The following is a 134,688-nucleotide window of genomic DNA, read 5'->3' as shown; positions in this document are numbered from 1 at the left end:
ATGACACTGAAACCTTTTTAAAAGCCCCAAAACATATTCTAAATAAAAGACCTAAAAACAACAATGAAGGGAAACTATCCCTTTTAAAAATAGCTTGCTGTGCCAGAATTTTTTTAGTAACTGTGAAACTATCTACTCTCTTATTTATAAATATTTGTTGAGTACAGAGCCTGCTCCAGGCCTCAGGCAAAGTGCCAGGGCTGTAATAGTGATCAAGGGAAGCATGGCTGCCTCCCCTCTCGGGAAGAACTGAAGACCAAAAGGACAGAGAAGTAGGTGAGCAGAGTTGCGCCCTTGGCCGGCTGGGTAAGCAATGCACACGCAGACTCAGAGCGCCTGCCTCTGCCAGAGGGTGAAGGAAGGGTCATCTCAGGCAGAGATGAGGGCACAGGGTTCCTCCCTAGGATGCTGCCCCTGGACAAAGGCGCTGTGAGAGTCCTACAGAAAAGCATGCTGGGGACGGGCACACTCCAGAGCATGGGGAACTCACCGTGGATCTTCCTGAGCACGCTCAGTCTGAGGTCAAGCTTGAGAAGGAAGGAGCCAGCAGGTGCTCCTGGGCACGCTTGGCTTACATGGCATAGATGGCCAACGGGAGCACTGAGTGTGTCATAAAGATGAGGTGAGCCGGGCTCATAGACACTTAGACTCTTCGGATAACGTGTGAGTCACTCCCCGTGCATTGGGCTCATCTGGCTGCTGACACACTCAGCCACCCTGTGCACACAGTCCGATGACATAGCTGGTGGGGGCAGCCCTCAGGAGAGGCTGCCGTTTCCAGACAGCTTCTGTGTGAGTCCCTGCCTGGGGGCCCTCCTCCGTGAAGGCTGGTGCGGAGCCTTGAATGCCTTCTTCCATTCCCCCAGTTTCCTGGTGTTTGTTCACATTTGTCCTTTTTAAGAAAGCCTAAGGACGCGTGTTTTTAGTTATCTTTAGGTAATTTGGTCCCTTAATGTGGATTGCAGGGGACAAACAAAAAAGATGGGACAAATGTATTATTATATAATTGTGTTGTATACGTTGTATAACAGTTACATACATGTGTGTATACACCCACCTTTACCCATTGAGCCATCTCACTTGCCCACGAGCTGCAAGTTTCGGAGACTTCTGGACCCCGCCCTGCCCGGCCCCTCACAGCAACACAGCCAGAAAATCGTGGACTTCTGCTGAAATGAAAAGAGCCCCAGGGAGGCTGTTGTCTTGAGTGATTTCTGTATCAAAGTCAGTGAGTTTGTGCAAGAATTTTCTATTTTGAAAGTTAATTGTGTGTGTGTATGTGTGTGTGTGTGTGTGTGTGTGTGCGCGCGCGCGCGCGCGCGCGCTTGAGTGCACCTGTGCCTGGTGCACGTGTGTGTGTGTATGTGTGTTATTATGGGTGTGTGCCTGTGAAGGCCAGGGGACAATACAGGTGTCTTCTGCTGTTTCCCACCTTACTCTCTGAGACAGGACATCTCACTGAACCTGGGCTCACGATTCTGCCTTTACTGATGCCCAGCCAGTGCCTGGCTCTGCCTTCCCCTGTTGGGGTGTGGTTACAGACGCTTGTGGCCCCTGGCTTCTCTGGGATGTCTGGGGTCCACACTCAGGCCCCCAGGCACGGCAAGCGCTCCCCCCACCGGGCTGTCTCTGCAGCTCCTGCTCCAGTCTTTTCTGGAGATGATTAAGAATGGGAAAGAGAGAAATTGCATCACTGGGTGCCTGAAGCAGCTGGGGCAGCCCGGAGGGTAACAGTTACCTTCATGGCGGTGGGAGGAACAGGGAGGGAAGAGCTGAGCCGAGCTGTGCTCTCACGCCGGCCTTTGATGGACATTCAGGAATATTGAGTCTACGGCTAACGTCTGTAGACTGGGTGGATCAACTGTCTAGCCTGGACCGCCGGGAGGAGGGACAGGCCCCTCAGTGTTCAGGCCTCTGGTGCTTCTGTCTTGCCAGCCCCTCCCCCTCTGGGACCCAGACTGTAGACCCAAGCCTTCAGGGAAACATGGGGGCTTCAGAGTCCTCAAAGAAGCATGAAAACATAGAGGCAGGATCCATCCAGAGGAGGCCGCTGGTGGGGATGTGGTTAGCTCCCTGCTCACACGCACCTCTCCACAGAGGTACGTCTGCTCACAGAGTCTCCTCTTCTTACCCGTCCACCCAGAGGCCTCTGTACACATCGTCTCATCCTCCTCGAAAGCACACCTTAGACTGGAATAATCAATCCTTCTTTCCATTCCTGTGGGACTGCTGGGGTCAATGTTTTCTACTTTGATTAGTTTTAATGTCTGATTTTACAGTCCCACTAAACAATAAGGTTTCTAATTCGAAAGAACCGTCTTCAGCCCACCCCGCATTGAGGCAAACAGCATTTGCATGGACTCGGCTGCATCGGCGCTCAACGTAAGATGTGTGGACGTAGCAATCAGAGGACATCTGAGAAGCTGGCGTCTCGATGTAAGGGAATGAAATTTCCATTAAGCTTTAATCCGGGACGTGCGAGTGACAGACCCCAGGTGAAAGTCCGCAGCCAGAGCTGTGGAGAGGGCGGGGCTGCGAGGTAAATGAGCTGGAGAGTTCCCTGGGCACGGGGATTTCCCGGGGCACTGTTGGTGAGGATGCCCCTACGGAAAGTCCGGTCACACGGTTAATGAGTGATTTGCCACGTCAGCTGCAGATTCATTGAACCATGCAGGAGATGAAAGGGTGTGGCGCTGCTTGTCTGTATCCGGCAGGGTAGGTCGGCAGGTGGAGGTGGGCAGATGCCTGGGGGTCAGCCTGGCCCAAGGGCTTGGTTCCCGGCCAGCGAGAGATCCCTTCACAAAACCAGCAAAGAAGAGCACAACTCATCTCTGACCTTTCCCACCCATCTTTCTTTCCATTTGTAAACCTCCCCCTCCCTCAGGCCCTCCCTCTCTTCCTTTTGCAGACAGCCCTGAAATATTTGGTGGCAAAAGGCAGCCCCCTGTGGTAGTCCAGCGCTCACCAGTCATGGCCTCAAAGAAGGAAGGGTGAGTGGATCTTTTGTGAGGAACGGCAGCCAAATCACAGAACTGGTCCCACCTAGAGATCTTCTTTCAAGCCATTTTGAAGGGAAATGTTTAAAAATATCACACACACACACACACACACACACACACAGGCATGCACACAAGAGTTGCTACCACATTATTAAAGAATGATATGAGACAACAGAGGCCCGTGAGTGCAGCTATGAAAGCCTCATCTCCATGTGTGAGCGGCTGTGGTTAGGAGCAGAACGACTATAAAATTCATCACAGCAGGCTGAATGTGCAGGTTCAGTCTCAAAAGCAGGGCACAGACATAGATTGTTTGGTTCCTACAAAAAAAATTGAACAATTGTACCCCAATTACAATGGGAATTACTGAACAATCGTAAAGGCTTGTAATTTTCTAATTTTCTGCTTTTGTTCTGCTGGGGAGGATTTGAGGATGTTTGCCAATAGCGCCGGGAATCCTCTGGGGCCCGCTGCGGAAGGCGGCACACGCCGTGTGCATGCTGCAGCTGCCTCGGGCAGGGTCAGCAGGCTGCCCAGCACCTGGACCCAGCCCCAGCGGCACCTGCAGCCTGTGTCCTCAGCACTCACCAGGGCTCTGTCTCCCCGGCGGGGGAGGGGGAAGGGGCTTTTGCAGCTCTTGGTGCCCAGAGATGAGCTCTTGTCAGTCAACCAGCCTCTTAGGGTGTGAAAGAATCCTGGTGCTTCCCCAGTCTCTCCAGCATTCCAAAAGCATGAGAAGGACACTTGCTGCTCTTGCAGAAGACACAGTTCCCGGCTCCCACGTGGTGGCTCACAACTGTCCGTAACTTAGCTTCAGGAAATGTGTAGACCCTGTTCTGGCCTCCTTGGGCACATCATTGACTTGGTACATACACACACTTGTAGGCAGAACACTTAAATGCATAAAACAAAATCAGTTTTTCTTAGAAAGAGTTGAGGAACACTGAGGGAGACAGAGTAGCAGCCGGCGTCCTGCAGGATCGCCGGTGACAGAGTAAACACTGCCAGAGAAGGGGGTCCAGACGTGATGAGAGCTGGAAAGAAAGGCACAGCAGGCTGCAGACAGAGGCACAGAGCACCCTTCACACCAAGGCACACGCAGCTCAGAACACCTCAAGTCGCAGAGGACGGCCAGTGGACGGGTCATTGCTAGTTCTGAAGAACCGCACATGATGAGCAGAAGGATCATCTTCAGAGACCCGCATTTCCACAGACATGTCCATAGGCGGTTGCCCTGCTCTTCCTGGGGAGGACAGCTAGAAGCACACTGCCCAGAAGGAAGCTTCAAAAGCAAATGTGATTGGCCGGCTTCCAAAATAGATGCTTGACAGGCTGCGGTGTTTATGAACACCCTGGGGGAAGGCCAGAGAGCAAGCAGACTGCCGATGGGGTCTCCAGGATGGGCGCGAAGGCCTTCCAGATTCCCGGGTGCTTCAGCGAGTCTACCAGGATTCAGCTATCCCCTCTCGCTGTCTGTCTCTCTCTGTCTGTGTCTCTGTCACATTCTCTGTCTGCCTGCCAGTCTGTCTGCCTGCCTGTCTCTCTCTCATGTGCCTGTTTGTAATAAGGGCAGGTGCGAGTGTGACTGTGTATGTGAAGGACAGGGGTCACCTACGGTGTCGTTTTTCAGGTGCTGTCTGTGGCTGGTCTTTGCTACTTTGTGGGTTCTTCTTCTCCCACCCTTTACTCCCCCAGTCTCCCGCCAACACTAGAGAGGAGAGAAACTAGACAAAGGAGAAAGGATAAAGGGAAGGAGAGGGAGATGGCTGAATCTAATTTCTTTCCTTTGGCCACAGCTACTCACAAGCTGCAACCACCAACCTCCCCAAACAACCAACACCCACCACAACTCTCAGGGAGCTTGCACTTACATGTCCTCTCCTAGGTTCCAGTATTGCAAAGTCACTCGACCACAGAAATTACCTGCAGCAGGCAACAACGCTTCTGCTCGAGCACGAGGCAAACCATCGCCAGCTGCTGCGGACAGGACGAAGTGGCCACGGATCCCATACTGGGATTAAAACAAAAGCACACTGCTCTCTCTCTCTCTCTCTCTCTCTCTGTGTGTGTATGTGTGTGTGTGTGTGTGTGTGTGCGCGTGTGTGTCTGTGTGTGTTTAAAAAATCCAAATTCCAGAATTCTCAACTATGGCTGTCTACCTTGTTTTTTGAGTCAGGGTCTTTTGCTGGCCGGAACTCACCGTGCAGACAAGGCTGCCAAGCCAGTGAGTCCCAGACACCCTCCTGTCCCTGCTTCTGTAGGGCTGAGTTAAAAGTATGTGCTGCTGCACCTGAGTTTTTATTTAGCTGGGTTCTGGGGATTGGACTCATGTTCGTGTGAGTTTTACTCCCTTAGTTACGGTTCTGTTGCCATGAGCAGACGATGTGGCCGACACAGTGGGGACCAGGCAGGAGGCATGGAGTGGGAGAAGTGGCTGTGTTCACATGTTGAGACAGCAGCTGTGGGTCAGAGGAAGCAACAACAAACTGGGAGCAGGGTGCGCTTTTGAAACCGTGAAGCCCATCCCCACCCCCAGCAAGGCCACACAGTTGCGCCTCTAAGGGCCACTTTCACTCAGAGCACATACATCTACAAACCGAGTCATCTCTCCAGCCGCCAAGTGACTTTATACCTGAAGCACCAACAACAGAAATTCCGGTAGCTCAGAAAGGTCCTTGTCCACCACTGGGCTCATGGGCCACTGCTGTGGTCAAGCTGTCTGCTGTCCAGGCCTGGTCACTTTCTCCTCTGCTTTCAGGGTAGTCAAGAGACATCTGATGCCCCGGCCATCCGAGGTGCCTTTAATCCACAGGAAGATTCCAGCATGTGGAGCTGCTTTATGGGCTTGACGGACAGACATCCACCCAAGGGACATACGTCCATTCTCTGTTTTCTCATCTGTCTCAGAAGTGGATGTCTGACTGCTGTGGACTCTGAGGTCCACCGCTGCAGTTCGAGGAAGACTGTGAATCTCTGCCTTAGTTGCCAACAAGTGATGCTTGGCTCACAGGCTTTCTCCACGTTATCTGGTCTTCCATGTGAACAGCTGCTCCTAAGACCAGCCTTCTGGAGGGCCACTGCACTGGCTGGTTTTGTGTGTCAACCTGACACAAGCTAGAGTCGTCAGAGGAAGGAGCCTCAGTTGAGGAAACACCTCCCTGAGATCCAGCTGTAAGGCTTTTTCTCTGTAACTGCCTGATGGGGAGGGCCCAGCCCATGATGGGTGGGGCCACCCCTGGGCTGGTGGTCCTGGGTTCTATGAGAAAGCGGCTGAGCAAGCCAGGAGAGCAAGCCAGTGAGCAGCACCTCCATGGCCTCTGTATCAGCTCCTGCTCCAGGTTCCTGCCCTGCATGAGCTCCTGTCCTGACTTCCTTCAGTGATGAACAGTGCTGTGGAAGTGCAAGCCGAATAAACTGTTTCCTCCCCAACTTGCTCTTTGGTCACCACAGCAGTAGAAACTGGTGCAGCCACACAGTTCTAACCCCCTTTTTCCGGCTGCCACACTCAAAGCATTCCATGTGCAGCGGCTGGCAGCACACGCCTGTGATCTTAACACTCCAGGGGCAGAGGCAGGAGGGTCTACAGCCTGCTGTGTAATGGCCCTCTCTCTCAGCAGCAGTGACAGCTGTGTTAGCTACAGTTCTTGCCGCTGTGACAAAAGTGACTCCAGGAGGAAAGGGTATGTTGGCTCACACTTCAGAGTGCACAGCCACAGTGGCAGGAGTGTGAGGCCGCTGGTCACAGGCGTCCACAGTCAGGAAGCAGAGATGCGTGCTGGTGCGCAGCTGGCTTTCTCCTCTTCACTGCCTTGAGGACCCCAGCCAGTGGGAAGGTGACGCTTCATTTAGAGTGGATCACCCCAAGTTAGTTAACCCCCTCTAGAAACTCCCTTCAGACATGGCGTGTTTCCATCGGATTTTAGATCCTGCCGAGATACCAGCCACCAGAGCACACGGCACTCTAGAACGCTGGCGTTCTGCTCTTTCCTCAGGGGCAGCCCGAAAGGAATGTTCACACACAGGAGCAAGAGTGGGTGAGCTTCCACGTGTTATGACTTAGAGCACATTTCCTGCATTTCTGAATCCCCGCTTGTCTCAGCGTCTCAGAAAACCTCGAAGTCTTCTGTGTCTGGCAAAGGAAGGCACAAGGTACGAGCAAGTGCTTTACTGACTCAGCCATGTCCCCATGTACAAACGCAGCACCCCGTGATGCTGGCCAAGATGACTGCCCCAAGGCCACACACACACACACACACACACACACACACACACACACACCCAGGGCTGGAAGCTCCGACACCCGGCTCCACATGGGGAAGGTTAGCCCCAGCCAGCAGCATGGACCCAGTGCACACACGGCTGGCCCCTGTGACAGGACTCTGCTAAGCCAAGGGGGAGCCTGAAAACTATCTGCCCTGTGGGGGAGGGGCCCGGCTGGGAGGCGGGACACGATGCTTTTGTTCTGCAGTTTCTGAGCTCTTGTTTAGTAAGAGCCAAAGAAGTCCAGACCTGAGGCATCTCACAAGCGGAATTCCTGCTTTATAGACACATCTGCACGCTCGCTGTGGGGCCAGCATCGCCAGTATGCCTGTCTGCAGCTCCACGGCTGTTGGCTGTGCTCAAAGACCCTGTGGTGTGGTTCCTGCCGACTTCCTCTGCAACGAGGCTTTTGCTCCAATTAAAAAGGACCGCTCAACTTTGAACCCGGGTGCGGGGCCCACGGGCATTTATTAGGGGGCACATCAAAGCCTCAGGAAGCTGTCCAGGGGTTTCCTGAGGTCTTCAAAGGCCGGGGACACACTGGGCCATGACAAGCACCCATTTCCACCTTCGCCAGTGCGGGCTGCGTTGCAGGGCCACCCTGTCAGGCTATGGTGGCTGCTGTTCAGAAGGCCAGGCCTTGCTTTGAAGTGAGGTGGGTCGGAGTGGGCAGGGCTCCTGGCTAGGACCTGGGAGACAGCAAAAATAGACAAACAAACAAATAAACAAATAAATAAATAAAAGCCATGTTCTTCCTATCTCCCCAGGGCGCCCTCAATTTACACAAGCAAATGGATTCACCGTAAGACACAGTAAAGGGCTGGAGAAAGGGCCCCCAATAAATGTAGACAAAACCTATAGACATAGTGATAGAGAAGCCGTGAGTGAGCAAGCGTGTGGAGGCAGGGGACTTCCCCAGGCATCCATCCCCAGGCGCTGGCCACCTCGTTTTTCTGGAATTTGCTGACCAGGCTAGGCTGACTGTCTAGTGAGCCTCAAGAACACACACACTGTCTCTCTCTCCCCCTCCCTCTCCCGCACTGTAATTACAAGTCTATATCTCCACACTTAGCTTTTCACTTAGCATCCCGGCAAGAACGTCAGTCACTGTGCGAGCCATCTTTTGCAGCCTCAAGCGTAATTGTGACACGGCTTGTTTCGTCATTGTTTTGGCACTGCAGGTGGAACCCAGGGCTTGTGCATGCTAGGTGAGTGTTCTACCAGAGTCATTTCCCAGCCTGCAGCACTTCCTGCAGGAGGAAAAGAGATTCTCGAGAGAAGGATAGCAAGTCCTTTCCCCTGGGCCTGGAGGGGCGCCTTGTTTTCTTTCCTCTTCTCTGGCGGGACCTCACTGGAGACTGCCCTCCCTCTAGTCAGGCCTCCCTGTGTGCAAGCCACCCTCTGGCCACAAGCTGTCCACTTGTCCACACACTGTTTCTGAGGCTGGGAAAATGTGTCTCTCAGGGCTTTCCCTTAGAAGAGATGGGAGCTGACAGGGACCCCTGACTGAGCTGAGCACTGCTCATCTGACACTAGTCATCTGCCCGAGCATCTTGCTCAGCAGTTTGAAGAGGCGACGGCATCCCTAGGAACCCATCCCAGTGTGGCAAAGTATACCTCCCTTTAGAGGTGGGGAAATGTGAGCTGCCTGGGGGTGCCAGGCTTGCCAAGGTCACACAGCAACGGAGGGCAGAGGTTGAGCAGTCAGCAAAGTCTGCGACAAGAGCAGGAAAGATGAGAATGACAGGGCAGTGCATCTCGCAGAATGGAGTTAGGTGGTGCAAATTCCACAAGTGACTGCTGAGGCTTGACATTCAATCAGGAGTTTATTGTGCAAGCCAGGAGGCTGAGGTCAAGGCTTGGATATCTTACCCTAAATAGCCCCACACCACCTCATCAAATACATGCAAACTGGAGTCAGGCCGCCAAGCGTCGTGTGACAAAAACAAAAGCCCTGAAATACAGAGAAACAGAAAGAGAAGATTTGGGGACCAAGTCTTCTAGCCCTGGATGGGCAGGCAGCGCAGCGGCTCCTCTTCTCTCGTCTCATCTTGGGGCGTGTAATAGGTCACATGCCTCCCAGGACCTTGGTAGGACAGTGTGGGTCAGCGTGTGCCTCAGTGATGGGGAGCCTCGGAGCTTCTCCTGGGGAGACATAACCCAGTGTCAACTCACCCAGGAGGGGGGGATTCTGGTGGAGGCATTCCATCCTCGCCTGGCCTAGCGAGCCAGTGAGCTTACTGGGGTGACCCGCAGACAGCCACACCACTGGGAAGTGCCCTGGGCAATTTGTGGGCAGCCACGCCACCACAGAGTCCTGCCCAGGGCACAGTGACCAGCTCTGCCAGGGAACAGCCTGCCGGCAGCTACTCTGCTGGAGTCCCTCACCCCAGCCGGTGGCCGCCTCTGGTGTTTATCAGGCAGAAGCTTGAGAAGAACACAAATGGCTCCGCAGCCCCCCGGAGGGGAGATGCTGCCAGGCCCACCTCCTGCACGGTGGCACATGTCTCCCTGGCCTTTCGACCCTGGTTTTGGGTCCCTTGAAGACTCGCATGCCTGTCTGAGAAGCATGGAGGCTGAAAGTCTTGTAAAAGCTCAGCTTCCCCGGTGTCCAGCAGCACTAGCACTGATCCTTTCAAAACGGGGACCAAAGCCAGAGCGGAGGCCTAGAACCCCTGCAAGCGTGCAAGAGTGAGCACAGCGCCCCCCCCCCAACACACACACATAGCATAGGAAGAAAAATGACATCTGAGAGACTGTTCCTGGGAGGAAGGGAAGTCAAGGTTGTCCTCGGGCCTCTGTATACACAAGCACACTAATGTGCATGCATACACACACACACACACACACACACACACAAGAGGTGGCTCCATTTTTCTTGGTGGCTCCTAGAGTGGAGAGGGCTTAGGTCTTTAATATTATTTCCCAGCTTTTAATTTTTGGCTCAGCGGTTTCCCACCGGTCAAGTGATCATCAGGTTACATAACTCCTCCTCTCCCTCCCTCCTTCCTTTCTCCCTCTTTCTCCTTCCTTCCCTTCCCTTCCTCCTTCTCTCCCTTCCCTCTTTCTCTCCCTCTCCCTCCCTTCCCTCTCTTCCTTTTTTCTCTCCCTCTCCTCCCTCCTTCTCTCCCTCCCTCCTTCTTTTCCTCCTTCCCTTATTCCCTCCTTCCCTCCCTTCTTCCCTCCCTCTCTCCTTCTCTCTGTCTCTCCCTCCTTCTCTTCGTCCTTCCTTCCCTCCCTTCTCTCCCTCCTTCTCTCTGTCTCTCCCTCCTTCTCTTCCTCCTTCCTTCCCTCTTTTCCCTCCCTCCTTTTCTGTCTCTCCCTCTGTCCTCCTCTCCCTCCTTCCTTCTCTCCCTCCCTTCCCCATTCTCCAGCTGGCAGACTCTAAGGGCTCAATGCCCACCCCCAGCATCCAACTTCCTTTGGGTGAGGTTCCACCTCCAAAAGGCTCCAAAATCAAACAGCGCCGACAGCTGGTATCTAAGTGTGCAAACACTTATGTCTGTGGGGGTCTCTCACAACTGGAGCTGTGCGCGTTTACATGATAGCGATATCAACTTAAGTGGTGTCCGCTCTGCTCTAAGTCCCACCTAGGCTGGCTCACGCCAACACTTGCTCCCAATCTGACTAGGATTTGAGTCCAGAATGTATAAAGAACTATGGTGACTCAGCAACTGAAAACAATCAGTAAAAAAGGGAAGAAGTAATGAATAGATGCTTTCCAAAAGAACATGGACAAATGGCTAGTTAGCACATGGAAATGCTCAGCCTCATTAGTCAACAGGACACTCGCATTCCAAACACAAGACAATCGCTTCACAGCTGACATTAAAAACAGAAAAGCCACCCAACAGCAGCAGGAATCACCAAGGGCACAGAAGAACCGAAGCTTCCAGCCTCTTCCAGCGGAGGTGGAAAATGTGTAAGCAATGGCCTGAGTGTCAGGAGTCAATGAATGAAGCAGCCATTCCATAAGAATTTACCCAAGAGCAATGAGAATCGTCACGAGTAAGGAGGCAGGGATAACTTCTCCTCTCTCTCTCTCTCTCTCTCTCTCTCTCTCTCTCTCTCTCTCTCTCGGGTAAAAGCTATACCAGTGCCCACCTGACATCTATGTAACAAAGGTGTGGTATACCTCATGCTCAGGACAGAATATTACTTCTCAGCAACAACAGGGCACAGACGGGAATGAGTGAAAAGCCCTTGGTGCAAACTTGGAGTTATGCTCCGTACCCCGTGCCCAGCTCAGCCTTGTTCTTCGCTTGCTTTCTTGAGTTTTGTGGCTGAGTTCAGGAGCATTTTCCCTGAGGGCGTGACCTGTAAATGACTACATAGATGGACACAAAAAAGTCACTGTAGGCCAATTAAGCATACAGAGGTGCATTCTTCATGCTGTTCTAGAACAGGTGAAGCTAGCCTGTTTCAGTGTTTGGTTGGGGAAGAAGGGGGTTCTGGAAAAAGACAGGACACTCTGGGGTGGGGTGTCTGGCTGAGATGATTGAACACAGTCACCATATACTTGAAAACTTGCGTATCTACAGGGCTGGGGGACGGCTCCGTTGCTTGCAGGGTAGCCATGAAGACCTAAGTTCTGTTCCCAGAGCCAGTGAAAAACCCATAGACATGGCGCTACGTTCTTCCAGTCCCTGCTGGGAAAGTGGAGTCCTGGCACCCCTTGGCTAGACACCTTAACCTAACTGCTGACCCCAGGCCACAGAGAGGGAGACTGTCTCAAGGGAGAGTGGACAGCGTTCCTGAGGATGGCATCCATGTTTGTCCTGTAACCTCCACAAGCGTGTGCACACACACAGACCATCTCCCCCACACTCACACACAGGCACGTGCACACAGCACACACACACACTTGTTAAATCCCATCTGAGTATTATGGCTTTATGTATTGAATTAAGCATGGAGTACAACCAAGTTGCTCGTTTTCCCCCAGCAGAGCAGAACCATCTGGTCCAAACTGGACACCGAGACGAGCAACGGAGAGGTGGGTTTTATAGGAGTGACCTATCGTTTAAAAGTCCTTCCTGTCTCCCCAGCTCCAGCATCCTGACGGCCACTCTGAGAGCTTCAAAGGATGGACTCAGGCTTCTTGCAGAGGAGATAAGAAGAGAGGAGGGATGGTCTCCACTTCATATGCTTACACCTCTGTTAATTTGCAGGACCCGGTAGGCAGGCGGAACGCTGGAACCCAAAGCCCGCATTTCAGCAAGACACACTTTAGACAGAGCCAGGGAAGCCGTAATTATAAACTGCTGTTGTCAGTCACAGCCGGAGGCCATGGGGAGATTAGTCGGCTATCTCTAAGAAAGGACTCAGGATCTCCAGTCCGTGAGGGCTTCAAAGTGCCCGATCACCCGTAAAGCGCTGCAGATGAGTGAGGCCAGCCTTAGGATGTCTGCCTCACTCCAAATGAGCTCCAGGATTGGGCACAGGAGCGGATCCCCAAACTCCTCGGTGGAAGTGTGGTTCTAAACTCTGACCTGAGGCAGAGTTGCCAGCCAAGGCCAGCCTGTTCCTTCCTTCTGCTGCAGGTTTGAGTTTGTTTTGTTTGGTAGCTGTTTATTTTATTTTATTTTTTTATTTTTACAGACACCTCCCCCCCCCCCGCCCCCGAGTGTACCCAAGACTAAGCCAGGCTGTGGGATTGCTTTGTTGCCTTGTTAACTGGCTCTGGTCTGGGCTTCTGGATTCTATCCCAGGCACGTGGTGTCCCTCGCCAGCCAGGCAGGACCTTAGCAGTCCAGGAGGCCCAGCCAGATGCAGCTGCCATCATACATGCCATGTGGCTCTTGGCAGCGAGTCTCAGCACTGTACCACTGCAGGCCTGACGCATTGCAGCTGAGACTGAGGTGACTTCCATTGTGTGTGTGGGGGGGTGCACACTGGGAAACAATCAGGTGATGTTGACCTTTGATGCAGTGACTCTCGTTTGTATTTGGAACTTAACTTGTCTAGGTTCGCAGGCTGCAGGGCAGGCCAGGGGTCGGCTACTCCAGCTCTCTCCCTGCTGTGGATCACACGTACCAGCACACTCAGCTTCTAGGGACAAAACTCAGACCCTCCTTAGTGTGGAGCCTTTGTGGAATCAGCCATGTTCCCGCCCTGAGCTGCCTTCACTGGCACAGGTAGACCACCCTCCGTGGCCTGCAGCAGTGGGCCTGCTGTGTGGTGCTTTTTGACACGGTGGCTGGGCACTGAGGTCGTGGGCAGGTTGCCTGAAGGCTGGAAGCGTTGGTGTGCAGGACTCTTTGGAATAAGGCTGAAGTCAGTCTCCAGATAGCCATTATTTATTCTTATTTCTCGCTCTTGGTCTGTGATGACAGACTCCCTTTTCTTAGTGAGGTTTTAAAAGTCTCCCCTGATCTGGGTGGCCCCAGGTCTTGTAGGGAGGTCACATAGCCCTCAGGGCAGCTCATAGGCCAGACCCTCCCTGGTAAGGAAACTACTCTAGCAAGCATCTGGGAATTCCTAGAAATGCCCCACCCTGCTAAGGATCTTAGTCCAGCAGTGACCTTCAGTTGTTCTTGGAGATCCCTTCCACAGGATAATTAAGTACTGTATTTTCCTTCTTGTGATAGAACCAACAAGTATCCCTGACCCTTTGACCCCCTGACCCAGTGAATCAAATACATTCACCCTCAAAATCCCTCCCTCTGCCCAAGGTTTACATTGCCCTTGATTTCACAGGAATTAAGTTTCAAGATTTCTCACTTCAAGACCATCTCAGATTTGCCATTTATCCTCTGGGCAGTACCTTCTCACTGGGTCTGCTGTCCTGGGCTTTGCCTGGCCTGTGTCTTGGCTGTAAGCCTACCAAGCCCACACTTCTGCCCTGCTCAGCACAGCAGCTTGACCAAGAGCTGGAACACTTTGGTATCACTGTAAGCTTTGGAACGCTGAGCTTCCATTGCTACGATCAACTTCAGGCTAAAACAGCTGAACTGTGACACTCTGTGGAAAACCTTTGCTACATCTCCACCAACCCTGAGACTTGGGTCATCCAGCCGGCTGTGGCTGGGCCCCGGAGCTCAGACTGCTGGGCTGAAGAGACCACCCCTCTCTATGCTGGGGTGGTGTCTACCCTGTGCTAACGGAAATCATCTCCTTGAATTCTGTCATGAGTCCCTTTCTCGCCTCAGCCTAGCCTGGTTTCAGCAGAGCTGCTGGAGTGGAAGTGAATGGATGCTCTGTGAGCTACAGGGAGGAGCGGAAGGAGGGGGAGGAGGGGGAGGAAGAGGAGGAACAGGAGGAACAGGCAGGACCGCACCCCTGGAGACAGCTTAAACACTTCACCCAGACACTTTTCCCCTTGGTCTCTGCAGTCCCCTCTCTCTGCTCCCGCCTCTCTTGTTCATGGACTGGAGTGTCTGGCTTCCTTACGGTTTAGGAGGGGTGAGCAGCCTGGCTCCTCATCCCCAGCATGCCACAACTGGGCAGCAGTGGTTTCCACCCAATTCAGTGATGTCCCTGTGTCACTGAGCACTTCCTCGGGGCAGCAGGAGAGGCAGCCCCACCCACACAGCTCAAAGCTGTGGGCGCCCCAGTCAGGGGAGCCACCCTGCATGCTAACGACCTTCAGTTCTGAGTGAAGACACGTTTCTAAGGGTGCAGGTTTGGCGTAAGGGCATTCTCATAGGTGGTCACCCCAGAGGGCTGGCCTGAGCCCTAGGCGTCACAGGCACCCCAGTGCCTCACTGCTGAGGCATCCATGAAGCTGGCCATTTGGCTCGGCCATGGCCACTTGGTTGCTAAGCCAGCCTGTGATGGTCTCCCAGACAGCACAACAGTTCCAGCAAAGCACTGTCCTCACACACTTCAAGGAAGTCCAGTCAAGCTATGTGTGCAGACAGGCCTGCTGTGACACACTGTGAGGAGTGCCTCTGTCCTTGCTGTGCCCAAATCCCGCAGCCTGGCATGTTTGCTGTGCAGCAGTGGGATGGCATATTTTCAAAAATACTACAAATAATTTGGAAAGCACTAGATATAAAGTTATAGTGCTGAAATTCAGGTGGCTTCCATCAATTATCCCACCTCTGTTAACATTTCAAATTACCTTTTCCCAATTATTTTCATGCAGGTGTTTTCATCTAATTTTATTTTAATGCAGTTGTAATCACGTGGTATGTGTCATGTCCCGTTCTTTAAGACTGGGTTTGTTCTTTTTCCACCTCTGATTGCAAATGGATTCAGTGATGCTGAGACACTGTCACTTCCTGTGCCCGGAGGCCAGGCTGACTGGATGAGTGAGATTTGGTGGCTCCGCAGTTATAAGGGACCTGGTTCCCTCTATCTCTGCTCTGGCCAGAATTATGGTATCTGGCATAGAAGAGGGAAGTCTGCCCTTTATGTTATGCCCAAGGTAGACAAATTCCCAAAGACAAGAGGGGTGAGGGTGCTGGTTAGCAGAAGCCAAAGTCCAGTGGTTACAACACTATTTTACAGTGTTGTGAAAAGCTGAAAGGCGTGTGCTAGAGCAGAAGGCTGGACCAGGAAGAAGAAGTGAGCAGACGCTTTGTGTTCTGTGGAGAAGAGGAGGAGGAAAGGGAGAAGAAGGAAGAGGAAGAGGAAGGTGCCTCTGAAGGTAGACTAAACTCTCCATCTTGCTTCTCAACACACCAGGGAGGGGCAGTGGACACTAGCTGGCCCTGGCTAGAGTCCCTGAGAGGCAATACAAGACAGGGAGCAGCAAGCTCAGCACCGCTGTGGAGGCACAGCACGACTTCCAGGAACGGAGGAGCTGACAAACGGTAGGGTCTCAGTCATGGTTCTATGCCGTGAAGGGACAGCACGGCCAGAGTGGCGCCTGTAAAGGAATTTAATCGGGGCTGGCCTACAGTTCAAAGGTGTAACCCATTACCATCACGGCCGGAAGCATGGCAACGCTGAGGCAGACACGTGCTGGAGGAGAAGCTGGACTGGCAGGCAGCAGGAAGTGCCACTTGCCTGGCTCGTGGATCTGAAACCCCAAAGCTCACCCCTAGGGACACACTTCCTCCAGGGAAGCCACACCAGCCCCAACAAGACACAGCTCCTAATGCCACCCCCTAAGCATTCACTGCGAGGCTGGGGGAGCCATTCTCCTTCCAGCCATCACTCCGCAGATGCCTCTCCTTTGTTCCCCTCCCTCTTTTCCTTCTTCCCTCCTCCCTCCCTTTTCCCTCTGCAGCAGTTAGTTTTAACTGTCAACTTGGCACAACCTCAAGTTACCCAAGAGGAAAGCCTGGATTGAAGAGTTCTGGAAATCAGTCTAGCCTGTGGGCATGATTGTGGTCTTGACTGTCGTCCAGCCCACTGTGGGCGGTGCCATCCCTTCACAGGTGCCGTCTCTAGGGGTGTATAAGAAGATTAGGTAAGCAGGAGCCTTCACAGTGTTCCCGTGGCTCCTGCCATCCTTCCTTGGCTTTGAGTTCCCTGTTTGCAGTAATGCTGTATCGAATAGCAAGCTGGCCGGCCTTGAATTCCCTGCCTTGAGTTCCACCCTTCTTTCCCTTAACAGAGGACTGTGATCTAGAAGAATAAGCTAAACAACCCCCTATACCCCGGTGCTTTTGTCAGTGTTTCATCACAGCAAGGAAAGCAGAACTTCTGTTCATTTCCCTTCCTTCCTTCCTTCCTTCCTTCCTTCCTTCCTTCCTTCCTTCCTTCCTTCCTTCCTTCCCTCCCTCCCTCCTTCCCTCCCTCTCTCCTCCCTCCCTCCTTCCCTTCCTTCCCTTCCCTTCCTTCCTTCCTTCCTTCCTTCCTTCCTTCCTTCCTTCCTTCCTTCCTTCCTCCCTTCCTCTCACCCTGTCCCTCATTCCTTCACCCACCCCCCTTTTGAAGCATGGTCTTGCTTCATTGCCGTGGGGTACAGACATGCAGAAGATCCTCTATCTATCTATAGATCCATCCATCCATCCATCCATCCATCCATCCATCCATCCATCCAATCATTATACATGAGCACATATATATTACAGAGGCCCCTGACTTAAGATGTTTCAACTTACAATTTCCAGCTTTATTGTGGTGTTGGCGCAGTACTCAGCAGAAAGCAAGTTTGCCTGTTTTGCCTGGCATCTTGCCCAGCACAGCAGTCTGCAGCTGCTGTCCACCACCCCTGCCTGGCAGCTCCACCCACCCCACCCTCACAAGAGCAAGCACCCCTCACTACAGCCTCTGTGGTTGCACGGCACCTGCAGTCTGTAACTTGTACAACAAATGCATTTTCAACTGAGGACAGTGTTGGGGGCAATCTTGACTGTCAGCTTGATGACATTCAGAAAAGCTGCCAGACAGGGCTCTGGGGATGATGTGAGGAGTTTCTAGATTGGGTCAGTAAGCTGGGAAGCCCTCCCCTGACTGGGCATGCCACTGTACGGTGGGTCAGGGTCGCAGACTGCACAGAGGAAAGGCGGGTCGTGATCTGAGCACTGGCCCCCATCTCTCGCCACTCCCTGGCTGCCACCTGATTCTGTCACGTGCCTTTCTGCCATGCTGAACTTCTCCTGCTGGTGGTGGGCCTCCAAACCCTTCCTCTTCAGATTGCTTTGGCCGGGTGTTCTGTCCCAGCAACGAGAAAAGACATAGACGGGTGAGGGACATTTTCATGAGAAGAGTCTGTGTGTCTCCACGGATGGGTGTGGCCCAAAAGGTGCAGCCCTGGGCAGGCCCTTCCGCTCCCTGTATACAAAGTCTCTACAATTTACAGAGCTCTTTGAACTGAGCCTCACTGAGCTCCATATGAACGCCAGCAACAGCCGGCTGCTGGTTACATGTGTGAGAGGGTTCAAAGGCCGGAGGCTGGAATGTGATGCTGGCTCCCTCACCATCAGTTTATTCAATAAAGCAGGGACCTGGCCTGAAGAGGTGGCAGGGAAATGTCCCACCCAACACAAGTAAAGGCATTTTAATTTTGAATGGAAAAGCACTGTCTATTTGTATTATTCCTTCAAAATTCAGACCTTGTGTATAAAAGAATGTGTGTGTGAGAGAGAGAGAGGGAGAGCATGTTTCTCTCAACACAGAATCTACTTCAAATGTATATCAGATCCTGACTGATCTGGCAGAAATGGTGGGGGGGGAAGAAACTGAAGGGAGGTATGGAGGTAGTAAGGAAGGGAAGAGTGATAAGGAAAGGAAGGGAAGGGGGAGGAATAGAGAGAGAAAGAGAAGGGAAGGACAGGAGGAAGAGAGGAGGGATGGGGGAGGCAGATGGTGGGGGGTAGAGGGGAGGCTGCAGGGGGAGGGACATTTCAGCCAGCCTCTTCTCCGGCTCCAGCAGGGATTCTGACCCCATTCATCAGAGGCCACGAGGATAGCTCACAAACCACCAAGGGAATCCGACACACTGTCCTTTCTCTCGCAGAAGCCACACGGACGCTGGCTCCAGGCCCCTCTCCTTGCTCTATTCACCTGTCCTTCCTACTTCTCTGGGAACATCTCGGCTCACTTCCCATTTTCCACAAGGCTGGAGGGAGTCCCTTGGTTCCTGCTGGTTTTCGGGAGATTGCGGGACCAAAACATCTTGAGCAACAGGAGATAACAGAGTCAGAGTAGCTGCATCTTCCAGACCCTGAGGTGCTCACCCATTGCTTCAGAAAAGAGCTGGACCATGTGCTTTCCACTGAAGGAGGCTCTAGGAGAGTTGGGCAGGACTGCCGGAATGGCCTCATTCCTGACGGTCTCATCCCAGGGTGCTCTAACCCGGAGCCAGGTCATTACAGCAGCAGCAGCAGCGGCAAACACGCCTCCCCACAATCCTGGGCACAGGGAGTGTAAGTTTGGGGCGCTCCACTGCCGGCCTTTTCTGTTCAGTCTGGATTTCCCGTGAATGGAAGTCGGCCTGCCTCAGTACGAGGCTTCCAAGTGAGCAGACTCCGGAAACTTCCCTAACTCGCCACCTCCCTCCCCAGAGTCTCTTGGTGCCATCACAGACTGTTTGTGGTAGGCAGTTCAAACGTCTCCTGGGGATGGCACCCACTCTTTCACAGCACCGACTAGAGAGAATAACAAAGGGTGTCAGGTGTCGTACCCACAGTGCCTGGGCTTCAGTCTCCCAGAACCCTTGTTAAAAAGGTCAGATGCAGTGGTGTGTACATGTAATCCCAAGGCTGGGGAAGCAGACACAGGAAGATTCCCTTCTTGGCAAGCTCCTGGCCAGTGAGACACTGCACCAAAAACAGAGTTGATGGTTCCTAAGGAACCCTGAGCTTGCCCTGTGGCTTCTAGACACACAATTACACAATCACAAATGCTCTAACACACACACGCACACACACACGAAGATAACCAGGCTTGACTTCAGCCTGGCACTAGCTTGCTGTGACCCTTTCCTTTGGTTAATATACTAAACATTTAAACTACGTTGTTGGTGGAAACCTCAGAGTAAGTGTTCGCGCGGGGGATTATCCTATAGTGAGCACGCATTGCAAGTGTCATCTCGGTGTTTTTTTAATGGATAAAGAAACTCTATCCAGCTGGTTGGGTGGCGAACGTCCATAATCCCAGCACGGAGGGAGCTGAGGCAGGAGATGCTCAAGTTTGAGGCCGGCCTACGTGACCTAAACATTCTGTGTTAAAAGAGGGATGGCAGCGTCAGGGAGCACTCGGGAACCACAGCTCTGCACAGAAACCGTCTTTGTTCTTCAGATGCTGATTCTCCCCCTGTGATGGACGTCTCTGAGCTACTGAACTCCAGAGGAACAAGGACAGCCGACTCCCAGCAAGCCCTACAGTTCCAGAGCGCTGGCCAGTGCTGGAATGCGGGAAGATTAATGTTAAAATGAGTACTGAGGACACAGAGGCATTCAGGGCTACACAAGTGTTTTCTTTGTGTGTGATTCTCCCGTGGGTTTACTCCACCTACCTCAGCTGTTCCAGACTCCAGTATGCGTGCAGGTGCAAGACTCGGGAGGCAGGGTGCCCGCTGGGAGAGTAACAGGCAGTCACAGCGCATGGGCAGTGAGTGATGCTGAGCCGGCGGGGCCGGGGTAGCTTGCCAGGCTTTTTTAGGTGATTTCTTTTTAAACAGCAGGAAACTGAGCTGTTAGATTGGCATATATCACCTGCTGAAGGGGGTGCAAAAGTGTGTCTGTGTGTGTAAAATATGCCAGGTAAGGCAAGGGTTCCGGGATCCTGCCTTCCCAGACAGGTTGGATCTCGGCTGATCACAAGTCTGCCTGCCTCTGCGGGCAGAAAGCTGCTGGGAGAGGCCCTGCCAGCAAGCTGTGCTCAGCTTAGACCTGGCAGCGGTCTTCAGGAGGCAGGCTGCGGCGCTGGACCATCCCCGAATGGAGTCACTAACGCTAAGCCACCAGCCTGAGTTTTGGGAACACCAGCCTGGCTCCCCCAAAGCAGGGGGGTCCGGCCAGCAGGGTGAACACAGCCAGGGAGCTCCAGCTCAACCAGGGCCGGCCGGGGAAGGACTCGGCCAAGAGAAGCCCCCCTTCCGTTCTTGGTTCTGCTTTCTCAGCCCGCCGGATGCTTGTTCTCTTTCCAGGCGGCAATGAAAAGCTGCCTCAGACCTTGAAACTAGACTCCCGTGACCCTATCGCAGACAAGCTTCTCTGGAGGTGGAGGCCAGGGTAAGGTAAGGTTAACCCTTCCCCAGCTGGCCGTTCTTCAGGTGAGCGGTCCACGGGTTCGAATCCCACCGAGGTCTGCCCCTACAGGGAGGCTTCCTGCTGCTACACAGGAGCTGACTTGCAGCCCGGGTGGACAGAACCCAGGGTACCTGAAGCAGCAACAGCACGCATCCTTGCACACACCTCGCGGGAGCCTGGCATACGGGAGCACAGGGCCCCCTAGAGACCTATCTCCAGACAGACCTTGCAGGCATAGGGAAGGATGCGCACGCGCTCTGTGTGGGCGCCTGGGGGCGGGGCGCGCATGCGCGGCCGCGGGGCGGGACTTTCTCCCGCAGAGGCGTGGCCTCAGCGTCAGGGTCGTAGCCTGGCGGGCCAGGCCGACCCGGAGCGCCCGGCGTCCCCGCCCCGCGGCGCCCACGGGCATGGCGCGGCACCTGTTCCTCACCGGGCCCCCAGGTGACCGGGCGGCGGGTCCGGCGGGGGCTCAGCCCGGGGGAGGGAGGGCGCGGAGGTCGGCCCGGAGCGCGGGGCCGGTGAACGGCCGTCCCCGCGGACCCCGCAGGCCTTCCAGCAGGCCCAGGCCTCGCGCAGGCGCGGAGCGCCGTGGGAGGAGGCCTGGCCTCGCTCAGCACGCGCTGCACCTGGAACCCGGAGCAAGTGGGTCCCCAGCTTCCCGCTGTGAGCTCCCGGGGAACCGTCGCTTGTGAGAGGCTTAGTGAACTCGGTTTAGTGAACACGCTCCCCCCCTCCCCAGGAGAGCCAGGGAGTGCTGTCCGTCCTGTATTTGCACGCTCTCCCGCCCCACCCCGGGGATCTCACTAGTCCCTCCCGGTCCGATGTACTGGTTTGCGTATCTCTAATTATCCCAAACGATTTCCAGGTCCCTCTGCACACAGTCAGACCTCCAGCAGGATAACGAGACCTTTGACAGAAAGCGCCCTCTTCAGTCGGCAACCCTTCCTAGATACTGCCCAACATCTCAGGGGGCTCAGGTCACTGGAGCTCGCTGCCTAAGCCAAGAAGCAGAAGGGGCCTGCCCCACGGGCTTCCTGGGGGCCGCTTTGCTCGGCTGTTTGCAATCCTAGGTCCCTGTGAGGCAGCAGCCTCTGCTGGGCAGTTGTGTGTCGACTTTTTGAAAATGTAAATATGCCGAGTTTAAAAATTACTTTTATTTATTTACATATGTGAGTGTGCAGGCGAGGCCATCAGGATGACTTTGGGGAGGTGGGTCCTCTCCTTCCACCAGGCACCTCTCAGGCCTTTATCCCAGGAGCCGTCTTGCTGGTCCATAAGCATGCCTTTCTGCATAATAAAAGTGCTGCTGCTGAGTGTAAGAACAGAAGCCAAGTGTTAGGAACGTGACAGTCCCAGGTCCACTGTAGACGTGAGCTTGGCTGTTGTTCTTCACTGTTCTAGACCATGCCTTCGGTGGGCACACAGGCACCCTTTTCCTAAAATCAACCCTCTGGCCCACCGTCAGGCCCACCTTTATCAGCCTGGCTGCCTGCCCTAGAGGCTGCACAGCCTCTGCGCCTAGTATCTCTTCCTGGTCAGACACGTGAGTGGCCGGGCAGACTCTTCACACTTGACCAAGAACAGGGTGTAAATCTGGGAGGAAATGAAGCTGGATTCCAGATGCACCCTGGAACTGTTAGCAGAGAGCTTCGCGCTGCTCTGGCACCGCTCTGCCTACTCCGCTGCACGTTCCTCACACCTGAAGTAATCAGAGTGGCAGTGCAGTTAAAGGTCACAAAACCCATTTTCAGCCTGCCTCCTCCACAGCACCTGCTCTTAGCGGCAGGAAACGCTTCCTGACCTGTGCCCTTCTTGGTCTTTTTCAGGAGTTGGCAAAACAACCTTGGTCCAGAAAGCCAGCGAGGCCCTGCAGTCCTCCGGGGTCCCTGTGGATGGATTTTACACCCAAGAAGTCATACAGGGAGGGAGGAGGATCGGATTTGACGTGGTCACGATGTCCGGTGCTCGAGGGCCCCTGTCCAGAGTTTGGTACTGCTGTTTTGTGTCTGCGGGGTTTTGTCTCTAGCCTGGCCCGTCCTCGTCTGGGAGCGTATCTTCTCTTTGTGTGAGTGTACATGTGTGTGGTGCTTGTGTCTGTGCAGAGGTCAAAGGGGACACCTGGTGCCCTGTCCTGTCTGTCACCGTCTGCCGTCGTCCCCTGAAACCGGGAATCTCAGAGAGGCTGGAGCTGGCATGGGGCAGGCCTCCATCACTAAACTGTATCGCTAGCCTTCTGTTTAGTCTTAATCTTAGTTTTATTTCGATACAAGGTTTTGCTGTATAACCCCAGCTGGCCTGGAACTCAGAGATCTGATTGCCTCTGCCTCCTGGTGCTGGGGTTACAGGTGTGAGCCACCAGGTCCAACGGCCCCTGCCTGCCTCAGCCTCCTGCTGAGTTGGGTTGGTGACAGGCAGCCAGCTTGGCTCTTGTGCTGTATGTGTGGCTCATTGGGGGTGTCACTGGTGCATTGAAAGGCTGAATTTGAGTGGTACTGACATTCAGCCTCAGCGGGCCGGGTGTCAGGAGAGAAAGCCTAGAGGGTCTAACCCTGCACGGTCCCTCCCACCTTCTGCTGGCGGGTCTGCAGAGCAGCCCAGGCCCGGCAGTCAGTGGCGGATCCTCCACCCAACAGGGCCTTTCTTCCAGCCCACAGATTCCCTCCGAAAAGCACGAGTATCGAGTGGGGCAGTATGTGGTGGACCTGGCTTCCTTTGAGCAGTTGGCCCTACCGGCCCTGAGAAACGTGAGTGCATTGTGGGGCTGTTGGCCGTGGGAACACAGGGTTTGTTGTTTCTCCCTGAGGTCAAGTGGTGTCCCACAGCCGTTGAGCTTTAGCCATTGACCTTGCTAAGGGTAGCACCCTAACTATTGTCGCTCTGAGGGGCCTAGAGCGTGTCAAAGTGTCTCAGTGCAGAGCTGGGTCTCTGTGCTCATGTGCACAGAGCTTGCTGCCGTGGGCTGTGCTCCTGGGTCCTCTGTCTGTGTTGTGCGGGGCTGCTGCTCCTCCGACCCCTCCCACCTGTCCTCAGCTCCTCTGGGAACTTCTCCCCATTTTGGGGCTGCCCTGTCGCTGGCAGCCAGGCACAGGAAGAGCGAGCTTGTTTCTCTTGGCTGCATGCCTCCCTCTCGAGTTCACACAGCGGTGGGAAGTGTCTACTGACATTTTGAGTGTCTAGCTGTGGGTGTTGGATCCACATCAGGAATTGAGTTTTTCTCAGGTAAACAGAGTCCCGGGAGGGGACTGGGGCCGTGCCTGGTGTCTGCTCAGGCTTACGTAGAGCTCCTATAGGTGCTGACCAGGTCAGCGACTGCCTCTTGTTTGTAAGGAAATAGAAACTGCTTGTAGCTGCACGGTCACGCGTGTTTCCATGATGACTGTGGCCGTAACTCAGGCCGTGGACCTGGGCGTGGGTGGAACAGCACTGCGCCCTGTGGCTGCTGTATCTGGCCTGTGTGGACTTCTGCTCATTCCTCCCGGAAGTCACGCTATGTCTGTGTCCTACCACCTCCAAGGGAAGGAGTGTGAAAGGGAAGGCGGGGGAGAAGGGTTGGGTTGGCCTGGGGGCTCCTGGGCCCCGTGTCCCGGCACCCACCTGTGCGGGAAGCAGTTTACTTGCTGCTCTTCTGCGGTGCTGATGGCTGTGCCCACGGTCAGCAGAACATCACTCTGGTTTGCAGGAAAGGATGGTGGAAATGCATACTTTCAGTAATCTATCGAGTGTCCTGGAGTCTGACGGTTGGTTCAGCCCTGTCGGGGTGTGTTACCTGCTTGTGTGCCTGTGTGCCAGATAAAAGAGTTGTCTAGTCCTCTTCAGTGGACAGTGGCGGACCCTGTGCTGGGACACAGGCCCTCTGCAGCAGCTGGTGCTCTCAGTGGCTGAGGTCTCTCCAGTCCTGACCAGATCAGACTTAGGGCAAATGACCTTTAACTTGCTGATTCTATCTCTGTTCTTCATATTGATACTTTCTTTCCCTTCCTTTTTTTTCTTTCTTTCCTTAACACAGAAACACTGTGTCCTGATCCAAACTAGCAGCATGTTACCTGTGTTCTTGTTTTTCTGTGAGTTTGTTCAAATGCGTTTTTAATCCATCTGGATTTGTTTTGGATATAGCATGCATTGACACTTTTAATTAGTTTCTTCCAGATTCTTGGCCAGTTTACTAAAGCCATTTGCTAAAAGCCCGTGTCTAATTAGTTTATACTTTGTAAATTATTCTTTAAAGTATGTGTATGGTGATTTGGGGTTATCTCTTCTCTTTCATTGACCTTTCTGATTCTAGTGTAGGTGCCTAGCTAATTAATTGTGTTATTTTTTAAAAAGATTTTAATTTTTAATTTAAAGTTATGAGTGAGTGAGTGTGTGTATTTGTGTGTGTGTGTGTATTTGTGCCTGTGTGTGTGTGCATATGTGTGTGTATTCGTACCTGTGTGTGTGTGTGTGTGTGTGTGTGTGTGTGTGGCATACACAGGAAGTGCTGCTTGGTCTTTCAGGCCACAGAGCTGTGGGAGTCTGGAAGGATCCAGAACTGCCAGAGTCCAGTTGACTCCTTTCCTGGAGGCTGGTGATCTTCCCACCTTCCCAGCTTAGTGACTGTGGCATTGGTTTCTGGCTTCCACATTTTGGCTTTGTACCTCATGTGTACCTTAGCACCTGTGTCACAGGGTTGGCCATGGAAACAAAAAGCCATCTGGTGGAATACAAACACTTTCAAAGTCTTTGAAAGGCTGTTGGTGAAAAGATTCCTCAGGGACCCCATAGCCCCGGGTCGGCTCTTCAGGCCCCACAGCACATGCTTGTGACATCTTCATGGTGTCCCCTTGGTACTGCCGAGCCCTGAGCAGGGCGGCACTCCCTGTGGCCGAGGCCTTCTTGTCAGGTTTCTGTAAACTTCATCATCTGAGGATTAGAATAATCTCCTCTGGGGCCCCCACTTGGCAAGCAGATTTGCCCATGTCTCTGCACGGCGATTCTTGGGAAGCCAGCGCTCTGGGAAGGCTGAGTTTCCAGCCCCGAGGTGGCTTCCTCCAGATCTGATGGACACTGTCTGCGCCCAGTCACCTTGTCATTCAGAAAGCAGGTCAGCACCACTTCACTGTAGGAAAACCTGTTATCTGCTCCCAAGGCTGTGAAGAAGATGGAGCCAGGCAGCAGAGATCTCAACGTTCATCAGAAGTTGAAATATTGATTCATTTTTTTTCCCAGGTGTGTGCAACATTTAGGGACCATCTGGTGGTTGTGAGCACTGGACGTGGCAGGAATTAGAGCCTGCCTCGCTCTGGGCACAGATCTGTGAGCACAGTGGCCCTGAGCTGTGCTTGGGCCTCCTGATCAGCTGGCTGTGCACCCATGTGCTCCCTGCAGTGATGGGGAGATGGTGTCGTTTCGCACACTCGGGTGTGTACCCCTCGTGACTGTGAGCCGTCTTTGTTCATGGTTCCGGCCTCTCTGGCTCTCTGGGAACCCTGGTGCTGTCCTTTGGGCATGACAGTGGCCTTGTGATGGTGAGAGTCACTGCTCAGACACCCCTTGTGCCTCAGGCCAGGAGGAGGTGTGCAGATGTGTAAAGGAGTTTCAGCGGCAAATGAGTGTGACCTCAGCTCTGATCACACTGTCAGAAGTGCACACGGGCTGTGACTGCCGGGAGCAGGGCAGAGCAGCTGTGTCCAGTCCTAGGTTGGTTACTAAGAGTGGAGAGGAAGCGCTTCTGAGATGGCGCAGGTGGCAGTGACGTAAGCACACTGGGAAGAGCATGTCCATCAGCGAGTGGGCCGGGCAGGGGAGGAGACTCCTGGGTGCCACCCACTTCAGTCTGGTCCTGAGGGCCTCAGGGCATGAGGGCCAGTAGGAATCTGGCACAGCCTCCCCCTGGCTGCCTCCACCACGTAGCTCTCGCAGGAGCAGCTTCAGTGAGGAAGGGCCCTGAGGCAGCCTGGACGCCTTTTCCTGGCCAGCCGAGTGTGTCTGTGTGTCTGTGTGTGTGCGTGCATGCGTGTGAGCGCGTGCACAGGCTTCCCAAGCTGCGGCTCTGGCTGCTGCTTTTGTCATTGTCTGACTTTCCAGTCCTAGCTTGAGTGCCCGGGGGACTGGGCTGCCGTCAGTTGCCACCTCGTTCCTTCCTGCTGTTGGTTCAAGGACTTGTTTACATAAAAAGCCAGGCATACCTCTAATTCCAGCACTTTGGAGGCAAAGGCAGGTAGATGTGTGAGTTGGAAGCTAGCCTGAGCTACACAGTGAGTTCCAAGGCAAGCAAACAAGCTTCTTTGTGATTTTAAAAGTCCTTAAGATAAAACAAAGAGTCACAGCAGCAAAGCCAGCCTCTCTTTGAACTATGGACCGGTGTTCTCTTACACTGAGTCCATTTCATCTTTTCAGAAGGCAGGGTGGTGTGTGTCGCCAGAGCTGATGGCTGGCCACAGCCCCCGTGCCCGGGCAGCCAGTTCTGGGACACAGGCAGCGTCTCTTTTCTTAGGTTTTCCTCTCCTGGCTGAGAACTTGTGATCAGCTGGAGCTCTGGCTAACGTGGTGCAGGACGGCTGTGATACAGGAGGCTACAGAAGTGTCCCGGCCCATGTGACCACAGTGGCTGCTGTGGCACTAGCCGCTCTCAGCTGCTCAGGGAGGCCCTAGGAATGAGCAGCCTGGAGCTGCCATCCTCACACTCAGCCTGGTGCTGAGGCAGGAGCTCAGAATCTGGGTTAGGTCCACAGGGTGAGCCTCCGCCGACCTCTTTGTTGCTCCTCCTGGGCTGGTGTGGACGTGTGTGGCAGCAGCAGCGGCTATAATGACGCCTCTTTTCCACTCTTCCGAACACCCTGTTGAGTTGTTGAGGGAGCAGCAGCTTGTGGCTGCTCCCCGTGTCCTGACCTCCAGCCCCTGTGTCTGTGGCACGTGGCTTACTTCGACCTTCATTAAACACTGCTTTTTACAGTTCCCACAGTCCTGGGCAGGATGAGGGTGTTAGAAAAGTTTGGGGTTTATGGTGAACAGAAGACACTGCACCTGTGGGTGCAAGCACCGGTTCGCCTCTGTGAATGCTCCGGAGAGCTGCAGGGGCCTTTGCATTGCACATGTGTGCGTCCATGCAGGGCCACGTGCAATTACACGCCCCCACCCTGCACTCAGGTAAACAAGGTTTTAAGTGCCCCTTGTCCAACCTGGTAGATTTCAGTTTCCAGGCACAAGCCAGACAGCCCTTCTGGCTCACGCGCGCTGGCTTGGGGAAGGTGCCCGCCACAGCCCGCCGTCCTGGGTGGCAGCGCGTTGTCTGCGCCCTGGCGAGGCGAGGCTCAGTTGTAGTGGGTTGGTTCTAGAAATAGAGAACCTGTGAGATTGGCAGCGTTTCAAAGTCACCGGCTGCGGGTGGCCGTACACACACACACACACACACACACACGGCGTTTGGCACTGGCTGTGGGCTGTGCCCACCTCCCTGCAGCGCCGCAGTGAAGGCCACGCCGGGGGCCTGGGTCCGTCCGGCCGAGAGTCACTTCCTCTTTTAAAACATTCCTACCGTTGGTTCACTCATTCACTCGTGTGTTGTGTGTGTGAGATGGTGCACACATGCGTAAGCTGCTTGTGTGTTTACATGTGTTGGGTGTGTGCTGCTCTGGGAGGCCAGAGGAAAGTGTTGGTGTGTCCTTCCTGCTGCTCTGTCCTCTTTCTCTTCATGCTCAGCCTTTTGTTCACGTAGAGTTCATGTCTTTCCACCAGGGATGGCCGCCAGCAACTTCCAGGGGTCACTCTGCCTCCGTCCCCCTTGGAGATTGACACAGACATGCAGGGTCCTGCTCGCCTGTTACATGGGTGCTAGGAATTGAACTTGGGTCCTCGTGCTTGCTGTATAAAAACACAGATGTGATTATACCCATACACAGACGATGGAACAACAGCGATTATCTCTGAGTAGCTTCCATTCTGACCCTGTAGTTCCATTTAAACTGGTTTTCTTTGGCAGTTCCATGCATGTACATAGTGCATTTGGTCCTTTTTGCCCTCCGTCACCCTCCCCCACCCACCGGGTTATTCTCATAAAGTCGTAGTTCAGGGCGTGCTCAGCGAGTGAGCTGCCATTGCTCTGACCACCTTCTCCTTCAAGCAGACTTCTGTCTAGCTTCATGGCTTCCTGTCACTTTCGGGCCAGATCGGAGTACACAGGCCCAGCCTGCAGCTGTCACCTCCTTCCTTGGGCGTTAGAGCCACAGCTCAGAGCTAGAAAGCGGAGCAGTGAGCTCCCAGCATGGCCCTGCTTCCTTATGGCCTCTCCTTCACTGGTTCCCGGGCTTTATTTCTTGAGTGTGTAAGTAGGGAGCCTGGTTACCACTGGACTGTTCTGGAAGAAGACAGTCAGGGCAGGGAGGCTTCGCTGGGAGCCTTACAGATGCGTGTCTCACGAGTGTGCAGGCTGATCTGCAGGGCACAGCCCGCTGCCTGCCACCCTGCTGGCAGTAATGACCAGGGCGGGTGCCTGGCTGGGGTCACGTGACTCTGCCATCACAGCAGCCTGCCTTTTGCCCACAGGCCGGTTCTGGCCGTGCCTCCGGGCACAAGGTGTGCATCATCGACGAGATCGGGAAGATGGAGCTTTTCAGCCAGCCCTTCATCCAGGCGGTCCGCCGGATACTGTCCACGCCGGGCACTGTGGTCCTGGGCACCTTCCCGGTCCCCAAAGGGAAGCCGCTGGCCGTAGTGGAGGAGATCTGGAACCGGTGTGACGTGAAGGTGTACAGTGTGAGTGACCTGCCCCGCGCTGCAGCCCGGCCCTGGGCCTCCCCACGCACTCCTGTGGACTCGGCGACCCTGAGAGCGGCCCTCCAGGAAATGCCGGCCTGAAGGATGGGAGTGAGCAGGGGCGCTGAGCTTGTTCTTTCCCTCAGGTCACCAAGGAGAACAGGAACAGCCTCTTGCCAGACATCGTGTCCTCCCTGCAGAGGAGCCGGCCCTGAAGCAGCAGCTCTGCCCACCACCCTGGGTGGCGTCCCGGGGTGTGTGTGTGTGTGTGTGTGTGTGTGTGTGTGTGTCCCCCACCCCCATCAGGTTCACCCAGCGCCCAGAGGCCATGAGCCCTCCATTGTGTCGTGTGCTTGGGGCTTCTGTCTGCTTCCCTGTGCAGTTGTGCATGTGACTTGAGTAAATTCTGAAGTGAGTCTGCCTAGTCTTCTGTGGATCTGCTCTTGAGGGGAACAGTGGGTAGGACGGGGTAGGATGGGGTAGGATGGTGGGTAGGATGGGGTAGGATGATGGGGTAGGATGGGGTAGGATGATGAGGAAGGACCGGGTAGGATGGGGTAGGATGATGGGTAGGATGTGGGGGACTCCCTCTTACGTCACACTGCCAGCACGTCATGCCCAGTGAACATCATTTTCCTGTCTCTGAAGAAGGTGAGCATGTGTGGGGGCAGCCGGCTTCTGCGGCGGTGCTGGAGGCCCCAGGCTCCCCGGCAGGTGGACAGGCTTCCGAGGAAGCTGCAGACTCCTCTGCCCACTCATCCCCACCCTCCGGGAAGGGCATGGGAGCAGTGAGTGGCCTGGCCTCTGCCCGTTGGGGCTGGTGTCCACGGAGGACGGCCTTGACCTGCCTTCCATCCGCACATGCTGTAGCAGGGGCTCGGGGCAGGGCGGCAGAACCAGGCTGCGCACCACATTGCACAGACTTGCACACGTGTGCACCCGTTCAGACGCGGCAGCACAGGCAGGACTTGGAGTCGGTGCCTGGTGAGCCACGACGCACAGCTCGGCTGCAGTTGTGTTAAAAGGGAGATGCTCTGCTTTGCTGTCCCTGCATCCAGACGGATGCCTACGGGAGGTCTGAGTCACCCTGGCAGGAAGGGTCGGGCAGGCCTGATGCCTGTGCCTGCACCAGTGTGAGTGAGGCTCTGGAGCAGGACCACCTCGGGGGAGGAGCCAGGCTACAGGTCACACTCGAAAGTGTCCTAACTAAAACTGGAGGTGCCCAAATCCACCCCCACCCCCAGGCCTCAGCCCTGAAGAAGAGGAGGCGGACTATGTGAGAGGCAGAGGGCGTGGAGGCCACCATGGGAACAGGCCTCCACGTCAGCACCGTCCAAGCACCTGTGAACTTAAGCCGTGCACCAGCCTGCACCGGGTCTTCTGTGGACAGGATGGCTCCCGGGTTGAGGTTTTTTTATGGGGTTTCAACGAGTGTGCGAACGAGTGGAGCTCTGGTTCTTGTGTCTTCTCTTGGGCTCTTTTCCTTCCCTTTGTTTTGTCCCATTCTCACGTGGTTTTGTTTTATTTACTGTATTTCGTTACTGTCCCTTAGGAGCCTGCTTGTTTTCTGATGACTGGCAGAGACGATGTGGATGAGGGAGGTAGAGAGGAACGAGGAGTGCAGGGAGGGAGCCATGATCGAGTGTGTTCAGTAAGAGGGGGAAGACAGAGATTCACCCAGCAGGCAGAGGCTGACCAGGCATGCAAGAAGCCCTGGGTTCCACCCCAACCCCATGGAAATGGCATGGCGGCACGCCCTCGCTCCACCGCCTAAAACTGCCCAAAAGTTAAAAGAAACAGAAAGCTGGGATCAACTCCTCAGTACTGGCTGTGTGTGCCCGGTGGCTGTGTGTGCCCGGTGGCTGTGTGTGCCCCGTGGCTGTGTGCGGTGGCTGTGTGTGCCCGGTGGCTGTGTGTGCAGTGGCTGTGTGTGCCCCATGGCTATGTGTGCGGTGGCTGTGTGTGCTCCATGGCTGTGTGTGCAGTGGCTGTGCCCCCAGTTGGCTGACACAGGCAGGTGTCTCTCCTCTTGCCGAGGTCACGTAGGGTGCACCCCAGCTCAGAGCCACATGACCCCTGCTGGTGCCCCAGGCGCTTGGGGGTGGCTCCCGGTTAGCCTGAGTCAGCAGGGAAGTGCAGCGGCTCACGCCAGCTTCTAGGACAAGGGGCTGTGCACAGGGAGACGCTCTGTTCCTGGATCACAGAGGTCCTCGCTGTTGGCAGAGCGCACCCACTGCGGGTCGTCGCTAGCCCTCCTCTGTGTGTGCTCGGGCTTGCTAGTGTCAGGTGGCTGCCGACACGCCCCGGAGCACATGGAGGCCAGGGGCCGCCTCTGCCGTGTGCACTGCCTTGGGGTTGTGCGGTCCTTGGCTGTTGCTGACTCCTACAAAGCAGAGTCTGGAGAGGAGGTGTGGGAAGCGTGCCTGGTGAGCAAGAGGGCCTGGCCGTGATCCCCAGAACCCACACAAGGAGAGGAGCCAGGGTGGGCACACACTTGTGATTCACCACTGCAGAGACACACTGGGGTCCCTGGAGCCCTCTGGCCACCCCGGCCTGACCTGCAGGCTCTAGGACAGCAAGACGCTACCTCAAAGACAAGGTGGGCCACCTGCGGGATGATGGTGGCACTCAGACAGGTGCGAGTCTGTCACACACACGCACGCACACGTAAATCTGTCATGCATGCACATGTGAATCTGTTACACACACACACGCATGCACACACAGGAATGCATGCACATGTGAATCTGTTACACACACACGCATGCACACACAGGAATGCATGCACATGTGAATCTGTTACACACACACGCATGCACACACAGGAATGCATGCACGCTGCCTCCCACCCACACGAATGCCCCCACACGCATATCACACACGGAAACCATCGTCCCCTATTCCTGGTGGTGAGGGACTGCCATCTCCACTCTTTGCAGCAACCTTCTTCCAATCTTGGACGCTTTGGAGATACTCCCCTACCTGACTGGACAGTTCTTTCCACCACTGCCTTTCCAGAAGGTTGGTGAGGCTGGTGAGCAGCCCCGCCCCTGTCCTCTGCCCCCGCCCTGCCTCTGTCCTCCCACCCGCTCTATTCAATGGCCCAGCCCTGTCCCCTGTCCCCTGCCCCGCCCCGCCCTGTGGGTCATCTGCCGGAGATTTGCATCCCTCCCACACTCTCAGGGCACAGCAGGGAGGACAGCAGACAGCCGTAACTGTAAACATTTTAATCCCTAAAACAACGGTGTGTGCAAATGTGCTCATGTACAGTACAGCGTGTTCAGCTCGGAAGACGGGCATGCATTCCTGGGAAGCACGCGGGGGTCCATAGGGCCAGAACCCTGAGGAGCAGAGGGTGGAGCGTGTCGCCTCTGGGCTCTCCTGGATCAGCTGTTGCTAGTGGCTTGCACCTACAGCTCTGCGAAGGCGGTGGAGAACGGGCCCTTTCCAGGTGGCCTTGAGTGAGCCTGTGACCTGCTGGTGTGACCAGATGCGTCCGGCTCCGGGGCTGTGCCCAGTGCTCTCGGTGACAGTAACCTGCCACAGGGCTGCTCTAATTTTACCTGCCCAGGAGGGGGTGGTCACCGTCCTACTCACAGGGCTGCTTTAAGATGGGCGTGGCTTTCGGAGAAGCGTCCAGCCAGTGCCTGACTGAGGCCCGGCGTCCACCGCCCCCTGAGCAAGTGTTTCAAACCTGAGATAAACGACTGCTCTTGGCAGCCCTCCTCTCCCCGGGGAGGGCCAAGTGGCCGGGGTCCCCGGGTCCCACTACTGCTCGTCCGAGGCGCTCTGCTGGGAGCCCGTGTCGTCCAGGCCCATGTCCTCCTGGCTGGCCCTCCGGCACAGCACGCCCACGGTCCCAGCCTCCGCCAGGCGCGCATCTCGGAGCCGCTCCTGCTCCGGGCTGTCACTGGGCTCGCACGGATCAGAGAAGTGCTTAAGGAAGAAGAGAGGAGCAGGGATGTTGAGCCTGTGCTCCCTGCCCCCCGAGTCCCCCCATCACCTAGACACAGGCACCGAGGCCGGAGGCTGCACATTCTGAGGGCGGGCCCTTACACTCAGGCCTGTCACCGAGCCCACTAGTGTCCAGGGCTCTGCTCCGGAGATGTGGACACGCCCCAGGTCCAAAGGCAGCTCCAGGGAGTGGAGCGTGAGTGTGTGTGTGAGAACCAGCCACCCTCCTGGCCCTGGGCTGGTGCTGCCATCGCACACTCAGCGCACAAGTGGTGCGAGAGGCCCTGGGTTCCAGACGCTCAGAGTCCTGAATGTCATCCTTGCTGGAGACGGAACAGGGGACTGCCAGAACCCTGGAAGTGGGCGGTGGGCGGGGCAGGAGAGGAAAGGTGGTTTGTGCCTCTTTGCCGAGGGAGAAGACAGAGGGTAACTGAGCTCGGGACTCCGGGGTGAGCAGCAGATCTGCCTGAGCTTTGCCTTGGCCCGTTCTGTTTCCTTTCCTAACCGAGGCCGTGGGGGCACTCCTGAGGGCCTGCCCCTTTCTTTTTCACACAGGAGTCTGACCTGGTGTCAGCTAGCGTGAATTCTGGGCAGGCAGCCTCTTATCTGCCCCCGGTTCTGGCACAGCTTGGAAGCGTTGGCCATCTTAAGATGGGGAGCGCAGGACAATTTTAGTGCGGTGCCCACTTCTGTCCTTCCTTCCCCCCTCGGGCCAGAGCACCACATCGGAGAGGAAGGATCTCGCTTCCACAGAGTGGGTGGGGAGGCGTCGTCCCTTTCCTAGGCTCTGGCTTACGGAGATAATCATGCTGGGTTCCACTGAGCCCTAAAATCACCCAAGGGAAGGGGCCTGTGACCCAAGAGCTGGGGGGTCGCCTTGCTTGCTATGGTGCAGCCAGCCCTAGAAGAAGGCAGGGGCTCCTGGCTGGCGGGACCCTGGCCCATGGCACCCTCCTGCCCGTCCCCCGCCGCAGCCCTTACCCGAGCAGCGCGGCCAGCGGCCCTGGCAGAAGGGCCCATCACGATGTTGACGCTGCTGGAAGACTGTGTGTCACTGGTGTTGCCGCCCTCTGCGGCAGAGAGGCCGGATATGACCAGTGCGCTGGAGAAGCTCCTTTTGCCAAAGAGGAAGCTGAGAGTGGAGCTGGTTGAGGAGCCCAGGCTAGACCGAATGAGCGCCTCGGCCCGCTCTCGGACACTCAGGTGGCCCGTGGTCGTGACGGGAGGTGGCTGGGCATGCAGGGAGGCCGCGGAGGTGGGCAGGGAGAGCCGGCTGCCCGAGGGCCGCTGGGCCAGCTCGTGCACAGACGTGGACGTCTGGAGGAAGGCCTGGTGGCTCTCCAGGATGGGACCCGAGGAGCTCAGATGAGGTGGCCTCTGGCTCACTGCTGAGTGTGCCTGGACGGAGTGGCTCCTGCCCTTCCTCCGGCCTGTGGGAGAGAGCAGAGCAGCTGTCAAGCCTGTAAGGAGCACTCACTGAGGTGGCAGTGATGGACACGGTGGCCGCCACTGAGGGCAGCACGCTCTCAATACCGTGGCTGCATGGGCCGCTTTCCGTGTGCCACTGCCACGACTGAGCTCACCTTCACGGCTACCACTTCAAGACATGAACTTTCTGAGAACAGTTCCTATGCAAACTGCTAGCGTGCCTTTACGGGAAATCTCAGGAGGCCACAAACGCCACGCACGTTTATCACCAGGCTTCATTCCACCTTTTAAATGTAGCGTTTAATTACTGTGTTCAGCGAACTGTTTTTTCCTAGTTCTGCGTGTGCATGTCTGTGTGCATGTGTCCTCGTGTGCAGTGCCCCTGAGACTGCAAACGTCAGATACCCTGGGCCTGGGGCTGCAGCTAGGGGAGTGGCTGCCCCCCCCCCACTGTGCTGGGGTGACGGGCGGCGGGCCAAGGAGCTGCTCCAGGCCAGCTCTGCAGGCTGAGGAGGCGAGCATTGTGCAGACTGAGCCATCTCCCCAGCTATGCCTCAGGCTCTGTCAGCTTTGTGCTGCTCTTCTTTTTTTTTTCAACTTTAATTTTCCAAATGAAACAGCACCGTGCCCAAGAAAGCCGCATCAAAAATCATCTGTGCAGCTGCTCCGGCTCCCTGTTTCACAATTAGCCTGCTCTTCCACAACGGCACGTCAAACCGCTAGCACTTCAGGGAGAACCTTCAGGCCTGAACGGAGACGGAGCGGAGATCTCGCTGCCTGACTCGTTTTCTCCATCTTTGCTCACTATCTGGAAGGCTGTGGAGAGAGCCTTGGTGACGCGAAGCTGTGGCCCTTCTCTCCTGCGGGATGCGCACTACCGGTCAGCGGGTCGCAGCCTCACTGCCGGGCCATCTCCCCGTGCCTGGGACCTGTACCGTTCAGTCCAGCCAGATGACTGGGGGGTATAAGGAGCTTTGCCAACAGACGAGCTGGTCATGGGAGGCGGCGCACGGAGGGAAGACCGGCCAGTCAGCTGGGCGGTGCAAACGAGGTCCTGCTAACAGCACACACTCACACTTTCCAGTGACTGCATTCTGCCTGTGCTTCCCAGGGGCCCCGAGTGCCTGTCTGTCACACTCACACGGCAGCTAGCACTTAAGGTTTAGCAGAACTGGCTTCCCCAACTCCTGTGTGGCATCTAGGTGGTGGAGGCTGGGACCTTTGAACGGCTCCTCCCTGGAAGAAGTGGGTCACGGGCAGGCTGTGGGGCCTATAGTCCGGCTCCCCTCCCTCTGAGCGCACTCTGCGTCTGTGAAGACCAAGTGCAGAACCCCATCTGCAGACAGAACCCATAACCCCCACCAGCCACCCCGCTTCCCGGGCGCTGGACCCAGTCCCCTGAGTCAGTCAGTTGGGTTGCTCTGTGGAGACCAGGAGCTGGTAGAAGAGAAATGCAGGCAGCAGCCTTGTCTGTAAGTGGGGGAGGGGTGCGCCCTTCTCCTTTCTTGCCCTCCGAGTGTGCAGGGTGCAGGTTCATCCTCAGCTCTGCTGGGCACAAGCTCAGGCGCCTTGTTGCAGTGCCCGCTTCCCTCATTCTGCCACAATAGGGAGGGGTCTTGGCTTTGAACCATGTTCCCATCCCGTGTCTGCCCACAGTGGGGAAGGGGCTGCCTCAGGAGGAATGAAGGGTCAGTTCTAGCTGCAGGAAGCCAGGGGACAGTACGAGGCTGTGGCAGGCGGGGACACGGCCAGAGGTACAGCTGGAGGTGGTGCCCTGGGGCTCGCTCACCGCTCTCAGGGCGGGGTAGCAGCTGAGGAGGGGGAGGGGGGTGAGCTCAGGGGCTCAGGTCTACCCCTCCTCTGAATCCAGCTTGGCTGCTACCTTAGGGTGATGACATATCTTCTCTATGCTCCACATCCCCATCTGGGAAGGGGAGACAGCGCATCCCTGAGGGCCCAGAGCCCTGGAGAGTGTCAGGAAACCCGTGTCAGCACAGCCCTTGGGTGGTGTCCCAAGATCAGCCCTGCGCACACAGCGTCTGCAGCGAAGTGCAGTGGTCACACAGGGTGCAGAACAAGGAGGGCACCACCAGCTAGGCCAGGCTGGGGACCCTCGCCCCAGCGCTGGCTGTGGTCACGGGCCAGGAGCCCGGGCTCTGGGCTATTTAGCCAGCATGGCTCCTTTACTTGCAAGTTCAGAGTCGGGCTGGACTTAGAAGAAGAGTTTTAAGAAATGTGACCCAAGATCACCCCTGGTTTAGCTTTTCAAATATCTTTCAGCAACACGGGCCTCAGATCACAGATCTGGTAGTAAGTGGAGGGGGGGCACCCCCCGCTGTGTAGCTTGGGTCTTAGCAAAGCTGGCATCTGGATCCTCTGGCCTCACCAGCCAAGGGCACTGCTCTGCTCTCTGCTTTTTCTCTGCTCTCTCTTTGCTCTGCTCTCAGCTCTCTGCTCTGCTCTCAGCTCTCTGCTCTCAGCTTTCTGCTCTGCTCTCTCTCTGTTCTCTCTTTGCTCTGAGTTCTCTGCTCTTTCTCTGCTCAGCTCTCTCTCTGCTCTGCTCTCTGCTCTGCTCTCTTTCCGCTCTTTCTCTCTCTCTGCTCTGCTCAGCTCTCTCTCTGTTCTCTCTTTGCTCTGAGCTCTGAGCTCTCTGCTCTCTCTCTGTTCAGCTCTCTCTCTGCTCTGCTCTCTGCTCTGCTCTCTTTCCGCTCTTTCTCTCTCTCTGCTCTGCTCAGCTCTCTCTCTGTTCTCTCTTTGCTCTGAGCTCTGAGCTCTCTGCTCTCTCTCTGTTCAGCTCTCTCTCTGCTCTGCTCTCTGTCTCTGCTCTCAGCTATGTTCTCTCTGCTCTCCTCTCTCTCTTCTCTTTGTTCTGCTCTATTCTCTGCTCTGCTCTCTGCTCTGCCCTGCCCTGCCCTGCCCTGCCCTGCCCTGCCCTGCCCTGCAGGCAGAAGGCCTTCATCAGGAAGGCCTCGGATGCCAGTGAGGGCCTGGGACACAATCTGCGCCTCTCCAGCCTTGCTCTAGTCAGATGTGTCAGCAGCAAGGACAGGACAGTGCAGGTGCATGCATGCTTTCCCGCCTAGAAATGCTTTTCCTTTGCACAGGTGTGATGCCTCACATCAAAGGCTATGGAAACAGTGATGACCCCGGCATGCTGGGGGCCGTGGGGGCTGTGCTGGGCTCAGGGGACAGTGGCTAGTGGGTGAAGGAGCAGTGTCTGCGCCGAGTAACCAACTGCAGCCCTTTCCCTCTCTGCCAACCGCCTGCTCGTCTGCCTTACTGCTGCACTGTCAGTCACCCGCTTATCTGTCTTCCCGTCACTCCTGTCCACCTCCTCTCTCTACAGTCCCGCTTCTCACCTGTCCTCATCTGTCTGTCTGATCTATCAATCCATCCATCTGTCTATCTATGTATCATCTATCTATCTATCTATCTATCATCTATCTGTCTACGTATCATCTATGTATCTTCTGTCTGTCTACCTATCAGTATCATCTGTCTATCTGTCTGTCTGTCTGCCTACCTACCTACCTACCTATTACCTATGACCATATCTACGACCTTCCAGTCCTCTCTACTCTCTATTATCTATCAGTCATTTACCTGCTCATCTGTTCAGGACCCCCATCCCCAGCCAACCCGTCACATTCATGTAATCTTACATCTTGTTTCCCCATCCTTGTCTTGCTCTGGGCACTGCCCTTCTGGTCCCTCTGGTGCAGAGTTACAGAGGAACCATCCACAGAAGTGCTTATGAAATGCTTTTAGAAGCTGAATAGAGAGAAGCTGGGGGCAAAGGATGGAAGTTCTGACAGGCTGCTGAGTGCAGAGCCAGGAGCACCAGGAACCAGGCCAGGGCCTCTGCCTCCCGGGCCGTGGGCCGTGTCCTCTGTGGCCCTCCCTGCCCAGCCAGCTCAGCCTGTCCGTTTTGATGCCATGTGTTCCGTGGTTGGCAGAAGTGTTCTGAGGTTTCGGCTCAGCTCCCAGGCCCTTCCTCTGCTCACTCTGATCATGGCCTTCCACCCTTGTTCTTTCTGTCTTGGAATTTTGGTTACCACGGAGAGTGTGAGGGGCAGGGAACCCCCTACAGACAAAGAAGGTCTGTGCCCACAGCACGCCATACCCAGGAACAGCACAGCACTGAGGGGCACAGGGTGCGTCTGATAGGCAGACAGACAACCACCCAAGGAAAAGGACACATGGATGGTGAGTGACTAAAGCTGCACCCAGCCAGCAGAGGGCATCTCCGAGTAAATCTCTTCCCACAGCCAGCCCTAACCCCAAGCTCCTTGACAGCAGCAAAAGGCCCCGGCGAGCAGAGAGCACATCCCACGACGCTGGACCCGAAGCGCACACTCACCTGCCCTCGGCGCCCTTCCCCGGGGTGAGGCCCACTGGGCGCCTCGCCGGGGCTGTTCTGTGCTGCTGTCGCGGCTCTCTCCACTAGGGGCGCTGCTGCCGCCTGCCGCCGGCGCCCCGGCATCCGCGTCTTCGATGTTGCCCCCGCTCCGCTGGCCCACACTGCAGTCCTTCCTCATCCTGCAGGAGGGACGGAGCGTCGGGGTCTCACCAGCCCGCCTCCCACACTCTCACGTGGCGCACAGGGCAGAGGTCCCGTAAGACTGTGTCGCCACTGACGGCGGCGCTGACGGTGCATTCCGCAGGCTGCGAGCGACTCCCGACCCCTGACCCTGGCCGTGAATGACCTGGTGGACAGCACCCCCGGACTGCCAGTGAGGAAGGGGCCCAGGGCATAGTCAATAAATAAATGCTGACGAGGCATGCCGGGTGCAGAGGCGGCCCCGAGCCTTCCCTGTGAACCCAGCTGGAGCGAGCCGCCGCACGCAGGCAGTCAGCGCCCCCGGAAACTGGCGTCCGTCCTCGTGTTAGGCGGAAAGGAAGAGTGGCACGCCCGAAGGCCCTCTGCAGGGGCCAGTCACTTCAGAACACCGGAGAGAGCTGGGGACAGGGCCTGGTCATCAGGCGCCCGCTGTGCAGTGTAAGCCTGAGGACTCAGCACGCACATGAGCATGCACGCAAACAAGATTTAAAAACACCACACAAGAGCGCCCACGGTCCCTCAGACCAGTTAGCGGGCACACAGCCTGGGCCTGCGAGTGGGGACAGCGACATTCCCCGTGGATCCTCCCCCCGCTGCCCAGAGCTGCCCGCGCTCGGCCCGGGCCTACCTCAGCCACCTGGCCTGGAGCCACGACCTCACGCGGTCCAGGGTGACAGGCCCGCCCCAGACGCTCCGCAGCTGCGTGTGCGTGCCGAGGTAGGACGTGGTCAGCGGCGACACGAACATGGGGTAGCCCAGGGGCTGGTCGCAGGACGAGTTGATGAGGTTGCGCAGGACCTGCTTGTTGTTCTGGATGCTGCCGCGCTCCGGGTTGCGGTTGCGCAGGAAGATGAGCTCCTGCTGCTGCCCGGCCCAGAGGCCCCGCACGCACTCCCTGTTCACCTGCAGGTGGGCGGGGTGGGAGAGGCCCTCAGCCACCGCGGGACCCTGGGGACGCTGGGGACCCGCGGGGAGCGGGTGTGGCTCTCGGGCAGGGAGTCTGAGGATGGAACTCATGGCCATTGTCTCGGGCCTAAATGACATCATATTCATGGGGGGGGGGGTAGGGAAAGCAGCAAGGAGGTAGGGTTTCCTCTGAGCCCTGTCAAAGACGAAGGGTCACGGGGAAGAGGGCTCTCACACCCAGGCGCAGGCAACAGAGACAGTTCTGGAGACTTCCAGGCCACGGCTAGTGGCCACAAGTCTTATATCGTAAGTTACCTAACGCATTAAGAGACTCGAAAACAGAACGCGACTCTGCTGTGACTGGTTCTAGAGGAGGCAGATGCTCCACCAGCGAGCCAAGGCTTTCCGGCTGCTCCTCGGCCCCACCCCCCGCCCTGGGACCCCTGCTCTGCCCTCTTTCCCTTTGCTCCCCCGTGGGAGAACAGGGCGCCGCTCACCTTGATGACCTTGAAGCTCAGGAAGCCCCTGTGCAGCATGATGACCTTGTACTCGTCGGCGCCCTCGTCCACCACGTGCCTCAGGGTCAGCAGCTCCTCCTGGTTGGACAGCACCGCGGCTCTCCAGGCCGGGTCCCCCTCGTGGCAGATGACCACCTTCTTCTCGAAGGCCCGGATGGCTTCGTAGAGAACCGCGGGCTCCTCGTACTCGTCCGGGCAGGTGAACTGGTCCTGTGGGGAGACCGCGGGGGCTCAGCGAGGCCGGGCAGAGGCCACACGCCCTCCTCCGCCCCAACCCCGCCCCTGACCCCTGAGCTGGGTACCGAGGGCATTTCAGCCTGTCCCTAACCAGGCGGAGCCGCTCTTCCTGGTGGACCGTCACCTCGGGGAAGATGGCCGTTGGGTAATGTCGCGTTTATTTAGACCACCGCACTGTTTGCAGGACTAAGTACTGAGTAATCCCGAGGCTCTCCAGGACAGGGGCGCGTTCTTCCCAAAGAGTCTGTTTTTGTTACTTCGTTTGTGTAGGGTTTTTTCTGAGACAAGGTCTCACACTGTAGCCGAGGCTGACCTAGAGTAATTCCTCGCTTTTTGAATTTTATTTATTTATTCACTTTCCATCTTGACTGCAGCCCGCTCCTCCCAGTCCCCCTCTGCATTCCTCGATTTAATTAGTGTTTGAGCGTGTACCACACACCAGAGAGATGAAGGCTATGGACGTTGTCCTGTGTGTGTGATGCGTGTGACCGTGCAAGCAGAGAGGGCAGCCCTGGGCATCGCGCTGGCTACCCGAGTGGTGTTTGAAACAGGGTCCTTACTGGTCAAGCTGAGGGAGCCGCTGGCGTCCGCGCCTCGGTTTTCTACCTGTGTTCTGTGTTCTAACTCAGGTCCCTGAGCTTGCACAAGCACATCACTGACCCGAGGTGTCCCCGCCCCCGCAGTCCCCCCGCCTCCACACCCCGCATTATTTACTCTTCTCCTCACTGTAACCCAGAACTGGACACAAACAACTTGAAGGGAGAAGCTCTCAGTTTCAGCTCATGACTTTAGAGGATTTGTGCTGGGCTCCATTGGCTGAGGTCAATCTAAGCGTCTGGGGCTGAGGAACATCCCAGAGCGGGGATTCCTGGGAGGAGGGCGGGGGAGGATGGGGAGGATGGGGGAGGCCGGGGAGGACCATGGAGGACAGGACAAGGCTGCTCACCCTACTGTGGACAGGGAGCAAAGGCGATGAGACAGACTCTTTCTGGTTCCGGTTGAGTCCTTTTTGCGGGGGCGGCTTCTTACCTGGTGCAGTTTCAGGGACATGCGGACGGCAGGAACAACGACCCTGTGCAGCAGGTCCATGTCAGCAAACACCCACTCGTCTCGAGTGGTGACCCGGAAGTCGCCCTTGAAGAGGGCGTGCAGCCCGTACAGGAAGGAGTCCAGGCTGCAAGCACAGGCAGGCATGTGGGCCCCTGTGCCCAGTGCTCATGGCCTCTCCGTCCCCCCAGCGCCTGCATTTCCCGGCTGGGCAGATGGCACACACAAACACGAGGACCTGGGTTTCCAGAACCCACGTCAAAAGCCACATGTGCTGGTTTGTGCCTGTGGCCCCAGTGCCAGGGGCTGAGGCAGGACGGGCCCTGGGTCTAGCTCAGCCAGTGAATCCAGACCAACGGAAGACGCGGTCTCCAATACGATGGATGGAAACAAGAGTAATGAGATGTGTGACCGCTTGCCTGCGAGTGCACACATCTTCATGAGTTAGGCTGGCCCGGCACGGAGAGGAAGAGGGCTCTGGACTTTCCCAGAAGCCCCAGTGCCCGGCCCCACAGCTGGGTGTGAAGTGTGCTGGAGCTTAGTGGAAGGTCCTCTTCACCATAGAAACCACTGCCATGGGCTCTGACCGTAAAACTGAAACCCAGCCTGGAACGGCCAGACACACACACCAGAGGGCAGGCTCACCCTCCCAGCCACACTGGCACTGCCAGACCTCCCCTCCCCTCAACAGCGTCTAACTTCCCCTCTTGAGGTCTCAGGGCTGTGTTAACCACAGTAGAGACTGGATTCTCCCAGAATACAGAGAGGGGGAAAATAACCAGATGGCACCCAAGCGTGGACTCTTGGGTCCTCCGGGCACCTCTGCTCTCTTTGCCTCCCTTTCTTCATGCCTAGGGAAGAAGCAGGGTGGTGAGGATCAAGGTCAGTGGCCCACGCTCTGCCAGGGTTGTCAGGGCTTTCTCATGTCCAGGCTTTCCTGCTTTGTCTCACTTCCTGTCTCTCCCAGCTCTCATTGAGAGTTACCTGAGCAATGAACAGGGCCCAGGGCCTTTTCTGCCTGCACTTGACAAGTGAGCTTGGGAGAGCACTGTGTCCTGATTTGGGGATAGGAAGGATGGTCTTCCTGTCCTCCATTCTTACGTCTACACTGTGCCTTCCCATGGGTACCCTGAGATGCAGGGTGAAGCAAACAGGACAGACAGCACCCTGGACAGGGCTGGCCGGGGACAGGAGGAGCAGGACAAATGTGGGGAAAGAATCTTCAAGGATTTAATGGGAAGACTTCTGAGCTGCCGATACAGCGTGTTGGACCTGAGCCTCAGGGAGGCATAGCCCCTGCCTAGAGTTGCTGTGGGATATGCCCTCTTTGTCGATTTCCACCCAGGAGAACAGCACACAGGCTTTGTGCTGGAGCAGGCTGTGAGAAATCAGGCTGCCAGGGCCGCCTCAGATGGGCTGGAGGGACCTAGAACCCTCTGTACCGAGGTGGAGGAGGTGGCCATTTCCAAAGGGTGTCTGCTCAAAGCAAAGCTCCCAATAGGCTGAGCGCTGCAGCCAGTGCCTGGGGGCAGAGAGGCCATAGGGACAGAGCGGGGCTGCAGCTGGGCTGGCTGTGGTCTGAGGCTTCCATAGTTGAGTGACACCTGCCATGGGCAAACATCTGGGGATGCCCCTGTTGCTGGAAAGGCACTAAGCACACATGTGGAAGTGAGGTGCTAGGTCATGTGTGGGCCGAGTGCAGGAAGGTACTGGGACACCCCATGTGCATCAGTGTAGGAGGGAAACTCCTTTTAGATGTGAGAACGAGGACAGCCCAAAGGGAGACTGGAGGATTCACCCAGACCCTCAGGGAACCCCACAGGTACGGGAGCCTGCTGCTGGTCCACCGGAGCCTCCCTGAGACACCGGCTCCTATCTGAGGCCTCAGCTGTGCTCCAGAGGCTGACCCTCTGTTCAGGGAAACGACACAGTGTGGTGCTCAGTGCGTCCTTGAAGTGCCTCTCCACCTGAACGGAGACCACGAGGGAGCCCCTCCAGCCCGGGGAGTCACCCCCGGCCTCAGACACTGAGCAGCTCCAGTGGGAGGTGTTTCATAATGGGCCTTCCCCCTGGAGGGAAAGAAGAGGAAAGGGACATCCTGCCAGCTGCTGAAGTACCGCTGGGTGGAGCACAGCAGGGCAGGGGCGGAGCACGGAGGGCGCGAAGTCTACACCACCTGCAGGGAACTTGGCTTTGGAGCTTTTCAGCTGAGAAGCCAGCCTGACTGCATGCCCTCCCTGGGCTGAGAGGCGGATCCCTGAGGCTCACTGGGCAGCCGGCGGGGCCCACAGGGACACACCAAGCCATTGGGAGTACTTGTTTCTAGACAGAGGTGCACGGTGCCTGAAGAATGGCAGCCGAGGCCATCGCCTGGCGTCCATGCACACCTGTATAAGCACATGGACACACACACACACTGACGGCACTGAGAAATGACAGACTCCCACATGGCGGGGTCTGGGCTGTCACGGGCTATGTCACTGCGGGGCTGGACGCCTGGAGGACCAGCAGAGGGCAGCTGCGTCCAGGCAGGGACAGTAGGACGAAGCCACATCTGGCTTTGAGCCCAGCCCTTCCGGTTACTGCTCTGCCCTCCTCCCGTCTGACAGGCACTATCATGCCTCTCATATCAGGGAGGATTGGACACCTCGAGCCAAAGCTCTTACAGGCCTTCTGAGCTTAGCAACTAGAACGACAACTAACACAAAGCCCAACCAGCCCAGCCTGGCTGTCGCCTGTGCTCTCTCAGTCCCTGGGATTGGGCCCACGGGGACAGCTGGGCTCCTTCCCTGCTGCCCCAGGGAGCGCAACAGCCCTGCTTCTTCAGGCAGCGTGGGGGAGTGAGGCTCGGCTCACTGTGGGTCACCCCTGCAGGTCACCTGTGCTTCCTCCACTTTGGGGGTGCGTGTAGTGTCCCCCCGTACCTTCGGCACCAACACCACACTCGCTGGTGTCAGAGCCCTGTTCCCAGTTACCTTCTCACCTGGATGGATTTGAAACTGTGATCCGTGACCCAAAATAAACCCTTCTTTCTTTTAACTTGCTCTCAGAGGCATTTCCATCATAGTGACAGCAAACAAACAAACGAAAGCAGAAACTATCAATTCCCGACCAGCATGTCCTTTGACTTCCTACTCTCTCCTGTTGACAGGAGACATAGTGACAGCGCCCCCTGGTTTCTAAGATAACAACCTTCCCGTCAGGGATCCTGGCTTGAAACCAGGTGGAGAAGGACCAGCAGGATGCCTGGTTGTTCCCTCAGGCCAGGTGCCTCCGTGGGAATGAAGAAGCGTGATCTGGAAACTCTCCAGACGCCATGTCTGCCTCCCAGCCCTGGATCATGGTGTGCGTGTCCCACACCCAGGTTCTCGGGTGGGTAACGGGACCAGGACTCGGGTCCCCATGCTCACACAGCGAGCTCTTTAACCTAGGCCATCTCCCCAGACCTTATCTCTCATAGCGAGTTAGAGAGGACCGGCAGGCTGAGCACAAACCCAGCAGACACCCGTGTCAGCATTCTCGTTAGCCTGTGGGTCCAACTGCCAAATCGAGGAGAGGCAGGCGTGTGGTGACCTGGACACTGAGGGTGACAGCCACTCCCACGGGAAAGGATCCCTGTGGGCAGGAGAGGGCACGACATTCCTGAGCTCGGAGTCATCATGGAGTCGGTGCCCAGGCAGCTTTGCACACCATGGCCTGGCACACGCCATGGCAGCACAGATGCTCAGCAGGGAGGAAGCGACAGACACACCGGACTGGCTGGGATGCCCGGGGCTCTCTCCTCTTTTCCTCCATCCTCCTCATTCCCCTCCAGGGCTGGGAACCGAACCTATGTTCCCACACTCACCCAGAAAAGGCTCAGCCATGACCTCTACCCACAGCCCCATTTTCCTCCTCTCTGTTAGATTCAACTGCTCCCTCGTGTACCTAGATTCTGATTTCATCTGACAACCTACCTTAACCCCCTAGGTCAGGAGCTTCCATCTCTCTCCTGCCTCAGTTTCTCTGGGGCTGAGTACCAAAGATGAAGCCACAGGACGGCCACTGATGGCCAGTGACTGAGGGGGTGGGCAGGCAGGCCCTGGGGCCCAGCTGCCTCATCAACATTTCCAAATGCAGCAGCCTGACACTTACAATGAAGGAAAATGTCTGCAGTTCCAGCCCGACAGTCTGAGGAAGGACGCCTCTGGAAGCAAGCAGGCCGGGTTTGAGGTAAAGGAAATGGCTGACGGTTTCCATCGACCGTGAACCCCAGCACCTGCCCAAGCCTAAGCCATCCTAGACGTACCTCATGGCCATACTGTGTGCTGCTGTTCCCAGAGCTCGCCTTCCCAGAATGCACAGGGCGAAGGAAAGTGTCACCAGAGGTGAGTCCTCATCGCTGTCCACGTGGTCCAGGGCCTTGGAGAGCTGAAAGAGCAAGGATGGGAACCCAGCTGACACCCAGGCTCTCACCTGGGTGGTCGAACAGACTTCCGGGTGGACCCTGCTGTTAACCAGCTGCCCCTGGAGTGACGGCTTCCCTGCCCGGGCAGTTTCTCTATGGCTGAACTTGGGAAGCGCTGTCTTGGTGACTTTTCTCATTGTTGTGAAATTCCTGACAAGAAGCAGTTAAGGAGGGAGGGGGTTTCTGGCCCATGGCAGAGACCACCGTGGAGGGGAAGGTGTGGTAGCAGGGGTGGGGGAGGGGCTGGTCACGCGTCTGCACAGTCAGGAAGCAAAACCGGCACAGGATGCAGGGCTGGCCTGTAAGGCCCCAAAGCCTGTGTGGTGGCTTGAGTGAGAATGGCCCCTTCCAGGCTCAGGTACATGGATGCTGAGACAAGGGGCGCTATTTGAGAAGGATTAGAAGGCGTGTCCTTGCTGGAGGAGGCGTGTCCTTGCTGGAGGAGGCGTGTCCTTGCTGGAGGAGGCGTGTCCTTGCTGGAGGAGGCGTGTCTTTGGGGACGGCTTTGAGGTTTTAAAAGCCCATGTAAGGCTCTCTCTCTCTCTCTCTCTCTCTCTCTCTCTCTCTCTCTCTCTCTCTCTCTCTCTCTCTCTCTCTCTCTCTCTCTCTCTCTCTCTCTCTCTCTCTCTCTCTCTCTCGGCTCTCAGCCCCCTCCCTCATCTCACTCATTTCAACCCCTCCCTCGCCCCTCCCCCCTCAGCCTCCCCACCTCCTGCCTCTTCCCAGCGCAGAACTGAATCCACTCCAGGAAGGCGTTGCAGTAGCTGGCCCTCGTGATGCCCTGGAGACACGGCACGTAGTCGTCGTCCGTGTTGACGCTGAACATCGCGGCGTCCCGCTCGATGTGGTGCCACTTGGCGAACGGCTGGAGGGACCTCAGCAGGGCCTCGTTCTTGACCCACGCGAGCAGCTTCGGGGAGGCCGCCAGGTAGTAGATTATGCTCTGCAGAGGCAAGGGGCACTGAGGCTGCGCAGCGGAGGGCCGGAAGACTTCGTATTTTTTTATTTTATTTTATTTTATTTTATTTTATTTTATTTTATTTTATTTTATTTTATTTTGTTTTGTTTTATTTTTTGACTTATCAGGTCTCAGTGAGAAGGGGCCGGAAAGACGGCTCAAGGCTGAGGAGATATCACTGGCTCCGTCACTCAGCTTTGGCCACCCGGGTCTGGGGCCTCTGTTGGGGCCTCTCGGCTCCGGGGCAGGGGGTCCTCTGCTCACAGATAATTCTCGGAAACCGGGAGTGTTAGACACTCAGGGCCGTCTCTTCAAAGGCAGGGGTATATGAGCTGCTCTCTGCCCAGACGGCTGGGACAGGCACGCCTGACCGGCTGGTGACCTCTGCGGGCCTCGCCTGACTCCCCAGACCTGACTGGTTAATTCTGTTATCTGTGGGGCCCCACCCGACTCCCCAAGCCCTTCTGGGTCTCTCAGACTCTCCTCCCTAGACTTATCTTTAGCGCTGTGTCCCGGTCGACAGAACCCATCTTTACGGAAGAGGCCATGTGTGCTTGAAGAGTCTTAGAATGTATCACGTCTTAAACTTCATTGTACGCACAGGACTGAGTTCATTATCAGCAGAAAACTCCCCCAACATTGTGCTGTGCTTAAATGTGGATGAAATGGCCTGCCCAGGGCCCAACTCTAAAGTCTGAGCCCTGGGAGCCACTGAGCCCTGGGGAGCCGGATCTTGGTCCTGCCTCGTGGAGACCGTTGCTACGGGCCCTGGTGGATGCAGACAGCCCACAGGACAGCACTAAGTTGGGGGCCTCAGAAGGCCTGTCCGTAGCCTCCCCCAGCCCAGGCACCATCACTAGCACTTTCCCTGTCCTCTCCTCTCCTGCTGTCCCTGCTTCTCAGACACACCTCCCAGGCCAGCGCTTGGTTCCCTGGGACAGAACGACTTTTCTCCTCAGGGCATCGGAGCTGCACATCTCTTCTCTTTCGACTTTCCCTTTTCCCTTTACTCCCTCCCCTTCCGCCTCCTCAACATTGTTCTCCCTCATCTTCAGATTGTGTATTTGTCTTGTGCCTTGTAGCCAAGAATGACCTTGAACTTCTGGTCCTCCTCCCTCACCTCCCTTACACACTGCACACCATAGCATCTGGCTTTTTGCGGTGCTGGGGCTTGAACCCAGGTCTCTGTGCATGCCAGGCAAGCACTCTGCCAACCAAGCCACGTGTCCGGCCCATGCTTCCGGCTCTGAGCTGGACCATTCGCCCATCATCTAACGAGGAGCTGTGTAGCTCGAGCACGGAGCCTGTTCTCACTCCCCCCTCCCTTCACCCCTGCTCCCTGGCCTCTCACCCCACTCCCCCGCCTCTCACCTTGATGTAGAAGCGGACGAGCGCCCTGCGGAGGTCAAACACCTGCAGCATGGTGGCCGCGTTGTTGTCGAGGATGCTGTAGCCCTGCAGGATGTACTGTGTGCGCGTGACCTCCCAGGTGAGCCAGCGCAGGTGGAAGGCCGCGTTGCAGGACAGCAGGTGGGGCAGGTGGCCAGGCCTGCAGCAGCAGCAGCCTCGGTCGTCCTCGTCACCCTCCAGGATGGCTTCCACCTCCCGCTGCTGGCAGTAGGTGCCTGGCCGGGAGTGGGCATCAGAGCACAGATGGCAGAGAGGGCAGAGGGGGCAGAGGGCAGAGAGGGCAGAGAACAGAGAGGGCAGAGAGAGCAGAGAGGGCAGAGAGGGTAGAGAGGGCAGAGAGTTCAGAAAGCAGAGAGGGTAGAGAGGGTAGAGAGGGTAGAGAACAGAGAGGGCAGAGAGGGCAGAGGGGGCAGAGAGAGCAGAGAGAGCAGAGAGGGCAGAGAGGGTAGAGGGGGCAGAGGGGACGGGGGGGCAGAGGACAGAGAGGGCAGAGAACAGAGAGGGCAGAGAGAGCAGAGAGGGCAGAGAGGGCACCAAGTCATGGATGGCTGTGAGCTGAGTCACAGTCAGCTGTGAACTCTTCTGGGAATCAAACCTGCCTGTCTGGAAGAGTTGCCAGCACCTAGCCACTGAGCCGTCTGCCCAGCCCCATGTGGTGTCTCTACGGTGCTAGAAGGTGCCGGGATATAATGTTTGTTCTTAACTTAAAGCAGACCTACCGAACAGCCATGATTCTCATAACCAGTAACTCTTAAGGTGTGTGCCTATGTGCAGACATGTATACATACTCCTCTGCGTGTGTGTGCGTGTGTGTGTGTGTGTGTGTGTGTGTGTGTGTGTGTGTGTAAATCGGTAGGCAAGAGGTCAACCTTGAGGGTCATTCCTCGGGAGCTCTACCTCGTTTTCGGAAGCAGCATCCCTCAGCTGCCTGGAGCTCATTGACTGGGCTAGGTGGGCTCAGCCTCAAGTGTGTGCCCCGCACTGGGCTGTTTCTCTGCTCACAACCACTCAGATTTTCCTCTCTCCTCTGTGGTTGTGTTTTGGGAGATACACAGTTTCATGGCAGCCACAGACTCATTGGTGGAGACTCGGAAAATCACCTCAGTCTTTAGTGACACAACTGAGGTTAGAGACATCTGTCCTGGAACACCTTCCCGGACAAATAACAAAGCAGAGACCGGAGGAGAGGGAAACACAGCGGAGAGAAAATAACGTTGGCCAGGGAAGAACAGCAGGCCAGCCACACCAAGAGCAAGGAATGTTGAGTCGGGAACGGAACCGTGTTCTGCTTCGGTCATCCTGAGCCTTGCGTGTAAGAGCTGCGCCCCAGCTTCTCAGCCCACACAGGAAGGAGGAATCCATGGCCTTCCATTGCTGTGGGATTTAACTCCTCCCTCAGTAAAGGCCGTGCTCCACGGGGTGTGTTAGAGAGAGGAGAGAGCCAAGCACATTCACCCGTGGGGTGACCTGTAGCTATGGGCTGGGGCATCTGCTAACTGCATTTCCTGTCAGGTTTTCCCTTTGGCTCAGAGACCATGTTAAGGCCCCTGTTGGGGTTCATCTTTCCCTGTGGTTACAGTCTCAGGCTGCACCTCTGGATTACTTCATCTGTGTTGGGGTTTCCTACATCTGTCTTTTTTTGAGGGTGCCTGGTGTGTGAGTGGAATTCAGAAGACAGCCAGCTAGAGTGGGCTCTTTCTTCCTACCGTGTCGGTCCCTGGAACTGGACCGGCTGTTGGACTTTAAAGCAGGTCACCCTGCTGGTCTGTCCCTGGTTTAGTTCTAACAGTGACAGTGTTTGTGTCAGCCACGGGCGGTTTCCACTTCCCAGGCAGAGACAAGCAGCTGGCGTATGCTCGCTGTCCTGTTGGCATTTGAAGGTTCTGAGCTGCCTCACTGAGAACCTGCCTACTCTCCCAATAGTCCAAGATAACCCTGGTTAACCCTCCAGACCTTGGTTCTGAACACTGGATGGCCTTGAACTGAGGATGACGGCTAATTCGACAGGAGCCTCAGCAAGGTGCCACGGGGACAGTGCCCCTTGCGGCCAGAAGCCTGTCGCACAGGGTCACGATGGAGAGGTGCTCTGCTGTAGATGTCGCCGCCAGGTTGTGGGGCCTCCACTCCTCTCTGTCTGTGAGGTGATCATGGACAGTATCCCCAACCCTGGGCCACCCCATCCCACACTGAGGTCAGGGCATGCTGAAGGTGTGGACTGGTGTGTTTCCAGAGGACTTCACGTGGGAATGGGGAGAGGGAGGGGATCGGCCTCTGTTAACAGAGCTGTTAACAGGGTCCATGCCTTCTTCAACATTTTCACAGTCTCGGAAGGAAACCAAGATTGTTTGCTGATGACTTGGGGTGCCCTAGATAGCCCCTTGAAGATGGATTTAGGGTTGAAAATGATCCTAGCATGGGGAGTAGACTCTAATACACTAAAATTCAGTGAGACCACAGACACCCTGCACATAGGATCAAAAGACCAAGCCCAGGGTCTAGAAATCTACAGGAGCCCATTTAGCAGAATCCCAGCTACTGTCACGGGTGTCTGATCTCACACTGGGGTGTCTAGAACCCACACAGCAGTGAAGCAGAGGGCAGCTTCAGCCCAAAGCCCACGCAAAGGGTCACTCGCAGAACGACACTGAGCTAAGGGATCCAACTTGTGCTTTCTAAAGCTTTTCTTCACCACGAAAGGAGTGAGGTGTGGCTCAGCAGACAGAGCATCTGCCTAGCACACACGAGGTCGTGGGCCTCAGCCCTCGTGCTGCGTGACATAAAGCATGTTGGTGCACTTGGGAGGTGAAGGCAGGATGACTGAGTTCAAGGCCTTCCTCAGCCACGTTGTGAATTTGGAGCCAGCCTGCTTCCAGAAAACCAAAACAACAACAAAAAGTAGATAAGGCTTGGGTTAGTGTGGGTTTGAGTGGGGTCATAAAGCATGTTTACTGATAAACTCTAGCCGGCTTCCTGGGCAGTGAGATGGCTCAGCAGGTAAAGGCTTTTGTACGAATCCCAGGGACATTGGCTTGGTACCAGGACCCACATGGCTGTGCTCTGTGACCTTGGTGGTGTCACTGGTCTCTGGGTGTGATCTCTGATCTCTCCCAGCATAGACAAAGCCAGAGGCCCTGCTGGCTTGCTGGCCCCCACCCCAAGCTCCAAACTGTCTTGCTTTCATAAGCAGTTTCTCCTGCGCTTCCTAATCTCATTCTTCAGCAACACTGGAGCAGCTGTCTTTTAGCAATGACCTTGGGAAGTATTGGCCCAGTGTGCAGGAGCAGAAAAGAAAAAGCATTTAAGAATGTTACAGTGATTTAGAACTTGTTTGCTTTCTGAGCACAGTGGAAAGCTTTTATATATATATATATATATATATATATATATATATATATATATATGACAATTTTTTATTCCACGGAGTCTGAAGAAATTTGCTTTGTATTTGGATAAGGCTCTAAGAACAAGCATTTCCTAGTATAGTGCTGGGCAAACTAGATTTCAAACCTGGTGCTGAAGCCTTTAGGTGAAGAGCACTGTTCTCCATGGTGAAATTTTGTTTCTGGACAACATCCATTTAAGTGGCTCTCACCAGCTTAGAAAGGCCACGCTCAGGCATGTCACAGAATGCAGGAGCCAACCCAGCTATGGTGGGAGAGGCCAACACTAGCTTTTTGTAATAGACACTGCAGTTCCCCAAAGCCACATGTTCCTGAGATAGGTCTGGTCTTCTGTAATGAAAAGCTAGCGTCTTGAATGGTAAATGCTCTCCAATGAAAAGCAAGCACCTTTGAGAGCTGGCTCAAGTGGGCTGCAGGAGTCTGGGAATCTGGGTTCTGACCCCAGCACCCTCATGTAGGAGTGGGGCTCGTGCCTATAATCCCAGCATCTGGGATGCAGAGACAGGAAACCCTGGAGCTTGCTAGCTAGCCAACCCACCAAACCACTGAGCTCAGGTTCAGTGCGAAACTTTGTCTCAACAACAGTAAAAGTGATGTGGTGAACCACTGAATAAAGCACCAGATGTCCTACACCAATGTCCTACACAAAAATGTACACACATCTACACACAAATATGCGTAAAAAAGTGGAAACAATCAGAGCTTCCAGGTATTCGGGGCAGCTCAGGAAGAATGCTGAAATGCGTAGATCTGTGACCATCGCAGATAAGACCCAGCTTTCTCTCCATCTCCAGGCTGCAGGAGAAGCGCAGCCAACTGGACTCTGAGGAAGGGGGTCATTCCAAACGGCCTCCTCCTCTCAGCTTTCCTCTCAGGGCTGGATGCGAAGGCAGCAGAGACTCTGCTGGTGCCCAGGACACCCCCTGCTACCCTTGTCCTCCCACTCCCACCAGCATACCTTAGGCTCCTCTAAATGGAAATGAAGGAAACAGTGTGTGCCAGCATTCTGGAGACATCACTCTGTTTCCTGCATGGAGTTTGTAACCCAGAGTCAGAGGATTGCTCACGCTTTGCAGACATAAAACCTGAAGTTATGACAAAGAGTTGGCTGTTGCCAAGAGGAAGAAAACTCCAGAGAGTTTCAAGATTAGTGGGAGAGCTGTATGTGGCCCCGCCCGTTAAGATAAAGCTTTGGGCTGGGTTTGCTTTTGATGAGATTAGGCTGCACGGGTATTTTCACCGGTCCCTGTGGGCCAGTGATCATGGGGTCAGCCAGACTGTGAGCGGGCTGATAACATCTCCCATACACAGGAGCATAAATCTTGCTTTCTGATACTGTCCAGCACCGATGGGAATGGGTGGCTCTCTCCAAGTAATTGTCTGTGCTGCCAGTGTCTCTTCTGTGAGGTTCTCCAAGACATGGAGTTGCCAAAATGGCCTGGGGGGGAGGGGAGGGCACATTAAAATTCAAAGGGATTCTGAGAAAGTGAGATTTAAAAATTTAACTACAAATAGACTTTAAAAATGTTTAGATGTTTATTTCCATCTTTTTTTAAATTTAGCATTCCTCCTCCTCACTCTCCTCTCTCTTCTCTTCACTTCCTCCTTCTTCTCCTTTCTTAATCCCCTCCCTCTTCCCCTCCCTTCTCTCTCCTTTTCCCTTCCCCTCTTTCCTCCTTCTCTTCATTCTCCACACCCCTCTTTCCTCCCCCTTTCTCCTCCTTCTCTATCTTCCCTCCTCTCTCCTCTCCCTTCTCTCTTTCCTTCCTCCTTCCTTTTCCCTCCTCCCTCTCCCCTCCCCCTTCTTCCTTTCTATTTCCTTTCTTCCCTTGCTTCCTGTCTTCTGTCCCTCCCTCTTCTCCCCATTGTCATGTTTATCAAAACTTTCATCCCACTAAACAGCATCCAGCTTCAGTGACCACAAGAACTTGTAGTCCTCCAGCTCCTGTGGTCACCGCCCCTTCCTGGGCTCACAGGTCCTTGGTACTGTCCCTGGGACCCTGCTTTCCATGTCCTCACTTGTTTGCTCCTTCTCAGGGTGGCCAAGCACTGTGGTCTTTGTCACACCCTTGCACATGCAAGTGTTTGGAGCTTCCTGCGCTCGGCTTCCTTCGAGACCCTGCACTTCCTTGGTTAGCCCCCATGTTCACTCACAGAACTGGAGTGGCTTAGGGAAAACCACTCATCTGTCTAAAGTTGTCACCAGCAATCTAAGTGAGTTTTTCACTCATACCAACTTTCACACCCAATGCTGAGCACATTTGCCTGGTGAGTCCTGTGACGGTGAGGAGCTAGTGTCCCTGACACCAGTGTGACAGGACTGTGCCCAACGCTGGCGAGCACCAAAGCAGGGATTTGACGGCTGCCTTACTGCCCCCTGAGGCCAGCAGTGGTTCTGAGTCCCAGGTCAGGCACAAAGCCACCTGCTTTCCAGGAGTGGTTCTATCAATGCGGCACAGAAGAGACTCTGGCTCCCTCCCAGGTGTGCCACATGGTGGCGCCACTGTGTCTTTAAGACTGGTGGATTGTCGCACCTAGGCTCAGGAGGGACGGGCTGGGGCGGAGGACTGCGGCACTGGCATGCCAAGTCCCTCGGGATGTCCACTGAAGACCCTGATCTGAAAACTAGCTTGGTTTTCCCATTAGAAAGGCGGCATGCAGCTTTTAGGAGGCTGATGAGAGTCAGGAGGAATAAGGCCCCAGGTAACTAGTGTCTGAGAACCAAGCGGATACTGAGGCACAGATTTCATGGACAAGGCCATCAGGCGGTACCCAGAGCCACGAAGCTGCCAGCTTCGTTGACTTTCTCCCGTGATTTGTCCATTTCCTTACTTGAGTTTTCAGCTGGTATCGGCCCGTCAACCCTTACAGGGCGCTGGTGGGGTGGGTGCCCTTCTCTCAGCGGCACAGGAGATCCTTAGACATCCTACCCTCTTCCCACAGAAATGCCTCCGCCCCTGCCCAGGTCACCTGGCTGACCGCAGGACCCCAGACAGATGGGGAAAGCTAGCAAGAGCTCTGCCTGCTTCTAGGGAGCCACTCCTGGGCCATACACTAGAGAGGAGAGGGCCTGTCTGTGCCAACACCCGGCCTGGGACAGCCTTCCTTGCCCTCTTCTGCTTTCTGTCACCTGAAGCAGTGCACAAAGTGACGCTGGCTGTGCCCCAGTGAGGTTACGTGGAGCGGGCTGTGCCCTCCACAGCTGCTCAGTAGCAGCACGCTGTTGCACGGACTCTGCTCAGCTGTGCTGTTGCAGCTGCCTTTCTCTCGAGGACGTGCCCACCAGGGAACTCTCACCCCTCACTATAAGCCAGATGGCCTTTGACCCGGATCACATGTATGTGGCCTTGACTTTGGTGATCTGGTGCACTCCACCAGGACTCTAAGCTGACAGCACAGAAAGACAGGAAGGCAGGGGAGCATTTCGGGGGAGAGGTGCTGGCAGAGGCTGTTTCTCTGCTCTCTGGGGGCAGCAGCAGCCAGTGTTCAAATGACGCAGTTACAGCTCTGGGTCCTCGCAGCTGCCGTGTGGGTTTAAGATGTGTGTGTGTGTGTGTGTGCGTGTATGTATGTGTGTGTGTATATGTATGTATATGTATATGTATATGTATATGTATATGTATGTATGTACATGTGTGACATGTATCTGCAAGTGCTCACAGAGGGCAGAAAAGGGCATCAGACCCCCTGGAGTGGGTGCTGAGGACTGAAATAAAAATTTTTTTAGGAAGAGTGCCAAGTGCTCTAAACACTGAGCCATCTCTCCAGCCCGTGCTGTGTGATTTTAGAGGTTGAATTTTCCCAGAAGTCACAGGCCCTCTCACTCTGCTCAGAAAATCTTTATCCCTGGATTTGTTTTTCGACAAAGCCTTCTCCTCTTATGCTAACATGGATTGACTTCTGTAGCTTGACCTAAGACCTCCTTTTAACAAATGCTTCTCTTTCGGGGGAGGGGGGGGTCGGGGTTTGGGTGGGGTGGGGGTGGGGGAGACAGAAGGCTCTCTTCCCTGTGACCCCAGGTTGGTGGTTTTCTTTCTTCCTAAGAAAGTATAGCCCAGTATTCCCTGGAGTGTGTGAGTTCTGAGTTTGATCTGTGGTTTGAGAGAGGGTGGGAGGAAAGGAGGAAGGGACGGAGGGAGGGAGAGAAGGAAGGAGGGAGGGAGGAAAGGAGGAAGGGACGGAGGGAGGGAGAGAAGGAAGGAGGGAGGGAGGAAAGGAGGGGGAGGGAAGAAGGAAGAGGGAGGGAGGGAAGGAGGGGGAGGGAAGAAGAGGGAGAGAGGGAGGGAAGGAGGGAAGAAGGACGAGAGAGGGAGGGAGGGATGGAGGGAGGGAGGACAGCAGGAAGGGACAGGGGCCTGAGGGGGAGGAGAGTAAGCTGTGAATGTGCAAACAGTACCTGTTTCCTGTACTGGCTTCATCAGTAGATTTCCAGAAGACAGTGAGAGACTTCATCTCTCTGCTCTTTTTGATTGCCCCAGGCAGTGCCACAGTAAATTAAATTTGGCCAAAATAAAACCTGATCTTTCAGAAAACAGGGAATTCAGAAGAAAGGTAGAATGGGGAAAGAGAAATCCAGAACACCAGCCAAGGAGACAGCCGGCCCTCTGTGAGAACAGTGTAATAAACGCTGCAAAGAGAAACAAACCCCACAACAGCCCCTTGGGTCAACTGAGTTTTTGCCCAGAACTTGAATTTCGTTAAGCCACAGGGCTTTTAAGCCTCTATATTTAAAACCATGATCTAACTAGGTCAGAGAAAATGTACTGTAGGAGAAGGTGTGGGATCCAGGCAAGCTAGCTACCGTTTTCCGATCAAGACATTGCTGCTGCGCTGATTTTACAGTCAAGTGACGTTCCCACTGTGGCTGATAGAGGAAGACAAAGCAACGAACCTGAGCAAACTCCCAAAAGCCACTGCCATCTCCTCCTCCTCCTCTTCTTCCTCCTCCATCTCCTTCTCATCCTCTTTCATCTCCTCCTCTTCTTCCTCCTCCTCCTCCATCTCCTCCTCATTCTCTTCCATCTCCTCTTCCTCTTCCTCCTCCATCTCCTCCTCTACCTCCTCCATCTCCTTCTTCTCCTCCTCCACCTCCTCCTCTTCCTCCTCTTCCTCCTCTAACTCCTCCATCCCCTTCTCCATCTCCTCCTTCTTTTCCTTCACCTCCTCCTCTTCCTTCTCCACCTCCTCCTCTACTTCCTCCATCTCCTTTTCCTTTTCCTCCATCTTCTCCTCTTCCTCCATCCCCTTCTTCTCCTCCTCCATCTCCTCCCTCTCTTCCTCTTCTTCTTTCTGTTTTTGTTTTTTTTCTGGAGAGGTTTCTCTGTGCAGCCCTGGCTGTTCTAACTCTCTCTGTAGACCATGCTGGCCTTGAACTCACAAGAGACCCTCCTGCCTCTGGCTCTTGAGTACTGGGATTAACCGCACAAACCACAGCAGCCCAAAAGGAACCCCTTCTATACTTCACCCTTCGAGGTTTCAGAAACCCAAATGTTGTGGGGAGGTTGGTCCCCAGCAAACCTGTCACCGTCACACAGGGAAGGGTGACCTGACTGTCTTCTACTCTCTGACTCCAAGCTGTCACTGGACTTGTCTCTGTGTTAATTATCTTCTCGATGCTGCAGGAAAACAACTCGGCTAATGCCACTTCAGAGAGGAAGGCTTGTCAAGACTCTCGGTTTAAGGGGACGTGGTCCCCGTGGTGTGGAATGCGCCCCAGCAGGTGTGGCTCTGCACCCTCGAGCTGAGAGTGCTCCCACCCGGGTAGGTCAGCCGGCAGCACTGTTTCTCCAGCTGACAGGGGCATGCTTATGTCAGAGTGCCTGCTGGAAAGTAGAGCCAGCCTTAATTTCCACCAAGCAGAACAGCCCCGGGTCCTTTGTTCATGGCTTGTTGCCTAAAAGATTTGTTTTATTTTTGTTTCTGTGTATGTATTTGCATTTGCACATGAGAGTCCACATGCCCACAGAGGCCAAATAACACCAGACCCTCTGTAACTTGAGTTGGTGGCTGGGAGCCTCCCTGGCTGAGCACTGGAAAACCAACTCCTGTCCTCCTTGAGAATCCTCATGCTTTGGTGACTGGGCTGGTTCCCTTTCTGATGGCGGCTTCTGAGCAATGTCCTGCACTGTCCCACCTCATCCCAGCACCGCTCTGCACGGCCCAGTCCATGGCCCAGCTCCCGGCACACGAGGGGCCCTACCTCGGAACTCCAGGCCTCGAAGCTGAAAGGTGACAAGACCGTTGCCAATTTCGATCAGATGGACGAAGGCGTTGAGGTCATCCGAAGCCAAGATGAAGCAGTCTCCGGAGCTGTAATTCCCCCAGCGGCCCAGCACCAGGTCCCCGCAGAGCGACTCCTGCAGCGCCCGGGTCAGGTGCTCATAGAAGATGGAGTTGAGGTTGTTGTCATCGCTCCCTGAGGACATAAACCAGAGGTTCGCCATCTTAGCTCAGACCTGAAACAGCCAGCGCACCGCCCTCTGGGGAAGGGCGGGCTCTGTGGATTCCCCGATCTCTGGGTTCTCCCCGTTGGTGGGTTATCCTGAGACCTTCTTGTCTCCCCTCTAGACCCTGTGGCAACCCTCAGACAGGTACATTACTGTCTATGTAATTGCTGCAAATTACTTACACAATCCTGTGTTGAGTGCTACACTCTGACCTTACAGGCAGGCAGAGCCTGCAAGTGTGACAACTGTGCTTGTCCTCCTGAACCATAATAACAAGTACCTTGAAATCAGGGAGAGCTGATTCCTGGGGCTCACTGGCCGGACACCCTACCTCACTGAGTTTGTTCCAAGCCAGTGAAAGACCCCGATTCAAAACAACATAGATGGCTCCTGAGGAATAACACCTGCCTTCAGGCGAACACACATGCGTACACACCCACAGACACACATGCTCGAATGAGCTTGTGCACACAAACACGTAGTGGGAGTTTTGGTGTCTTTAACTAAGTCAGTTGTGTGAATATGTTTCTGTTTGACCCAGGTGTGGATCTGCGGCTGCTCTAGACCGTCCACAGCACAGACTGTTAGCCTCCAGTGGACTGTGATGGGGTGTCATGTGGGCTGTGACAGGGGCGTGGCCTCTGCCAGCTGCAGCTACTTTAATTCTAAGGACTTTGAGAGGGAATACAGGGCAGAGCCCAGAGAGAGGCCTGGGGGAGAAAGGGGGTTGGGAGGTTCTGAGGAAGAGGAAAGCAGCAGCTGCCCTTCCCCGTGGCTCCTGGCTGCAGCTGCTGCAGTTTGATGAGAAGAAGTTGGAGATAGCCCAACATGGAGACTGGATTTGTCCCAAGGAGCCCAACGGCCCTGACCAGCAGGAAGTAGTCTAAGAGACCTATGACCCTTTTCCCACTAACTTTCTCTCTTTCCTGCCTGGTGTTGGAAGGATTGGGGTGAAGAAAGAAGGTAGAGGTATAAGGACCCCAATAAAATAGATTAAAAAGTAACACCGCCCCCCGCCCCGAACTCTGGACTTGTACCTTCTCCTGTCTCAACTGCTCCTCAGCTCCCTGTATAAGAAGGACTTTGCTGTCTCCGTATGCACAGTCATGAGTAAAACCACTGTGAAGCAAAACCAGTTTCACATCCTTCCAGTGCATACCTGGGCCCTGCCCAGCACCCCACCACCTCTGTCCATCCGTGTCTCCCTAGCATGGAGTGGGGGCGTTGTGTCTACCTCCCGCCCCAGGCTCTTTTCTGCTGACAGCTGCTCGCTGGCCAGCACCCAGCACTGAGCTGGGGGATGGTGGGAGCCAGAGCGGGAGAAGGAGGTGGCCAGGGAGGCCAGGCCGCATGTAGAGGGGCTAGGGCCGTGCTCATAGCTGTGTTCCCCTTGCTAGGCTCGGACTTTGGCTCCCTCTGTGGGCTGCCTCAAGGTGAGGCTACAAGCTTCCCAGTGGAAGACTGGACAAGATGGGAAGTCCTTTCTCATGCACTCAGGTGGGTCAGAGAAGGCCTGGGAAGGCAAAGAGAAACATAAGAATCTGATCCTGGGAGCAGGGAACCCAGGAAAGCCAGGCAGGAGTGGAGTCAAGGCCTAGAGGCAAAACTCTGGCTTCTGTGGTTGTCTTCAGAGAGGAGACCGGGTCTCTGAGGTTGACCACGAAGGCTGTGGTGGGGCCAGAGCTCCTCCGTCCACCCGTGGGGAACAGAGCACGCACAGGGCTGGCAGGGCTGGCCTCCCGGAGGAGGTGTCCCAGGAAGAGGACCAGGCTGTTGCTAAGGAACTGTGGGATGGCTATGAGGCACTGAGCCCCTGACCCGGTGCTGGAGCTATTGGGAAGCAGCTGTGAGAAGCTGAGACATCGGTGAGCTGTTTACATGGACAGAGGGAACTTCAGACACGGCGGCAGCACGTGCTCTTCCGTGTGCGAGCCTGACGGCCGGCTCTTCCACTTATTGTCACAGTGAAGCAGCTCTGACACTCACTGCCATGGTGAACCCGCAGCCACCAGAGGTGCCAGTCAACGGCCACCTTCAGTTCCTGCGCTTCCACAGAGACCCGGGTGAGAGCCGGCCCTCCCTTACAACTGGCCCTCCCTTACTGCACGCTGTGTCACACGCAGGAGACCCGGGCGAGAGCCGGCTCTCCTTTACTGCACACTGCGTCACACACAGGAGACCCGGGTGAGAGCCGGCCCTCCCTTACTGCACGCTGCGCCACATGCAAGCACACTGACTAAAGCAGATGTTGGCTCAGAGCACCTTCTCCGTCCATCCTGGCCGCACATCTGCCTCATCAGGGAAATGAGAGCTTTGTGGGTGGCCGGGCACGGGTGTGCCGCTGTGCCTGACACACTGGGCCTGCCATGTCGCCGGGTCCCACGGCTGCATGCCGGGGCGTCCCCCCTCCTCTGTTCCCTACACACTCACACAGAGCCCCGTAAATGAGAAGCCTGTGCTTCCACACTTTACACTGTGACTGTGCTAATTGTCTGTGCAGTTTGCTAGAGACCGTCTTGCTCTCGGACGCATGACTCTTCAGATGGAGAGCGGGATGCATTCAGCAGGCTTTCTGGGTTCTGTCTGATCGTTCCCGGGGCTCTGCTAGGATGACGCTGGTGGTGGTGACCAGCTTCACACTGGCCCTGAGAGCACAGATCCTGGGAGGCAGGGGTGATAGTCTGGGCTTGTGCTACAAAGCGGGGCCGAAGGTGGGTTAGAGGAACTGCACACATTTTCCATGTGCAGCACTTTCCTGCAACATGGCACCCTCGGAGCATCCTCATGGATAGCTCGCATGGACACAGGACACTGTTCTTCCCGAAAACAAGGAGAGTGAGGCCTACACAGCTGACCACCTTAAACAAAATTACACTGCAAATTGACGTTCTGGCATGAGGAAGAAAGAAAAAATGGCTAAACTACTGAAAGAAAAGAGTGAAGAGCTTTTCTGCCAGGTGAGCCCACGGCCTAGTGCCCACCAAGCCTCCTGCCCAGCTCCCAGTGCTCAATGGTTTACTCAAAGGCAGGCCGACACAGCGCCAAGGCACGGCCCAGCCATGCTAAGGGCTGGTCTGAGTTTCTGGCCTGTGTGTGACTATTCCCAGCTCAAAGGACGTCCTCCCGAGAGGCCAGCTCTCAGGGTAAAAGTCTGCTGATGTCCACCACACACTAACAATGTAACAGGTTTCCCAGGTTAGCTGGACACAGTCGTTAACCAATCCCAGATGAAGAAAGCGCATTTCTAAGTGAACCGTGGGGGTGGGGATGGATGCGCATTCTCGCGCAGCTCTGCCCTGCAGTCCGTGTGTTTACCGGGACACGCCCTGCCTCTGCCCGGAGCATGCAGAATGCCGCCGTTGGTACTTATCCGACCAACAAAAGAAGCACAGAGTTTAAAGAGAGCACAAAACGTGCTTACCTGGGTCTCTCTCCATTTGCACGGCCAGTCTGGTGTTGGAATTGTCCACGCGCCTCGTACTAGAAGGGTCACAGAAAGGCGAAAGGTCACGGTTAGATCCCTGCCGTTAGAGAGCTGGTGTACAGAACAGGTGTGAGCGGGGGTGTGCAGGTGAGTACAGGGCGAACACCCCCCTGGCCAACCCGGCCGAGCGAGAGGAACCGTCACCTCCAGGCAGCACGGGGCTCAGGGAAGGGCCTACGTGTATGCACGTGTACACAGCATGACATCACGTGGAGGTCACGTGCAGGAGTTAGTGCTCCCCTCCGACCACGTGGGCACTAGGATTGGGCGCCCAGCATGGCGGGCACCCCTGAGAACCCGCCAGCCCCGTTGTTTACACTAAGTGTCTTTGCTTCCAGCTGGTTCTGGGCAGTGGCCGTGGGCAGCCATGTCCACCCCGGGCTGTGCACCCTGGGGCACACTCCCGGCCCTTCCTGTGGTTGAGAAGGACTCTTACAGACTTAGGAAGGCAGCTTCCTGCTTCCGGCTCTCAGCATCGGGCGCTTCGCCTCCTCGTTCGCTCTGGGCTCTGGGAGCACCAGCAAGTCTCCCTGAGCAGCTTGTGCACGGATCCGTGGTTCTCAGCCTTCCTAACGCCACCACAGTTCCTCATGCTGTGGTGCCCCCCAACCATAAAAGTTATTTTGTTGCTCCTTCCTAACTGTATTTTTGCTACGGTTATGACTCGTGATGTGAATGTCTGCCATGCAGGACATCTGAGGGCGGCTGGCGCAGATGCTCAGCAGACGGCAGTCTAGGCTGCTGGTCCTCAGGCGCTCCTCTCCTTCTGTGTGACACAGGGCCTCTCACTAGCCAGCAGCTTCACCACACAGGCCAGGCACCGGCCTGTTAGCTTTCGAGACTCTGCTGTCTCTGCTTCCTGATGTTGGGGTCACAGGCTCACGCCACTGCCCTTTCTGTCTGGGTTCTAGAGATCTGCACCCAGAACCCCAGCCTCCAGGGCGCTTTCCTGGCTGTGCCATCTCCAGGCCCGTCCAGTGGCCTCTGGTGCTGCACACTTGACCTAGACTTTTACAATCGTTGACATATCAGTGTAACTTAACTGAAAATCTGAGTGTCTGTCGGGAAGGTCATCCCAACGCAGACCTCTTGGCTGAAGCTGCCTCCTGGGGATTGGAGCTAATAATGAGAATACTGGGGTGGGATTATATTTTGATCAATGAAATGTCTTGTATTAAAAAGAAAATCAAAAGCACTGTTTACTTCCTTGTCTGCCTCAGACACTTGCCAACCACCTACGCAGGGTCCAGTGTGAAGCTGGTGGAAGATCCCACGGGAGGACAGAGAAGGGCTCGTGGCCCTTGAAGGCCATGCTGCTCCATCCTGCCTCAGTTTCCTCCTGAACAGCCTCACAGCAGCAATCAAAACAGCAGAGCCCAGGGCAGCAGAAAACCAAGCAAACAACAGACTCCTCCATAATGAAGGTTGAAATCCCATGTCTGGGTACTTGGTCCCTAAACGGAATTTTAATTTCACCTTAAGACCTAGGACAAATGGAATTTCCAGCTTCGGAATAAACAATTTTTAAAGTGGGCCTGAGCCAGAAGGAAGTCAATTATCCAGCTCCTGAGGGAACGCAGATGCTTTGTGAAGCTCTGTCCACTGGCAAGGTTATCTTTGCGGAGGTGACAGCCTGCTTGGAACACAGAGTACCAGTCCTGAGCAATGGCTCAGCTGGGGCATCTCCATCTCCCTGGAGGCCAGCTTCCGGTGCCCTGGGCAGCCTGAGCTCTCCTCCAGTGAGGTGGGCCTGGAAACCTGGGGCTTGCCGCTCACAGGTGCTAATTAGCTCTGTAATTGGATTTCTGCCCTAACTATCGCATCACGTCGCATCTCCTGCTTTCACCTCACCCTTCCCCATCTCAGGGATGCAGGAAATTACTTGAGCATGTACATGTGGGTGAGATTTTTTTTTTCCAAAAGTTGTCTGACAGAGTTATGGCGTCCCGTGGACAAGGTCAGGGCCCTCCACCGGCCTCTGAGGTCTCTGCAGACGGGCTGCTGACCTGCCGCACCTCCTCCTGTGTTAGTGTGGGGTGCAGAGCTGCTTCCTCCCCGCCTGTCCGGTGTCACCAGGACAGCGCCTCCAGCCACCCCCTGCTCTGGCACACAGGCTTAAGCAGTTTTACAGTAACTTCCTTTGCTGGCACTGTTTTGTGTTCCCTTTCCCAGCACACACTGGCTACTCAAGGGACACACTTCATGCTTTAAGCTGCAAATGGCTCTGGCTGGGATGCGACAGCCGGCGTTTGTCCCGAGGTTTGGAAGGACTGTGTCTCTTCTGTCCTGGCAGGGCCGCAGCGTTGCTGATCTCAAAGTCCCTGGTCGGGTTTCAGCCATCCTGTCATCTCCTATCCACTTCATTGGTCTCTGTCATCTCCTATCCACTTCATTGGTCTCCAGGGCAGTTTTTAAAGCACTTCCTTCTGCGTGCTTGGTTTGGAGTTTTTGTTTACTAAACTTCAGTGGGCACAAGAGAAGGGCTTATCTGTTATCCCAGTTTTCTGCTACAGTATGTAAACATTCCGCAAGTCCATACGCACACACGGAGTTGTGGTAACTCTCTAAGAAGACGGTTGTACAGCTCAGTTACAGAGAAAAAAACCTTGATTTTTTTTAAGTTTCAACAATATTAGAGGGAAATTTACTTCAGACTTCATCTTTCAGATTCTAAAACAGGCTGTGATGACCTCCAGCTGCAGGAGCAAAGGGTCAGAGGTCAACACGGAGCTGGCACAGTCCTTTTGCCCAGCCATCCCTCATCTTCCTGGTTTCCCCTATGGTGATTCCTCAGCCATGTGGCAGGGAGCAGAGTCGTGGCTGTCCTGAAGACTGCAACACTGAAACCTGAGGTGTGCACAGGTGTGCACAGCCTCCTCAGAGGAGGCTCCCTAACAGCTTACTTTTCTGCCTAAATAATTTTACTTAAAATTTAGTACCCTTGTTCAGTTTGTGCATGTGTGGAGGAAAACTCAGGGTTCCACTTTCTCCGTCCACCATGCTAGTCCCGGGACTCACATGCAGGTTACCCATGGCTGTCTCCCAAGGCCCAGAGGAATTTCCCTTAAAATCTGCAAAGAATTCCCTTTTCCCAAACCCCAGAGCAGTTTTCTCCCCACGGTCTCCCTGGCTGCAGCAAACTGCTCTGGGGACCCAGAAATCTGAAATGCAAAAGTGGTTTTCAGACGCTGCGGCTGTGATGCTCAGTGCCCAGGGGTGAGCAAGGTTGTCTCTGCCTGGTCGCCTTTGCACCGCTAGACCACAGCCCTCGGCTGGCATCCTTTAACGTGGGACAGGTGGCCACAGGGGTCCCGTGGTCACACATAAGGAAGACTGAGTCAGCGCTTCCCAGCCCCAGTCAGGCTTCTGAGCCCCCTCGGAACCACGTGTCTGCTCTTCCGCCTCCCTCACAGAAGCAGAGCTGCTGAGAGCCCGAGGGCACAGAGAAAGACTGGGGACCCAGCCTTCCGAGCTGAGGCCTCACTGGGACTGTGCACTGTGGCCCCTCACCTTGCTCTCTGCAGCCTGAGGATGGGCACTCTTCCTTCACGCTGTCACAGAGACCCTGGGTTTGGCAGCTCAGCATGGGGGGCTGTCAAGATGCCCTGAGGTCTCAGCCTCCGCCTCTTGAGTTTTGCCCAGCTCGACTCCCCTTGAGCCCAGTCTTCGGGGAAGTGTGTGCTCCGTCAGGTCACCCTTTCCTCAGCCTCATGTGGGCATGGCTCCTTCTGCAGGGTGGCCATGCTAGGCTGCCTGAGGGTCTCAATAGCCTGGACACACATGGCGCTTACTGTGGGCAGGATGCCAGCTCTGTTTGTCTGAGATGATGAAACAGGTCTCACTGTCACTGACTCACCAACAAGGGAGGACAGAGCCGCAGCTGCTGGCACTGAGGGCTGGAGCCCAGGGCTCCGTGTTTTCATAACGCCCACTTCCTGTGTGGGGCACAGGCTTGGTTGGCTCAGTAAGAGCCTCACAGCAGAAACCAGAAGCTAGTCTGACCTTCAGGCTGACCTCTCTCAGAGGCCGCTGAACCAAGCACCAGCACAGCATGTGTGAACCAGGCCTCCGCCCAGGTGAGGACGGTCCTGCTCACACCTCCTAATTCACCAGCAGGTCTTTGAAGGCAGGCCTCGAGGGCTGGGGACAGCAGCGTGCCAGCCGAGCACACACGAGACCCTGGCTCTGCCTGTGATCTCAGCGCCAGAGAGGCAGAGACAGGCGGATGACCAGAAAGTCAAGGACATCCTTAGCTGTAAGGGTTTTGAGCCCAGACCAGGGGTACATTAGACTCAGTCTCAGAAAGAAAGGAATGGCTCCTCAGCCGGCCACTGCGCCCGTGTTTGCCCTTGCTGATGCGCAGTAGAGAGAGCTTAGCACTCTGTCCTTATTGTCAACAACAACAGCAAATGCCCCGTTCTGCCACGCTTCCCGGGAGCAGTGAGTGGCTGGTTCAGACTCTGAGGGGAAGGGGAACCCCAGGCCGTGCTCTCTTGCCTGTTGTGCCCTGCAGGCTCAGTGGTGTTGTGTATGTGTGCAGAGCTGCGATGGTGGGCCTGGCACACACACCACGGAGCCGAATCTCTGACGCTACAAAGACAAACGCTGTGACACCCCCCACCCCCAGCAGGCAACCCCGGCACACCAACGCCACGGTCCATGGCTTCCTGTTGCCTCTCTTAGGCATCAGCTGAGAGCCAGCTGCCAAATTCTAGATTAACAGCAGAACCCCAAGTCACACTGCCCCTGATCACTGGCTCACGCTACACAAGCAGAGGTCACTGCTTCCGCTGCACCAAGAGTAGGTCAGGGACTCACGTTACACTAGCAGGAGGCCACTGACTCACACTTCACTGCAGCTGACTGATTCTCCACTAGCAGCAGGTCCCAGGCTCACGCTGTGGACACTGTAGAGAGGGTGTGGACTGTGGGTGTGGGGTCATGAGGAGCATGCTCGGCCGTCCTGTAAGTCCTTACTTGTAGTTCCTCTCCCAGAACTTCACGGGCCGGGCGTAGGATGTGATGAAGATGACGCTGCCCAGGAAGGGGCTCAGGGGTGTGGAGAAGATGGCGGTGGCGAGGGTCTGGAAGAAGAGCATGGCAGAGTCTGTGAGGACGCTGTTAAGGGTGAAATAGCTGACACCTCGAGTCTCACCTCTCTTCCCGGTCCTGTGTCACAGAACTGTGGTCCTCGCCCCGGTGCAGAAGGAGTTAAAGCTATCCTCGCCTACAGCAGGAATTCAAGGCCAGCCTGGGCTACAAGGAGGCCATCAATAAAGACACCAATGCTTACCTCTGGTTTTCACACGTATGTACACACCCACACATGGGCACACACACACTGAATGAAAATGAAAAGCTGGGAGCTCCAGGGAGGAGGGAGGAGGAAGGGAATGGATGAAGGCTGGGGCAAAGAAGGGAGGCGTCCCTCCGAGCTGTCACTATGGCACCATGCACATCCTGGAGAGTGGACACCCATGCGCTCCTGTTTCACTGGCCCTAACTGCGGCATGAGGGGGGGACGCCTGGAGTTCTTGCCCTGGCTGCCCCTCGTGACCATTCCCTGAAGAGCTGGACGTGAGCCAAGGAAACCCTGTCCTCCCCGAGCTGCTTTTGGTTTGAGCGTTTGTCACGGTGACACAAGCACAACTAGGTCGCCATGTCAGAGTCCACCCTGCATCTGACCTTGAGGCTGTGCTCGGCCCAGGAATGCATGCTCACGCCTAAGCCTTGTAACCAGAAACACAGGCACACAGTATAAAAACCAGCGGGGCACGCATCAGGCCGACATCAAGAGCTGTGTGCAATCCTCTCCTTAAGTGCGTCCTGGTGTCTGTTCGCTCTTTCTTGTTTCAGGACACATTCTGGCTCGGGCCCGCCTGGCCTGGACCTGTGTGGGTCTGAGCTTCTCAGCTCTTTCTGTCCGTTCTTCCTGAACACTAGGATTGCAAGTGTGCATCACTTGCAATAGAGTAGATTTCCTTAACCAATCTCTATTATTTCTCTACATTTGGGCATAAAAATCTAGTGATCCCTGTCATGTCAATGTGCTTGTTAGAAATGACATCTCCAACTTGGCTTGAATGGAATTAAATTGAATTAAAGCCAATTATCATTTTATGTGGAAACACATAAAAATGTACAGACACCAGGTCTGTCCAGTAGATATAGATGAGACTGTGATTTTCTTTTTACTCTCCAGAAGTGTTTAGGAGTAATTCCACTTGTATCTAATTCTACACTTTTTAGTATTGGTAATGCAGATTAATAACTATATTGCAACATAATAAAAGCACATTGTCCGTCCCAACCCCACCCAGAAGATTTAAGGGTGAATAGATTGTACAAGCGTGCATAAGTCAACCCAGAGATTTAATCAGTTGTTTCCCATTGAAAAGGCCAAACCCTTGGCTGCACACCTGGAGTCAGGAAAGGGAAGGCTCAGGAAAAGTAAAAGTTGGGCTAATTCGTGCCCCCAAGTTGGAGGATCCTGCTCCTGGGACCCACACGCTGGAGGGGAAAGCCAGTTTCTACAGACTGTCCTCTGAGCTTCACCCTGACGCCACCACCCATGCCTCCCGCTGAATAAATAAAAATGTGGAAGGGAGGAAAGGAGGGAGGGAAAAGGTGAGGGAGGAAGGAGGGAGGGAGGAAGGAGGAAGGGAGGGAGGAAAAGAAAAAGGGAAACAACCACAGAGTGTGCACTGAGCGTGGCAGAGCCCAGAGGAGCACACACTGAGCTTCGTGGCCTCAGGGGACCGGGGCTCTGGCACACTCATTAAGACTCTGTCACTGTGGGGTCAGCCGGGGTCAGCACAGGGCCCCCCCCCATGACACTCGACCTCAGGCTGACAGGTGAGGGCACTCAGAAAGGATACGTGGGATGGCGAAGAGCTGGGCGAAGACGTGGAAGGAGGACCCCCAGGCCATCTGCCACGGGGCCACGTAGGCCAGCACAAACTGCAGCTTGTAAAGCAGGTCCTCCAGCTGAAAGCAAGAGAGTCAGCGCCACACCGAGTGTCGAGTGGAGGCCACTGCACCGGGCCGGATGCTCTGTCTGTCTCAGAGCAGGAACCCCGCACGGCCCTGCCTGCTGTCCCTCCCAGTGGACCTTCTTAGTGGACAGCATGCACACCCCAGTGCTGGGAGCTTCTCAGCTTTGAGTGGGTGTGTGCGCATGTGAACACGTGTGTGTGCATGTGAACACGTGTATGCATGCATGGGAAGAACAGAAGTCAGCCTCCTGTGTCTTTCCTCTGCCGCCGTCCACTTTATTTGTTTATTTACTTACACGTGTGTGTGTGTGTGTGTGTGTGTGTGTGTGTGTGTGTGAGTGTTGAAGACTCTGCTCCCACCCCCACCCAGAGCTGTAGCCTCAGGTGCGTGCACCACTCGAGGCTTGCACATAGGCTCTGGGAATCTGAACCTGGATATTCTTGAAGTCTATCCACGCACACGCATGGAGAACAAGGAGAAGCCGTCTGGAGACGGCTGCAGCGACTTCGAACGTGGACTGTTCCTCCACCACAAGCTGCACCTCGTGGTTTCGCAGCGATCACTCACTGGGAAATGGCCTCACATTAATTTTAATTTTCTGGCTGGCAAAAGCACTGTGTTGAGCCAATGTCTCCAGAGTTCCGTGTTTAATGTTACGGTTTTCTCAGGTCATCGGCCTCCTCTTGCACAAGTTACCCAAGACCAAGGGTTTCTGGATGTCCCAGGCCAGTGGGAAGGTGTGTGAAGACCCTGACACCCTTGGCCTGCTCACAATCAAATATTCTGAGCCGCCAATTGTGTTCCCCACACAGCTTACTGTGACCCCAAATCTGGACGGACCAGACAGACCCCAGGGCACTGCAAGGGTTTTCCAACTCTTGGCCTTCCAACTCTTTATTTAGTCAAGGATGACCTTAAACTTCTGTAGTGCTAGGATTACAGCCATGTGCCACCATGCATGACTTTAGTGGTCCTAGAGACCAAATCCAGAGCAGTGTGTGTGTGTGTGTGTGTGTGTGTGTGTGTGTTGGCGAGCGTACATGTGTGTGGTCAAAGGCCAGAGATGAAGGTTAGGGGTCTTTCCTCAAGGGCTGCCACCATTATATTTGAAGCTGGGTTTCTCCCAGAGCCAAGAGCTCACTAGTTCAGCTGAGCTCATCAGCAGTGAGAGTCTTTGCATTCCCGTTGCTAAGATTATATCATGTCACATCCAAACTTCTGTGTGGGTTCTGGGGTCCAGACTATGTCCTTATGCTTGTGTGGTATGCCCCTTCTTTCTGGCCCTCAACTGAGTTCATCAAAGTCTGTCTAACGGGTGGAGAGAGCTGAAAGGGCATCGGAAAGGAAGCCACGAGGAAGCCAGGACTGACTTGCCAAGAAGGTGAGATGCTGCCCAGCCTCCGTGGACTGAGTCTCCTGAAACTCTGAGGCCGAGCAAACCTCTCCCTGGGCTCGGCTGGCAGAGCGGCTTCCTGAGTCATGGAGCTCTGGGCCCCAGCCCCGACAGCGGACAGCGTGAGCGTGCGGCTGCACACCTGTGACACCAGCACTCGAGGGGGACTCGGGAAGGTCATAAGCCGAGGTTGTGCTGGCAAGTTTTTGTCACCTCGACACAGCCTGCACACACCTGGAAAGGCGGTGTCTCCACTGGGGACTGTCTTCATCAGACAAGCTCTGGAGCAGGTTTTTGGGATTCTCTTAATTAATGGCTGATGTAGGAGGGTCCTGCTCCCTCAGGAGGGAGACCCAGACTGGGCAGAGTCAGGGGGAGCCTTCCTCTGCAGTCCCGGCTGTGTTCCTGCCCTTGGCTTCCTCTGCTGATGTGGTGGTTTGAATAGGTGTGACCCTCATAGTCTCCTCCCGCTCCCTTCAGGTCAAGACATAGACCTCGGCCCCTCCAGCACCATGTCTGTCTGCACCCTGCCATGCTTCCCGCCATGAAGATAATGTACTAAATCTCTGAAGCTGCAAGCCGGCCCCACTCAAATGTTTTTTTCTGTAAGTGTTGCCATGGTTTTGGTGAAACCCTAAGACTGACTGTAAGAAGTGAGATGTCATGAGCCCTTTCTTCCCAGGCTTCTTTAGATCAGTGCTTTTTCTCAGTAAAAGAGAAACTAGAATAGAAATTGGTATCAGGAGTGGGGTCTTGCTCTGAAGGACTCCATTATATCGCTTTTAGGTCTTGTACTATGATACAAGAGGAAGGTAGATGATTTTGGAGCTTGAGTCTGGAAAAACATTGGGTACTTTTGATCTGTTGTGGAAACTTGAAAGGTAATGCTTAGATAAATGCAGACATGGGGCTGGAGAGGGCTCAGAGGTTAAGAGCACTGGCTGCTCTTCCAGAGGTCCTGAGTTCAATTCTCAGCAACCACAACCATCTATAGTGAGATCTGGTGCCCTCTTTTGGTGTGCAGACAAAATACTATATAAATAATAAGTAAATCTTTTTTTAAAAAAAAGCAACCAACAGAGGCCTGGCTTGTGAAGTGTCAGAGGGAAGTTGAGGGTCTTCCAACAACTCTGTAAGCGCCATTAATATGATATTTTTAAAAACTTTGGTTTCTGGCCATCTGGGGCTGAAGAAGCAGTTTCAGTTAACAAGAGACCAGCACAATGAAGCAAAACCTTTGCTTGTTAGGGTAATTGATGCCGTTCAGCCAGGTCTGGAGAATCAGCATGGTTCAGAAGAGAGCAGTTATCACTGAGGTAAAATCTGGGAAGGGTTGGCTGGGGGTCAGCATACAGAAGCTGTGGCCACAGGTCCCCTCCGTGAGGGGGAGCGCCACGTTGCCCTGAGTCCTAGCTGCTGCTTCTTACTGTCCTGCTGCACACGGACCTGCCGAGTGCTAGTGGGCGTAGGAGGAGACATGGGGCTGTGGGCTCTGACAGCCGTGGCCGTCTGTGGCTTAGACTTGCTGTGTTTGGGGTTTTCTGGCGCTGTGCCTGCCTGTGTGTCTCTCTCGCTCCTGTCAGTAGCCCTACAAGCTCTCGGGCTCCTCAAGCTGGCCGTCAGGGGGCCCTGTCCTGGCCTGTCTGAGCCCTTCTCGCTCTCTGGTGAGGGGCATTTCTCTAACTCCCCCCGGGAAACACCAGGCAACAGGAGCCATGCCCTCCCTACTGTTAAAAAAGACAGAAACCAGCGAGACACTTGCCTTGGTGAACACAATGGACACCAGGAAGAAATCCAGGAGGAAGCTCTCAGAGACGTCTTTGTAGTCGAAGTGGAAAAAGATGACGGTGAAGCCCAGGTTGGCAAACTGATGAACGGGGTTGCAGAAGGACGTCCTCAGCAGCTTCATGCCCGCGGTGGTCATCAGGAAGATGTCCCAGCTGCGGAAAAGAGGCTCTGTCAATGACCGAGTGTGAGTGTGTTACACCACCGCTCTGGCCCCTGGGCCTGAGTGTGCCCCATGCCGCGTGCAGGCCCACAGGGCCACGGCGGAGGTCCCGTACTTCCTCATCTGCAAACAGGGCCTCAGCGGACAGGGTGCTCATCGAGGGGTGGGGGGGCCTTCAAGGGAGATCCCCTGGCACACTTCCTCCCCACTGGAGACATTCTCTACCCGGTTGGTTTAACTGTCACCCTGGCACACACCCGTCTCCTGGGAAGAGTCTCAAGGGAGGAAGTGCCCGGTTGGCTGTGTCTGTAGCACACAGACTTCATGGTAACTGAAGTAGGAGGCCAAGCCCACTGCGGCAGCACCAGGCTGGTGGTGAGCGGCTGTAGACAGACGTGGGCCAGGTATGCCCGGGGACAGCCAGCAGCCGGCCAAACATGCCTGGGGGACAGGCAGCCAGCAGTGTCCCCAACAGCGCTTTCTGCTCCAGGCTCCATGAGAACACAGTCTAAGAATGGAGTCATGCGTGGGCAATTTTGAGTGTTTGTGAGAAAACTCCAAGAAAACCAGACCAGAGTGTCGTGACCTCAGTTTCTCCAAAACCACGGACTGGACTTGTTCTTAGATATTTTTGTGTCTTTTCTGGGTGCAGGGTTGGGGCGGGTTTACTTCGGCTGTTGTTCCCATGACTCTCCTGAGGCCCTCCTTCTTAGGTCCAGGCTGCCAACTAGATCTGGAAGAAGGCTCCTGTCCTGACCCCTTCCCCTGCCCCCTGACAGACTGCAGCCTGGGATGGCGGCCTGGAAGGTTTCCGCCTCCTGGAAGGTTTCCCTCCTCACCCAGAGGTCTTAGCACAGTTCAGAAGGGCCGTTAGGGCACTACCCGGGCCCTGGGTCCTCTGGATCCCGCACAGTGCCATCGGGCCTGTCTGGGTTCGAGGCTGCCGCATGAGAGCATGCCCCAGGAATTGTGCAGAGAGCTGCAAAGCCCTAGCGTCCCACCCCAGCAGGTCCGCCCCGTGAGCTCCTCGTCCACAGCTAGACTCAGCATCATGTCCAGACACGGAGAGAAATGGGCGCTGTCGTCAGGCCGTTTCCACTTCTGCACCTGCCTGCGGGGTTGTGAGTGTTTCTCCTCCCACTCCAGGGAGCACAGGTCTTCATCTCCTTCAAGGTTCAGCCTTGGCTGCTCTCTCCCTCTCTGTCTCTCTGTCTCTCTCTCGGTGTGCGCTGAGTGGCCAATCGAGGCCGGCCGAGGAAGCCCACCCCTCAGGGATACAGCTCTTCGGCACCTCCTCCCACCCCAACAGCGCATTTGGCCAGTGACTTCCTCTCCTGTCGGAATGACAGATCTGCAGGTTACCGAGCAGCTTCCATTCGTAAATTCAGAACTAACTTCCGTGGAGGAGACTAATGATCCAGCCTTTTGGGGCTCACGCTTTGCCGGACATGGGCTCCCTGACAGCGGGGTGGCCCTAGCCCCGCTAGAGTCATCTCCCAATAAATGTGGGAAGTGACCACAGGATTCTTTCCCCTCCCCAGAGTGTGTGTGATATTTGCTAAACAAAAAGGAGATGAAGCCATCTGTGGTGCCTGAAGCACAGCAGTGAAGACTTGGGATTCCCGGTTCCGCTGGGCTCCTGTTACTCGAGGCGCCGTAGCTGCTCTTCTGTGGGGACCCCAGACCCCACGTTTACCTGCGGTGCGCTGTGGGCAGATCAAGCTCCGTTTGCCACCGAACAGCAGCTGTCTGCTCTGAATGGGTCTGAGTGACAAGCACCCTGGCTTTTTTCCTGCAGCCAGCACATGTGCGTGTAACACGCGTGTCTGCAGTGTGTTCACTTGGTTGTGAAGACACCGAGGTGCAAATGCGCATGGGAGTAGAGCGTGTGCACTTACTGGGTCCCCAGCCTCCTGTAGTTGCTTATGGAGAAGGCGTCGAGGGTGAGGGCGTTCAGGACGATGGCCGGGTACAGGAGGTACTTCTCAAAGCACTGAAGCCACACGTGGAGCCTCTCAAACCACATCAGCTGAGCCACGTCTGGAAGACAGACACACAACCCGCTGGGGAGGGCCGCACGCGGATGGGTGAGCTGCCAGAGCCAGGCCTCCCAGCAGGCCCGGCGGTGCTGTGGGGTCCAGCTCGGGCCTCCTAGCCGTGCTCTCAGGTCCCCTTAGCCACAGTGCTCTGTTCCCACGCTGCCCAGTTCTCGGCGCCTAACTCGAGGGCCGGCACTGTGTGTTTCCAGGATGGCGTGCTTGGGTGTGGACACAGACAAAGCCAGGCACAGGTGCTCAGCCCCACCCCACCCCCCTTCTGTCCGTCCTCACAGTATCTGCGCCCTCGGCAGCCTTTCTTTCTACAGCAAGCTCTCTTCAAGGAAGAGAGTAAATGCCTGTCAGATACAGACGGGAGCTCTGTCTGGTAAAGAGCAGCAGCTGGTGTGTCCGTCTGCAGGGCCGGGCAGAGAGGACCGTGAGAATGGTATAGGCACGGAAGTGCAAATGTCTCCTCCCCTCTCCTCTCTTTCCCTCCCCTCCCCATCTCCCCTCTCTACACCCCCCTCCCCGTCCTCTCCTTTTTCTCCTCTCCCTTCTCCTCTCTCCCCTTCTCAGTCCTCTCTCTCCCCTCCCTTCTATTTCCTTTCACCTCCTTTCCTGCTTTAATCTCTTGAAAGATCAGTTGTCTAAGTTTCTTTCTGTATAAAATTAAGGTTTTTTTTTCTTCTGATTTCCCATTTATAAGAAATCCACAGTGTCAGATTGAGGCAGTTGTATCAAAAGCGATCCATTCAAGCTGCTTCAGGACACACGGCAAAAAATTCTATCAACATTTTGTCACCAATTTGGAGAAACACGACAACTTTAAAAGCAAAGGGAGAGACACCCAGCCCGGTCACCTCAGGGGAACCCAGTGGCACCCAGGCTGTGGGAGTCGGGAGCCATCTGGCCAGGGAATGGTGTGCGTGGTGGCTTCTCAAATGCTGTCAAGTTTGTTCTTCGAAAATGACGCTGTGTGTGGCCACAGAGGTGATTTGAGGTCTGGAGCAAGGAGGGTGTGAGTCCTCCCACGGAGGTGATGGGGTCTTACTGCAGACCCTGGTGAGAAGAGCAGCGTGTTCATGTGTGCTGGTGGCCATCCAAGGAGGAGAGAGCACACGTCTCACGCATGTAAGAGTGGAATAATGAGCCCTAACCACCTGAGCTATGTGTGTGTGCTTCTCTGTGTGTGATTATCTATGTGTGTGCTAGTCTGTGTGTATGTGTGTGTGTGTACTTGTCTGTGTCTTTGCAGCTCTGTCTACCTGTTTGTGTATTTATATGTTTACATGTCTGTGTGTTTATGTTTGTGTTTGTGCCTATCTGTCTATGCGTATCCCTGTGTGTCGGTGTCTGTGTTTGCATGTGCTTATATGTTATCTCTGTGTGTTTATGTGTGTGCACACGTGGCTGTGTTTCCATGTTGTCATGTGTCTGTGACTGTGTCTGTATATAGTGTGAACACAGTCCCCACTGCCACCCTGAGTGTGTGTTGGTGATGCTAGAGCTTCAGGGAGACTTGGGCTAGTGCTTGTTATGGTTTGGTGTGAGCTGTTCCCACAGGTTCACGTTTGCACACCTGGTGCCCTGCAGGTGGTGCTGAAGTGGGAGTGCGGCAGCTGAGTGGACATGTCACTGGGGTTGGGCCTTGATGCCCACCCCTGCAGCGGTGCCGTGACCCTGCTCCTGCACACCCAGAAGTTGGGGCTGCCCTGCGCCCCCCAGGGGCCCGCACTTCTCTGCCTTTAAGCCACTTCTTCAAGGTGTTTGTTCACAGAGTGGGGGCAAGCAACAGCCGAGCCTTCCCATGACTCTGCCCGAGATGCTGACAGCAAGTGTGCCTGGACTGCTGCACAGATGAGGTAATGTGGCCGGCACCTGTGGGACAGGCTGACTCTGTCACGGGTGGGGAAGCAGCTGTGAAGGAGCTCCGAGTCTCCTTGTGCAGGAGGAAGATTAACCTGAAGGGCCGAGCCCAGCAGACATTGTCCAGCCGACAGTGCTCAGCAGACAGCACACAGCAGACAGTGAGGCTGCCCGAGGCCTCGTCAGTCTATTTCTAAGGCGTCTTCATGTGCAGCTTCCTCTGTTCTCCTGTAACATCTTCTAGAGAATTTGTCTCCCAGGAGCATGGGATTTGGGGAAGGCTAAGTCGTCTCTTTGGGGTGAGAGTGGGGTGGGTTTACTTTTTGTTCTTGTTTTATTTTTGAGACTGGGTCCTACAGGGTGGCCCTGGCAGGCCCAGAGCTAGCTCTGTAGAACAGGCTGGCCTTGAACTGACAGAGATCAGCCTGCCACTCCTGAGTGCTGGGATTCAAAGGCCAAGGCCCCTGAGTTTCAGGGACAACTGTGTTTATGTGGAATGTTTGCTATTATCTTATAGAACCCTAGACATACACAGAGATGGAGGGAGAGAGAGGACAGGAAAGAGGGGAGAGACAGACGGATCTCGGAAGCTCTCAAGCTGCGGTCAGCTCCAGCTGTCACACTTCCCTGTCAGTCACACCTTCCCTGTCACACCTTCCCAGGAGACCTGTGTGCTGCTAATGAGTGGTGTGGGGATGCGGGCCGGGTGCTCAGGAGAGCAGCTGAGCGGGTCGGTGGGCCCACAGCCTCTGTCCTGCCTCGACTTTCCTCTGTGATGAAGTGTGACCCCAAAGTCACAGAATGGACCCCTTCCCATCCTGCCTTGCTTTCGGTCCCAGTGTCATCACAGCAGCAGAAGGGAAACCAGGACAGGACCTTTCTCCACCAGCTGTCCTCGAAATGGCCCATCACTAAGGCCCATGCTAGCCTGTCCCCCTGGCCTTTGTGACACGGCCGAGCTCTGAGCTCAGGGACACGTGGACTCTGAGACTGTGAAGTTGTCCCTTGCACTAGGCTGTTTCTGCCACGGGAACCGCTAGGTCACCTCATGTGGACACAGCTGCTGCCTGCACACTCTAGCTCGAGGAAGGTCACAAATCCAGAGGGTGTGCAGTAGGTTCCTTGTTAGTGCCCAGGCACTGCACACCAGAGCTGTAACCTCCAAGTGTGAGCAACGGCAGTTAATTTCCCCATGAAATCGATGACTGCCTCACCGACACTCGTGTCTAATGTGACAGACTCCTTCCCATCCCCCTGCTTTGTGTGACACGGGGACTCCGCAGCTCACAGACTTCCTTTTTCACTATCGTGGGCACACATGCTGTGAGCCCCGTGTCGTCAGAAGCCTGCAGCCCTGTGGCATTGAGCCTGCTCAGGGCACCTTGCACACACTCCATGGGAAGTGTGGCCCCTGCAGTGTTGCCCCTCTCAGGGCCAAGACACTGACCTGTGGCTTCCCGCTGCTGGTACTCCCTGCTCCTGAGCACTGGGTGTGACACCCACATCCAGGGGTGGTGTTTGCGGAGCTGAGGCAGCAGGTGGTGCGTGATGAGGCCCACGGTGCCCGCCAGGACGAAGAGCACGATGCTGAGGAACGGCTGCGGGAGAGGTCGAGGGTCAGCAGGGGAGAGGTCAAGGGTCAGCAGAGACACACTGGTGAGTAAGGCAGATACCCACTGTTACTCCTCCGTCTCCACATGTGCGCGTGTACATGCAGAGGCAGTTGGAGGTTAATCGTGGGTGTGTTTCCTCTGGTGTCATTCATCTTGTGCTTCTGAGACAGGCTCAGTGTAGCCCAGGCTGGCCGGCAGGGCAAGTGTACACTGAGCGTGCTTTGACCTTGCTTCCCTGGAATGGGAAGATCTGTGTGTGAGCTGCTGAGACCAAGGCTGGGAGAAGGCCCCAGAGGATGCTGGGAGAATCCCGTCACCTCAAAACATCCTAAGTGTGTTGTAGGACGAGTGAGCAGAGTGCAGAGCTGCTGGAACACACACCAGGATTGATGTGACTGTGAGTGTGGCCCATGTCTGTGGACACGTGGTGGGATTCACCTCCTCAGCTCTTCTGGACAGCCTTCCTGTCATGTGACTCCTGAGGTAGCCCAGACACAGAGCCTCCCCCTTTAGTGACCCCAGCTTGTCACACCACCAACCGCCCTCAGTTACACACTCCTCCATCACCCTTGCACACACAACTGCACCCCATGGAGGGGAGCTGGCGCAAGGGAGATCAGAACATGGTTGTCTGAGCATGTGTCCTTCATCCTCTGAGCCCCCAGCCTACCCCTGACCCCACTGAGAGAGCAGAGCTCAGGCACACCTACCCGTAAGGACAGGAAGACGGTGCTGGCACTGACAGCGAAGGACAGGATGGCGGCCGCTGCACACACGACCAGGTCAGACCTGAGAATGTCCTTCTGGGGAGAGAAGGTCAGTTATGAGGTCAGCATCATCTATGAGTGCCCTCCCTCACAAGGACACCGACACACACACAGACACACCAGGGCAATAACACACACGTCCTCCCTCACCAGGATACTAATGGAGACTGACAAACCAGGAGGCACCCCTCACAGCTGACCTGTGTGTGTCTCGGGGTGAGGTAGGTGTGGCCACTGGTTGAGCAGCCGTGGGTTGGGGAGGATGTGGCTGTGTACACATGAGAAGCTGAAGGTCCTGCCCCACAATGTCAGAAGCAACAGACAGGGTCCCCGCACACCTCCAGAAGGCCCCGGTGTACAGGGCCTCTCCGAGCACAGCTGACACTAACGGCCCCTTTGTGGCCGTGGGTGTGAGCTCGCCCACAGCGGGGACAGCAAACAACCAAGATATACAGAACATATTAACCACTGAAGACATTACGGGACAGACTTCCTGTAACCCGTCCCTGTTTTTCCAAACTTCACCTGCACGCCCTACTTCTGCAGCAGGAGACCAGCGCATTCTCTGGGTTGGAAAAGAATGCAAGGGAAAGGAATAAAATTGTTCAGGAGGGCTCCTGGCTAGCTAGGAGCCTCCACTGAGTGAGAAGAATGTGCTTGAAATTACAGCTGGATCCAGTAAGAACAGTTTTGTCTGTTTAAATGTATGTATGGCCATTATATGTTTGTTTTTTTACTGATCTTAAGTGGTTAATATGTTCTGTATATCTTGGTTGTAATTAAGTTATTAGGTATGTTTAAAGGTTAAATTCAAACTCTTGTTTAGAACATAAATGTGTTCCTACATGTCTCTAAGGTCTACAAATACATGTTTAAATAGCAACAATGTAACTTGCCCTGCAATGTGATGCGACTCCGCCATCTTGAGATTGCTAAGTAGTGTGGGTCAGGGAAAGAAAAAAAACTTACAGAACCTCTTAGTCACAATAAATTCTGTTTATCATCCTATTTCCTTTTAGACTAAGAAGACAAGTCTCATTTTAAATTGGTAAATTTAACCTCTGTCTCTACTCTGAATGTGTCTCAGCAGATTTTCACCTGTTTGACTCTATTCAGAGATCAATTATGTACTGCAAGCTAAAATCTGGACTTGTTGGAAGCTGATATGATTGCTCCCTGCCTCTTCAGGTGGATCAACTAACCAGATGCTTCTGAGGACTGCCCTATTGGCCAGCCTTTGACTGGCATGTCAGCCTTCCTAGCCCCTGATGCCAATGGTCCTATTGTCAAACTGAAACAGTTTCAGAAGATGAGACCCTCAGCCTAAAATCCCACCTAGCAGGCTGAAATGCTAAGTCAAAAGGGGCTCCCTGACATTAGCTATTATCTTGGGGACCTGCTTAACTGGAATAGGAACTAGTATTGCAGCAACTGGACTAAAATCCTGGAGAGATCCTAGATAGAAAAGATTCCAGAGGATGGTTTAAATGCTGGTATAATAGTTCTTCTTTGCTTACTAGCCTTATATCCACCCTGAAGGGACCCCTACTCATTTTGATTTTTACCTTTGGGCCTTGTGTTTTAAATCACTTAATGGCTCATGAAGAAATGTTTGGGAGCAATACAGTAATGGTATTTAGATCCCATTGTGGAACAAGGGGTCATATCTGGAAGACCTAAGATTGGGTCTTAAATGATCATGAGAAGGGGGAATGAGAGACCAAAGACTTAAAAATCAGTAGGTATTGTTTAAAGTTTAGCCTTAATGTCCAGAGGAGAAGAACTAGCCTCACTGCATTCTTTCCTGCCCACTAATTATACAGAAACCGGCCCATATGATCAGGCCAGAACTGTAGTCTTGGCGTCTAAAGTGGACCAATCATTTCAAAAGTCAATTTCCCTTACCCAATTGTGTAACGCCAAAGCATGTAAGTCCCTGCTTGTGTTTTTTCCCTTTAAAAACTCTGTACCCCTAGACCTGGGGGCCGCATTCCTGTTTCCACAGGAAGTTTGTTTCCTGTGTTTAAACACATATGCAATTGAAAAAGCCTCATGTATTTACAGTGGAGCGTATTCCTGGTCTTTTGGGGTTTGAGAAAAGGATGTATTTCCACTCCAGGCCACACTGACCATACATTTCACTCAATGGTCAGCTCTGTAAACAACCAAACAATCACCACCCTCCAGCTGCTTAAATAAGCACAGGCCTGTCGGTGAGTGTGAGAGCCACCTGGCTCTTTCACTGACTTTTGACTTTAAACAAGTGTTGTTTCTTCCCATCATGCCACCAACAGGTGTGCCAACAGGTGGAGCTGGACAGACGTGGGGATGAGAGGAGCATTTGGACACTGATGTGGGGTGGCGTCAGGGTTGGGGAGTCAGGAAGCCCACAGTACTCATGCCACTGCACGCCACACACCCACATCCCTGTGCTCAACCTCCTCTCGAGAGCTGACAAGTAAACATGGGCAGCCCCGCTTGTGGGCATGCTTACAAGCTTAAGCTCAGCTTCTTGCACAGCCCCCTGCCTAGGAGATGCTGCTGCCTGCAGTGGGCCTCCCATACCAGTTAACAGGCCCCAACAGGTCACAGGCCAGAGTGATATGGACGACTTCCTCAGTCCATGCTCCCAACACACGTGCCTCAGTCTGCCAAGTTGGACAGACGGCAGCTTGATATTTGATTTATTTTAGCTCATTGCCAGCCAGGGGACCGGGACTCAGAAGCCTAGGAAGGTGTGCCTCTCGAGTTCTGGGATTAGCCATGTAACCCGCCACGTGTGGTTTCCACACAGGGTGAACTCATGGCTCTGTGCGGGCAAGTGCTCTACCCCCTGAGTCCCAGCCAGGCGCTGTGGCTCGTCAGATGGGCATGCCCTTCTGTGAGACACAAACCATCACAAGGCCTCTCTCTGCTTACACGCTGTCCTCATCCATTTCCTTCCCATGTCTAAGTTTCACACAGCACTGTTGAGGAACAATAGGCTCATCTAAAAGGTAAAGCCTGTTGAGGTTTGGAGATGTACTCATTTTTGTCCCGTGAGTGTGAGCGCTTTGGCTGTATGTGCACACCTGGTGCTGTGGAGGCCAGAAGACAACCACGTGGGTGCTGGGAATCGAACCCAGGTCCTCTGTTAGAATAGCGAGTGCTTATAACTGTTAAACCATGGCTCCGTTTGTAGCACGGTGAGATTTGACATACACCGACCTCCATCACATTGACTGTTAACTTAATATTAAATGTAAATTAGCCTAGTTACGGGCTGGGGGGCTCCCTTCAGGCGTTTGCCCTCTCTATCCCTCTGTTCACCTAGCTGTGTGGGACTGACACACTCCATGTGTAAAAGCTGCTCTTGTTTCCATAACGTCAGATAAATGGGACCAGATAACAGGCACTTCTGTCTATTATCTATCTATCTATCTATCTATCTATCTATCTATCTATCTATCTATCTATCATTTATTTTGGTTTCTTTTGTTTCGTCTTAGCCACTGTCCTATTGCTGTGAAGAGATGCCATGACTGAGGCAACCCTGATGAAGAAAGGGTTTAATGGAGGCTGGCCTGCACTTTTACACACTAGTCCATGACCATCACATTGGGAAGCAGACAGGCATGGCGAGGGAGCAATAGCTGAGGGATTTCCATCCTTCTCCACAGGCAGCAGAGGGAGGCGTGGCCTGCTCGGTGCCTGCCACAAGTGACACAGGTACTTCAGCAACATCACACCTCAGAATCCTCTTCCAACATCAGCTGGGGACTGAGTGTGCAAATGTGTAAGACTAGAGGGGCATCTTTATTAAACCACCACGTACAGTGGTTACTTTGGTGTTTGTTCCTGGCTATTATCTATGGACTTACCCCTCTTTGCTGCTGAATAGTGTTCTTTGCCTGGTGTACTATGGTGTTTATTCACACGTGAGCAGGCGTCTGAATGTGCGCCCAGTTTTCATTGCTCTAAATAAAACTCTATGGATATTCATGATGCATCTCTAGACACAGGCTTCCTTTTTTCTTGTGTAAATATCTGGGGATAAAAGGCCCGGGTGTGTGGATTGTTGGGGCTGAGGCTTTTAAGGAAATTCTAAACTGTTTTTAAAATAACCACAAGCCTTCTGTGCTCTGGGTGTGTCCAGAAGTTGCACAGTCTCTCAGGGACGTCAGGGCTGGGTGTGCACGCAAGGGCTCTTCATTGCAAATAGCTGTCCCTAGTCCATGTCCTGTTGTCTTCATGCACCTTCTTCATGGTTTCAAATGAAAACAGAAGTCAGAATTTGCTAATTTGTGACACAGCGATGGATTTCTGTGTTGCTTGGAACTGTCCCTTTGTAAGCAGCTGACATCATAAAAGCAGGTCGAAGCCAGGTCTCGGCCTCGTTCCCTTCTCCCACCAGTGTGTTTACAGTCACTGGAGTTTGAAGGACTGTGTGACACAGGAGCCCAATGCCATTCTGTCATGGAAAATGTTCAAGTGCTAAGATTTATGTTTACACTTTCGTTTTATGTGTGTCTCTGTGAGCATGCCACTATTCACCCTCAGAGGCCAGAGGAAAGTGTCGGTCCTCGGAGCTGAAGCAGGTGTGAGAACAGGGAAGCAAGCTTCTGCTCGGCCCAGGCTCCTCCAGCTCAGCTCATAATGTGAGGCTTTTACACACTCTGTTGTCCGTTTGCCACTGATTTGCAGATCCGGGAAAATGAGGCTTCTCTTGCAGCCAAGATTGACAGGTGGGTGTCCCTGCCTTTTTCAGCAGACAGGATGACTAACCTGACCTCTGCTTCATTCTCACCTCTAGGGTGTCCAGGCCTTCACTGGACACATTACCTTGCAACCCCAGACTGATTTCTCTCCACTGTATGGTGTGAGAGCTGAAGACCACGTTCAAATTCCCTCAGAGGCCCCTGGACAAGGACTTCCTGCCCTGTTTACCCTCAGCTGTGCAAATCCGGCCTTATTCTTCTCTCGGGAGTTTTGTTATTTTCAATAAGAAAGGGAGCACACTGGGTCAGACAGTTTTGCTTCTCAGGCGGGTTTGTTTGGACAGTTTATCTGCTGCTCTGCCCACCCTCCCTCACATCTGCCCAATCTTTCTAACCCTGGGCTCTAGTAAGGATTAGCACTTACAAATCCACACAGGATGGCTGATTCTGATTGTGACGTTTAATTTTCACACCCCTTTCTGCCGTCCTCGGATCTGATAATCCCCCCTGATCCCCAAAGGGTCCTCCTCTGCCTCCTTTCACACTAGGCTTTCCCACTGTCTTTCAAGTCTTCAAGCAAGCCACTCTTTTCCTAAATAAACCTTAATCGTATGCCAGTGCTGTGAACTTGATTCTCTTGGGAATGTTTTTGAAGTGCATGAAGCATTAAAAAAATATTTTAAAAGGCTTGGAGGCTTTATAAACCTGTCTTCCCACCCAGAGTCAGGGAGGCTTGTCCGAATAAGGAGCCTCATTTACACTCTCATAGGCCGCCCCCTCTCCACTCCTGGGCCTTCGTCTCTGTTCTCACTCCTATGTTCCCTCTGTTGTGAGCTGGGCTCTGGCTTCTCTGCTGAGGTTGTTTTGAGTTTGTTCCTGTGCTTGCTCTTGCTTTCTACATTTTCTTTTCCCTGCCAGCATTCGTGGATACCTCCAGCAACCAAAATTTACATTTGTTCTCAGTATGTTAAACATTTAGAATTCATTGTGACCTTGTGTGTGTAGGAGGTACACATGCATGCACACACACACACACGTGTGTGTGTGTGTGTGTGTGTGTGTTTGTAGTTAGAAGCTGGATGTCAACCTCAGCTCTCATTCTTCATCAGCTCTCCATCCAGTTTTTTGGCATAGAGCCATTCAGATAGGTCACACTGGCTGCCCAGCCAGCCCCTGGGATCAGCTTGTCTCCATGTCCCCAGTGTGTGCATGGGGCAGGGCTTACAGGTACACAGCTCACACCCAGTCTTTATGTGTGGGTTCTGGGGCTTGAACTCAGGTCCTCATGCTTGCACCTCCCCAGCCCGACTGTGCATTTCTGGATGGACTCATACCTCTTCCCTGAGAGGTGTATAAGAAGCAGTTCCAGCTCTACGCAAACTAAAGATTTAGACAGAGAGGGGACCAGGAGAGTCTGGATGCTGCAGTGAAAAGCTGAGCGATGCTTATTCACAGTACGAGGCTTTAATAACAATGTGTTGGTCCATGCTGAGTGTAATGAATGTGTCCGCGGCAAGCTTGGCCGTTGAGAACGGTGAGCACTCGAGGAAGGTGCAGCACCTGGAAGGCTTGTGCACAGGCACAGGGAAAAAGTGTCGAACACCCTGAGGACGCAGCTCTGGTCTTTACCCTCGGGCACATTGTGGGGCTGAGGTGTGTGCATGGCCCTTCACATCTTGCTCCTGCAGAAACGCACAAGCAGCTCCTTTTACAAGCAGTGTGTCTCCTTGTAAGGTCCTTGAGAAGGCTGGCATTCCGGGGGAAATCAGTGCCCCGGACTAGTGTGGGACAAAAGAGTCAAAACAGGGCGGGGCTGGGCAAAAGCCACAATTAGAAGGTCCTCAGAGCCTCCAGACAAAGCTGGCAGGAGGGAGGCAGAAGAGGGCAGAGGGGACGTGTCCACAGTTGGAGGCAGAAGGCGTTTTGCTGTTTTGTTTTTGTTTTGTCTTGTTTAGTTTAACATGCAGCAGGGGCTGGGGAAGCCAGCCTCTGCAGGCAGATCTGCCCATCCTGTGAAAAACACGCTCACACATGGTTCTCCTCCGAGGTGACCACAGACATGCTGTGAGGCCACTGAACATGCCACTTCCCATGGACAAAGCTTATAGGAGACCACAAAACTGCAGCCTCGAGAGAGCTCAGGGGCAGAGCTGTCTTCCAGGGGGCCCTGCTCAATCCCGAGAGCCTACAGGGGGGTGGAGGACACACCCGCCTCCGTGAGCCTGCCCTCTGACCCCTGGCCACACCGTGGCGGATGCGCCCACTCTTCTCACAGCAGCGGTAAATGCGGTTTCCCTAAGAGAGCGTGAAAGGCAGAGGGAGCTCTTCTCGTCTGGCCGCATTGTCGCCCACCGTGTGCACACCTGGCCCGAGGCGGCTGCTACCAGAATGGACAAGATGGCAGAGTCCCGTCTCCATAGTCCTGGCACCGAGGGGACCCGGGACATAGACCCGGGGACACGGTCTCCCAGCTGTCTGGGTCGGAGTGAGCCCTGCCCAGGAGCCCGCAGAGAGGCCATGCACGCCACTTGGCAGCGGCTTCCCTTCCCGCTCGGGGGTGAGCTCTGCACCCCGGGCCTGTTCTCCGGCCCTGAGCTCTCCTCACACTCACGCTGATCTGTCTTTGGGTGCTGTCCTGGTTCCCTTTTGGTCACCGTGATAAAACACGCTAAGCAACCTGGGGATGTTCGGGTGTCTGGCTTACACTTCCAGGCCACTGTCTGTCACTGAGGGACGTTGAGGCAGAGACTCAGCTCAGAAGCCCCGGAGGAGCTCTGGGTGCTGCCTCACAAAGGGAGTGGAGGAAGCTGAGAGTGTGTGTGAGTGTGTGTGTTGACAAGTACAAAGCCACGTCAATGATCCCGAAGCCAGGCAACCCACAGAAAATTATGAAAAACCGTTACCTTACGGGCTCAAGAGGAAAGCTTTTCAGATCAAACCTATGGACCCTTCATCAGCGTGCACAAACCAGCAGGTGCGGCTCCCACACCCCACACAAAAGCAGAGCCTTTGCTTACATAGACCCCATCTACCCATGACCCAGACGGCCGAGGCGCCCTGGTCTGGGGCGGCATCTGCCTCAGGGTGACCCAGACACTGTGCAGGGCGGCTCAGGTGCCATGTGTCCAGGACCCAGTGTCTCCCCCAGCTGATGGCAGACCCTCCTCCCTTTCCTCCTCCCCTCAGCTGGCGGCAGAATCCCCACCTCTCTCCCTCCCCTCAGCTGGCGGCAACCCTCCTCTCCACCCCACCCCGCAGCTGGCTGAGGACAAGGGCGTGCCCTCAGGATGCTGCCCTGTCAGGTGCAGGCCTTACCACAGAGTCCTTGGCTCCCTGAGGGACGGGGTTGGCGGCTGGCTCCTCCAGCTTCTGGCGGAGACATTGAGGAAGCAGGCTGCACTGGACAAGGGACCTGAGAGTGAAGGGGCAGAGGTTGGTTTTTGGGTCATGTGGTTCTCAGGTCTCGCCCCAGCAAGGGGCCAACCCGAGCAAAACCACAGGACCCACCCGGAAGCCACGGGGACATGTTGATTTTAACTTCAGTGACTCATTGTCACAATTGTGCACCTGTGCGTGGCGGTGGGCACGCCTATGAGGGCCTGAGCACAGCCTTGTGGACTCAGTTTCCCCGTGTCTTCTGGGAACCAGGCCCCGTTCCCAGCTGAGTCACCTCACCGTCCATGTTGTGATTTTTAAATTTAGTCCCCCCAAAAGTGTCAGGCACTAAGCGTGTCAGCACCATCAGGGGGACCTCACACCCTCCCCGGTCCCCCGATGTGCCCCACTGAGAGCAAGAGCAGTCGCTAACTGGCCAGGCCCATACTTGACGCTAAAGGTCACGGTTCACATGACTTTTTAAAGCTTTTCTCTGTTTCCCCATTTTCCTCTGCCTCTCACCCTGGACACCACCGGCCTCATTCTGTGTCACTGGCAGCTCCGAGTTCCCACAATTTAAAAGTTACGTAAGTCTGGTCAAAGCCCAGGACATGCTGTTACCAACACCTGACACTCCCCTTGACGTTGTTCAGAGGACTTCTAGCCCCCAGACACACACCTACACTTACAACAGGTGCCGCTCAAGGCCCTGACACACACACTGTAAAGTTCCAGGGCTCTGGCTGAACAAGAAGGAACAAAGTAAGACCAAAGCCTGGCTTCCAGGACATGGTTTCTCTGAATAGGGTGGCCTCCGAGTCAGGCACCAGTGGGTCGGTGTGCAAAGTGAGGCTGTCGGTGACTACCCTTTCTGCCTCACAGTGAAAGAAGTGCCAAGCGTGGGTGCCTGTGTGCTCCCCGCAGACATGCTCGCTGGCAGAGTTGTCCTCGGTCTCGGTCACTTCAGCTCAGCCCTGCGCTGCTCATGTGCGTGCGGTGCACAACCAGCTGGCCTAAAGCGAGTGTTAAAGGGCATGGGGCACCTGATGGCCCCCTCCACCTCAGCCCGCTGCCTGGGGAAGAAGGAACCATGGGAATGGAGAGTGTTTGTCACAGCTGAGCTCAGAATTTCTGTAAGATCTGTGGGTGTGCCGTCACACTTTTATAACTCCAGTGCAGACACAGACACAGGCCCCTGGCACCAGCCCAGTGTAACTGACAAGCTCCAGGCCAGGTAGAGACTCCTGTCTCAAAAGAAAACGGTGAAACACAGCCGAGGGATGACGCCTGAGGATGAACTCTACACTCTACACTCACATACATGTAGACATGCATTTACACACACAAACACACACAAATGTCCTCCCCACATACACACAAAAACACACTCTCACACACACCATACACTCACACAGAAAACATACAGTCACGTTCACACCCACACACGCACAGGGAGCACGGGACAGCTACTCACAGGAGCACAGCCGGGTCGCTGCTCTGCCGGCTCAGGTGGTAGGACAGCGCGACCAAGAGGCCACAGAAGGCGGAGAACAGCGCGGGGATGTGCTGCGTGCTCCAGGGCTCCTGCAGAGACAGCAGAGGGCTGGAGAGACATGGGGACTCGCCGCATGGTGGGGCCCTGAGTGTGTGTGTGTGTGTGCCCCTCAGAGCCTTGAGTCCCCCTCGGGAGCTGAGCGTGTGCCAGGCTGTTCTCCCAGTGTGTCATCACTGCCACCTTTCTTGCTCTGTCTTGGCTCTGGCTTTTGAGATGGGGAAGCACAGGCTGGCCTTGAACTCGCTGGACTTTCCCGAGTGCTGAAAGTGCAGGTGTGCACCTCCTCACTCGGGGATGTCACAAAAGGAGGCTGGAACCTGGGCTTTGTGCACATGGGACAAGCATGCTACCAGCTACATTCCCGAGAGTTGCTGACACTGTAGTCAGGACAGTTGTGAACTCAGGGTGCCCTTGTAGGGGGAAGTGCCAGAGTCCCTGAGAGGAGAGCATGTGGAGGTCATTGTGCTCAGCCATGCCTCCTGTAAAGTACGGTCCTCCCAGGTCTCTGGAATCCCACCCCTGTGTGAGTGAGCTTGGGGGAGCCCTGAGAGAGAATGCAGCATGCGGAGCTTGACTGAGCAGCCGTGGAGAGGGCTTTCCCAATGCCAGGGTGGCAGTTCTGTGCCATGGCTGTGTGGCACGCTCCTGTGCTCCTGGAGGGCAGGCTGGCTCCCTCCCCCTGCTGTTGGTGCCTGCCAAGGAACAGACCATTGTCTCACACACACCCCGGTGGGGGGAGGGGGGGAGACTACACCAGGCAGCTGAGAGTTTCTCAGCCTCATGGTTCCCCTGGTGCTGGCTGCTCGTGTGCCCTTTCCCATGCATGGTGCTTCTCCATTACTGAGGGGCCGTGTGGATCATGCCCTCAGAAAGGCCGCTAGGTGTGGCTACACACACATACACCAGCATCTGCTTCGCCCCCACCGGGCCTGGCAGCAGCAGGCACCCTGTCTCGCCCCAGCTTCCTTTAGGACCTTCAAGGCCACGAACACTATTTAACAAGCATGAAAGGGACTGATGGAGTGAATCTGAGCAATTGGCACCCCCCTCCCACAGCTTAGGGTTCAGACCCCAGAAGAGACGGGGAGGGCTGCTGGTCATTTAACTGTCAACCCAACAGACCTAAAATCCTAGGGAGAGTCTCGCTGATGAACCCTCTGATCATTCTGTGGGTGCATCTGCAGGGAACGGCTGTGACTGACTGTGCAGGACACCCGTCCACCTCGGACAGCACCATCCCTGGTGCTGGAGGCCCTGGGCGGCACAAGGGCACAGAGAGCAGATCAGCAGTGAAGGTCTGGATGTCTGTCCCACTCTCAACTACGGTAGTGACAGGCTAAGTTCCTGCCTTGATTTCCCCACAACAAAGGACTGTGTCCTGGCTCCTCAGCACAGGACAGAGGGCCCATTGAGAGACCAGCCACTGTTCCTTTGGTTTTCCCTCTTCCTTTCTTTTTGTGCACATTGTACCGTACATTGTTTTCTTGTATTGTTCTTTCATGGGTTTGTTTGCTTAGGATGGCCTCAGTGGGCAGGTGACCAAACAGCTGTGTACCGTGGTGACTTTGCCTGCCCCACGCTCCCAGTGCTATAAGCTAGGGCACCTCTGGTCACTGATGGGAGCATGACTCGGGGAGGGACAGGTAGAGAACAGCCGGGAGCGGGGTGGGCTATGTGAGTGCACCCAGGCTGATGGGACAAAGTGCTTGAAATTGCAGCTGGATGGGGTAAGAAAGGTTTTGTCTGTCTGTTTAAATGTACGTATGGCCATTACATGTTTCTGACTGATCTTAGATGGCTAATGTGCTCTGTATGTCTTGGTTCTAGATTAACAGTTATTGGACATATTTAAAGGTTAAATTCAAACTCTTGTTTAGAATATATATATGCATATGTGTGTAGCATCTATAGAGACACAAATGTTTTTAAATAGCAACCATGTGGCCTGCCATGCGATGCCATGTGACTCCACCACCCTGAAATTGGCACATGATGTGGGGCAGAACAATGGAGAGGAAAAATCCCAGAGCCTCTTGGTCACAATGAACTCTGCTTACCAGCCTGCTTCCTTTTAGACTAAGAACACAAGTCTCAACTTAAATTGGTATTGATTTCAGAGACTGGATTATTTCCACTGGTAAAATTTGGTTCTGACTTTTAAAATTATGGTTATGGTTTGTGACTTCACTCCTAAAAAGGGCACTTTATTTTGATTTTTCAAAAACAGATTACTTCTAAAAATATGTTTAACGCTTTGAAATATTTTAAAGTTAATCAGGTATTTTATAACAATGTCTACATGGATTATACACACACACACACACACACACACAGAATTCAGGATTGGGTTTTTCTAGCATGCTGTGTGTGTGATTCAGCCCTGGTTTGTGAAGGTATTCAGATTAAAAGGCTGACTTGAAGTGTGTGCCTGACCACCAGTTCCCGAATGAACAGATAATGCTTTTCTTCCTGGCTGATAGGTTTGGTTTGGCCAGAATAGTTTAAGTACAGTTTGAAATTGTTCTATACTGTTTTGCTACGCACTTGGTTCTAAAACTTATTTGATTACAATGTCAGAACTTGGTAATGGGAACTGCAAATTCTCCACTGTGCTGTATTATGGCAGATAGCAACACCATCAGAGACATCTGTTGGCTATGTTTTAAATTGCCGGCCACAGCCTGTAACAACACGTGGCTAGCCACCATGTTGGTTCAGCGATAAAGAAGGTGGAGCTGTGGTTTTACCGCCATCTTTGCTGAGGTCTACCAGCTGTGTTCAGCTCCCTGCTTAGTGTTAAGTGCAACTTTTGTCCTTTAAGTTTTTGCTGTTCAGTTTTAATGTTGTCATAAGATTTCAGAAGTTCAGAGTTATGACACTGATCAATAGAGTTCTGATAAGCTGATGGAGCACTGACTACTTATTATCCAGTCACAAAGCTTGAGATTTTAACTTCTCTTTCATTGTCTTCTGGAGATAGACTTAAATGTGCTTCTCATCATGATAAAAACATCTGTCTGATGTGTATATCTGATCCAAATGCCATAGCTTTTCCTAGGTCTTAATGGCATCACTCTGCTCCTGCTCTCTTGTAAACACCTGTTACCTGCTTTTTCTAACGTATGGATCTCAATACAATGGTAATAGTAATATACTTCCTTTTGTAAAATAAAATTCATATGAGTTTCAGGAAATCAAAAAAGTCAGAAGACTTGGATCTGGCATAGCTCAAATGGACCCCAGATGAGTTTTTCCCTTGGTCTTGGGATTCTTCACTTTCTTATTTACTAGACAAGTTTTAACTTCTGTCTCTAGTCTGAATTTGTCTCAGCAGATTTTCACCTAGCTGACAGACTCCATTTGGGGATCAGCCATGGACTGCAAGCTGAAATCTGGACTTGCTGGAAGCTGACATGATTGCTCCCTGACTCTTCAGGTGGATCAGCTAACCAGACGCTTCTGAGGACTGCCCCATTGTCCAGCCTTTGGCTGGCATTTTACCTTCCTAGCCCCTGATGCCAACGGTCCTATTGTCAGAACTGAATAAGTTTCAGAAGAAGAGACCTTCTCCCATAATTCCACTTAACAGGCTGAAATGCTAAGTTAAAAGAGGCTCCCTGACATTAGCTGTTATCTTGGAGACCTGCTTAGCTAGAGCACGAACTGGTATTGCAGTACTGGATGTATAAAGCCAGAATTATAAACAGCTTAAAGGCAGGTATTGATAAAGATATTCAGTGACTTGAGAATTCAATCAAACATTTAGAAAGATTGTTGATTCCCTGGCAGAAACAGCAGAACAGAAAGGTCTTAGATTTGTTGTCCTTTACAGCAGGACAGGCTGTGTGCAGTCCTTAGAGAGAAATGTTGTTTTTATGTAAATTACTCGGGAATGATCAGGAAATCTTTAGAAAAAAAAAAGAAAGAAAGAAAAAAAAAAGAAACAAGAAGCCTGGAGAGACACTGAAAAGAGAAGATTGCAGAGGATGGTTTAAATCCTGGCATAATAGTTCTCCTTGGCTTACTAGCCTTATATCCACCCTGATGACACCCATTTTGATTTTTACCTTTGGGCCTTGTATTTTAAATCACTTGATGGCTTTCATGAAGGAATGCTTGGGAGAGACACAGTAATGGTACTCATATCATATTGTGGAAAGGTAAATCTGGAGAACACTGGGGGTCACATCTGGAAGACCCAAGACTGGGTCTTCAAATGATCATGGGAAGGGGGGAGTAAGAGACCAAAGAATTAAAAATTATTTTTTTGGGGGGGGTTATTGGATTAACATTTAAAGCACAAGTCTGAACAAAGGCCTGACAGGTGGAGCCACCTTTGGGGAGGAACCAGCTGTGCTGCATTCTTTCCTGCCCACTAGAGATACAGTTGCTAGGAAACCAGCCCCTCTCTCCTGGGACAGCCAAACAAGGGAAGCCAGACCATTAATGGCTTTGGGGACTTTCTTACAGCAAATCAGTGCAAAATGCAACATCCCCTTTTGTGTTTTGACCAATAGACAACTTGCCAGGCAGGAATCCCCTGCTTTGAGCGCACTGGGAGAGACCAGACTCTAAATCACCCACCTACCCTGAGCATGAGGCTCTTGGTTCTCACTGCTTTGGCAGCAAAGGTGTGTGAGCCCAAGCTATAGTTTGTAATAAAAAGATTCTCATGTGTTTTGTAATGGACTCGACTCGTGGTGGTCTTTGGGGTCTCATGAATCTGGCACAATAGCAGGTGGTTATAGGGTGGTTATAGAGTTATAGGATTTCCTTCATGTACACAATGCAAAGGCCCTTGTATTAACCCACTGTGCACAGAACCAAGGAAGCGCCACACCCTCCTCTAGAGACATCCGCACCCCATGCTTATGGTGCTTTGTTCGATGGAGCAAGGAATTAGAGTCAACCCAGTTTTCTATCAACAGAGGACAGACAGGACAACTTGGGAAAACATATATCTATCGTATACTTACAGAGGAATTTTAATCCAGAAACATGGCTGCTGTGTCAAGGGATCAGATCAACGACCTCAGTCTACATGATCTGGCTGATGCAGACACACCACACACTTTTAATCCCTCTGGCTAGAACACAGACATGCCCTTAGCATGCACTTTTAATCACTAACAAGGAAGGCAAAGTTAGTTTCTAGAAAGAAGCACTGATGGTTGAAGTTGATGTCTAATTGAGGGGCAGAGAAAGTGACAAATCAGAGAAAGATTTGACAGAATGAGCTGGAGATAGATGCCCAGCTCTCACCAGAACCAGGAAAAGGACAGAAGAGAGCAGAGGCCAAGAGGGAGGAGAGAGTTCTGCTGGGAGAGCTGTAGAGAGAACACGCCAGACACAGGAGAAGACAGAAGGAGCCAGAGATTAAAACAGATTGCAGAGTTAGTTTGAGGCCAAGCAGCAATTGACTCAGAAGCTGAGAGAAGCCAGACTGAATCAGTCAGCTGGGAGAGGAGTTTGAACCAGAACAGCTGAGTTGAACCAGCTTTCTGAGCCAGAGCTCAGAAAGAGCTAGAAATATGAACTCACTCAGCAGCAAGACCCAGAGGTGGAAAACATTCTAGACCTACGTTAGATTGATGGAGGCCAGAGGCTTCCAGGTTAGCAGATGGAGGCAGTAAGCCTCCCTGACAACAAATCAGGTGAATAAAAGTTACTTTTACATATACTTATGTATAACACACACACACACACACACACACACACACACGAAGGAAAACCCCGGTTAATCCAGTCAGTGTTCCCCTCCCCCAGGACCCTGTGTGAATTTGCTAACCATGCTAGTCAGTTCACAGCGTTTCAAAGGCGTCTTAGAGCTGAGTCACCATGGACCTTCTGAAGCAGCACTCAGAGGACAAGAGAGAGGTGCAAACGGTTTTACTTTTTAAGCCAAAGCTGTTTAAAATGGTGACGAGGGCTGCTGACTCTCTGTCACTATTTGTCACTTGTTCTGTCCTGAGCAAAGGAAGTGCTCAGCTCTCGGATGAACCCTATTCCCTGCATCCCACAAGCCTCAAGACTCCGGAAACCCCGGGCCAGAGACAGCGGTGAGCATGCAGAAGGACGACATGCCCAGTCACTGGTTCTGTGGGCAACAGTCAGGCATGTGTGCAAGTCACACAGCCACACTGTGTGCACACACAGTCAGGCCATGTGTGTGAGAGTCACACTTCTGAAAGACCGTTCTGGGCTTTTAGCATCTGTGTTTTCCAAACTCAGCCAGGTCCTGGCACGCCCTCCAGACATGTTTACCCATTTGCTTTACAGTTGAAAGCAGCTGATAAACAGTACACTGATGGGCCCGGGTGATGCCCCCAACCCTGTGTGTGTGTGTGTGCGTGTGTGTCCGCACACTTACTTTCACAGCGCTGAAGCAGAAGGCGTGGAGCAGGGCTGCTGCCAGGACACTCCGGCCCACGCTGTACACGGCTGACAGGATCCCGGAAACGGCTGCAACACAAGCACCGCCACAGCGTTCTACGAGGCCCCTCTCACGTCAGCAGAGCTGTAAGCGTGACCCAGGACAAGCTGCCTGTCCTCGGGCCCATGCACAGACACGGGCTGCAGCGTAAGGGAGGCTGGACCGGGCAGGTGACTGCCCATGTGGTGACAGACCAAGGATCAGCGCTGTAAGCTGTTCTCAGGGACATCACGGTGACATGTGTTTGGGGAAAAGATTTCCATGACTCACAACACAGGACACAACACACGCAGATGCACACTGACCCATTCCCACAATGATACCTGCACATGCTTACACACACACACACACACACACACACACACCCTTCCAGTCAAGGGAACCCTCCCCTCGCTGTATCCTTGCTTTTCCCTCACTTCTGAGTCTATGAAACAGACTGGGAACAGCAAACCAGAGCAGGTTTGGACCTAAGGCCAAGGCAAATCTTCCAGCTCCACCCCTTCCCACAGCCCCGGGACCCCTTGGCCTCATCCCTGAGGAGAAGGGAGACTCACCCGAGCCCCCGAAGAGCAGCATGTCTGTCTGCTCCAGGAGGTAGGTGCAGAAGGTGTTGATCTGGGGGAAGAGTCCCAGCAGGGAGAGCACGGGGAAGCAGCAGAGAAATACTGCAGAGAACAGAAGAGGCCACGTGAGCTGAGAGCGGAAGCCACGGCCATAGCCTGCCCTTTCTACCCCAGCAGGGAAACTGAGTAAGCAAGAGGCTCCTTCCACCCAGCCTGCTGGAGGCTGAGAAGAAGAAACATCAATTTGTTCTCAGGGCTCAGGACTGAGGGAGGGGCTCAGGGTGAAGAACCAGACCTGGGACAAGGGAGGATCGAGGCCCGCAGCTCAGGAAAGAGCCAGACCTGGGGACAGGACGGGGAAGTAGAAGGACAGGGAGAGTCCAGGAAGAATGTGCAAAGACACAGCAGTGTAAAATGAAGTTTGCAAAGGAAAAAAAACAGCCACACTTGTGTTAAAGATTCACAAGATCAGCTACTCATGAGCAGGTGACACTGTAGATCCTGGGCCATGCTGCCCTGGCTCATGTTCACCCAGGAGTGATTCATGTTCACCAGCCTTTCTCCACCAGAGGGAACCTTTACGGTGCAGCCGACCCCTGGCTTTCCCAGCTCCGGCGCCATGATGGCCACAGGGACACCTGACACCTGGGACGGCATGTCCCACTCTACCTGGGCTCCTCACCAACATATTTGTTTGAAAAACAAAAATCCAGGCACTCGGGAGGACCCTGATTCCTGCTCCATCTTTCGTGCAGGAAGGAGACTCACACAGCTGTTGGTGCAAAACACAGCTCTCCACTAAAGGAAGGAGCCGGGTGTGAGTGGCTGTGGTTACACAGACAGGCCGCCCAAGGCTGGAAAGCAGCTACACAAGATTTCATTAGTTACAGAATGAAGGCCCAGTGGCTGACGGCAGTGTGTACATATGTGTGTGCTTGTGTGTGTGCTTGTGTGTGTGGAGGGGAGTGTGTGCATGTGTGTGTGCTTGTGTGTGTGGAGGGAGGGTGTGCATGTGTGTGGAGGGTGTGTGTGTGCGCATGTGGAGCCCAGGGGTTGGCTTCAGTTATCATCCTGTTTGTTGCCTCAGGACCTCTTGTTAACCTTGGACTAGCCCGGTTGGTGAGGTTCAAGCCAGCTGTCCCCCTGTGTCTCACTGTGCAGGCACCACCAAGGGTGTGCCCTGCCTCTGCAGGAACAGGTGCTGACACCCGTGGCCCCCCTGCCCACAGGGCAATGTAAGCCCAGCCCAGGGCCAGCATCCTCAGGTCCTCAGGGCTAGTATCCTCAGGACCAGCATCCCCAGGGCCAGCACCTTCAGGGCCAGTATCTTCAGTGCCAGTATCCTTAGGTCCAGCAGCCCCCTGGCCCAGGACATGATGCCCAGCAGTGGGGAGTCTTGTCTGGCTCCTTCGAACACGAGCAAAGGCGATTCTCACAAGGTGGGAAAACAGGGTGAATACTGAGCACATGCAGGTCAGCACAGTGGAAGAACCCACAGAAGAGCTTACTCCTGGCAGGGTGTGGAGGCCCAGGCCTCGAATCACACCTACTCAGCAAGCCCAGACAGAGATCACAAGACCAAGACAGCATGTATTAGAGTGAATTTGAGGCCTGTGGATGTGACTTCAAGCCTATCCCAAAAGAGAAAGTCAGCAGGGGCTGGGGTTAGGGTGGAGTGTGCAGTGCTTAACTAGATGTCTGAGGTCCCAAGTTCAAGCCTTAACACTACTCTTCCATCTATCTATCTATCTATCTATCTATCTATCTATCTATCCTCTATCATCTCTCTATCATCTGTCATCTATCTATCATTTATTTAGCTAGCTAGCCTCTATCTATCATCTATCAATAATCTATCATCTATCTATCCTCTATCTACCTATCTATCATCTGTCTATCATCTATCTATCCTCTGTCTACCTATCTATCACCTATCTATCTATCATCTATCTATTATCTATCTCTCTATCATCTATCTATTATCTATCTTTCTATCATCTATTTATCATCTATCATCCATCTATCATCTGTTTATCTATCATCTATCTATAATCTATCTATCATCTATCTATCCTTTGTCTATCTATCTATCCATCTATCTATCACCTATCTATCTATTATCTATCTATCTATCTATCATCTTTCTATCATCTATCATTTATCATCTATCATGTATCTATCTATCATCTATCATCTATCAATCAATCAATCAATCTATCTATCATCTAATCATCTATCTATCTATCTATCTATCTATCTATCTATCTATCATCTTTCTACTTATCATCTATCACCTATCATCTATCTATCATCTTTCTATCATCTATCATGTATCTATCTATCTATCATCTATCAATCATCTATCTACCTACCTACCTACCTACCTATCTATCATCTATCTATCTATCTATCTATCTATCTATCTATCCATCCCCCTTTTGTTATATTGCACTCAGAGTCTTCTGTAGACACAGCCAAGAAGAAAGCACTCGGCCCCTCCCAGCAGGGATCACATGTGCCAGCCTTTCCACTAAGGACTCAACATACACAGGGGAGTCACGGCGCATCCTGAGCTCAGCCCCGTGACCCTCAAACACTCACCGACCAGGTGGTCCCGGGCTGCCCGCAGAGACTCTGGCGTGAGGAGCTTCAGGCCGTACACGGCGTGGTGGGGCTGGCTGGCCTCAGCCCAGGCATCCAGCAGCAGGACGAGGCCGCAGAGCATGCAGAAGTAGACTGGCCGACTGTAGGCGATGACAGGGTTGTGTCCCTACAGAACAAAGCCTGTCACTGTGACTCAGTGACGCCCGGAGCTCACACCACTTGGTGCAACGGACACTAATCCCCACGTCCATTCCCGCCCTCAGAATCCCAGGGAAGGGGGACAAAAGGCGGGTGCAGAAACAGTGCTTCCTGTTTACTTTCCCAGATCAGACTGACAACCGATCGGCACAGAGGACCGTTCCGGTCCAACAGAATTCCCCCAGGAATGAAGCTGCTACCCCGAGAAAACCGCCTGCCCCGCGCCTTCCCAGGCTCGCTTCTGCTGGCCTGCTCCTTTCAGGCGCGAGACGCCCTGAAACCTTCCTGTGCATCTAATCCAGGCACCCTGTCGACACGAAACAGCGTGTGAGTTGTGAGTGGCGCCAGCTCCTCTGAGGCAGGAGGAAGAAGATGGAGGAGAAGCTGCTGTGGTCAGACCTCAGCGCCCCGCCCGGCTCAACATGGTGGCCAGAGTGCACGGCCAAAGACACACACAACACAACACAAACGAAACCAACAAAACAAAACACAAACAAAAAACAAAACAACACCCCCAAACCAGACCGCACCTCATGGCTGATCCTGGCCGGGTTTCATCGAGGGGAAGCTGAGCCCTCAGGTCTGGGCTCAGCCCCTGAAACACTGTTAAAGGTGCAAACACCCTCACTGTTTTCAAAAGGCCGCGGGAAATTCAAACGGCCAGCGCAGTGGTGACCCTGGCAACCAAGGGTCCATCCAGACCCCGATGGGAGGCGGGAGGAGAGAATCAGCTCCGTAGAGCTGTCACGTGTGTGCGCAGGTTCGTGTATTACACCACCTTACCCGGGAACAGCTGCCCCTGGCCTTGCGCGACCTGAAGTGCCCTCGGTACTTTTCCACGTCACAGATACGTCCTCCGTGTCGCCAACTGAGAAACGGCGCACAGAGCCCAGGACACGCTCGCCCGGCCGCTGTGACTGTGTGTCCTGTGTTCTGGGTCCTGGAGCATCCTGGGCACACTGCTCACACACGGATAACCCTCATCTTCCCCACATCGCCTACGCTCACTAACCAAGCTCTGTGCCCGACGCCGAGGGCGCACCTTCCTCAGCCCTCAACCCCGGAAGTCGATTCATCAAGGCAACTTCACCTGCTCCACTAGGTGGAGAATGGCCTCTTACACGCTCCTTCGGGTCTCCCGTCTGGGCTACAGTGCTTTGCACGCCGGGAGCGCCCTCAAAGCTGTCTGCAAGCCGACCTAGTGTGCGCCTGTTTCCAACCTGCCGTCACCCATGCTGTGGCCGCTGTTCACAGAGCAGCTCGAGGATCCACAGGAGACGGAAATCCCACAGGGACACCTCCAGGCCTAGTGACCAGCCTGCTGCACGCTCTCACACTCACGACAGCTCAGGACTTGCAAAGCACAGAGAAGTCATGGCCATCAGACCCAGCGACTGCACATTGGTTAACAAGATGTGGCTTCTTGCCTGGTTTTGTTCTGGAAAAGTGCATCTCAGACACACTGCAGTCCTCCCTGCCCCCTTCTCCTCCTCCCACTCCCCATCCTCACCCTCTTCCCCCTCTAAATTCCTTCTCAAAGTCCCCCTCCTCTCCCTCCTACCCCCACTGCCTCCTTGCCTCCTCCTGCTTCTCTCCCTCCCTTCTTCTCCTTCTCTTCCTCCTCTCCCTCATCCTCCACTCCTCCTGCTCTTCTTCCAGCACCTTCTCCTCTTTCTTCCTCTCCTCCTTCTCCCATCTCCTCCTCCTCTTTCTGCCCTAATCCTTCTCCTCCTATTCCTGCTCCTTCTCCTCCTCAGTCTCAGGCTTCTTCTCCCCCTTCTTTTCCTCATCCTCCTTCTCATCTTCCTCTTTATCCTCCTTCTCTTCCTCCCCCTCCTCTTTCACCTACTCCTAGTCTTCCTCCCCATCCTCTTTCTCCTCCTCTTTCCATTCTTTTCCTTCTCCTTCTCCTCCCCCCCTCCTACTTATCCGCTCCTCCTTCAACTCCTCTGCCTCCTCCTACCATTTATTATCCTCCTCTTCATCCTCCTTCTACTCCTTCCCTTCCTCCTGCTCCTCCTACTTTCCTTATCCCCCCTACACCTCCATCCTCCTTTTCCTCCTCCAACTCCTTCTCCTCCTCCCCGCTCCTCCTTCTTTTCCTCTATCTCTTCTTCCCCTCATCCATCTCCTACTCCTTTCTCTTCCTCCCCCTCTTGCTCATCCTCTTCCTCTAACTCCTTCCCCTCCCTCTCCTCTTCCTGCTTCTCCTGTTCTTTCTCTTCCTCCACACCCTCCTCCTTTTCCTCCTAATTCTCTTCCTCCTTATGCTTCTCCTCCTTCTCCTCCTTCTCATTTCTCTTCCCTCTCTTCTTCCTCCTCTGTCTTCCTGTTCCTCTTTCTATTCCTCTCCCCTCCTTTTGCTCCACCTTTTCTTCCTCCTCCTCTCCTCCTCATTCTCCTTCTTCTTTTCCTCCTCCTCCATCTTCTACTCCTCCCACTCTTTTCCTTTTCTTCCTCTACCTCATCCCCCTCCTCCTCTGCCTCCTCCTCTTACTGCTTCTCATCTTCCCCTTCATCCTCCTTCTCTTCCTCCTCTCCTCCTCTTTCTGCTCCTACTATACTTCCCTCCTCCTTATCCTACTGCTCCTCCTCTTCCTTCTCCTTCTCTTCCTTCTTTCCCCTCCTCCTTCACCTCCATCTCCACCTCCCCATCTGTTTCCTACTCCTCCTTCTCTTTCTTCTCCTCCTTTCTCCTCCTCTTCCTCCTCCTTCTCTTCCTCGTGCTTTTCCTTCTCCTCCATCTCTTCCCCTTTCTCCTCCTTCTCCTCTTCTTCCCCCTCCTCTTTCTTCTACTCCCCCTCCTCCTTTTCCTTCTCTTCCTCTACCTCATCCCCCTCATCTTTCTTCTCCTACTCTTCTGCCTCCTCCTCCTACTCATCCTCCCCTTCATTGTGGAGAGCCGGGGTTTGGTCGCCATGGCGCTGGCTTCCACCCTCAAAACTGGTAAACAAGTCATAGAGCGCATGACCATTCGGCAATAGCGCGCCAAGTCACGAACCCAGCCCGGGGCGTCATATGGGGTGATGAGTGAGCAGCCAATCAGGGGATGATACGTCATCTCACACCATGGGTGAGCAGCCAATCAGGGAATGATACGTCATCTCACACCACTCTGGTGTGAGCAGGGCTTATGTAAACAGGGCCACTTCGGGGCTCAGGGTCTTCCTCCTTTCATCGCTTGACTGTAATAAAGCTTGCTGCAGAAGGATCCTGTTGTCCGCGTGCGTTCTTGCTGGTGAGATGATTACGCGGGTCGAAACACTTCATCCTCCTTCTCTTTCTCCATCCCCCTCCTCCATCTCCTCCTCCTTCTCCTCTTCCTCCACCCCTCACACTTCTACTCCTCCTTCTACTCCTCTCCCCTTTCTCATTCTTCTTCTCCTCTTTATCACCCTCTTTTTCTTCCTCCTCACCTCCTCCTGCTCCTCTTCCTTGTCCTCCTCCTTCTCTTCCTGCTCCTCTCCTCCTGCTTCACTTTCTCCTCCTTCTTCCCCTCCTTTTTATCATCCTCTTCCTCCTCCCCTTCATCCTCCTAATCCTGCTCCTCCTCTTCACATCCTCCTGCTCTTCTTCCAGCTCCTTCTCCTCCTTTACCCCTCCCCCTCCTCATCTCCTCCTCCTTCTCTTTCTCCTTCTTTCCTTCTTCACTTCCTCCTCCTTCTCCTCCCACTTCTACTCCTCTCCTCCTCCTACTTGTCATCCTCCTCATGCTTCTCCTCCTCCTTCTCATTCTCCTCCTCCTTCTCCCTCTCCTTTTCTTCCCCTGCTCCAGCTCCTCTTCCTTATCTCTTCCTTCTCTTCCTCCTTCCCTCCTCCTGTTCCACTTTCTTCTTCTCCTCCCCTCCTCCCCCTAATTCTTCTACTCCTTCCTCATCCTCCTCCCCTCCTCCTGCTCCCCATCCAGCTCCTTCTGCTCCTCTTCTTCTAGCTCTTTCTCCTCCTTTTCCCTCCTCCTCTTCCAGCTTCTTCTCCTCTTCCTTCTCTTCCACCTTCTCATCCTTCTTTTCTTCCTACTTCCTTCCTCCTCCTTATACCTCCTTCTTTTCTTCTTCCTCCATCTCTTCTTCCCCCTCCTTCTCCTCAAACTCCTTTTTTCCTCCTCCTACCTCTTCTTCCTTTTCTTCCTCCTCCTTCTCCTGCTCTTCTTCCTATTTTTTCTAGTCTTCCTAACCCTTCTTTCATCCCCCACACCTCCTCTCCCTCCTCCCTCTTCTCCTTTTCCTCCCCCTCCTGCTCTTCTTCCTCTTTCTCTTCCTCTTCCTTATCCTACTCCACCTCCTCTTCCTTGCCCTCCTACTAATTCTTTCCTCCTCCAACTCCTCTATCTCCTCCTACTTCTCATCCTCCTCTTCATCCTTGTTCTCCTCTTCCCCTCCTCCCCCTCCTCTTCTCCTTCTGCTCTTCCAACTCCTGTCCTTCTTCCCCTATACCTCTGTCTTCCTGTTTCTCCTCCTCCTCCTCTTCCTCCTTCTCTTCCTCCTTCTCTTTCTGCTCCTCCTTCCCCTCCTCCTTCTCCTCCTGCACCCTTCTCCTCTTGCTCATTATCCTTCTTTTCCACCTGTTTTCCACCTCCTTCTCCTCTCCTCCTCCTTTAACTCCTTCCCCTCCTTCTCCTCCTCCTTCTCTTCCTTCTCTTTGTCCTCCTTCTCTTCCTTCCCCTCCTTCTTCTCTTTCTTTTCCTTCTCCTTCTCTTCCTCCTTTTCCTTATCCTCCTTCTCCTCCTCCTCACCAGGAGGGTGATGGCAAGGGCATGGGACAGGCTATGACAAATGTACAAATATTCAGAGCCTCATGGTGGCCCGCTGAGGGAAGTTCAGAAACGGTGTCTGTGCCCTCATGAGGTGGGGGCAGGGCTCGTGATGCTCACTCTCAGGATGAATCACTTGCAAACCAGCTGCGGGGGAACTCAGGAGTAACAGAATGGAGCCCTGTGCCACCAGAGAAGCTTTCTCTGTTGTGCTGAGCTGGTGTTGTTAAACTCATTCCTATACCTGGGTATTTTTCTTAATGTACAATCATGGGAAGATAGTTTCTGTGTTCACGGTGGGGGGATGGGTAGGCATGGGCTGTGACAGGCAGGAAGGGGGCACAGAACACAGGAGTGTGAAAGCACACGGCACTTGCACAGTGGACCCACAGAGCCCGTCACAGAAGCTGACACAGGTCGGTGTGGGTGTGTCCGGAGTCCCTGTGGGGCCGCCTGGTCAGGTAAGGTGACAGGGCGCAGAGCCAGGGAGCAAGCACAAGGGCGTCATGCACAGGACTTCACATGTGCAAGGAAGGGCTCGCACCGTTGCACGCCTCTTCCCACACAGCAGTTGCTGGAGACGTGGTTCGGCAGTTCACAGCCTGTGCTGCTTTCCCCAGGGACCCGAGCACACACACCGGGACGAGCTCTGCGCAGCCTCACTCTGTGCGGAATCTGTCGAGTGTGACTCAGGCAGGTGAGCACAGCGTGAGTGTCAGGGAACAGAGGGGCAGGGAGTGCGGCAGGGGTGCACGCCTGAGGCAGGGGGATCTGTGCGCTTAGTACAAGGATGGAGGCCGCCACCAACGTTACGCAGAACGGCCTTGGAAATATTAGTGTAAATACTCTCACGAGGCATGACACGGATACCCTGACTCAACCCTCGCACTGCATGTGTGTGACCAAGTTACCACTAAGCCTGAAACACACGTGGTAGTTGAAACACCAGCAGCTTCCCACTCCCACTCAGCAAGTGTCAGACAGCGTGTGAAGCACTTTGCACACACCATTTGATGAGTCACCCTCGATCCCCACTCGATTCGCACACAAGGATACTGAGGCAGCCAGAGGCCCAGAGCACACTCAGCAGAGGTGGGGTCTTCAGGGCAGACGACTGTGTGTGGGACACACATGAGCCTCCCCACGGGGTCACCGTGCCCAAGCACCCACACCCAGGCAGAGCCCAGCACCATGCATGAGGGTCCTGTGTCCAAGACACACACATGGGTGCAAACATGGCCCATAAAGGGGTGTGTGCATTGCCTCTTTCAGTGCAAGCGGAGGAGGGCACACTTACATGTATTGGTGAGGCAGGGTCGGGCTGGACGCTCTAGAACACAAACCAGAGGGCCTGGGTCACCTCACGATTGCAAAGCTCTGTTAGTGACAGTCCACACACATGCCAGCTCACACACCCTCACACTCACACGCACAGAAGCTGGCTCTTGCCTTGAGCAGGGAGTACTGGCAGCTCGCCATCACCACACAGAAGAGCACGACCCACAGGTCTTTGCAGAAGCCACGACTGAGCGTGAGAAAGCCCAGGAGTGAGACCAGGACGCCGAGCACAACCGCCGCCATGTTCTCCGCCACGTCCTCAGTCCTGTGCAGACACAAGCAGCTGCAGTGAGAACTACGAGGTCAGAAGAGCATGTCAATGGGAGCAGGTCCTCACGCTCTGTTCACTGAACTGTCCCCAGCCCCACGGACACCACACACCCAGGTCCTGAGAGTGAGGGAGGACAGGCACCAGGGAGGTGCCCTGCATGGGGCTGGCACCCAGCACACACTCGTAGACAGATGAAATTGAGGCTTGGCGAGCACTTGCACACGCACACACACACACACACACACACGCACGCACACACACGCACACTCACACGCACACGCATGCACACACACACACACACACACACGCACGCACACACACGCACACTCACACGCACACGCATGCACACACACACACACACACACGCACGCACACACACGCACACTCACACGCACACGCATGCACACGCACACACACACACACACACACACACACGCATGCACACACACGCATGCACACACACGCACGCGCACACGCGCACACGCACACGCGCACACGCACACGAGTGCCCGGCAGCTTACCGATCCAGCAGGGCCAGCAAGGTGAGCCGGTCGTACCACACTTTGATCCACTTCCCGGGGAAGATGAGGAACTTGTGAAACTGCTCGCGGCTAAACTTCCCGGAGGAGTGGGACGAGTCTTCCGCGTCCTGACTCACGGGCTTCACAGGTCAGACACAGACAGAGCAGAGAGAGCGTCACCGCGCAGGCCTTGTCACAGAAGCACGCCCACGGGTCACTCTCCCGGGCGGTGAGGGGTGGGTGGGGGCTAAAAGTGCAGAGGGCCTGGGCTCAGTTCTCAGCGTGCAATGGAGGCTCACAACCATGTGTAATACATACATACACACACATGTACATGCACACACCTGCACACACCTGCAGGCACACACAAATGAACACACACGCACACACGCACACACAGGGAGACCCAGGGCCTCTACAGCAGCCATGACCAGCGACACTGGCGCTCACGTACCCGAGGGGTCTCCGAGTGTGTCCTCCGAGCCACCATGAGCAACAGCTGCTGCTGGAGGGCGCCGAGCGCGGGGTCCCCCGAGGACGGGTCGGGGCTCCCAGAAGTGTTGGTGCTGGACGAGCTGAGCAGAGCGTCTCTGCGAACGGGAGGGCACTGTTGGTGAGCAGCCTGCGCTCGGCGCCTGTGTTTGTTGCACCCAGGAGGCCAGTGGCGTGCAGCCCAGGAAGGGACTGCGTTCTGAGTGAGCGAGGAGGCCGACTGAGGCCCAGGCCCGGACACGTGGCTGAGTGGATGCTTGCTCAGCTCTGATTTGTTACGTGGGTGTGAGTATGGGACCACTGCGGGTGAAGGCCTGGGACCCCGAGAACCTGTGTGACACTCACATCAACCGTGAGCTGGCAGCTCATCGCCTGAGAGACCAGCGGCTGCTTACGGCTGTGTCCAGGGAGGGTCAACTGGGGTGGGCGGCTGTGTCCAGGGAGGGTCAACTGGGGTGGGCGGCCCACCCTGAGTGTGCGCGCTCGTGTGCAATACTTAACGTCTTGGCCAGAATAAAGGCAGAGGTGTGGGAACACCAACCTCATCTCCCTCTGCTTCCTGGCTGTGAACCCATGTGACCCCTCAGCCATGGCCTCCTCGCCATGATGGAGTGAGTGTGCCCCCGGTCTGTGTGCTAGGGCTCACTGCGGTGGAGTGTGACCTCAAGACGGCGCAGAGGTCAGAGCACCGGCTGCTCTCCCAGGGGTCCTGGGTTCAGTTCCCAGCACACACTCACACAGACAGCAGATCTGGCGCCCTCTGCTGGTGTGCAAGCACACGCGCAGGCAGAACACTAATAAGTGAAATCAGTCTTTAAAACAGTCACATGTGGCTGCTCTCTGGAGCAGTCCAGACTTTTTAACTGTTAAACTCATTTTTACATGTGTGTGTGTTCAAGAATAGGTGCCGGCCTATGTTCACAATCACCACATGAGCACAGGGCCACTGAGCCGGAAGAGGAAGTCAGGTGTGACAGAGGCATGTAGCTCAAGCCTCCTCACTGCCCTGCATCCAAGCGGCCTCCACACCTCCGGGACCGCAGTGTGCACCACCGCGCTGTTCAGTCGCTGGAGGTGAATGGAGCCTCGGCTCAGTCTGGCCAACTGAGTCACCCCCGGTTCCTAAACCGCCGTTGACAGTCTCCGTGTGGGAAGCCCACGGCTCCCGTTACATGGCCATCGTCCGTAGTTCTCCAGGCACACACGCACTTCTAATACGCTGCGTGTGACAGGTTTGCCTCCAGGTTTACTCGGATCCCTGAGCTGGGACTGGTGGCTGCTCCACAGCTGCGGAGCTGGCCAGCGGCCTGGGCACTGCCACGAGGGCGCTGTCTAGTGTGCAAGCTGAATTGGCACCGAGGAGCTCGCACCCGCAGGAGCCGGGAATGTGCAACACCCCACAACCTCCCCACGTCCCGTTCCTCCCCCGCCACAGCCACGGAAACATTCCCGATGATCATCATGTTGCACATACGCTCTGCCCTAAGCGCCACGGAGAAACGCCACCGCTCCACCCCAGGCCGTGTGTCCTGTTCCGGGGAGCGTGCAGACCCCAGCACTGCCCACACACCCAGACCCAGGGCCCAGCACACCCACCTGGCCCGAGACACACAGTCCAGGTTCGAGGGAGCGTGCTGCCCCGAGGAGCCATCCTTCTGGTTTGCAGACTTTAAGTAACAGGATCTGATTTCTCCTGTGAAATCACGGGATTTGGGCAAAGAGCATCTCACACACACTCACACACGCACACACACGCACACACACGCACACACACACACTATCTGTGAGGTACACGTGTCTTCAGGTTCGAGGCAGCCTGTGGAGTGGCCAGGCTGGTCTTGTTCTCTTTGGCACTTGAAGCAGAAGTTTGTTTAGCAAAGGAGAACGACATTTAAAATCACTTATAAAAGAGTTTTTCAGGCCCACCTGGCCGCCCCCACAGCGCCCACCATGTCACCGCCTTTGACCTACTTATGGTTGCTCCGTTAGTCACTCAGCTCACACTTGCTTCCTTAGTTTCCCTTTCCCTCCCCCTGTGGTCCTGCCCAGTGGTGGCCGTCACCCCCCTGCCCTGTGGCCGTCACCCCCCCCGCCCCGTGGCATCCTCCACGGCTCACCGTTCTCGCCGATGAAGACATGCATGGCGTCCAGGGACACCTCCTCCTGCACGGATGTGTCGGGGCCGCTGATGACCTGCAGCACCGAGCTGTCCTGTTGGGAAGTCACCCTGTAGATGATCTGCCTCTGCCGGCTGCCCTGCAAACTGAAAGTGCACATGCGTCAGGGATGGTGCGATGGTGCGCAGGGCGGTTGGAAGTCAGCTTGATGCAAGCGTGGAGTCGCCAGTGGGGAGGGATGCTGGGGGGCACCACCATGGGGTGAGGCTGTGGCGAACCTTCGGGGAAGCTTCTTAACCAGGGACTGGTGGGGAGGCTGGCCAAGCCTGGGCCAGTGCGCTCCAGGTTCAGTCAGAGGCAGAGGGCTACCCAGAAAATGTTCACCATCTGGTCTACACGCACGTGTATACACACACACACACACACACACACACACACACACACACACACACCAGGAATTCTTCACCCTCCCCAAAGCTTTTCAAGGAGCGACGGAGTCCTTACAGCGCTGTGCCCTTGGCTGGCTGCATGAGCACCGGGCTGGCATTTGCGTGGTCTTGTCCTGGCAAGCATGGCTTTCCTGGCCGGGCGTCACATCCACTGGGCCTCTCGCTCTCCACAGCTTCCTCCTTGGTTCCTGGAGAAGTATGATCTGGAAGACACAGCTTTCCGTGTTAATAACAGGAACTGGGGCAGCCATCCCAGCGCTCAGGGCACAGGCAGCCCCAGAACAGGAAAAGTGTGAACACTCTGGCCAACTGTCCCAGCACTGAGGCTGAAGCAGGAGGATAGCTGTGAGTTCCAGCCCAGCGGGAGCTACAGAGAGAGACTCTGCCTCGAAATCCAGCAACAACAGAACTCCACACAGTCCGGGTGTGGTAGTGCACCCCTCTAATCCCAACATGGAGGCTAAGGCAGGGGACTCCCAGGAGTTTGAGGCTAGCCTGGTCTATGCACGAGATTCTGCACTGCGTGCCAAAGAGAGATTCGGGAAGGAAGAGGGGATGGCGGGTTTTGAGACACAGATGCCTTTGGGTCCCAGACAACAATGACTCACTACGTCATTAGGTTAGGCTGGGGCAGAAGGTTTCTTTGGTCTGTCCTTGGTGGCCTGACTGAGACTGACAGACATCTGCTCGTGTCCTCCTGAGGAAATCACGTGCCTATGTCACAAATAACTGTTCAAACAGTGTCCTTGGGTAGCACCTTTAGGATATGGTTTTATAGAAATTTCCAGAAGCTAAGAGACTGCAAAAGCAGAAGAATGACATCAGTTAATACAGAAGAGATCTTGAAAGGGTTAAATTAGCAGAACTAACTCTGTGTTCTTTCTCAGACTCCATCCAAGGTTAGCTTGTCCCTGGAATACCTTGGTTCCCACCATTAAGATCTGATACCCCCCCACACACACACCCTTAAGTTCTGAGGAAAAACCACAGAATGTTCTCAGCAGCTTGCAGCTAGACATGGCAACTGAGGCAGACCAATAAGGATGTGTCGGTTAAGAAAACATCAGTTGTTCCCAGGGTCACAGTGCTCCTCTTGGCAAGCTGTTCCTCTCTGTGGTTTGGCCAGATGCTGTCAACCAACTAGGTCAAAGTGCACTTCACTCCTTTTCCCTTTATCCAATCATGTAATGCCAATGCTGGGAGATCCTTGCTTGTGGTTTTTCCCTTTAAAAACCCTGCCCTCCCAGACCTCGGGGATGCTCTCCCAACCTACTGTGTCAGGAGGGATTGCAAAAGCCTGAATAAAGGCCCGTGTGTGTTTTGCATTGGACTCTTGTTCCTTGTGGTCTCTTGAGGGTCTTGTGATCTAGGCGTAACATTGGGGGATTATCTACCCCAGACCTCCAGGACCCCGACCCAGTTGGTCTTGTGCCGGCTGGTAAGTGTCTCTGTGCAGTGTCTGTACAAGCTGCAATATGTGGCTAAGAATGGACACATTGGACAGTCACAGCTGTGGGGGTTAAGGGAGATGTCCCTGGCCCTGGGGTGGATGAGGAACCCCACCATCTGTGCTGCTTTCGGTTTCCGAAGCAGGAGTCTGTAAGTCTGAGTTTTTGGATTCACCTCTGTTTTCAGTCATGGAGCAGATACTTTGTTTGTGTCTGTCTTTCTGTTTTCTGCCTTGTGTTTGTGTGTCTTCGTATTGGACTGTGACAGACGCTATGGGACAGACTGCTTCTAACTCCCTAGACTTAACTCTTGCCCACTTCTGGGAAGCCCTGGTCTGGCAGGTTTCTGCCAGTGCTCTGGTCTCTGCCACTGCTCCAGTCTCTGGTGGCAAGGTCTTCCAGAGAGTTGGGTTGCTTGGGAATGCAGCCCACCAGCTGAGAGGCTTCTGTGCAGGCAGGCAGCTCTTAAAGGGGCAGCAGCAGCTTCTCGGGTAAGAAAGCGACACACCTCTATGGTCATAAGAATTGGATTCAACAGGAAGTGAGATGTTGCTCCCATGAAATTACAGCTAAAAGAAATAAAAATAAGTTTTGTCTGTCTGTTTTGAATATATAAGTTTACTATGTTTTGTATATCTTGGTTGCTTATTATTGGTTATTAGGCATGTTAAAATTTTTATATAATTTCTGTCCTGTCTTAAAAACCAGGTTTAAAAATAAGGCTTAAAACTCTGTTTATATGAGATATTAAAGCTGCACCTCCATGTGTTTGTACACAAGAACTTTTCTTGCTGGCAGCCAAAGTTTACAACATCAAAATACTACACTTGGTATTGATTTTAGAGGCACTGATTTGTTTGTACTGATAAAATTTGGTTTTGACTTCTAAAAACTATGGTTCTACTCTATCACTTCACTCTGGATATTTTAATATTGCAAAAACAGGTTTTGGAGAATATTTAAATGTTTAAGGTTATGAAACATTTTAAAGTTTATCAGGCATTTTAAAATAATGGCCTTGGGTAGTCTAACAGAGAACTTAGAACAGTTTCTCAACCCTTTGGGAGAGGTCAAAAGACCTTGCTGTTTATTTTATTAATTTTACCAAATGAAACCAAGCCATACTGTTTGAGCCAATTAAGAAAACTGCAGATTTTGCAAAGTATCATATCAAAATGGTAAAAACACATGGAATGACTTAGTAAAGAAATGATAAAAAGGATTTTGATGAAAATTTTTATGTTGTCTGAAAAGCAAGAGACTGGGATAATAAAGAAAAGAAAAGAAGAGAAAACAAACAAATAGCTTGTCTAAAGTAAAAATGTCTGGTTAAACCAGAAGAATGGAGCTAGGAAAAGCCTAACTGAAGGCATATAGAATGTTATGGAAGGTCAGAGTAAGTATAGAAAGCCAGAGGGAATATGAACTGTATTTTCTTTGGTTTTTCATACCTGCAAATATGATTTGAGAAAGAACTGTAAAATATGTTCTTCATTTAAAAGGCTGGTGATTCTTTAATGCAAAATGTTTTCTTATGCTCTTTAAAGGGGGAAGAGGACTACAGCTCCATGTTAGCCCAGGGTTATATTCAAGTCATTGTTAACCATTGTATGAAATATATGCCTGGCTGCCAGGTCCTAAATAAATGATTTAATGTTGTTTCTTTCAGGCCTACAGATTTGGTATAGCCAGAATAGTCCATCTTTGCTGGGGGCTACCAGCTGTGTTTAGTTCTCTGTTTAGAGATGAGTGAAACTATTGTTGTGCTTATGTTGTTATAAGATTTCAGAAGTTCAGAGTTATGACATTGATTATTAGAGTTTTGATAAGCTGATAGAATACTGACTGTTTATTATCCAGTCACAAGCTTGAGATTTTAATTTCCTTTTGGTTGTCTTCTAGAGATAGACTTAAAGGTGCTTCTCATCATGCTAAAAACATCTGTCTAATGTGTATATATGATCCAAAAGCCATAGCTTTTCCTAGGTCTTAATGGCATCACTCTACTCCTGCTCTCTTGTAAACACTTGTTACCTGCTTTTTCTAAAGTATGGATCTCAATACAATGGTAATACTAATATACTTCCTTTTGTAAACTAAAATTCATATTAGTTTCAGGAAACCAAAAAGTCAGAAGACCAGGATCTGGCATAGCTCGAACAGACCCCAGATGAGTTTTTACCTTGGTCTTGGGATTCTTCACTTTCCCATTTACTAGACAAGTGTTAACTTCTGTCTCTAGTCTGAATTTGTCTCAGCAGATTTTCACCTGGCTGACAGACTCCATTCGGAGATCAACTATGGACTGCAAACTGAAATCTGTACTTGCTGGAAGCTGAAGTAAACCAGTCCAGCCAATGTGATGTCTCCATATCTCTTCAACTGGATTGCTAATTAGATGGTTCCCCATCGCCCAGCCTTTGGCTGGCATGTCAGCCCTCTTAGCTCCTGATACTAATGGTCCTATTGTTAGCACTGAAGCAATTTCAGAAGACGAGATCTTTGCCCATAATCCTGCCTAACAGCCTGAAATGCTAACTTAAAAGGGGCTCCCTGATATCAGCTATTATCTTGGGGACCTGCTTAGTTGGAGCAGGAACTGGTAATGCAGCACTGAATGTACAAAGCCAGAATTATAACAGCTTAAAGGCAGATACTAATAAAGATGTTCAATGCCTTGAGAACTCAATCACACATTTAGAAGGAATGTTGGTTCCCTGGCAGAAATAGCAGAACAGAAGGAGCTTAGATCTGTTGTCTTTACAGCAGGATGGGCTGTGTGCTGTCCTTAGAGAGAAATGTTGTTTTTATGTAAATCACTTGGAAATGATTAGGAAATCCTTAGCAAAAATAGCAAAAAGCCTGGAGAGACACTGGAAAGAGGATTCCAGAGGATGGTTTAAATCCTGACATAATAGTTCTCCTTGCTGAAGGTTAGGGACAATCTGGCTAAATGTGAAAAAGAGTACAAAGCAAGCCAAAGCTGGCTTGAATCTTGGTTTAGTGCTTCCCCTTGGTTTACTACTTTGTTATCTGCCTTAACAGAACCCTTGTTGATATTGTTACTCATGTTTACCCTCTGCATATTGAATAGTTTGATTGCCTTTGTTAGACAGAGGTGATGAGGTCCCAATGTCATCCACTCAATATTGAGGAGTCAGGCCTCTAAGGAGTCCAAGATTGGCCTCCATAGTTACAAGTAGAGGGAGAAATGAAGGGTTAAATTAGCAGAACTAATTCTGTGTTCTTTCTCAGACTCCATCCAAGGTTAGCTTGTCCCTGGAATACTTTGGTTCCCACCATTAAGATCTGCAACAAAACAAAACAAAACAAACAAAAACAAAAACAAAACAAAACAAAACACCACCACCACCACCACCACCACCACAACAACAACACAGAATGTTCTCAGCAGCTTGCAGCTAGACACAGCAACTGAGGCAGACGGATGAAGACAGGGTCATGTAAGAAAACATCAGTTGTTCCCAGGGTCACAGTGCTCCTCTTGGCAAGCTGTTCCTCTCTGTGGTTTGGCCAGATGCTGTCAACCAACTAGGTCAAAGTGCATTCCTTTACCCTTTGTTCAATCATGTAACAATAAGGCTTAGAAGCCCCTGCTTGCAGTTTTTCCCTTTAAAAACCCGGTTCCTTGGAGCTTTGATGGCCAGGAAGACCCACTCAGAGTGGGTGGCACAAGTTCTGGGCCTGGACTTCCAAACTCTGAGAGCAGAGGATTCTGGGGAGGTAGAGTGGAGGGAGAGCAGGGATGAGTTCATTCTCTGTGGTGGTCTGAATGAGCCGGCCTCCACAGGCTCTGTCAGGAGGCCCTGGTGGAGGAAATGTGTCCCTGGGGGTGGGCTCTGAGGTCTCAGAAGCTTAAGCTGGGCCAGTGTGTCACCATCTCTTCCTGCTGCCTGAGGATCCAGGTGTTGGACTCAGCTGCCTCCCCAGTGCATGGCCTGCTGTGCATCCCCAAGCCTGTGTGCCATCATGCTTCCCGCAGTGACAATGATGGACTAAAACTCTGAACTGTGGACCAGCCCCAGTGGAATGTTTTTTCTTATGAGAGTTGCCATGGTCATGGTGTTTCTTCACAGCAAAGGAAGCCCCAAGACATCCTCCCTCTGCTCTCGGCTGTGGGTGTAACATAACTAGCTGCTTGTCTTCCTGCCTGAATGCCCCACAGTGGTGAACTATGACCTGGAACTGTTTGTAAGAAGCATAAACCCTGTCTCCCGAAAGCCACCTTTGATCAGGTTCTTCATCACAGCCACAGAAAGGAGGACAACTCACCACATCACACCTCCCTGTTGGAATTCGGCTGGCTGAGGAGTTTAAGAAGAAGACAGTTTCAAGAAGACAAATCAAATAAAGTGGCCAGAGGGGACAGGGAAGCAGGCACATCAACCCCAACACTGGAAAAGGTGGAGGCATGTGGGTCAGGGGTCTAAGGTTATCTTCTGCTCCATAGCCAGCTTGGGGCCAGCCTGGGCTACATGAGGCCCTGTTTCACACACTGAAAGGGCTGATTGTGCAGGTGTGGCTCAGGCAGAGGGGAATCTTCAAATTCAAAGGTCACCCCCATCTCGCTGTGAACTCTGGGCCAGCATGGACTACATGTGACCGATGAGACGGTTCCTGGGTAAAGCCAGCAAGTGTGAGGGCGAAAGCCTGATCCTGGGACTCACATGGTAGAAGGCAGGACTCAAAGACTCCTCTGGGCTCTCCAAAAACTCCGAGATGGAAACAAACAAAAATAAAGGTAGGAAAACTCTCATCTCAAACATGTCTGTGCCTTTGCTTTGAGTGCCACCAGTTTGAAACTTAACAGAACTGGGGGATCCGCTCCAGCGGCCAGTAGAGACCTGAGCCGAGAGCCGAGAGCCGAGAGCCGAGAGCAGAGAGCAGAGAGCAGAGAGCAGAGAGCAGAGAGCAGAGAGCAGAGAGCAGAGAGCAGAGAGCAGAGAGCTTCTCTCAGCTGAGCAAACACGGCCTGCATGTCACAGCCAGTTCCCCATGCATGTGCTTGGTGTAGACACTGACATAATGAAGCCACAGCACTGTGGGATGTTAAAGCTAGAAGACAGAGTGATTCCTGTTTGGGGCTATCATTTTTGTCAAAGGGGAAACCGCTGCCCTAGAAAATGACCCTGCCAGGACATGCAGGGACCCGGGGCCCAGATGGGCAGCTCATGTTCCCATCAGGGGAAAAGCATCGAGGAGTGTCGAGCCTTGCCTTTATCCAAGGCATCAGTTTGCACGGGGGAGAAGCAAGTTGCTGCAAGATTCACCCACGTTCAAATTCCGGACACTCTAGAGAAGTCTCGGCACTGATAACCGATGCCGGCGTTGGCACTGTGGGAGTGAGCGAGGACCGTCCATTAAGGAGATGTGGGCATGCTTGCCATCCATCACAAATAAAGGGCTCAAGACTCGGCCTGGCATGAGTCAGGAACTACAGAGTGTCTGCTGTGTGTGCAACCAGGAAGAACTGACGTTTCCATATGCTGAGACAATTTGTACAAAAAGTAAGACATGCATTGGTATGTGTGCTAGTGTGTATATGTGTGAGTGTGTGTATACACCCGTATGTGTACACACCTGTGTGTACACCTGCACACCTGTCTGTGCACATGAGAGCCAGAGGTCAATACGAGGTGGTGTCCTGGGTTGCTTTCAAGACTCTTTCATGGACCCTAGAGCAGGCGGCCTGGCAGGTCCCCAGGATCTCCCTCCTCTGTCTACCCAGCATCCTCGCCTCGGTCTACCCAGCCTGGATCACAGATGCTCGCTGCCCTGGTGGATTCTTCCCTCTGGGGTTCTGGGGGTCAGACTCGGGTCCTCATGCTCACATGCAAACACCCTGCCAACTGAGTCACCCCCGGCAACACGGTGGTTCTGTAACAGAAGTGTGCCTGGTGCTGACATCCAGAGGGCCTGTCACCAACGCCAAAGAGCTGGCCAGAGTGAGACCACCGCTCCTTTCCCTGGACACAAACACCCATGGCCTCTATGGAAGCCGGCCTCCCCCACCCCCTTGCCCCCAAATAGAACCTCACGTTTCCTCTGGTGTGAGCTGATGCAGGTGAGGCCTCCCCAACCCGACACCAGAATATGGAACCATGCCAAGACCCAGAACCTCCCAAGCAGCAGCACGGCACTGCAAGAGGAAGCTTGCATGCCCTCACTGACATGGCACAGTTAGGAGCACATAGCCCTCATGGCTGTGCGGGGAAGAGCCAGGACACAGTGGACGTGCACGCGTGTGTCCCACTCAGGTCTTGCCCGAGAAGTGTCTCACTGTGTGCAGCCTAACGGTCTAAAGCCTTAGGCAGCGAGACTGTGAGCCATGTCCAGGCATTCTGGCCAAGGGCAGCTCACCACAGTCCAGGGCAGCACACACAGTGAGAGACCAAAGAATTAAAAATTAGGGTTTTTTTTTTTTTTTTTTTTTTTAGTTATTGGTTTAAAGTTTAAAGCACAAGCCTGAACAAAGGCCAGACAGGTGGAGCCATGTCCACCTGCAAGGAAGAACTAACTGTTGTGCATTCCTTCCTGCCCACTAGAGATACAGTTGCTAGGAAACCAGCCCCTCTCCCCTAGGACAGCCAAACAAGAGAAGCCAGACCATTAATGGTTTGGGTCCTTCCTATAGCCAATCAATTCAAAATGCAACATCGCCTTTTCTGTTTCAAACAAAAGACGCTTGCCAGGCAGGAATCCCCCTGCTTTGGACACTCTGGGAGGGACTGGAATCTTTAGATTACCCACCTACCCTGAGCACGTAGCTTTCTGCTCTCAATGCCTTCAGCGGTGAAGGTGTGTGAGCCCACCCTAGCTTGTAATAAAAAGATCCTCAGGTGTTTTGCAAATGACTCAACTCCTGGTGGTCTCCTGGGGTCTTGCAAATAGGGCCCAACAGCAGTAAGTATGACCTCTATCCATGTGAGGGACACACATGCACCCACATTAATGTGCACAGGTGTGCACACATGCACACACACACACACAGAGCAACAAATTGCCCCCTGAGAGCTGATGCCCAAGACTGGTGGAGGACAGGCTGCCACGCTCACCTTCCATGCCCCACTGAACTCTCACCTTCCACTCCCAGCTGCACTCCAGTCCCCACAGCAGCCTCAGGCACCTTGGCCGAGCTGACGGACTCCAGCAGGGAGACAAACTCCAGGAAGTTGGACTCGGGCGGGGTGTGTCCATCCTTGGCCTCCAGGTCTGACTTGGACGTGGGGATGGGCTTCTCGCCCTCGCTCGCCACCTCCCGGGTGCTCCTGCTCAGGAAGACGTCGGTCCCGCTGTCCACGCTGAGCACACGCGCATGCCTCTTCTCGTGGCTGCCCCTACAGGAGGCCGGGTCGAGGTTGGCCTGGGCCTCCCTGCTCTTGCCAGCCTCAGGGTCCACGCTGGCTGAGGGCGGAGTGGGTGCACTGCCTGGTCCCTGGGTGTCACACGAGCAGGGCCCAGGGCACTGGGTGGAGCACACCACAGCCACCGTGTTCGGGGTCCCTCCTGCTCCATCCTCCGTTAGCTGGAGCGTGATCAGGGGGATCTGGGCGTGCCCAGGGTCTCCTGCAAGCTCGGCGTCCAGCCTGTCCGAGCTGGTCACCCTCGCGTGCAGCGTGCTGTCCGGCTCACTCCCGGAGCTTGGGGTGCTGCTCATGGTGATGACTATCCTGACGGGCTCGTGCAGACTTGGGGGGTCCCCGGGCTGGGAGGGGTCGACGAGGGTCACTGCCACCTCACCATCTGAGCTGGTGGCCTCCTGGGCCTGGCCAGGTGTGCCAGGTGTGACGGGTGTGCGGGCCAGGACTGTGTCATACTCGCAGCGGCTGCTGCCCGGGCTATTGTGGGGTGACCCTTCGGGTGGCTGCGGCCTGCCGGGGCCAGGGGTAACCCCGGACTGCGGGGTGAGAGCTGGGCACCTGCCCCATGGCTGGACGGACACGTCAGATTGTGACAGCGACAGACGCGGCATCCTTGGGGCTGCGGGGCACCCCAGGCCACACTCAGAGCCACGGCGGGGGCGCTGGCCAGGGGCACAGTGGGCCTCCTTCCCTCCTGTCATGGTGGCCTGCTGCCCCGGGTCTGCGGGCCTGGGCTCTGGCACATGACCCCGGGAGGCTTGGCTCTCCGACTTCATGCCTGGGGAGGTGGACACGATGCCCTCAGGCTGGTCCTCTGACAGAACAACGCCTGAATGACAAGGGTGAATGAGTGGGGAGTGCAAGGCCTCAGGGCGAGATGTGAAAAATCAAAATCCAAACCAAATCAGACACATTCAGATGCTTCTCTGTACACACACACACACACACACACACACACACACACACACACACACACGGGAGCATGTACACTCAGGTGCCCGGATGTGGAAGCCCAAGGTCACCTCAGCTGCCATCCTTTCAGACCTCCCTTGGAGCCAGCGTCCCTCAAACTGAGCCTCAGCCCCTGGACGCTGAGCCTCCCCACCCCAGCCTCTCCTCCATGCTGGGACTGTAAGTGTCTTCACACCCACCTTCTCCATGCGGGATCTACAGATCTGACTGTCCCACATGCTTACACGGCCAGTGCTTTGCCTGCAGAGTGAGTGAGTGAGTGAGTGAGTGAGTGAGTGAGTGAGTGAGTGGCCTAGCCCTTTTACTGCAGCTCCCAGGACTATGTTCACAATGACACACACTTTCTTCCTTCTTTCTTACCTTTTTTCTTTCTTTCCTCCTTTCTTTTTTCCTTCCTTCCTTCTTTCCTTCCTTCCTTCCTTCCTTCCTTCCTTCCTTCCTTCCTTCCTTCCTTCCTTCCTTCCTTCCTTTCTCTCTCCTCTCTCCTCTTCCCCCCTTTCTTTCTTCTGAAGCCTCAAGAGGCAGAGCAGCGTGGTCCAAATCACAGGATTGGGCCTTGTGCTCGCAGAGACCTGGCTCTGCCCCCATTACCTTCTCCTGGGCAAGTTCCTTGATCCCTCTAAACCAAGGGAAACACCTGGGCCAGCGGTCAGGCTGGAAGTAATTCCCTGCTCTGGGGACATGGGCGTGTGCAACACCTGACCCTTAAATGTCACCCAGCCTCTGCCTGCTCCGTGCCAGCCACAACCTCACTTTGGCAACCAAACAGCCTTCAACACAGTCACACGCCCCTCCACGAGAGCCTCACAGCGCAGACCCTATCACCTCCTCCCCGGGGTGCTGGGGAGGCTCACTGCTTGTGTGGAGGGAGCCAGTTCCGTGCCCAGCACCCATGGCAGGTGGCTCACAACTGCCTGTGATCCCCAGCTCCAGGGCATCTGGCACCCCCTTCTGGCCCCTGTACTCACTTGTAAGAGCGTACATGCACATACAGAAACACACATATACACGTGATCAAAAAAATAAACCTTAAAAACAAAAAATTTGTCCCCACGGGGATTAAATGTCCGACAGTGAGAATGCTACCTTTCAGGTCCTCTGCCGTCTCCTGGGCCGGCAGCTCCTGCAGAGACAGAGAGCAGATGTCAGCAGGGAGTTGGCCCGCTGCACAGGCCACACGGCTGGCTGGCATACCCGGGCCACACCTCAGCACCCGTGCCCACGTGTAGAGGGATTGTGAGTGCACCGGTCCCCAGTGAAGGGAGGATGCTAATGACGAAGCTAGAGCCAGAAGGTGTGACTACGGTGGATGGTGAATGGTGAATGGAGCCCCGCAGAGCCACCCTGCTTCCAGGGATCCTGAGAAGCCTTAGTGCAGGATGCGCTGGGGAGACGTGACTTTGTCACTAGAGAGACACAATCTTCACAACTGGACGACGTCGAGGCTGCCCCGGGACCAGGAAAGTGGGATGAGCTCGGGGATCCCAAGGGCACACTCGGGCATCTCCGAAGCCCACAGCCTGAGGAGTGTGAGAAGCGTGGGGACCCCAGGCATGCTCAGCCACCCCCACTATGCTGCGAGCTGAAGGACAGGAAGGCGTCACCCACCGGAGCCCCCGAGGACGGCTGGGAGTGCACGCTGCCCCGGGAGCTGCCATGCAGAGGTGGTGTGGCCGGTGTGGCCAGGCTCCCATGCAGCTCCTCCTTCTTGCTGCTGTGAATCCGCCTGTCACTGCCGGCAGGAGAAGGGTACACGTTGCCGGAGAGCCAGCTCCTCCCAGGCCTCCCCACTCCCTCCCGGCTAGTCCTCACACACAATCTTCTTAAAAGCATACAAACTTCCCCTAAAATTAGAAGACATTCCCTCTCTCTATCCCCACACCTCTGTGTGTGTGTGTGTGTGTGTGTTAGAGAGAGAGACAGAGAGACAGAGAGAGAGACAGAGACAGAGAGACACAGAGAGAGAGAGAGCCTCTGTGTCTGGCTTTTTACACGAATTCTGCAAATCAAGTCCAGGTCCTCAGCGTGTCCTCCCAGGCCGGAAGACACACCTAAAGTAAACTGTAAAAAGTGAGGCAAGCACGGCGCCCCTCAGACCTCACTCTATATGTGCAATGTGTAACCTTTGTACGAATACACACTGTTCCCAGGTGCACTTGGTGAAGCCACGTAACAAGATAAAACACTTAAGCAGACTATTTCGCACTGTCAGGCTAAAGGGATTTCAGATAGGAGTGTAAGCTGTGTTGGAGGCCAGATGACACATCCAAACTGTGAAAAATAATAATTAAGTTCAGTTTTAGATGTAAGCAAAGTGTACAAACCCACATTTGCCTGGGATGTCTGCCCTCGTATAAAATTCATATGTAGCAGACAGCCTCTGTTTATTGTGTATGCATGTATATATGTGTGTACATATATGTGTGTATATGTGTGTACATATGTGTATAAATGTATGCGTGTACACACATGTGTATATTTGTATGTATGTATGTATATATGTATGCATGTGTGTATACATGTATATGTGTATATCTGTATGTATTGTGTATATCTGTATGTATGTATGTATGCATGTATGTATATATGTATGTGTGTATACATGTATATGTATATATATGTATGTATTGTGTATATCTGTAGGTATATATATATGCATGTATGTATATATGTATGTGTGTATGTATGTATACATGTATATGTATATATATGTATGTATTGCGCATATATGTAGGTATATATGTATATATATGCATATGTATGTGTATATATATGTATGTGAGTGTGTATATATGTATGTATGTATGTATGCATTTTGAGCCTAAGCTTTGAGTAGCCTGGAACCCACTGTGCACCTGTGGATGACCCTGAACCCCTGATCCCCCTGCCTCCCCCTTTCTGGAGCACATGTCACTTAGCAGGTCTCTTTGGTGCTGAGAATGGAGCCCAGGCCTGTGCGTGTGCCAGGCGAGCTCTGCAGGCCAAGCTACAGCCGACCCAGGCGGCAGCGTTTTAAACCAAGCCTCCCCCCCACCGGAAGCCGGCTACCTGGCGCTCTTGTGCCTGGCGGCGTGCTGGCATCCGGCCTTCCCCTCCGGCCTCCGCTCGTCCCTGTGTCTCGGGGCTCGGTGCTGGACCACCTCTCCCTCATCGAACATGAGGTGCAGGCGGTAGCTGAGGAGCTTGATGAGGGCGAAGAAGACGGTCACAGAGCCGCAGTAGAACAGCACAGTGAGGACGCTCGGGGGGCAGGCCTGGGGGCAGAGGGAAGGGCGCTGTGGCCTGCACGCTCCCTTAAGCCTCGGGGCACAGACAGCTGTGTCCTGAGCACAGGCCAGGCGAGTCCGGTGCTTGTGGCGGGTCGTCATGTCACCCAGCTACCTTCCATCTGCCTCGCTTCCCAGGTCTCCTGAGCTCTTTGGCTTTCATACATTCGCGTTTCATTACGGAACTGTGGGCTACCGCGGACGTTACAGCAGGCAGCAGGGTCATCCTTCACATGATGTCAGCACTGTTGCTTCACTGTGCTGCTATTACAGGGGTTAAAATGGGGCTGGGAGCACGGCTCCGGGTGGAGCCTGGTGGGGCACACTCAGGGTGGAGCACGGCTCTGGGTGGAGCACAGCCTGGTGGGGCATGCTCAGGGTGGAGCACGGCTCCGGGTGGAGCACAGCCTGGTGAGGCACGCTCAGGGTGGAGCACAGGTCAGAGTGGAGCATGGCCTGGTGGAGCACGCTCAGGGTGGAGCCCGGCTCCGGGTGGAGCACAGCCTGGTGGGGCACGCTCAGGGTGGAGCACGGCGCAGGTTGGAGCACTCGCCTGTGGGCCATCCTAAGCTCAATCCCCAGCACTGAGGAAGACAGAACAAAGCTATGGAGGCTGTGGAGTGGGCTCAGCCAGTGACACACTCTCCACAGGAACAGGGCCAGTGGGCTCAGATCCTGGAACCCAAGCCAGGTACGGTGGTGTGTGCTGATGATCCCGGTCCTCGGAAGGCAGAGCCAGCTGGAGTCTGGCTGCCGCAAGCATGGGATGCTGGTGTCTTTCCCGCTGCTGTTCCTGCTGTTGCGGGCCCTCCACCCTGGACACCACACCCGAACTCACTGCTGCTCACCACTGATGCTCCGAACCAGGGCCCTACCAACAACTCAGGTAACAGACTCGGACACAGCTCTAACATGTAACGTGGGACCATGAGCAGATGCTCTCGCCTAGCTGGTGGGTCAGACGGGCCCACACCTGAGAAGAAGAGTGTGGGACAAGATGCACCCCTGGCTGGATTGGTGACTGTCCTCACTGCTGTGACCAGGTGCCCAACAAGAAGCAGCTTAATGTGAGGCCAAAGCTTGGAAACTCCCCAATGGGGGTTTTCAACTTTAAAAACCTTGTTCCCGCCCCCTCATTCCTCTCTGCTTCCACAGGGAGCTTGTGGCCTGGGCTCGAGCTTGTATTACATAAACAGGTATTTGCAGCAGTCAGTTCCTGGAGGTCTTTGGGAGGTCTCAGGAAATGGGCATAACACCAGGACTGAGGGGGAAGCTGGGCAGCAGGCAGCTCCTGTGCTGGCAGGAGCATGCCCTCGGGACTCAGAGCTTGAGAGAACTAGAAGCAGAGCATGGGCAGGAAGTGGGGCTGGGCTATGTGACCCCAGGGCCCACCCCCAGGGAACCACTTCCTCCAGGGAGGCATCACCACCAAAGATCCCCAGCGCTCCCCGGCAGTGCTGCCAGTGGACCATGTGCTCACAGTTCATTGCCACCACAGCCAACAGCGTCTGGTAAAAGGTTTTCCCAGGATTCCTTGGGATATTTCTTATGGTCAGACATCTTTCTGCTCCCCTGGTTATCAAGCAGCGAGGTGTGGTCTTATTTCAGAAGCAAGTTAACAGTGGACTGAGGAGGGCAATGAAATACACCTCAGCTTTCTCCCATCACTCTCTTCCCCACACTTTTCATATGTGGGGTTGGGGACTGTTTGTGTGTCTGGCACGCATGGTGGCACACTCATGGTGCTTATGGACAAGGGTGGATGTGCGTGTGAAAACCGGAGGCTCAGCTCCGGGTCCTCCTCCATCCCGCCACTCTGTATCCATTGAGGCAGGCTCTCTCAGGCAAACACAGAGCTACAGACACGGCTGGCCTCACTGACCAGCCTGCTCTGGGGAGTCCCCACCTCTGCTTTCTGTGGCTTCCAAAGAAGATCCAAACTCACATTTGCTCTTCAGGTACTTTAACTGCTGAGCCTTCCAGAAATGGTAAAGATTTGGGAGAAAAACTGGTGCGTGCGTGCGTGTGTGTGTGTGTGTGTGTGTGTGTGTGTGTGATGCTGAGCATCCCAATACATACATACATATATGTACACATATATATAATGTATACATATATATATATATATATATATATATATATATATAATTACTGAGCATCCCCGGACAGGGCGTGTGTCCAGTGGCTGAGACACTGCAGCTGCTTGCTGCTGCAGGAAGCCGAGGGCCACAAGGGCTGCAGGATACTGGGAGCACTGGTGGGGAAAGCCTGGAGCGGTGGTTTTCCACCTGTGGGAACCACCTTTGAGGGAGGAGAATCCACCAACCCTTTCACAAGGGTCATCTAAGACCACCAGGAAACACAGACGTTTTATGTCACTATTCACAAGAGAATCAACATCACAGTCATGAAGCAGCAATGAAAACGTGCTCATGGTCGCCGTAATCCACATGAGGAGTGGCATTAAAGGGCCTCAGGATCAGGAAGGTTGGGGACCGCTGGCCCAGAGCAGGAAGCACCTGACCTCAGGCTGTGAGCACCTCGGTCTTCCAGCCCAGCCCAGCCAGGGGACCCCAATTCCAGTGACCCACATTGCCTCAAGTCCTGAGAGGCCCCTCCCCAAGGGAAGGACCTTGGGCAGAAACTGGTTACGACGAACATCAAAAGGTGCTGCACTGGGGGCTGGAGAGACTGCTCAGTGGTTAGAGCACCGGCTGCTCCTCCAGAGGACCCAGGTTCAATTCCCAGCACCCACACGGCAGCTCACAACTGTCTGTGACTCCTGTTCCAGGGGATCTGACACACTCACACAGACACACATGAAGTCAAAACACCAACGTGTACAAAATAACAATATGATGATTAGCTTTTAAAAAGAAATGCTGATGGAACGGATGAAGGGTCCTGCCACCTAACCACAAGGACATGAGTTTAACCCCAAACCACACCAAAAGCGTGTGTGGAAGTACGTGCTTGCAACCTCAGATCTGGGTGGAGATGGACGGATTTCTGGACCTCACTAGTCAGCCTAGAACTGGGGAAACCCCAAATTCAGACAGAGAGAGAGAGAGAGAGAGAGAGAGAGAGAGAGAGAGAGAATGGAGAGCTGTTTCAAAGACGTAGGCAGGGAGCAGTTGAAGACAGCCCAGGCCAGCATTTGTCCTCCACACACTCATGGGACACACACACACGTGTCACGCCAACACAGACTTTCTAAGAAGTCAACACAAGCAGAGCACAGCCGTGGGGAGCAATGGGAAAGCGTGGAAGAGGCAGAGGCCACAGGCGGCGCTGTGTAGCCGGCGCTGAGGTAAAAGTGTGGAGCTGGCCTACGGCCGCCAGCGCGTTTAAAACTGCTGGGAACGAAACGCGTGCAGTTTTCAGCTCACTGCTAAACGCAGAGAGGAAATAGATGCCTCATGACGCAGAAACCTAGCGAGTGTGCGCTGACCGAGGCCACAGTCACACAGCAGGGTGGGAGAGTGTCGTGTCCCCCTGACACGTCAGAGCCTTCCCCAAGCCCCAGCCACACGCGACGCCCGGAGCACAGAGAAATAGTCAAGATACAGTATGCAAAACTTTACATGCCACAAACCAGAAGGGGCTGAGAAGCCTCCGGAGTCAGGGACCCCGAAGCCTCGTGGCGACCTCTGTTGAATCTCAGACCCAGGAAAAGCAAGATGCCCTACTGCCAGGACGTGATGCAGCGAGGGCATCTGCATAGGGATCAGACATCACACGGGCGCCATGTCGGGTCTCGCTGTGAGGATGATGACAGAGGCCAGTGTTCCTGACTGTGGAGCATCCCAAACAGAATAACAAGGAGGAAGTGGCAGGGGCACCAGCTCACCTCTTTCTGCTGCCTCACGCTCCTGTCCCCACGGACCGCACCCTGGAACCGTGAGCCAGAGCAAAGCCTCCTTCTTTAAGCTGCTTCTGTCAGGGTCTTTGCCACAGGATGGTAATTAACACATGGCGAAGTGCCAAGACTTGGTTTTTCTAGTGAACAAGGTGTAACACTGTTTGTACGAATCTTGCAATTTTGTTTTGTTTTTTCAAACTAAGACCGGAAGCCAGGTTGCTGGCACATACCTGTCCTCTCAGCACTCAGTAGGGGTGGCAGGAGGTTTGAATATCTCAAGGCCAGCCTGGGCTATGTGAGACTCTGTCTCAAACACAAAAACAAAAACAGCAGCAACAAACAACAACAAACAATCCTTGATAGAAACTAATTCATATTCTACCTTAAGTTTGTTGTGGGTTGTTTTTGGTGTTGTTGTTGTTGTTTGTTTGTTTCTTGGTTTTTTTAAGTGTATTTCTTTTTTGTACTGAGAGTTGAACTCAATGATCTAGCTCAACCTTCTTCCCCCAGGCTCCCTCTTACAGGACAATCTCACCCTTTTCCTCCTGCCCTGGGCGGACAGTCTGACTGTGCCACCTCGGAGCCCTTTCTCCCCTCCCCCGGGCTGGGAGGCCCCGTGCTCTCACGCTTCATCCTTGTCCTTTTCGTCTTTGCAATACTGAAGGCCGGCCAGAGGCATCTGCCACTGTCACCCTCTGCCAGGGCCTCCACTCACAAAGCCAACCGCCAGGAGGGCAGCGTCAGGCTAAGAAGCTGATGAGCCCAGGCCTGGGCCGGACGCAACTGGACAAGGCTTCCCTGTGGTGTCTCCCTGAGCCCCATGGCTCCCCAAAACTGCCCCAATACGACCATAAAGGCGCCCGCTGCTGAGCTCATGACTTCATCCTGATCCCCCGAGCTCATGCAATGGAACCCCTACAAGTCTTCCTGAGCTATCTGCGCGCGCGCGTGCGCGCGCGCGCACACACACACACACACACTCACTCACAAAGATAAAATACTGGTTGTATTCCTTCTGTTTCTCTTGCTCCACAGCCGAGAAAAACGAAAAGCCAGAGTGAGCTAACTTCTCCCAAGGTCCCGGAACTGGGAAAAGTCGGATCCGGAACTCAACGGGGCAACCTGCCTTCAGAACCACAGCTCTGGACACACGGCCGGAGAAAGAGCCAGAGCCGGGGTGCCAGGCCAGAGCCGGGGTGCCGAGCCACCAGGCTTCCCGGATGTCGGCCTGGGGACCTGTCAGCCGTGCAAACTCATTGAAGGTCTGTGGAGGAGCTCCAGATCTCCACAGCGCCCGCCTGGCAAGCCGACCCGCCGGCAGCTTCCTTCCGAAAGGAGCCTCCCCAGGCTCAGCTGCAGACGCGCAAAGCCACTATGAGGGGCATCTAGGCGAGCACGCAGCCTGCACGGCCTCCCACCCTGGGTGTCCATGCCCGAGCAGGCATTGCCACGCTGCTCCGGCATATGGCATAACGGCTATCCACTCCTGTTTTGTTTTTTCAGGCTTCTACACCGCGGTGTGGAAATTGCAAAGTAATTGATGGAAATGGCTAAGTAAGTGCTGGTGCAATCTGTCTTCCTAAAGCAAAGCGGGAAGAGAGCAGAACAAACCAACAACGGAAATCAGGTCGCCTGGGGGATTCTCATTGCCTTTGCGTTGTGACCCCGCACAAGGTCACACAGACATCACCCCGAGCGTGAGGCCCACAAGCTCGTCTCAGCACTAGGAGCGGGGCCTGACTCATCCAGGCACAGTTCTTAACGAGCGAGCGCACAGTCCCGAGTCCCAGGCGCGTCTTTCCTTTCCCGTGATTCCCCTGTGCCCCGCGGGATCCCAGATCCCCCTCGCTCATTCTCTGGTCTCCACTTCTCAAAAGTCACTGTCCCCTCCCCACCCTGGGCAGAGTCTGCGGCTCCCCTCCCCTTCCTCCTCCTCCTTCTCCTCCTCCCAGTCCTCCTCCTGGTCCTCCCCGCCCTCCATCCGCCCTGGGCACTCACCAGGTGCAGGGCCAGCGGCAGCAGGAGCAGGAACAGCCACAGGTAGAGGTGGCAGCTGTTGGTGAACTTGCTGTGCTCCGGGTCGTGGTACCAGCCGCCCGTGAGCGCGGCCCACACGCCCTGCCGTAGCAGCTGAAGCACCTGGGACGCCATGGCCGCGGAGCCGGCGGGAGCCGGGCAGGAGCCGGCGGGAGGCTCACTCACTGCTGTGCCCCAGGCGCGGCCCCTCCGCCGCCGCCGCCGCCGCCCAAACCGCGGCACGCGCTGGACTTCCCGGACCCGCACAGCCGGGTGCCGGAGCCGGCTGGCGCCGCGGGGCAGGTGCGCGCCATGGCCAAGGGAAGGAGGATTTTCCCATCATGCTCCGCGACGCCGCTTGGGATGCTCCCGCGGCTCCGCCCCACGCCCGCCCCAGTCTTCCGCGGAGTTCTCTCCCTCCCACTCCCGTCTTGGTGGCTGGGCTCCACGGCCCTTTCCCCCGTGTTCCCCAAGAGTGAGTGTGCTGGGTGTGAGTCCCAAGATGCTCCGGTGTGAGAGCCACGGGCAGGAGCCTTCTCGGCTTCTGCGGCTTGTCTGACTTCAAAGCTTGAAGCCCTCAGAGCAAGGCGCCCCGAGCTCCTGCGAGGCTCGGGTCCCGCGGCCTTGGCCACAGACTGGGGGTTCTGGAGTTTCCCGCCTGGCACATCTGCTCTGATGTCCTCTTCCCCTGACGCTCCCTTCCCCGCCCCCAGCCGGGCGCACAGACGGTACCCCCCCTCCCCCCCACCGCCCCGCCCTCTGCAATCCTCTTCGGAACCGCAATCAGCCACTCTTGGTTTTCTTTTACGTTGTTTTACTTTATTCGCTGGGCAGGCTCTCTGCACACACTGAGGCTGGCCTGGAAATCCGTGGCCGTCCTTCACAGCACTGAGATTACGCTAGGTGGCGCTAGATCGCTGCTAGACCCGAGCAAAGCCCGCTCACTCTTGGTGCCCAACAGGCGAGGATGGACAGCCGGGGCGAACTCCTTACAGTGGGAAGCTTGTCTGCAAAATGAAGGCTCTAATGTTCAACTTACGTTTGGTCACTTCTCACATAATGTCAGTGTGTGTTCTGTGTGTCTGGGGGTGGTATTTACTCTAGGTAGTGATTTCCCCTTAATTTCCCATGCAATGAGGCCAGGGTGCCTGCCGCTCAGGGTAGAAATAATGAAGGAAACTTCTGAGTTTCGACCTGATACGTTTTGAAGAAGTAAGAAAATGACTTAAATACGGAACTAATGTGCAATGATCCCAAACCGAAAATGTGATACAAACCAAGCAAAAATTAGCTTTAAAATAAACCCTAGGACACTGACATAGAAGAAATAATTCATTTAGCAAATTATACAGTGAAGAAAGAATTAGTTTCAATGCAGAATGCCCGGCCCTTGGGAAGCCTCGGAGGGCCTGAGCTGAGTCCAGAGGCTCAGAACCCTCTCCCGCAGGAAGTGACCACAGTTGATGAACTCCTGTCTGTTGCACTGAGTTATGTAGTTAGTGTATAAGACCCCTTTGTAACAACAGCTGAGCCAGGCCAGGGAGTGCATGACATAGTGAGAATAAAGCAGACGTTTTGAAATCAAGAAGAAAAGACAAGCCCAAAGCAAACAGTTAGAAGACTTTAATGGGTGTAAATGAAGAAATTAACAGAGAAAGGAGGCAATTCCTCAGAAATAAAAAGTAACCACTCAGGCTAAGCCTGTGTCCTCGAGGTGAGTCAATAGTTAACACAGCAGAGACGGGAACCGTGGACACACTGGGCGCCGGATAAGGTGAAGAGGAAAAGCTCCACTCATTGGTGCTATTATTCTACAGATGAGCAAAGCTGGCCTAGCCGATTTTGAAACAGGCTGCGTTGTGGGAAAGAGAGCATTCTTTCGTGGGCAGACTGCCAGATTTTATCTCAAAGATGCACAATGGACAGAGGTGATAGTGGATGTTCTCTTCCAGTCTCTGCACCTGGGCACACCCATGCACAAACACACACACACACACACACACACACACACACACCACACACTAGACATTATAAGAATAGAAGAGCTAGAAAATGTATGTGTGAGGGGCCTTCCTGGGCTGGGGAACCCGCTGGAAGTTGAGGGGAGGGCCCTGGCACCCCCTTGCTCTCTTAGGAAGTGCCGAGCTTGGCTGAGGGCTCACACTCAGAACCCCAGCACTCAGGAGGCTGAGACAGGGCAACTGTTGTGAGTCCCAGGCAAACCTGTGTTCTGAAGTGTGCACAAGGTCAGCACAGCTGCACGACAGAACCTGCTTCAGAAAAAGGAGTGTTAATGTTGGTGAGAACCATTATCTGAGAACTGCTCCCCTCCCGGCTCTTCCCTGCCACCCTTCGAAGAAAGTGAAGCTCCCTGCCACTCACAGACAGCAAATTCAGAGTCTGAAAACAAACAAAACAGGGAATAGCAGAAACAGAACCAAACCTCCTCATGTTCTTCCGCATTAAGGCAAAGCTGCTCTATCGCCTAGGACACTCTGCTCAGATTTTTGGGGGGTGATTTTGTAACTGCACTCTGTATTTTTTAAGCTCCCAAGCATTCCTTCATGAAAGCCATCAAGCAGTTTAAAATACAAGGCCCAAAGGTAAAAATCAAAAGGAGTAGGGTCCCATCTGAGTGGATATAAGGGTAGTAAGCCAAGGAGAACTATTATACCAGGATTTAAACCATCCTCTGGAACATTTTCTCTCTAGCATCTCTCCAGGCTTTTTGTTATTCTTGCTAAGGACATCCTATTCATTCCTGATTGGTTTGCATAAAGATGACATTTCTCTCTAAGGGCTGTACACAGCCCACCCTGTTGTAAAAACAACAGATCTAAGCCCCTTTTGTTCTGCTATTTCTGCCAGGAAATCAACATGTTTTTCTAAATGGGTGATTGAGTTCTCAAGGCACTGAATATCTTTATCAATATCTGCCCTTAAGCTGTTTGCCCTGACCTGCAGGACTTCAATGGGTTCCTAAAGAAAGGAGGGTGGAAGGAATGAGGGAGGAGGGAACAAGAGATGTGAAGAATGGAGCCAAGTCTGTTTGTTTGATTTATTGGAAATTTTTACCCAACTTACATAGGGAGAAGTCAGGAAAGGGGGAAGGTAAATTTACTGCCGCAGGAGATAGGAAGAGTGCTTCTATGGGTTAAATATTGCACCTGCAAGACACCGTAAGGATGTTTTCTTAAGATATTTCACGGATGCTCTAAAACTAACAGATGGGTGTCCTCACAAATCTATCACCCATGATTGAGGGTCTTAGGTAACTCTTTCACTAAATAGCTTTAGGTCTCCACTAAATGATCTTTGCTCACTACTTGGCTTTGGCTTCAGTAAATAGCTTTGTCTCCTCTAGCTTTGGCTCACTAAAATGACTTTGGCTTCAGTGAATAGCCTTGTCTCCTCTAAATAGCCTTGGCTGCCAGCAGCTGTTATTCTGGCTTTGTACATCCAGTGCTGCAATACCAGTTCCTGCTCCAGCTAAGCAGGTCCCCAAGATAATAGCTAATGTCTGGAAGCACCTTCTAACTTAGCGTTTCAGCCTGTAAGGTAGGATTGGGAAGAAAGGTCTCTTCTTCTGTATCTGATTCAGGTCTGAAAATGGGACCATTGCCATCAAGGGGTTAGGAAGGTAAAATGCCAGTCAAAGGCTGGGCAATGGAGCAGTCCTCAGAAGCATCTGGTTAGTTGATCCACCTGAAGAGGCAGAGAGCAATCATGTCAGCTTCCAGAAAGTCCAGATTTCAGCTTGCAGTCCATGGCTGATCCCCAAATAGAATCAACCAGGTGAAAATCTGCTGAGGCAAATTCAGACTAGTGACAGAAATTGAATTTGTCTAGTAGTTAGGGAAAGTGAGGAATCCCAAGACCAAGAGGAAAAACTCATCTGAGGTCTGTTTGAGCTATGCTAGATCCTGGTCTTCTGACTTTTTGGTTTCCTGAAACTCATATTAACATCACCATTGTATTGATGACCATACTTTAGAAAAAGCAGTTAAAGGTGTTTACAAGACAGCAGAAGTAGAGTCATGCCATTAACGCCTAGGAAAAGCTATGGCTTTTGGGTCAGAAATACACATTAGACAAATATTTTTAGCATGATGAGAAGCACCTTTAAGTCTACCTCCAGAAGACAACCAAAAGGAAATTAAAATCTCAAGCTTGTGACTGAATAATAAGCAGTCATTGCTCCATCAACTTATGAGAACACTATTGATCAATGCAACTGAACTTCTGAAATCTTATAACAACATAAGCACAAACATAGCTTGGGGGGAGAGAAATCTGAAATATTTCCCATTTTCTATGTGCTTAAATTATATTTTCTTATATCATTACAACTTACATTCATATACCTTAAAACATTTATTTAGACCCTCCAATCTTTCTTGCATTTACTAACTTTGAAACATTTTCCTAGACCTTTAAACAATACTTTTTAGATTTTCATAACCTGAACTTTTATATCCTCTGACCTTACACAAACTTTACATCTTTCTATCCAGTTATTCACCATAAGACACAGGCAACAACATGAAGCCTGTGAGCAAGGCAAGCCTCTTTGCCTTTCTAAATAAAAGATCTAGTACCTGGTAGTTCTAACTAGCTAATGAACCGACCAATGAGCTAACAGTAGATCTAATTGTCTTTAGCTGCAAAGCTACCATAAGCTTAGCCTAGCCATCAATGTGATCTGAGACCTCAGAAGGATAAAGTATAACCTAAATAAATGTACCAATCAAAATGACAGAGATGACTAGTCAGTCCATCACATTGGCAGTGTCCCTGGCTCCTGTGGTCTCATGGCATCATGAGCAGAGGCAGACCGGCCATCAGGCACAAAGATGAGAGACTGTTCCTGTGGAAAAAGGAACATGAGAGATTGACCTTACCTTGTCTTCAGCAATGTGAAACATTGACTTTCCAGGTGTCCACAGTTTTGTCCACAATTTTGGCTGGGCCCTACCAGTGGTCCAGTTGGGGTAGTCTTTCCCAGTGGTTAAAATACCACAATACAGAATTGCATTGTGCCTAAATTTTCCTGGAGACCTTGGGAAGCTGCTGCCAGGATTTTGGGCCTCTGTCATTAAAACTTACACATGTTAAATGCCATATTCCACAGATCTCTGACAAGCTTGAGGGCCAGTATATGAGTTGCTTTTTGTCTATCTTTATCATCTGCTCCATAGTCTCTAATTCCGGCCTATTCCTTAGATGAGTATTTTAGAACCATATCTATTTTAAGTAGATCTACAAAGGCAAACTTTGTAGTTACCCATCCTGGGCTTAACCTTGAAAACATAAACAAAAGATAGGTAAAGCTCAACATTGTAACCAACTGCAGCAGTTAGCATAACTTTAAAAATCTTTCTGAACTAGAATCAAAGCAAAACTTTCAATCAGCTACTGTTCATAGAGGGGCCAGCAAATCTTGCTGATCCTACCACATTGCATTAAAACTGAACAGCAAAAAGCTTAAAGGACAAAAGTTACACTTAGCACTAAACAGGGAACTGAACACAGCTGGCAGCCCTCAACAAAGATGACGGTAAAACCACAGTTCCACCTTTACACCTGAACCAACATGGCGACTAGACAAGTGTTGCCACAGGCCATGGCCAGCAATCCAAAACATAGCCATTAGGTATCGCTGATGTTGCTGCCTCCCACAGTATAGCAAGCACTGTGGAACATTTAGTTTCCCAGGATATTTTAATCAAATAAGTTTTAGAACCAACTGCATAACAGAACAGTATAGAACAATTTTCAACTGTACTTGAACTATTTGGCCATACCAAACCAGAAAGAAACAGGAACTGGATATCAGGCATATATTTCATACAATGACTTGAATACAACCCTGTGTAACCCTGGACTGACCTGGAGCTGCAGTCTTCTTCCCCTTTTAAAAAACACAAGAAAACATTTTGCATTGAAGAATCACCAGCCTTTTAAATGAAGAACAACATATTTTATAGTTCTTTCTCAAATCATATTTGCAGGTATGAAAAACCAAAGCAAATACAGTTCATATGCCCGCTGGCTTTCTATGCACACTCTGACCTTCCGTAACATTCTATATAACATCAGGTTATGTTCTTCTCTTTCCTTTACTACCCCACTCTCTTGCTTTCTCTCTTGCTTTTCAGACAACATAAAAACTTTCATCTTTTTCTTTTTCTTTTCTTTTCTTTTTTTTTAATTAAGTCAATCCATGGGTTTTTACTACTCTGACATGATACAATGTGAAAACTTCAATTTTCTTAATTGGCTCAAACAGTATGGCTTGGCTTCATTTGGTAAAATTAATAAAGTAAATACCAGTCTTTTGACCTCACCCAAAGGGTTGAGAAACTGTTCCAAGTTCTTTGTTAGACTGCCCAAGGTCATTATTTTAAAATACCTGATAAACTTTAAAACGTTCATAGCCTTAAACATTTAAATATCCTCCAAAACCTGTTTTTGAAATATCAAAATAAAATACCCTTTTGAGGAGTGAAATCACAAAGCATAACCACAATTTTAAAAGTCAAAACCAAATTTTACCAGTGCAAACAATCCAATCTCTAAAATCTTTACCAATTTAAAATGAAACTTGTCTTCTTAGTCTAAAAGGAAATAGGATGGTAAACAGAATTTATTATGACTAAGAGGCTTTGTAAATTTTTTTTCCTTTACTCTGCCCCACACTACCTGGCAATTTCAAGATGGTGGAGTAACATCACATTGCATGGAAAGCCACTTGGTTGCTACTTAAAAAACCTCTGCTCTTCTCTAGATCTCACAAGCACATAATGCACACATTTATGGTCTAGATAAGAGTTTGAATTTAACCTTTAAATATATCCAATAACTGTTAATCTATAACCAAGAAATACAGAGAATATTAACCATTTAAGATCATTCAGAAAGAATCATGTAATGGCCATATGTACACTTAAACAGACAGACAAAATTTTCCTACTCCATCCAGCTGTAATTTCAAGTACTGTGCCCCATCAGCCAGGGCAAGCTTGCGCAGCCCGGCCTGCCCTGGGGAGTTTGGGGCTTGCTGGCAGTGTTTCCCGGGGTGCTACACATGCACCCCCTGGCATGCCTCCTCACCTCTGTCCTCTCATGCCAACCTTGGAAGAGTAGTGGGCACCACCCTGACATCACACCGCCAGAGCACTGCAAAGTTCACTCGGCCAGCCACAGCCGTGATCAGTGGCGGCTGGTTGCTAGCTGGCCAGGACAATTTCATTTCCGGCCCACCCTCACATTCCCGTTCTACATCAGAGCCAAATCCACCACAGTGTGATAAGGGGAGGGAAAGTCAGGGGGAACAGCGTGTGGGTGGAAGGGCCGGAAGGAACAGGAGAAGATTAGAG

The 134,688-nt window shown here is 53.6% G+C and overlaps 2 protein-coding genes and 1 long non-coding RNA gene across 10 annotated transcripts; 1 reads left to right on the top strand and 2 right to left on the bottom strand.

The window, feature by feature from the left end:
• Positions 1-19,675: 19,675 nt before the first annotated feature.
• Positions 19,676-21,093, bottom strand: LOC132656784 (uncharacterized). Its single transcript, XR_009594483.1, has 2 exons — positions 20,116-21,093; positions 19,676-20,004 (listed from the first exon to the last, which is right to left on the bottom strand). It is a non-coding gene; the product is annotated as an uncharacterized LOC132656784 (long non-coding RNA).
• Positions 21,094-21,135: 42 nt separating this feature from the next.
• Positions 21,136-29,997, top strand: Ntpcr (nucleoside-triphosphatase, cancer-related). 3 transcript variants are annotated; one of them, XM_021648387.2, is made up of 5 exons: positions 21,136-21,292; positions 22,678-22,840; positions 23,499-23,595; positions 29,372-29,581; positions 29,728-29,997. In XM_021648387.2, exons 1-5 carry the CDS (start codon positions 21,259-21,261, stop codon positions 29,794-29,796), a joined length of 573 nt encoding a protein of 190 aa, XP_021504062.1. In that variant the 5' UTR covers positions 21,136-21,258; the 3' UTR covers positions 29,797-29,997. The 3 variants fall into 3 exon arrangements, with proteins under 3 accessions (XP_021504062.1, XP_060247773.1, XP_060247774.1); XM_060391790.1 differs by having other exon boundaries at positions 21,175-21,493; XM_060391791.1 differs by lacking the exon at positions 21,136-21,292 and adding an exon at positions 21,524-22,582 and having other exon boundaries at positions 22,678-22,916.
• Positions 29,998-32,795: 2,798 nt separating this feature from the next.
• Pcnx2 (pecanex 2) lies at positions 32,796-127,673 on the bottom strand. 6 transcript variants are annotated; one of them, XM_060391784.1, is made up of 34 exons: positions 127,292-127,661; positions 121,214-121,419; positions 119,774-119,897; positions 119,252-119,288; positions 116,913-118,022; positions 108,419-108,566; positions 107,915-108,060; positions 107,394-107,490; positions 105,760-105,895; positions 105,306-105,445; positions 104,625-104,778; positions 104,473-104,505; positions 98,225-98,393; positions 95,615-95,725; positions 94,998-95,089; positions 88,547-88,656; positions 87,013-87,109; positions 78,944-79,036; positions 78,068-78,218; positions 74,614-74,755; positions 72,530-72,707; positions 69,257-69,365; positions 67,356-67,485; positions 62,316-62,374; positions 58,648-58,863; positions 49,009-49,262; positions 47,389-47,622; positions 46,521-46,642; positions 42,215-42,359; positions 40,928-41,158; positions 40,153-40,427; positions 39,324-39,502; positions 34,517-34,965; positions 32,796-33,517 (listed from the first exon to the last, which is right to left on the bottom strand). In XM_060391784.1, exons 1-34 carry the CDS (start codon positions 127,442-127,444, stop codon positions 33,350-33,352), a joined length of 6,198 nt encoding a protein of 2,065 aa, XP_060247767.1. In that variant the 5' UTR covers positions 127,445-127,661; the 3' UTR covers positions 32,796-33,349. The 6 variants fall into 6 exon arrangements, with proteins under 6 accessions (XP_060247767.1, XP_060247768.1, XP_060247769.1 ...); XM_060391785.1 differs by having other exon boundaries at positions 78,944-79,033; XM_060391786.1 differs by having other exon boundaries at positions 116,913-117,971.
• Positions 127,674-134,688: the final 7,015 nt, after the last annotated feature.

The sequence above is a fragment of the Meriones unguiculatus genome, chromosome 10 (assembly GCF_030254825.1).
Source record: "Meriones unguiculatus strain TT.TT164.6M chromosome 10, Bangor_MerUng_6.1, whole genome shotgun sequence".
Classification (NCBI taxonomy): domain Eukaryota; kingdom Metazoa; phylum Chordata; class Mammalia; order Rodentia; family Muridae; genus Meriones; species Meriones unguiculatus.
This window is presented reverse-complemented; position numbering and strand designations above follow the sequence as displayed.

Coding starts and splice junctions, on each gene's coding strand:
- Ntpcr (XM_060391790.1), top strand. CDS start 21,259: ATGGCGCGGCACCTGTTCCTCACCGGGCCCCCAGGTGACCGGGCGGCG. Junction 22,841..23,498: donor GGGCCCCTGTCCAGAGTTTG/GTACTGCTGTTT, acceptor CCTTTCTTCCAG/CCCACAGATTCCCTCCGAAA. Junction 29,582..29,727: donor GTGACGTGAAGGTGTACAGT/GTGAGTGACCTG, acceptor TCTTTCCCTCAG/GTCACCAAGGAGAACAGGAA.
- Pcnx2 (XM_060391784.1), bottom strand. CDS start 127,444: ATGGCGTCCCAGGTGCTTCAGCTGCTACGGCAGGGCGTGTGGGCCGCG. Junction 41,159..42,214: donor TGTCCCTGAAACTGCACCAG/GTAAGAAGCCGC, acceptor GTCTCCCCACAG/GACCAGTTCACCTGCCCGGA. Junction 39,503..40,152: donor CTCCAGGCCAGGTGGCTGAG/GTAGGCCCGGGC, acceptor TCCCTCCTGCAG/GATGAGGAAGGACTGCAGTG.